Source organism: Cololabis saira, chromosome 3, assembly GCF_033807715.1.
Source record: "Cololabis saira isolate AMF1-May2022 chromosome 3, fColSai1.1, whole genome shotgun sequence".
NCBI lineage: Eukaryota > Metazoa > Chordata > Actinopteri > Beloniformes > Belonidae > Cololabis > Cololabis saira.
This window is the reverse complement of record NC_084589.1, coordinates 25,028,679-25,166,204: the sequence shown is the minus strand read 5'-3', so window position 1 is coordinate 25,166,204 and position 137,526 is coordinate 25,028,679. Positions and strand designations below refer to the sequence as shown.

The following is a 137,526-nucleotide window of genomic DNA, read 5'->3' as shown; positions in this document are numbered from 1 at the left end:
TAAAATGGATCACTGCAAAAACTCAAAATAAGAAAATGTGTCCTATTTCTAGTTAAAATGTCTCATTTTAGTAAAAAAAATAATCTTATTACACTTAAAACAAGACTCATCACTGGAAAAAACAAAAATTTTCACCTGTTTCAAGTAGATTTTCACTTGAAATAAGTAAAAAAATCTGCCAGTGGAACAAGATTTTTTGCTTGTAATGAGAAGATAAATCTGCATCGACTTAAATCTACTTATTTCAAGTGAAAATTTACTTGAAATGACATAAGGGATGGAAAGGGGGGATGGCAGTTTTACAGGGGGGATGATTTGGACCGTTTTTATTTCAGGGGGGATGCCATCCCCCCTCAACTCGAGTACTGGGTCCATAGTACCATAAAATTATACATACAACATACACGATATAAAAGACTTAAAAACAACAGTGACACAAGTAAGTTAGTTAGTTAGTTAGTTTATTTGTCCACAAGTGGAGATTTGTCTTTTGTCTCATAATGCAAAAACAACAGTAACATGACACAGCAACAAACACTTAACATTTACACGCAAAACATCTTAGTGGCAAAAAAGGAGGAACAACAAGGGCATGTAAATAAAAGACAAGTCTACCGAGACGTGCCCTCATTCAGAGCCCTAATGGCGTTGGGAATGAATGAGTTTTTAAATATGTTACGGTTAGCCTTTGGTACACTGTACCGTCTACCTGAGGGAAGTCATTTAAACTCGCTGCAGAGTGGGTGAGTAGGATCATTTGCTATCCTAGCAGCTTTTTTCCCAATCACTTCCTTATAAATACCACTTAAATTTATCCGTGTCTTCCCTATTATTTTTTAGGCTAGATTCACTATTCTTTGTAGCTTGCATCTATTTTTTGTGTTAAGGTTGCCGTACCACATTGCCATGTTAAAGGTTAAGATTCCCTCTATGAGGTTCTTATAGACAATCTCCATAATCTGCTTGCTCACACTAAAAGAGTTGAGCTTGCGAAAAAAGAAAACGGTGTCAAGCGCAAGTGTCCAGACATGAACGCCAGTGGTTCCACAACATAGATGTGAACCTGACAGCTAAGTTCAGGATTCATTAAGCAGGTAATAATGCTATTTAAAGAGTTAGATACTCTAGTCTACATATACATTTATATATCAAATTCCATAGCACAGCAGCACAGGTTGGTACTCCAACACTAACAAACAGATGACTGGCACTACAGCTCCTTGGGACTTTAAGAAGCAGCCTCATACAGTCATTATAAGCCACAGTGAGCCTCTGCATGCTGCTTTTCTTGTACTGACACCACAAGTGGCCAGTGTATAGGGATGTACAATACGTCTTAAACAAAGAAATTTTAACATCCACCGAGCACATAACAGCAGCATATTAGCTTGGGCATACATTCTTCGACACTCTCTATAAATATCTCCGTCATCAGAGAGATCCTTAGTCATAAAATGACCGAGGTATTTCACCTGGTCACACTCGGTGAGGGCAGAGTCTGCCAGAAAGAAGTCAGGAAAAGCTAACTTTCTATCTCCCCGGCTACGGACAATCATCACATTACTCTTCTTTGTATTAAATTTGATATCATATTCAGACCCGTACTGAGAACATGTCCTCAGCAGGTGCTGGAGGCCACTATATGGACTGAAAATAACAAGATCATCCGCGTACATTAAGTGGTTGACAAGTACATCACCTATCATGCAACCTGTTCCACACTTATTCAACTGCACAGAAAGGTCCTCCATATAAATATTAAACAGGACCGGTGACAAAATCGCTCCCTGCCGAACACCATTGGTAACATGGAATGGAGATTCCCACCCAGGCCGGATGATCCATATACTGAACGGGCGAGCCAATGAGGGGGCACAAAATCAAATGGCTAACTGGATCATATATGTCATATTTTGTTATTTTCTCTATATATTTGCTGGAAGAGGAGCAAACAGGTACAGCAGTAACTAATGATATAATAAAAATACATGAAAATAATAATAATAACTGTACTGTTACACCCAGTGTGACTCCTGTCATATACTGGGAGTCACAGCCAGCCTAACTCTTCATGACACTATGACCTCCAAGGAACAGGCAAAGTTGTGGTCGGACAGGTTTAATGTCACAAATTGTGAAACTGAAACACAAAGTACAGAAAATACAAATTAACGGCCGATACAAAAACGATGTCATTTAATAAGGGACATGGCTGATCTAGTATTCATAGATCTACGGCAGAGCAGCGTCAGTTGGAGGAAGAGTGAGATCTGAACGCTGTCTGTGCGTTTCTCTTATTGCGGAGCAGAAGAAGAAACACTTCTGGTTACCTCACTTCATGTAACTTCACGGACTATGGGAAAATCCTAAAACAGATAAATAAACGAACTATGCCCTCTACAGGCCTGAAAATGCTACCGCGAATACAGGTTATAACAGTTCTAATACAATAACAAAATAAAAAGAATTGCGTTTGAGTGAGTGCCTTAACAACTTAACAACCTTAAATCTAACAGTCTACACATTGCTATTTTATTAATGTGCTGTTCCCTACCTTCACATCAGCTCATTCAGTAGGCCTGTTTGATTGTTTAGTCATATGCTGTAATAGTTTTGCATGTAGTCCTCAGACAGGCCATATATGATGGAAATGATGATAGTTAACATGTGGAGTTACACTGGCATGTGAGTTTTATTCCAATTGGAGCATCAGTGTAGTACGGTGTTTGTAGACTCATGTCTATATGTGGTGTTACTCTTAGTTGGTTGCTTGTCTTACATTTATTTGTAGTATGAGTATTGAGCATGTACTTCAGCAATACGTGTAAATCTATGGTCTTTATAAACATAGTAAATTTCCCTTTTTTTACCGTAAAATGTGGGAGGAGGGGGGCACTTCAAGTGCGGTCACCCTGGGGCCCCACACTGAGTTAATCCGGGTCTGATTCCCACTATTACTTTTTATCGACTACTTTTGAAACGTTTCATTACTCAGTATTGTTTTAAGTGTTTTCTTTAACCCCCACACGCTTTAGTCCTATGAGTGATGTCTTTCAGGCACAGTTGAGAAAATACATAATGTTGACTCTTTGGTTTTCAAAATAATTTTCTCTCTGCTTCCTATCCAAGCATAAATATGTGCCACAACTAATTTTTCTTCAGATTCACAAATGTAAACTTTGAAAATGAGCTTAATCAAAATACATTGGTCTGTGCTTTCAAGCAGTTACTTACTTACTTACTTACTTACTTACTTACTTACTTACTTACTTACTTACTTACTTACGCACTTACACCTACTACCCCTTCTGGGGCATAAGCCGTTTCAAGCAGTAGTAGGGACTTATTAGTTAGTGGCCAACTTTATGTTCAACTCTGGATTTTCAATGTCTCAAAGCTTCCTTTTGTCACTATGGTCATCTGCGTTTCAAGATGAGCAACAATATATATATAAGCACCAAATCCCTATCAATCAATTTGTTATTTATCATCAGTTATCTATCAGTCGTAGGTGGATGGATAGATGGATGGGATCACAAAGCCATGTTCATCATTATAGTCTAAAGACAAACATTGAGCATATACAGAGATGATACAAAAACCTCAGAACTATGTCTTATCTTTCCACATTACCCTTAATATTTGTTTAATACAGTCTCAGCAGAACAGATGACATATTACACTGGTTAATTCATTTTTATAAAATTCAGCCAAAATGCAGACTAAGGCCCAATCCCAATACATCCCCTACTTTTCTTCACTAGCTCTACTTTCTTTCACTCGCCCTTCTTTTCTTCACTACCCCTAAAAAAGAAGGGACAGATTTTAGGGGCACTTGAAATCTTCCCAGGGCCCTGTCCCAATACTCCCCCTACTCCTACTTTCAGCACCACCCCTAAAATCAGGAAGCTGAGAGCCAAAAGCTGTTTTAATTTCAGCTGTAGCACTGTTAATATGCCACTTTATTAAGTTTTAATATTTTTTCAGGCGTAAAAGTAACCGTTAAGATCACCAACCTGTGCTCAGTTTATCCAAATAACGCCTGTTAAGAAATTTGATCTGATGTTTTCGGCGACGATGAGACCGGGGCGCAGCAGCAGCAGCAGCTCACGTACAGTGGTGATCGCCAGCTCAGCCTCAGCCGTCGTCCCGGGGAGAAACCTGCAGCTCTGTGGAGAATTACCGCTGGCTGAAATAAATCATTTAGGAAGATAAATGTTGGTTTAATAGATGAAATCTAACAGTTGTAGCTACGCCTGTTAAGAAATTTGCTCCGAAAATTTCGGGATGAGAACAGCCTGCCGGCTTCGGGAGCTGATTTATGTTTCCGCCTTAAATCGACGCGGAGCCTACGACGTAGGGTACAGGGTACGGCGCGCGTCGCCATGTAGGCTCTGCGTTGGTGTAACTCGGGACCATAAATCAGCCTTTATTCCGGCGAAGTTGCAACAACGGGGAAAACGAGTGAATATTATGAAAGTAAAATATATATTTCTCGCTAGAAATGTTATCAAAACGCATTTTTATGCAGAAACTAACTCAAAATATTGATTTTATTCACTAAAAAATAAGAAATGTCCGCCATGTTTTTTTTTTTGGATTCAGTCCGCAAATGATGACGAAAAGCATTGTGGGAAATTTTTTTGTCCCTTGGTTAGCTAGTCAGCATCGGAAATCCCTACAAACGTAGGGACAAATTCATAGCCACTACACTACTTTTCGTCACTACCCCTAGGTGGAAAGAGGAATTGGGACACCACTACCCTCACGGGAACGCGCAAAATTTAAGGGTAGGGATGAAAACGAATGGTAGGGGCAGTATTGGGACAGGCCCTAAAGGCCCTAACACACCAAGCCGAAAATCGGCCGTGGGGCCATCGGTGTGGTCCCGCACGTCGCCACAGGTCCCGTCGGGAGCTTTTCAGCGGATTCGACATGTTGAATCGGCGTCGGCGTGTCGGTCAAACAGCTCACTGTGATTGGCTGTTCAGGTAGCGAATCAGTGCACGAGAAGAGAAACGGAAGTGAAGAAAGTAAACAAACGGCGAAGGATAAGAGGACCATGGATGTATTATATTAGAAGGGGACACACAGGCTGTATCAGAATTCAGATCCCCAACCTGGGCTCAGTTTATCCAAATAACGCCTGTTAAGAAATTTGATCCGTTGTTTCGGGGATCAGAAGAGCCGCCGGCCCCGGGGACCAGCAGCAGCTCACGGCCAGGGGGACAGACGTGATCGCTGGGTCAACCTGCCGTCGTCCCGGGGAGAAACCTGCAGCTCTGTGGAGCATTACTGCTGGCTGAAATAATTCATTTAGGAAGATAAATGTTGGTTTAATAGATGAAATCTAACAGTTGTAGCTGCCACATTAGTTTTTCTGAATATAAAGTGAAGCTTTATATATTATATATATATATATATATATATATATATATATGCGCTACATCCTCAATGCTCTTACTTGAATTAGAAGGGCACAATAAGCCAGGTGCTGCTGATCGATGTTTCATAAAAGGTGATTTGTTTTGTTTTGATTTGTTTTGGGATTCTGAGTGGGCGGGGAGGCTATGATAATGAGGCACTGTGCTGATTGGCTGCCTGGATGACGCGATACACCGCTACCAGAGCAGTGGATAAAACAGTGGCGACAACTTTTGATCTCACCGCCAGAGCAGTCACGTGGTTAATGGAAGCCCCGCGAGTTCCAAAACAAAGCCGCGCTGTCATGTTAGTCTATGGGACAGACAGCAGTGAGCTCACTTTTGAACGGTAAATATTAAAATAATCCATACATGTTATACCCCTGTAAAGGGGTGTGTGAAACTGACACACAGACACAATGCTCGTTAATCAGCGTCCAGTTCTGTATTGGCTTTTTTCAAACATATATTTCTTAAACATCACATTTTTCAAACATATATTTCTTAAACATCACATTTTTCAAACATATATTTCTTAAACATCACATTTTTCATAACAGGATAAAACATTGTCTAATGGCAAATCTCTTTTGACACACCACACACACACACAGGCACGCACAGCCAGTAAAAGTCCGCAGGTAAATAAAATCTCACTCTCACTCTTAAAGGAGCTGTATGTAAGAGCAATAATAAAACTAATCATAAAATGACCCCGATATGTCAACAGACATTTAAAAATCATGTTCATTTCAAATACTTATGTCACTGACAACAGCACTCAAGCAAGGATATTCCAGTTTAAAAAGAGGAGTTGCAGCCCTCAACTGATGTTTATGTTGTAATTTTTTGTTTTGGCCTGAAGCTCCACCCTCCACCTATCTCCCAATCACGAAGTCAGTAATGTTTCGGCATCCGGGTTGCCAGCTCGGCTCTAATTATCGCAGCAGCCGCTACGAACGTGTTGGATGAAAAAATGTCTAGCTTTCCAAAACCTAAAAGACCTCGTTATGAATCCGAGTTACGTCGTGACAAGGTCCGAAATAAAACAAAGATTTGTATAGGAGATGCTTTTGATAGATGGAGACGGCTGAAAGCAGAGAAGAATTTGAAGACAGACGCCAACGTTGCTGATTTTCTCCTGGACAGGTAAGATTCATGTGGTGTCGTCAAAAAATTACCTATCTGACATTTCATATATTGCCGTATATTTGCGACCATACGGGCGCCGTGTGGAAAGGCGCACCCTCAGTTTTGTGTCATTTCTGTATTTAAAACACACACACGGCGCACCGAACCTAAAGGCCGTCTACACACACACACACACACACACGCGCGCGCCGCAGAACACACACACAAGCACACGAGTTTGCATATTTAAAAATAGAGCGGGAGCAAAACTTTGTTTGATTGTAGGCTACTTTATTTCAGTTTTTACATTAATCAAACCCATCGAAGTCTCATCCTCTGTTTCTGCATTAAAGAGCCCCGCTAAATCAGCTGTGCCAGTCCGAATTTCCTCGCTGTCAGAGTCTCTTTCCGTGCCGTGCGGCGCCTCGGACTTGCTGGCTTTTGCAAAAGCTCGCAAAATAGTCCCAGCAGACACGTTAGCCCACGCATCAACAATACATCTGCAAACTGTGGCATAACTTGCCCGGCGCTGCTTTCCACTCTTGGTGAAACTGTGTTCTCCCTCAGTCATCCATCGCTCCCACGACGCTGCAGCCTTAAGGCTGATTTATGGTTCCGCGTTACACCAACGCAGAGCCTACGCCGTAGGGTACGCGGTGACGCACACGTACGGAGCGCTTCGGTAACATTTACGATTCTGTTTGGCTAATCGCCATTAGTAAATTTTGCAGTACATTATTACTTCGCAAAAGATCTTTCATAAAGCATTAAATACAGAAAATAAACTTACTGTGTAGGACTCGTCGCTTGCCATGGCAGCCTACGTTCCTGCTGCATTCTGCAGCCTACCTGGCAACCTCTGGTCGGGGAGGAGGGGGGTACACGCCGCTCAACAGTATTTTGAAAGTGACTGCAGTACCAGTTTTGGCCATTTCTTACACACGGCTCCTTTAAAACTCACTCTCAAAGTCATTACAACTATACTATATATATTAACTGTTGCCTGTATTCCTACAAATAAAAAGTATATACACAGTGCTAAATTATATCAATTTCTTACCTGTAAAGGGGGGTGTGAAACAGACACACAGACACAATGCTCGTTAATCAGCGTCCAGTTCTGTATTGGCTGAATAACGGACACCGCGTCTCCCCTCTACCGGTAAGTGCAGGCACAACCAATCAGAACCCGTTCGGTGAGCAGGACAACGGTTAGACATTTCTTAACAAACGATGAGCAAAACAACGGTTAAACATTATTTACAAAGTGATGGATTATGATATTTGTTCGTTTTTTTCTGCTACAACATCATGAATCCAAGGGCCTTTGCCAATCAGAACTAATAGGCATTTTATCACCATTACATACACAGGTACATTTACAACTGATATTGAATCCCTGTAAATACATCAATGTCAGTTACGTGTATTGAATTGCTGGATGACAACTAAAAATGTAATTAGACAGGCTTTTCTGTGTTATTTTGGGGGGAGGGAAAACTTCGCTTCATGGATTGCAGATAAACTAGCAATTGAACTGTAATCTGGTGCAATGCATCTCTTGTGTAGCTACATGAGATTAATGTAAGCGATGTATTACTCCCTTACATTGGATATGATAAATTATGGTTTTCAGTTAAATATTTTATGATCCAGATCTATTTATCTGTATTACGATGCTGCAGATGTTTTATCAGTCTGTGGTGTCAAGTGTGGTGTTTTATGCTGCAGTCTGCTGGGGAGGCAGCATCAGACACAAATACAGTCTTATGTATTTAAATGATGAATGTGACAATAAGAGCAAGTGTCTGTCTGTCAGAACAAGAAAAATAATTAAAAGACAATGTATGAAGGCTCTTACATCACAGAAAAATATGTTTGGCGTTACGGAAGAACAATTTTATTTAACAGAGACTGTATTCCAGCATTAGGATAGCAGAACAAAGGTGGGGCTACGAAATGTCTTACGTTTCTTACAGTAGAACACAAGTTCCTTTTACACACTTACAGAGAATATGATCATATATTTTATTAGAATACTCTGAAAAGCGCCTGACGCCACCTCCTGCTAAGGGGCAGGACGGACCCGTAAACCTTTAATATGTAATCAGTGTAGTGTTTAACCCACTCTGACTTCTCCAAAGGGGAACAATTTAAAAAAAAAGAAGAAGCGTATCTGGTGTAAAAGTTGGCTTTATTACAATATCCTTTAGCACTATCATCTGTGCACATCAACCAAACCTGTGGGAGACTGAAGAGTGAGAAAAAGTAATCTAGCATCTGAGCATACACTTAATTCACTATCTTAATGTCTATATATTCATCAATGGCAAATTTATTATTGTATGTAGAACAGTGATCATATGGTGATGACTAGTTGTGTTAGTGTAGCAGGAAAATAAATTATATTTCTATTTGCAGATCAAGGATGAGAGGGAGCAGGATCCTCGTCTTCCCAAGGAGTATCTGCGGAAACTGACATTTAAATAATCTGTTGATTTTTTTGTCTGTTCAAATAAATTGAATTGAATTGAAATGACTATAAATATTGGGCTGGAGAACCTGGGACCTGTGAGGGAGACACACACATTCAAATACATCCACTGAACTCTGATAAAAGAAAAGCAAGACAAGCAGATGATGACATATGCTTTTAAATCAAAAAATGACTCAGCAAAGGGTGGTCACTTTGTTCTCATTCCTGTAGGTGGAGAAGGCATCGCTTTAGGAACAGCAAACCCTGCAAGAACGAAAACATGACTCACATACACAACTAAGAAAAGGAACAGCCACAAAATTATTTTGCTGCTCATGTAATTTATAGCTACCCCACTTGTGGAGTCTATTGACAGCAGAAACTTCACAAGGCTCTTTCAGGATTACCTTTAAAATAATTAAACTCAACGTAGCATATAAACATGTTTTTTTTTTTTTTTAAATCAGAGGTAAACAATTAATTCAGTGGTAACCGGTGATCTACTGCCGCAGTGTTTATGTTTTATCCACTGCTATTGACTTTATTCTTGAAATTGTATTTCAACATTAATCTCGACATTTTACTTTTTCTTCAAAATTGTATTTCAACAATAATCTCAACATTTTGACTTTTTTCTCAACATTTCAACTTTTTTCTCGACATTTCAACTTTTTTCTCAAAGTGCACAATAAAAAAAGATCTTCCCCTCTCAAATACTTTTCTCCTGCCTGGCTCTAATACTCTTCCGTAGATCCAGCAAATCAGATGATCTTTCTAATTTTTAAACAAAAAGAAAAAAGCATTAAAAAGGAGATTCTAAATTCACATGTAAATGGCTTAGTTAGAGATTGTTTGGGATCCTTTCACTCCTCCGTTCTTTGCTGAGGCCTCCAGCCTCATTCAGCAGCTCCCTGAGACCTTCTCGGTGCCGGATGTCACTTTTTTGCATCAGAAGCTGAGAGATCGACCTTTAGTTGGTGTTTCTCCCTAAACGTCCTTCAGCTGCCGCTTCATGCTGCTCAGACGTTCGTAGAAACATAAAAATACTGTTCTTCAGCTCTGCAGCTCCGTCAAACCGCACCGTTATTAGTGCAGCATCTCTTCATAAAACCATTGTGTTCCCAATATTTTTTTGGTCAAATATTAGTTTCAGTGATGAGTTTGTTGATGCACTAACAACAGTTTGGTTCCACAAAGGCCGATGCTGATGTCTTTTCCCAGCTAGCATTGTTTCAACACACATATCAACCAATTTTGATCTTTTATGACTGTAATTTCAAGTTAATATCTGATTTATTTTTATCTTAAAGCGTGTAAAATAAGCCAGAAACGCTGATGTCTTTTCTTGTTGGCTTGGTTACACGATGAAAGTAAAACATGTTCAGAGAAGAGCATCTCGGTGATGATCGAGCCTTTTCACTGATACGAGCCGACGACTGCGGATGTGAGTCAATGTTTGAAGGAATTTTGAGTTTAAAGGTGACAATTTGGTAAAAAAGATGAATTTGCATACTGAAACCTGAAAACAAGAGCTGGGAAAGCTTGTGTGATTGTAATATCTGCATGAAAACGAACAAGCAGCCGCTGTTTCTCCGCGTTTGCGTGATTCGGCCTGCAATGTTTGTCAAACATCTGCGTTTCCTCCAGAACAGAACAAACGCTGCAGAAGTTCTCAGAAGACGCTTTACCTAATAAGGCTGGTAATAAAGGTGATAGCGGACGTCCGCCCAGGTGACCTTTGCTCAAGGCGGCTGACACCTGTTGAATGTCAGTGCGGGTCGGCGGGCTTCCCCCCCGCTCTGAGGCTTCCTCCTCACCAACGCTGCTGCTCAACAGCTGGTGTCAGGAAATGTTCTTTCCATCAGCTCTAAACAACACCGACACGCCATTAAAGAGCATCTCAAGCCAAAAACAACCCTTTACAGACAAAGTTAGAGATGCCTTCAATGACTCGAAGCCAGACTGCTCTTAGAACACACAGAAAATGAAAGTTTGGGTGGAAAACACCTAAATATAGCTGCCGAAGCACATCACCGACTGAAAACACTGCTAACGCGGACAAACGGAGACAATTCTATTGGTTTTAGAGGAAAAAACATCCTCACATCTATTAAAACTGCATTTAACGTTCATGTTCGTTCATGGCTGTCGGGATGAAGGACGCCGCAGGTCCTTCATCCCGACAGCCATCAATATGTATACATATTTTATGGTCAGCATTTTTGTAAATTGCTTTTCTTCAAGTAATGGCTCACATCACTCCACAAATACAGTTTAAAAGTGCAATAACCTTCTCTCTCTAAATACATCACTGGTATTTTTGTCTCTTTGCACATGTATATTATTTGTTTTTCGGGTTTAGTATTTCTTTTGTACATTGCTCATTTTTTATATTGCTTTTTATTACTTAGCTATTTATTGGTTATTTTTTTTAGGTTATACTTTTTTTATACCTTTTCATACTTTCGTGTATATTTTGTAAAAATTGTTAAGCATGTGTATGTTTGCTGCTGCTGCACAAGTGAATTTCCCCTCTGGGAGATCAATAAAGTTTATTCTATTATATGTTTATCCCTATTTTCAGTAAAAACCCACAAATGTTCCAAAATAATCCGACATTTATGAGTTCAGGGGATATCGATTTACTCAACTAATGAAAATAGAAAAAACTAATCACGGGGCCAAACCAGAGTACCTCTACTGATCGATAATGAACCGATCATCAGCACTGATGATGATCGGTTCATGGACACCTGTGGAGGATGATGGTCTGGGTTGTTTTACAGCTAGAAAAGATAAAATATATGTTGTTATTGTGAGAAAGAGGCACTAACTTTTACTAACTTTTAGTGAAATCATGAACCTTTAGATATAACTCGTTAGAAAGCTTTGATTCTGTGAGCCATTGGTGAGCCGCTGGATCGGGACGAGGCTGATGCCGCTCTGCTGTTGGGCTCCTTCTTCTCTGAAATTGTGAATTCAGGACTTTCACTCTGAAATTCCTCCCACGCTGTGAGAAGGTGACGAGAAGTGAAACATGTGGACAGCTGAGTCGTTCTTCACATCCAGCTCCTGCGGAGGAACCGTGAATCACCACCATCTCAGGCGTGAATCACAGACCCGTCAGCGAGTCGTCGCCGTGGCAACGAGATCGGCCTTCCATGACTCAGCAACTCAGCATCTTCTTTATGTTCAAGCAGCCCGACCTCCGACCTGGAGCTTTTTGGGGCCACAGGCTCAGTCCTGTCTGGGCCCCCTGTCCGGTGAAACTTTGAACTTCAGAGGATAGAGTTTCAAATCTTCCTGCTGGTCTACAAAGACCTGAATGGTCTTGAACCAGAATCCATGCTGGATCTGTTAGTTCCCTATGGGCCCGAGCTTCGGGAGCTGCGTGCTGGCCTGCGGTCCCCACCCCTGGTCATCCCGTTGCTGCTTCCACCTGCCTGCTGTGCTGTTGCCGTCCCTGACCCACCGGTCTGGCCCTCGGCAGGAGGGTCCCCCCTTATGAGCCTGGTCCTGCTCAAGGTTTCTTCCCTCCTAAAGGGTAGTTTTTCCTTGCCACTGTTTGGCTTAAGGTTTTTCTCCCACTAGGGGAGTTTTTACCTGCCATTGTTTATGTAATAACTGCTCGGGGGTCATGTTCTGGGTATGGGTCTCTGGAAAGCGTCTAGAGACAACTCTGTTGTATTAGACGCTATATAAATAAAATTGAATTGAATTGAATTGAATTGAATTGAATTGAATTGAATTGAATTGAATTGAATTGAATTGAATTGAATTATGAAGCTCCCAGACCCCTGAGGTTCATCTGGATCTGGTTTGTTGTGGTTCCAGAACAAGAACCAAGCAAGGTGAGGCAGCGTTCAGTTATTCTGCTCCTCACCGGTGGAACAAACTTCCTGTAGACCTGAATAATAATAATAATAATAATTTCAATTTATATAGCGCTTTTCACCTGAAATGACAGATCTCAGAGCGCTTTACAGAGAAGACTAAAAACAAGACTAAGAAACTAAGACAAAACCTAGCTACTAAGATAAAAGTAAGATAAAAAGTTGTGGGCAGCAAAAAGATAAAAAATAAATTAAAAAAATATTTGAATAAAAGGGGGTCAAGGGAAGAGTTCAGGGGAAAGCCTGCTTATAGAAGAGTGTTTTAAGGCCCGTTTTAAAGGACTCCACAGAAGGTGCATTCCTGAGGTCGTCAGGTAGAGAGTTCCATAGGCGTGGGGCGGAGGCAGAGAAGGAACGGTGTCCCATCGTCACGAGCCGTGGAGAGGGGACATGAAGGAGAGTGGCGTGGCTGGAGCGAAGGGTGCGTGCCGGTTTATGGACAGTGATTAGATCACTTAGGTAGCTGGGACCTGAGGTCTGCTGCAACTGTCAGCTCCTTTAAATCAGGCCTGAAAACATTACTGTGTAATCCTGCTGGACTCTACTGCCCTTACTGCCTAACAACTTGTGCTTTTTATTATTTTACCTCTTCTTTTTTTTTTTTTTTTTTAACCCCGATTTTTTTCCCATTTTATCACCCAGTGCTCCTACCTAAGTGACAGTCCTGGGCATTGCCATCCTCTACCGACCCCGGGAGGGCCCTGCACTGAGCTCAGGTCTCCTCCTTAACCTGAGGAGTGAGCAGGCCGCATCTTTTCACCAGACAGGATGGGGCTTCTCCGGCCGGACGTAGTGCGTGGAAGGATCACGTTATTCCAGCCAGATCCTCCCCACCCCATCTGGCGCCCCGGTTGGCCAGAGGGGGCATGTATAGCCCAGGACTGTGTGCATGTTTTTGTGAGGGTAACTGACATTGCTACCCAAGGGAACACGGGGAGAACATGCAAACTCCTCACAGAAAGGCCCTTTCGCCAACCCCACCCAGGGTGTGGGTGCTGAAGTCATGGGGGGACTAACACGCACTTCAGCGCCCACAGCGTCCCCGGCGGGAATTGAACCCAGGACCTTCTTGCTGTGAAACGGCTGCACTACCAGCTGCACCACCGTGCCCCTCTTTTCTTATAATTTTCTTCGTTATTTACTGTTTAATTGTGTCTTGCTGCTTTTAATGTTGATGTAAAGCACTTTGAATGACCTTGTGTTGAATTGTGCTAAACAAATAAACTTGCCTTCAGATTTGAGAATCTGAAGTTCAAAGTCACGTTCAGAAAAACTGGCTAGCATAAATGTAGCATTACTAGCATAAATGTAGCTCTGCTGCCAGGGGGCGGGGGCTGCTGGGCGGTGCCGGGGAGATGGGAGTGGTGAGAGAATGATTGTCCATGTCTTTGTCAGTGAGTGTATGTTAGCGTCTGTTGGGGTTTTCACTTTACACACACACAGTTACACAGACAAACCCCCCCCCGACAATTCTGGTGGCAGATAATGGCAGTAGCCTAGTCCTGATTCAGTTTCAGAGACTTGGACTGGTTGCTGTTTGTGTCTCTGTTCCTGTTCCTTTGTTTGTTTTCTGTCTTGCAGATTCTAAAGGCTTGTTAAATACTCGCCGTCAAAATATTGTTAAAAATCATCAAAACACCATTAAAACAGTGTTAAAAACATGCTTTTACAAACTGACAGTAATAAACAGTAACTTGCGCGTCAAAAACTCATAACTTAGCCACTATAATAAAGAATAATATATACATAATAATAATGTAATAATCCGTGTATATATCACGACAACGGATCCCAATTGATTTTGCATAGTAAAATATCCGTGGTGCTCACACGGAATTTTATCATTTCCGTGCTGGTGCCACGGAAAATAATGGTGAGAGGCCGTGGGCATTTCACGGATTTTTGTGAGATCAGGTTGGGCTCGTTGTGTGTTTCTTTCATTTCAGACTCGCAGCAGAAAAACATCACATGTGAGGCAAGTTTACTTCTCCAACACAATTCAACAACAAGGTGATCCACAAAGAAGATTTAGAAAGTGTAAGGGCCAATCCCAATACACCCCCTACTTTCTACCACTAGCCCTCACCCACTACCACTAGCCCTAAAAATGAAGCCACAAACTTTAGGGCCTTTGTAATCTTCCCTAGGGATTGGGACACCACTTGCTACGTCACTGCGTGGTTTTACGTTCGTGTACGTAAGTGACTGCGTAGTTACGTTTGCACATACGTCACACCATATCAGGAAGCCGAGAGGAAGCAGGCTAGAAGCTGTTTTAATTTCCGCTGTTGCGCTGTTAATATGCCACTTTATTAAGTTTTAATATTTTTTCAGGCGTAAAAGTAAGAAATTTGCGGGTTTTCGGGACGAGAACAGCCTGCCGGCTTGGGAGCTGATTTATGGTTCCGCGTTAAATCGACGCAGAGCCTACGGCGTAGGGTACGGCGTATGGCGCGCGTCGCTGCGTAACCTACGCCGTAGGCTCTGCGTTGGTGTGAGGTTTGAAAAAGACTTCGCAACAACGGGCAAACGAGTGATTATGTACATTCACTGAGTGAATATTATGAAAGTAAAATATATATTTCTCTCTAGAAATGTAATCAAAACGCATTTTTATGCAGAAACTAACTCAAAATATTGATTTTATTCAGTCTGCAAATGATGACGTAAAGCATTCTGGGAAATTTTTCTGGCCCTAGTTCAGCTAGTGTGCATCTGAAAACCCTCGATCCGTAGGGACAGATTCATAGCCACTACACTCGTTTTCTCCACTACCCCTAGGTGAAAAGAGGAATTGGGACACCACTACCCTCACGGGAACGTGCAAAATTTTGTGGTAGTGCTGAAAAGTAGGGGTAGTGGGTGTATTGGGACTGGGCCTAACTTTATAAACTGATATATTTGACAGAAAATTCAGATTTTATAAACTGTATAAACAAATTCAGAAAATAAAGTTTTAAAATTCTGACTTTAGTCAAGAAACATTTTTAAACGAAAGCTCAGAAATATTGAATCTAAGTCTAAATAATTTTGTTAGTTTTTAGGCGGGGGGGGGGGTTAGTAGGAGTCCACCTTCTGGACTCCAGACCTGAACCCCTCAGCGATGCTGTTGGTCCTCCACATCTGAAGAAGGTCCATGACCAGCATCGTGGCTCAGTAAACCCTGGAAGTCGTCCTTCCAGGTTCTGATCCAGGTTCCAGGTTCTGATCCGGGTTCCAGGCCGGTGCTGAGAGCTTCTATATCGATGTTTAACGGACGTTTAAGCAATGCTTCATCCATGTCTTCGTTGTGTTCTGCTGATATTTTAACGATGTTCCAGCAACAGATGAGTTCAGATGGGTTTTTCAGCCATATTTGCTGTTCGGGCAAAACTCTCCATTTCAGCAATTGTCCCCCGATGCTTTTGTGGCACATTGTGATTGTTGTTGTGACTTAGAAGATGTCAAATTAATGCGGAAAACCAGTTAGCACCGTGGGGTTCACATACTTTCTCTTTTAATCCCCAACCAGGATCTTTTCCTAACAGGCAAGAGGGTCCCCCTTATGATCCAGGTCCTGGTCCAGGTTTCTTCCCTCCTAAAGGGGAGTTTGCCATTGTTTACCATCATCTAGGCCAAGATGTTCTTGGCCTAGATGATGATGTTTTACTCCATATTGGAATGTTACATGTATGGAAGGTTTTACAATCCAAAACTCCATTATATCAGTACAATCAGTTAAGACACAATCAGCAGTCATCTGCATACACTAGACAAGAAACAAAGGGCCTGTTTTCACTTCCTGAGCGAAACAGCAAGCATACAGTAGAATATAGATCGATGAAATCATGGAATTCTTTACCACTATATGACTAAATTAACACAGAAATCAATATTCAAAACGCAAATTAAGAAACACCTTGGAATATCATAGGATACCAAACACACACACTTATACAGATATACATACTGGACAGGGTGAGGTGTATTTGTGATCTGATTTTCATGGCCTAGATGATGTTTTTTTTGTTTTAGATAATGATTTACATGTACGGTAAAGTTTAATGTAGCTTTGTCGTGTTATTTTGTTTTCTTTCTTTATGTCTTGTTTTTAACTGTGTGTTTTAAATGTGTGTTTTTTAATGTGGACCCCAGTAAGACTAGCTGTGTTTAAGGGCCTAGCTAATGGGGATCCTTACAAATAAACAAATGTTATGTTTATGTAATAATTGATCAGAGGTCATGTTCTGGGTCTCTGGAAAGATCCTAGAGACAACCTCTGTTGGAATAGACGCAATATAAATAAGATTTAATTTAATTGATTACCTCAGTAGTCCAGAAACCAGCCTAAACCAGTGCTAATGTCTTGAAGAGTGAAACCAGAAAAACCGTGAATGAAGTTTCTGAGTCCTGCTGAGTCGTGGAAGTCTCACGGTAGGAGTACGCCGCCGCCGCACCGATACCGCTGACGAGATTTACGTGTAAACGTTTGCATCTTCTCACATTTGTGAATCACACCTGAAATCAGCCATCGATGCACCTGTGGTTCTCACACACACACACACACACACACACACACACACACACACACACACACACACACACACACACACACACACACACACACACACACACACACACACACACACACACACACAACCGTCACAGAAACAGCTGAGTCATGGCAGCAACAGGAAGTGAAGTTAAGACGTAAATCAGCATCACAACAGGATCTGAGGTTTATCAGTTAAACGGCATTTGTTGTGTTTAAGGGAGGAAACGTCCCACTAACCGAGGTGACGGTCTCTAGACCAGAGGGTCCAGATGTTGCTAGAGGTCCACTAGGACCCCCTTCAAGAACCTTCCAGACCAACCAGAACCTTCAGGACCAGCCAGACCCCAAAAACTTTCTGTCACAGTTTTGTTATTTAGTTCCTGTTTTATTTTGAATCCCGTGTCCTTCGGTGCGTCCGAAATGCCATACTAAACAGTATATACTAAAAAGTATATACTAAAAAGTATACTTAAAGAGCATATTGCAGGTTAGAATTTTTTCAAAAATGATACCTGACCTTATGTGAAAATGACTATGTGAGAAGTTAATGTAGGATTTAATATGTTTTACAAGACATAAGGGCACGTATTCAGAGGAAAAAGTGGCTGATTTTAGCAAAGCTCGTACAAACGCTTTTTTTTTCGAACACCGCGTCATATGACGTCACACCAGGGAGCATCTCCACAGCTGCCATATCTGACTGCCCAGACCCCGTACACACGTAGCCGGGTATCTGCTAAACCCAAGATATTTTCCTACGTTTGGACCTGTCATCCACATGAAAACACAAATAAACGAAGGTTTAAAAAAACTCCGGGCAAAGTGAAGATTTTTGAAAACTCCGTTTATGTACATGCGTGTAGACAGAGACAGAGAGCAGTCTCCCTGATGTCACGTCACTTCCGGTTCAACTTTTTCAGATGCGGAAGTAAAATACTCTCACAAAAACAACTCCGGAGGTCACTGTAGTATATATTTATGCGTATTTCAATGAAAATTCAGTTCCTACATTATTTTCCTACACATTCACAGGGGTCTCCAACCTGCAATATGCTCTTTAAGTTCGGCACACTTTGGAGTAAATATCAGTAGTATGCATTAACTCGGACGTACTATTAAGAGTGCACACGTCACTTCCTGCCGTTGGGAGGAAGTGACGTGTCACAGCAGCAGTAGCAGCGCACCGCTCCGCTGTTTCCCGTTTATTCTGGCCGAAACAAGATGAAATTATTTAATATTATTATATACAAATATAATATTAATATTATATAATAATATTATTATACTTAATATTATTATAATATATATATATATATATATATATATATATATATATATATATATATATATATATATATTATTATACTTATGACATATGTATCACTTAGCAACCAAACACTGCTGCATTGCATTGTGGGAAGTTTCTGCTCAGCTAGTGTCCATCAATCCGCACTAATAAATTTCTCCGGAATGAGTATGGATAGATCATACTATTGAGTACGTTCTAATGTTTCAGACGCATTAAAAACTCCCATATTCATTTTGCATACTCATTAGGGTGGAAGTAGGTAATTTCGGACGCAGCCCTTGTTTCAGTTGCGTCTTGACTTCCTGTTTCCCATCTGCCCTGATTGTCTGCACCTGTGTCTCGTCAAGCCTTCTGGGTATATCTGCTCTGGTCTTTCCAGACCTGAAGAAAAGCTGAAGAACTTGGATCAACAAAGATAATAGAACACATCATCTGCAAAAAGCAGAGATGGACATGAGTCTAAGTCCCACCCAGAACAAATCTGACCTCCAGGGAAGTGGACCAGACCCGCCCCATTAGTCCCTGACGCTAAACCTCCTGGATCATTTAAACCCCTCAACCACAAGGTGGTGACTCCAGGAAGGTAAAAGAGAAGAGAGTGTTAGGAAATGGTGGAGTAGGACCCAGATGTAGGAGAGCAGGAGGCAGGAGTTCCCAAAACAGTGATTTATTTAACTTAAGGGGACCTATTATGAAAAACACGTTTTTTCTTGCTTTAACATATATAAAGTGGTCTCCCCTCAGCCTGCCAACTCAGAGAAGGAGGAAAGTAACCAAATTCTGCAGTGTCTGTACAGCCGCCCGGATGAGCCATCCAGTGTGATGTGGCTTCTACGAGCCGTTCAGATTCTGCTCCTGTCGTTACGTAACGAAAATGCGATTTACATCGGTTGGCCTCCGATGCGTGAAACCACGCCCACAACTAACTCCGCCGGCCGGAGCTTCCGCCATTTTTTCGTAGCGGTGTATCACGTCATTCATGCAGCCAATCAGCACAGAGCCTTATTATCATAGCCCCGCCCACTCAGAATCCCGCATAGATAATGAGGTTACAGAATGGGAAGATAAAGACATGGCTCAGAGGCTGAATTTCTAATTTATTTAGCAAAAAAAATCAAAAGCTTGTTTTTAAGACATTCAAGGCCTGTTTAAAATAGGTATTAGATGCCATAATAGGTCCGCTTTAAACAAAAACCAAAAAACGGTGCTGAGCAGGATTGCAAAAAAAAAAAAACAACACCCGAACATGAAGATTACAAAGTACAAAAAACTTGAAGCTGAAACACAGAGGAAAAAACAGTACAGACCAGCAGGGAGCAAGGAAAAACAAGACCAGATATACAGAAGGGATAACGAGACACAGGTGGAGACGATCAGGGCAAATAGGAAACAGGAAAGTCAAAGCAGAACTGAAACACAAAGACACAGGCTTCAAAATAAAACAGGAAGTAATAAAACCATAACAGAGAGTATTTAATCCAAATATAACAAAACCTGACAATCAGAACTACAGCCTTTGAAATAGTTGAGCTTAAATTTATGCAACGTTGTTGAACCGGTTTGAATTGATTTCATCTGGTTTGGACTGGTTTAATCTGGTTTGAACTGATTGGAACTGGTTTGAACCTTTTTGAACTGGTTTAATCTTGTTTGAACTGGTTTGAACCTTTTTGAACTGGTTTTAAATGGTTTGAACTGGTCTAAATTGGATTTATCTGGTGTGATTTGGAGAAATCTGAGGCATCTTCGAGTTGACATGGAGGACTTGTCTTCTGTGTGGCTGAACATTACTTTTGTTGTGATTTAAAGGTGAATTGAACATTAACTTTTTTGTATATTGTTGATATTGTATATTGCTGATATATTAATTTATAAATGGGTATATTTATATCAGTGTATATAGGTGTGAGGATATGTTATTATTGATATTCATATATATATATATATATATATATATATATATATATATATATATATATATATATATATATATATATATATATATATATGTGTGTATATCATATCAAAAAAGTGTGTGTGTGTGTGTGTGTGTGTGTGTGTGTGTGTGTGTTATATATGTATATATACATATAATATAATGAAATATAGTTTAGGGGGTAGGATTTAATATGTTTTTACTTCTTCCTACTCCTTTTCCAGCATGTTAATTATGATGGATGCATGTTTTTATTTATATTTTTGTTTATTTTGTTTTCTTATTTACATTTATTTATGATTGATTATTATTATTTTTGTTTTGTATTCACTACTGTTTCATGTTCGAAATAAAATTTAAATTCAATTCAATTCAACTAATTAAATGAAGCTGATGGAGGAAAGAAGTGAAACATCAGCGTTTGACACATAAAACCATTGTGAAAGTAGATGATAGCTGAAGTAAATCATGTCAATGCTGTTAAACTCCTTCTATCTTCCAGTATATTTTATAAACATAAAAGTGTAAAAATGTATATTAGATGAGATTAAGAGAAATTAATCATTAAATTAATCATTACCTATTTTACTCTTTTGATTTTCAAACTGTTTAATATGTCACAAATATGTTTTCACATTTTCATACATAAAGAAAAAAATTCAAATTAAGGATCGTTGCAGGTTTATGCTTCTATATTGTACAAACCTTTTTGATTTGTTGTAAATAAACATCATGTTAACATGTTAAATCCCTTAAAATCACCCCCTTCCTAGCAACATACATACATACATACATACATACATACATACATACATACATACACACATAAGATATATATATATATATATATATATATATATATATATATATATATATATATATATATATTTTATTACTTCGATTTAGATGAATAGATAAATAGATATGTATTTAATAATAATAATAATCGATTTTATTTTTTATATAGCGCTTTTAAAAGATCTCAAAGACGCCTCACAGACATAAAGATAAAACATCGAGATCAAGAAAATTAAAAATTAAAAACCACAAGATAAAAGATAAGAGATAAAAGATAAGAAACAAATCACACATTAAAAGCTGTTCTGAAGAGGTGAGTTTTGAGATGCGATTTGATTTATTTAAATAGATATATTTGTATATCTATATCTATATAGATAGCTAGATACATGTGTCTATATATATATATTAATTGTGGCGGCGGGTTTTGCTTGATTTAAAATGGTTTTCAGTGACGTGAGGATGTTTGGTGTCGTCTGGGGGGATAAATACCTCCTATATACCTCCCTCCTCTCAGATGTCTTCATCAGCCGTCTGCAAACATCAGCTTCGACTCTGTTCCTTCAGGTGATCAACTTCTTATATTTACACATAAAGTTTCTCTTTGAAACTGAAACTGTTTATGTGAACCATCCAGAAACGCTCGGTTGGTTTGAGGTTCATTTGAGGGATATTTTTGAGCTGTTTTTGCAGTTTTCTTCGATTTTCTTCCACATCCTTCAGTCTTCTTCATGACATATTTATGTTGCCACGTTCTTTAAGTTCAGGTAGGTGAAAATCTTATTTCCTGTGGAATAACTCCCCCTCTGCATCGTTTCAGAGCTTCTCCTGAGAGGAAGACAACTGAGGTGAACTTCTGCTTCGGCGACGGTGAGTTCAGATTTATGTATTTTACTAAGACCTCCAGACCTTCAGACCTCCAGACCTTCAGGGTCAGCAGCTCCATACAGCATGATTCCTTCAGAACAAACACTCAGTTTAGATCGTCATGTTCAGGTTCGACGGTGACGCAGAGGACTTCAAACACGGCTTGAGGAGTTTCTGTTCTCATATACATTAAGATGCAGATTATTTTGTTTTCTATCTTTAAACCGTCTTACACAGTTTTTCCCAAAATAAAAAACCTCTTTTTAGACAAACAGATTCAGAGATCGGTTAGAAAAAAAAGACCTTTATGCTAAATGCAGTGAAATATAGATGCGATATATGTAGATCTACTATGTAAATATGCAAATATACTCTACATATTACAGGATTTTAGAAAGATCTGTGTATTTATAACTGATTATTCAATTACAAAAGCTTGAAAACACACGTGGGTTTGATCTGCCGCTCCGTTATCATTAGGAGCTGTTTGGGAAGGTGGGCCCAGAGTTCATGAACCTGCCCTGGTTGGACCAGGTTTTAGGACCCAGATCTGGTCCAGGGTTGGAGGACTCACATCTGGGTCTTACAACCCCTGTATCTATTCAAGAGATGATTCTTTACTAACAATTTGAATTATTTCATGTTAATAGTTTGCTAATATAGTGTGTGCATGTGTGTGTGTGTGTCTTTGTGTATGTGTGCAACACGAAATGTCAAATATGTAAACACAAACTCACAAAAAGAAAAATATCAGTGACAAATGTATATTCAAAGGTCGGAACGATACTTTAAATAAAGGCAAGGCAAGTTCATTTGTAGCACAATTAAACACAAGGTAATTCAAAATGCTTTACACCAACATTAAAAGCAGCAAGATTAAACAGTAAATAACCCATACAATGAAATAAAATGATAAGAAAAGAGGTAAAATAATAAAAAGCACAAGTTGTTAAAATTAAGTAAGTGGTAGTAGACTCAGCAGGTACATCTCCTTGTTACAATGTCAAGAATTACGTTTCTATACGGTCAAGACCGGGTCAAATACAGTATTACAAAAGTAATCTGTAACAATTTGAACGGTGAATTAAACCAATTTGACAATTCTATGCCACAATGCCTGTTTCCAGGTCTTACACACAACTGACGAGAATTAAGTTTATTTTTTTTAATCTTTTTCGTCTGCATATATATTAATGGTTTATACATTATATATATATATATATATATATATATATATATATATATATATATATATATATATATGCATTTTTAATATATAATATATATTTTGATATATATATATATATATGAATTTTTAATATATAATATATATATATATATATATATATATATATATATATATATATATAAATTTTTTTAACGTTTCTTAAACAAGAATTACGTTTCTTTACGGTCAAAACGTACAAAGACCGGATCAAATACAGTATTACAAAAGTAATCTGTAACAATTTGAACGGTGAATTAAACCAATTTGACAATTCTATGCCACAATGCCTGTTTCCAGGTCTTACACACAACTGACGAGAATTAAGTTTATTTTTTTCAATCTTTTTCGTCTGCATATATATTAATGGTTTATACATTATATATATATATATATATATATATATATATATATATATATATATATATATATATATATATATATATATATATGCATTTTTAATATATATTTATATATATATATATATATATATATATATATATATATATATATATATATATATATATATATATATATATATATATATATATATATATTAATTTTTTAAACGTTTCTTAAACGAGAATTACGTTTCTTTACGGTCAAAACGTACAAAGACCGGATCAAATACAGTATTACAAAAGTAATCTGTGCCGATTCAAATGAAAGATGAGAATACGGTAATCTGATGACTGGTGTTTCTGCTTCGCCCGGATTAGATACAGCAACATCCGAACAGCTGATGTGGAGTTGCTGGAAAAATGTTTTCTAGTTTCAGTTTCTGGTCGTCTTGCTCATCACTGCAGCGGATCGATATCAACCCCATGATTCCAAACAGCGTCTTGATTATTCTGCGTCTGAGTTAAAGTGAGAGATGAGGCAGAGTTTCCACCCACACAAGTTCTCGTGTTCCTGGTGACGACGTTTATAACCTCAGTTCTGACATCCTGGACCAGAACGCTTCCAGCTGCAGACATGAGTTAGTTCATGAATCCTAGAGGACTCTGGTCTATAGAGAACTTCCTGGTCCACCAGGGACCGGCAGGGGTCCAGGTCCAGACCAGCATCCCTCCACCACCGTGCTCCTCAGTGGGTCTGAGATGGTTCTGCTAGTTTCCTCCAGACCTGGTTCTGGACTTGAAGACCAGACATGTCCACGTTGGTCTCATGAGTCCAGAGGACCTGGTTCCAGAGGACCTGGTTCCAGAGGAACCAGGACTTGTTGGACAGAAGAGGTTTCCTCCTGGAGACTCTTCCAAAGAGACCAAAGTGGTTCTGTTCTTTTCTAACTGTGAAGTCATGGACATGATCAGTGAGGCCAGGAGGTCGGTCTGGTTCTGGTTCTGGTCCAGACCCGGCTGAGGGGCTCGGATTTAGATAAATGTTTGTTGGACTGAGCAGCTCATGCAGAGTTGTACATTTGACGGTTTTGTCTCCATCATCCGGCTCAGCGAGCCTCGTCTTAATTAATACTACAGTTTCCTCGGGTCTTTGATCCGCCATCATGAATGAATGAATGCGTGAATGAATGAATGGAGTTTTTAAATCCTGACAACACAAAAACAACACCCAAAACACAGCATTGACATTTCACACAAAACCAATAATTAGACCCTCCAGGAATCCGCGATTCCGTGATCGCGGAATTTTTCGCGGATTTCACGGCTGTCCGCGGATTTACAGACCTTCCGCGGATTTCAATGTCTGGTGCAGAAAAATCACTTTTACTGGGGTTAATATTGCATATGTCCGCGCTGAATATGCGAATTATGCGGGGCTCGCTTGATTTCACCGCATCATCGCCGCATAAAGTTTGGAAAAGGGGGGAGTGTTGTGAGTGACAGGTCGGGACGCCCGGTCGCGACGTGCGGGACCCGCCCGGGGACCTCCGCACCCCTCACCGCCACCCCCCAAACAGCAGCTCTCACCCGCGGGGGTGAGAGGTAAAGAGAGTGCCGCTTGCGCGGGGGGCGCGGCTGCCGGTGGACTCAGGTCTCCGCGCTGACCGCGTACCGCTGCGCCTGCGAGGGCCGGCGGAGGCGGAGCTCCCATCCACTGGGGGATCTTGGCGGCGGACGCGTGGGGTGACGGCGTTATACATCCATGGGTGACGGAGCTCTGTCTCGTCCCCCTCGTCGCGCCGGTGCGCCCGGCAATCACCCGAGCACTGAGCCGCGGGCTGGAGGGAGAGAGACGGCCACCGCCCCTCTCCTCTCCTCTCCACCTGCGCTCTCCTTTTTTTTTCTCTACGACCTCAGATCAGACGAGACAGCCCGCTGAATTTAAGAGGGAAGAGCTCAGCGCCGAATCCGCAACTTCCAGCATATTCCGCAATTTCACCGCATAAAAGCACATAAAAAACCCGCACATTTAATTGCATAATCAATGATTTTAGCCCGCAAAATCAATGATTTTAGCCCGCGGAATAAAGGATTTTTGCCCGCGGAATAAAGGATTTCTGCCCGCGGAATAAAGGATTTTTGCCCGCGTTTTTCTGGAGGGTCTAAATAATCATGTGTTGAACAATGACTGAAAAGGCATAGGCAGAAGCAAACTGCTTATAAAAGCCTATCCTATATTACCAACTTTCTTTTTTTGGCTATCAACCTCCAGAAAAGCAAAGAGACAATAGAAAAGCAAAGAAACAACAAAAGGCAAAGAAACAACAAAAAGCAAAGAAACAACAGAACAGCCAAGAAACAACAAAAGGCAAAGAAACAACAAAAGACAAAGAAACAACAGAAAAGCAAAGAAACAACAAAAAGCAAAGAAACAACAAAAGACAAAGAAACAACAAAAGGCAGAAAACAACAGAAAAGAAAAAGAGACAACAAAAGACAAAGAAACAACAAAAGGCAAAAAACAACAGAAAAGCAAAGAAACAACAAAAGGCAAAGAAACAACAAAAAGCAAAGAAACAACAGAACAGCCAAGAAACAACAAAAGGCAAAGAAACAACAAAAGACAAAGAAACAATAGAAAAGCAAAGAAACAACAAAAAGCAAAGAAACAACAGAACAGCAAAGAAACAACAAAAGACAAAGAAACAACAGAACAGCAAAGAAACAACAGAAAAGCAAAGAAACAAAAAAAGGCAAAGAAACAACAAAAAGCAAAGAAACAACAGAACAGCCAAGAAACAACAAAAGGCAAAGAAACAACAAAAGACAAAGAAACAACAGAACAGCCAAGAAACAACAAAAGGCAAAGAAACAACAAAAGACAAAGAAACAACAGAAAAGCAAAGAAACAACAAAAAGCAAAGAAACAACAGAACAGCAAAGAAACAACAAAAGACAAAGAAACAACAGAAAAGCAAGGAAACAATAGAAAAGCAAAGAAACAAAAAAGGCAAAGAAACAACAAAAAGCAAAGAAACAACAAAAGGCAAAGAAACAACAGAACAGCCAAGAAACAACAAAAGGCAAAGAAACAACAGAACAGCAAAGAAACAACAAAAGACAAAGAAACAACAGAAAAGCAAAGAAACAATAGAAAAGCAAAGAAACAACAAAAAGCAAAGAAACAACAGAACAGCAAAGAAACAACAAAAGACAAAGAAACAACAGAACAGCCAAGAAACAACAAAAGGCAAAGAAACAACAGAACAGCAAAGAAACAACAAAAGACAAAGAAACAACAGAAAAGCAAAGAAACAACAGAAAAGCAAAGAAACAATAGAAAAGCAAAGAAACATTAACAGATAGTCAATCGCACTTATAAGCTTCAAAAATAGCTTTACAAACCATTTTCGTAAAAAACAAAAGAGAATGACATATTTTTAAATGTGTGTTGGCATCATTCCAGAATTTAACTCCAGTAATGGAGACACATCTCCTTTTCATACCTTTTTTAGCTTTTTGTACAGTAAAATTGCAGACACCTCTAAGATTATAGAGTCTCCTGAATTGAAAAAACCCTCTGTATTGAGTCAGGGAGCATTTTTGATTTTGCTCTGAACATAATTTGCATGATTTTATAATAAAACAAATCATAAAATTTCATAACATGAAAATTTAGAAAAAGTGGCTCTGTGTGAGCATAGTAATCAGCCTTATTGATGATACGTATAACTCGTTTTTGCAGTTTTATTATTGAATTTAAGGTGGTTTTAAATGTTGATCCCCACAATTCCACACAGTGAGATAAATAGGGAACAATCTGCTAAAAGGTGTGCAGACATGTCTCCGATCAGGACCTCAGACTGACTCATGTGATCCGGGCCTTGGTGATACAAGTTTAGATGTTTAGAGAGGTATGTGGGCCCGTTTCCTGTTCCTCCTGCCTTTCATCTGCTCTGATGTTTGTTGGTCTGAATGCTGAACGACGAAACCCACTCACATATCTGAAGAAGAGAAACTTCAACGCCAAATAAGGAGATTATTCACTTGAGATAATGCTCCAATTATCAGTTCAGAAGTTAGTTCCTGCTCTCCTCAGACAAACCTCAGGTGGACTGTGACTGAGAACCTTCTCTCTGAGCCATTATTTAATCAGAAAACACAACTCAGGTCTTCATAGCAGATACTTCCATGATGCTTCAGCTTGTAGTTTCGGCAGCAGGAAGTGGAAGTAGATGTACCCTGGCTTCATGTCTGTCCCAGAATAGAAGTTAAAATAAAATTAAAAGCTTCTATTAGTTTTAAAAACCCTGGAGTTTTTTTTGACCCTCTGGTTCACCAGGAACCAGCCAGAACCCTCAGGCCGTCAGGGTCAGGTCTACTTCCTGTTCCCAGAGTCAGAACTGGACATGGAGAGGAAGTGTTCAGGTTTATGCTACTCACCTGTGGAACAAACTCCCAGAATGCATCAGGTCTCCTGAAACTGCAAACTGTTTTTAAATCACAGTTAAAAACTTAATTTACTGATTTTTATCAAAGCAATTGTTATTCCCCACACTGCAGTTGTTGTGGCACCGGGCCAACAATATGGCCAACAATAATACTATTATTTTTAATATTACTACTGGCGTTATGGTTGTTTTTCCTGTAGATGGCTCGACTTTCGCTATTATAATCATTACAGGAGCATATTTACAGGTATGTGTACCTCTCCATGTATATATGTTAAACAGATTATTTACCAAAACAAACAAGAGAGACACATCAAACAAGAAACAACCATTACAAACACTAAAAACACAAAGGCAAAGTGCCAAACTGTTCAACACGACCAGCTGCCACGGAGAGCCGGGGTTCAAATAAAGATCCACATGATGGATTGGTTGGTGAGGAGGAGGACCAGACCAGACCAGGAACAGGAAAACTCCCAAGCAGCCAGGTACCAGGTGGAACGTCCAAAAACATTATTCCTCAATTTACAAAATTTGCTATTTACAAAAACAAAAAAACAACCTTCTCCCTAGATAAGCCTTCATCAGACAAGCTGGCTGCCCCCCTTTTATTTTTGACGTCCAAATGATGATCTTGTACCATCAGGGACCAGCAGATGAGGGTTATGCATGTAGGGCAGAGAGAGACAGGGATTATGGTCCGTATAAACAGTAATGGGACCAGGACCAGACCCAGGTAGAAGCAGGGCAGGTGGAACAACTGATCCGGTGTTGGTTGAAATGGTAAATATAACTATATTTCCATAGTTATATAGAAAGTAACACAGGGATGATCAGCTCCATCTTCCTGCAGTAGGACAACTCCAGCTTCTGCTGCAGTTCCACCTCGGGTCATAAGGGTCTGGAAGTGTTTACACTTTCAAATTCAAGGAGACCCTCAGGGGAGTCCACAACAACTCTACTTTGGGACTAAGCAGCTAGTAAGAGGATTAACAGAGGAAACGTTTCTGTGGTAGCTGACCATGCCAAGAAAACATTGCAGGCAAACACCATGACTGTATAAACTGATCTGAGTTTAAAAATACAGACATTTCTGAAGCTTGTTATGTTGGTGGTATCTGCTAATAACCCACTGTCTGACAGATATGACAAAGCTGTCTTACATCAGAAGATATGTTCCTCTTTACGTGACCTACACAAGCATAACTAGGGAGGGAGTGCCCCTTTTCCTTTCCGTACATTTTCTATTTCTGTTGTATTATATTAGCATGTCTGTCATTTTACTTTCAGACAGTTGTTGAACACCAAACGTCAGTTCAGAGGACCAGAGGACCAATCAGCCAATGGAACCGATGTTTGTGGTAGCAGGAAGGAGTTTCTGGAAGCTCCTCGTACGGCTAAACTTTATTTACTGATTAATCCGTTGTTTTCCGGAGATACAAGAGTTTAAGACCATTTAGAAGCTTTGAAAGTTAGAATATGTGTAATTAACCTGCTCATTGGGGTCTGTTGGTCTGACCCGGACAGCAGAGAAGGTTTGGCCCAGACGGGGCTCACAGGTCCAGTTTTCTGTGGTCCACATCTGGCCTGGACCGGTGGTGTTGAGTCCTGCAGCCACATCTGGTTTATGCTTCTTCGCTGATGATGCACCATTGTTTTTGCTTCTCGGCATTCTTTCTGGCTCTGCCCCGGCTGGTGTTCAGCAGGAGGGCCCCCCCTTATGATCCAGGTCCTGGTCCAGGTCCCCCCTTATGATCCAGGTCCTGGTCCAGGTTTCTTCCCCCTTATGATCCAGGTCCTGGTCCAGGTTTCTTCCCTCCTAAAGGGGAGTTTTTACCTGTTGTTTTTTTAGGTTATGTTTATGTAATAATTGCTCAGGGGTCATGTTCTGGTCTCTGGAAACATCCCGGAGACAACTTCTGTTGTAATAGACAATAGATAAATTGAATTGAACTGAATTGAATTGAATTTAATGTTCCTGCTTGCAACATCTTTATTGTTTCAAGCCGTGTAGAAAGAGTTTTCTAAAAGGTCAGTAAAAGCTACCGAGGTTCAAGGTTTATCAGTTCTGCTTAGTTGTCATGTCTGAGCTACATACAGGAAGTAAACTAAATGAAGGTGACGCTGCAGGAAACCCCACTGCTCCACCTGATGGTTGGTGGTGGAACTACAGTGACACGAACAACAGCAGATGAGTAGAAACACCAACAGTTGTAGGACAAGTGCAGTGGCTACAGAACACGTAGCACTTGTGATAACTGTCTAGACCAGTTTGAATACTCAAGATCCTGCAAGGTTCTGGATCTGTTATTATAGGAATCACTGGCCGATACCCAAATCCCAGGTATCAGGATCTATATCAGAAGAACATTGGATCAATTGATTCATGAAAAGTTGAATATCAGAACTTGTATATCTGGACCACGTCTGTGGCGTATTCCAGGACAGCAGACTGAGTTGGTCTTCAGGCAGTTCTGCTTTGAAGGTTTGATATACAGCAACAACTGCCTCTCTAAAGCCTTTGCTGATGTCTTGATCAGCGTTTTGTCATACGTGGGTATCGTGCAGTTAAATTTTAGTAGATGTGATCACTATCGGTGTTGATTTGAATAATGATTCCGTGCAGTTTTTTCAGAAGAAGTGAAAACGAGCTTCTTACTCATCGACTTTGATGTATTGTTCCGATTTGGACATAAAATTTTAAATATGAGACTCAAAAACCCACACATTCATAGTAGTACACGGATGAGGCATCTGCGACTTTCCATCCTGTAATGTGGCCAAGTGCATTATTGATGGAGGAAATACTTCCTCAAACACAGATGTGACTGACAGAAATAACGAGTGAAGCAGGTTGGAGGTCTTTGATCTGACGGGATGATGTCTGAAGAGACGTGAGCCTCCTGCTGACGGGGAGAATCAGAGTTCCTGTATACGTCCCTACACCGGCAAACTCATGATCTCGAAGGAACCGCTGGGTGAAGGAGCAGAAGGTTAAGCCTGATATCTACTTCTACATCGAAGCGTACGCCAGAATATGCTGTAACCTACGCTGTAACCTACGCTATAACCTACTTTGTAACCTACGCTGTAACCTTCAGTGTAACCTACGCTGTAACCTAGGCTGTGACCTAGGCCACACTACGCTGTAACCTACGCTGTAACCTAGGCTGTAACCTACGCTGTAACCTAGGCTGTACCCTACGCTGTAACCTACGCTGTAACCTACGCTGTAACCTAGGCTGTACCCTACGCTGTAACCTACACTGTAACCTACGCTGTAACCTACGCTGTAAACTACGCTGTAACCTAGGCTGTAACCTAGGCTGTAACATATGCTGTAAATTACGCCGTAACCTACGGCGGAACCTACACTGTAACCTACGCTGTAACCTACGCCAGACTATGCTGTAACCTACTCTGTAACCTACGCTGTAACCTTCGGTGTAACCTACGCTGTAACCTACACTGTAACCTAGGCGGTAACCTACGCTGTAACCTACGCTGTGACCTAGGCCACACTACGTTGTAACCTACGCTGTAACCTACACTGTAACCTTCGGTGTAACCTACGGTGTAACCTACGGTGTAACCTACGGTGTAACCTACGGTGTAACCTACACTGTAACCTACGCTGTAACCTACGCTGTAACCTACAGTGTAACCTAGGCTGTAACCTATAGTGGAACCTACGCTGTAACCTACGCTGTAACCTACAGTGTAACCTACGTTGTAACCTACGCTGTAACCTAGGCTGTAACCTACGCTGTAACCTACGGTGTAACCTAGGCTGTAACCTACACTGTAACCTACACTGTAGCCTACGCTGTAACCTACGCTGTAACCTACGCTGTAACCTACGCTGTAACCTACGGTGTAACCTAGGCTGTAACCTACGGTGTAACCTACACTGTAGCCTACGCTGTAACCTAGGCTGTAACCTACGCTATAACCTACAGTGGAACCTACGCTGTGACCTACGCTGTGACCTAGGCCACACTACGCTGTAACCAACGCTGTAACCAACGCTGTAACCTACAGTGGAACCTACGCTGTAACCTACAGTGGAACCTACTCTGTAACCTACGCTGTAACCTACGCTGTGACCTACGACAGACTACGCACTCCTCCATGGGGGCATGTGATTACAGAACCTAACCCTCAGATACTCAGACCCGGGGCCGCCGCGTAACCTACGCCGTATGCTCTGCATCGATTTAACCCGGAACCATAAATCAGCCTTGAGCAGCACTGAGGGGAGAGGGGAGGAGGGAGGAGGGAGGAGGGGGAGCGGGGCTGCCGTGCCGTTTTCGCATCGCCTTCGCACAGGGTGTCTTGATGATTTGCAATTACAGGCTGAGCCTACCGTTAGTTTTTAAACTGTAAAAAGTGGGGGGGGGGGCAAAAACATGATTTTAAAAAGTGGGGGGGACATGTCCCCCCTGTCCCCAGTGGAAATTGCGCCCTTGCGCCTAACAGTGTTTAGTACAGCAACGACGTGCCACTCATTCGCTTTATTTTATACTATTTATATACTATTTATACTTTTACTGTGACCACCAAATAATGTCGTTTTCCTGGCCTCCACCTCATCCACAACATCTCGATCTCAGTCTCCGTGAAATTTAGTTGCTCGACACGCCTCATTCATCCAGACGTGCAGCAGAAACAGGCTGCAGGAAGCCGCTGCGCATGCTCAGCAGGCTCATTCATATGCAAATACAGTCATGAAATACTTTACATTGCCCATTTATGGTATGAAGTGGGCGTGTAGAGGGCGGGATATGAGGCGAATTCACCTGCGCAACCTTCCAGCTGGACTGTGATTTATAAAGCGAACATTGCGTGCAAGTGTGCGTGCACACGGTTTTATAAATCCGGATTTTCTTTTGCGCCCGCCATTTTCGTCTTTTGGGTTTACGTGCACTTTTAGTATGGATCCTACACACTCTTTTATAAATGAGGCCCCGGGTCCCTGATGGTTTTGGGCCCCGGGCTGAAGGTGACACCTGTTCCCTCCCACTCGTGGTGACTAGTGAGTTGGTGGCGGCGTTCGCACCTGCGCTGAACCGCAACCTGTTTGTGAGAAGCTGCAGCAGGAAACTTTGATTCTCTGCAATGTTGAAGAGGTTGGTGTGAAAACTGTGATTGTGACGAGCTGAAAGCCTCACATTGAGACAACCACAGCTCTGATCTCACTGCTTCCTTCATGTTTGGGAGCTGAACTCTGGTGATGTTGACGCCTAAACATAAATGAATGAAGCCTCCCCTGAAAGGAACAGATGTTCTGCTTTATAGTCAAATATGACATCAACTGAGTCCCTAGAACAGAAGAACTAGATTCAGCTGAACGTGGCAGTCGGGACTTGGGACTCAGGATGGGATGCAGACTGTAGTGCCTCATCTGTCCATATCTCCTCCCAGGAAGCTACAATACGTTGTGGAGAATTAGCTGTATTTTCTTTATCAAATGAAGGAAAACCGATTCGAACCTGATGAAATGAGAAATCGTCACCATTTGTGTGTGAGTTGAAGTAATCAGTGAGTTCCACTGTTTCCTCCTTTTATCTATAAAACGTTGTGCTGCTTCTTCTAAAACTGTGTCTCTAACCCGGTTTCTCATCTGATATCTAAGGAAACAAGCATCAGCGTTTTAAGGAAGGCAGGAACCATGTTTGAAACATCTTAATATCGGCCTATTTTCTTTAATTCAACTTTATATTTTCATCAGTCCTGCAATCACTTCACATGTGTCTTATATTTATATCTGAGTCTTACAGTTCAGCATCAATCTGAATGTCCAGGTCACATGACCCGTTCTGCATCAGCCAGAACATGGAATTATGGGAGGACAGTGAAGCCGATATGCCGTTTATCACTGATGGTTCACCAACCGGGACCCTGGAGGACTCTGGTTCCGCCCTCATTGGTTGATAGGAACTGTACTCACCTGTAACAAGGACAAGTACGAGCCGGTAGGCCTGAGCCTCCACCTGAGGGTTTCCTCCATGTAGGATCTGTTTAGGACAGCGTCGCACTGCCAGAACCCCTCCCACCCTGAACCGGCGGTGTCACCACACGCCTCAGGAAGTCAGGCGTGCAACAGGAACACAACAATGCAGGAAGCAGCTCACCACTTCCTAAACCCCCAAATATCGTTGTGGAAGGAGTCTGCAGCTGCTGAAGCAGCGTTGCTGGAAACATTATGACAGGAAACCATTGATCTGCACAGGAGAGTAGAAGCTGCAGGTCCTGGTCCACCATGACATGCTCACATTTCTGCTGCTTTCTTCCTCTCATCATCCTCATCACCCCCCTGCAGGGCAGCACGGCTGGTCCTAGCCGTTAGCTGATCCTGCTTCAGTAAAACTCCAGCGATGGAGGAGTTCAGACTAGTGATGTTCGATTCCACAGACTTCCTTTCCAATCCGATATCCAGTAAAATTCAGGCTGGTATCAGCAACACCAATTCCATACAGATACATTGTGCAAATACACCCGATGTCCAAGACAACACATCAGTGTCACTTATAGTAGCAACAACAGGCCAGATGTTACGGACTGAGGTTTTGGACCCAAGTGGAACACACGGCGCACACTGTGGTAGTTTTTCTGGTTTGCTTTATTACCCTCAACGGGGACGAAGAGCAGGCAGGAATGCAGGACAAGGATCAGGCAGCAATCGGTGTCAAGTTCGGAAGACAAGGTCAGGCAACGGAGAGCAGGAGACAAGGCAGGGTCCAGAAACAGGCAGGGTCGGCAACGGGAATTCAAGACAGGGAATGCTGGAAGGTCTTGCATCTACAGACATAGAGTGACGATCTGGCAGGGAGAGTGCAGGAGAGAGGAGCTTTTATGCTGTCCTGATTGCTGAGGGGCTGCAGCTGGGAGAGCAGGTGAAGGGAGTGGGTGACGAGGTGGGCGTGGCTGGCAGATGGAGTGAGCGGAATGGAAAACCACTGAAGGCTGGAGGACCAACCATGACACCAGAAGCCTATAAACCAGTTTTCTCATTATTGTATGAAGCTTTTGTTTTTGTTTTATTAGGGCCCGAGCACTTACAGTGCAAAGGCCCTATTGTATCTTTTATTTTATTTTTTTAAAACATATATATAAGGGGGATGGGGGGTGGCTGAAATTGAAAATGCCTGAACTTATTTCACTTGAAGCCTTTCGCTCTATTCTAAAAGACCGACAACGAGAATCCTTTCGGCAGCGCTTGTGTTTTTAAACTACATGTGCCCGTATTTTTAAATTATTACTGAAGTTGTTGTTTTTCCTGCATGTTACTGAAGTCACCACTACTGCACTTTATTTGCTGAAACAGTTTGCACTCTCATTTTAATGTTTATTTTTTGATTGCTGTTATTTGTGTGTTATTTGTGGACATGTGCTGCTGCCTTCCTTGGCCAGGTCACCCTTGTAAAAGAGGTCTTGATCTCAATGGGTCTTTTATCTGGTTAAATAAAGGTGAAATAAAAAATAATAATTTTCTGCAAGTCTGAAATGAGAGAAACAGGAAAAAAAACACAACAGGCCACAAGCCTTTGGAATCTGCAAGAGAGAAAACAAACAGACAAACAAACAAACCATTATCTGTCCCTGAAACTGTGGGGGGTACAACCATGGCATTTATTTTAAAGTCAGAAGTTTACTGAGGTATCGTCCTCATTCACAATTCAGCCGAGCTGTTACAACAACAATAATAAGAACTAGGGCTGGGCGATATGGCAAAAAAAGTGATCACGATTTTTTTTCCCATATTGAACGATCTCGATTTTTAATCACAATTTTTTTTAAATCAGAAGATCCCCCCTCCCTTCTGGAATAAAATAGAAAGAAACCAGAGATTAGTTGTTTTTTTATTAACAAATAAAGCAAATAGCATGTTTTAACAAGAATCCAGAATGCTACCAGTGGTACCCACCGAAAAAACTAGGGATGCACCAAAATGAAAATTTGAGGCCGAAACTGAAGCGGAATAAAATTTAAAGACTTGGCTGAATACTGAGTACTGAATAGCCTACGGTATGCGGTTGTTCACAGTTTTTCATTTATTTTGCCATTTTTTTCACAATTGCATAGATAAAATTGCAATGACATTATTAAAAACAAAAACAGTAAACTAATATCATTTGAGCCACTGTCAAGCAGCTGGCGATGCGGTTGCTTAAATTGACCAACAGGTGGCTCTCTAACATCACTGTTTGTTTACTGTGCGTGACTCTGACGCTGGTTGGTAATTAAGGAGTTAAAACTCACTCGCCACTTACAGGACTCAGTAGCCAGCAGAAACGGCAGTTTTATTACATTTATTAACTGTAGTGCCGCTATTATGAGAGGTTATTTCTCACAGTATTAGCCTAAAGGGACTTAAGGCTGATTTATGGTCCCGCGTTACACCAACGCAGAGCCTACGGCGTCATCTGGTGAGCTCTGCTTGTTGCCTCCGCGCTCCGACACATTCACTCCGCTGAGCGCGCACACACGCACGCACGCACGCACGCACACACCCATGTCGGGGCCGCGGAGTTTCTGAAGTCGGCGGTGATGAGTAATTTGTGGTACAAGCAGAGCGAATCACAACTTTAATGAGTGCGGTTCGAATACACAATACATCCATCACGAAGGGCAGTTTGTGAATCCATCACACCCTCCTCCTGTACGCTCGGAAGAAGTTGTCCGGCGAAATAAATAAATAAATAACCGCTAACCGTGAGTCCCGGTCGGCTCGAAGCTAAGCTAACGCTAGCCTGCGGTTGTTGTCTTGTAGTTTTATTCTCTCTGGTCACGCTTGCTCCCACCAGTGCAGGGGAGGCAGATGTGACTACTTTACTGCCTATGGTCATGCAACTTGCCGCGGCATGTCATGCATGATCAATTAATGCAGACAGCGCGGTGCCAGGAAAGCGGGTTGTGATTGGTTGTCGTGCACTTTGCTGCAGCATGTTTTGCACGTGATCGAGAAAGTAGACCCACAGCTGATCACCGTGATCAAGCTTAATTTGATCGCGATCACAAATCGAGATCGTATAATCGCCCAGCCCTAATAAGAACTACTATAAAAATGATCAAAAGTAGTTCCTACTAGCAGTGTGTCATTTAGACAGAATCTAAATAGTTTAGTTACGTTCCAACATATTCCTGTTAATGATATACACAATAAATAATAATAATAATAATAATAATTAAAGCTGCAAGCAGCGATGAACGGGCCCTCGCACCCTTGTGCACGTTCAGGCGTGCTGCAGTGGAAGCTAGGAACTATCAGATATCGACCAATCAGATGAAGGGGCGGGGCTAATGTGCAGCAATTATGTTCAAGACTCAAAACTGAGTCGGATGACACCACCCACGAGTCTTTATGTCAAACCATTCAAAAGTTATTGCAGAAAATCGGAACTATCACATATCGACCAATAAAAAGAAGGGGCGGGGCTAATTTGCACCAATTAAGGTGAAGGAGTCAAAACCGAGTCCGATGACACCACCCACGACTCTCTATGTCAAACAATTCAAAAGTTATAGCAGAAAATAGGGACTATCAAATTTTGACCATCAGAAGAAGGGGCGGGGCTAATTCATGCCAATGAAGGTCAAGTACTCAATATGGACCAACCAGATGAAGGGGGGGCGCGCTTTTTTGCGTCTAGCATCGCCACGGTAACACTTTTGACTGAGAAAAGTAATGCACGTCGTCGCAGGATGGAGACGCACATTTTGATGTATAACACACCTGGGTGCACGTTACGGTTCGGGCTGTATTAACTGCCGAAGGAATGGCATAAATTGGGGCAAAATTACACGATTAATTGAAAATGGCCAACTTCCTGTTCGGTTTCGGCCATGGTGCCAAGAGACTTTTCTTTAAGTTGCGACATGATACAGGTGTGTACTGATTTTCGTGCATGTACGTCAAATCGTATTGTGGGGCTTGAGGCACAAAGTTTTTCTAGGGGGCACTGTTGAGCCATAAGCCACGCCCATTAATGCAAACCATTAAATATCAAATATTTCTCCAGGCCTGGCTTGCGTGCAGAATTTGGTGACTTTTGGGGCACATTTAGGGGGCAAAAAGGCCCTCATTTCGTCGGAAAAAGAAAAAAGAAAAAGAAGGAAAATTCCTGCAGATACAATAGGGCTTTCTGCTTTTTTTGCACTGTTTTTCTTTCTTTCCCATACTGCACTACTTTTTATTTTTCATTCCAATGTATATACTGTTTATATTTAGTAATTATATATATATTTTTTTACTTTTTTTACCCTTTCCCTGCATGTGTGTGCTAAATTTACTGCTGCTGCACAAAACGAATTTCCCAAATGAGGGAGAAATAAAGGAAAATCTTATCTTATCTTATCTTATCTTATCTTATCTTATCTTATCTTATCTACCGATCTGGTAAGTATCGATATCTCAGTATTGATCCACACATCACTAGTTCAGACCCTTGAGGATGATGTTGGTGATGTTGGTACGAACTTAAGAAGAGTTGAATGAACCAGTTAGCATGAACGTGGCTGACGTTAGCAGAGCTAACAGGACGGAGTATCAGGGTAGGTTGTGGGACAGAGAGGTCAACGCTGTGTTTCTGTTCAGGTGCAGCAGGATGGAGGATTCGAGGCACAAGCAAAAGAGGCCTTCGGTGCTGCGCCAGGTCTCCCAGGCGGCCTTCAAGCTCCGTCACGGTACAAACACATCCACATCCCCGTGTGTTGATGTTTGCTGATAACACCGTTGTATTTCTGATACCATCGTCCGTCTGTTGGTTCCATGATGTTTTCCTCTCAGTGCTTCCAGAGACCAGTGCTGCCCCCCCGGTCTGTAAAGAGGAGCTGGACTCAGGTCTCCTCCCTCAGTCCTCCTTGCCCAACAGGGGCCCCAGACCAGGACCCGGTCCCCCCAGAACAGGACCCGGTCCCCCCAGAGGAGACGACCGGCAGCAGGCTTCAGGGGAGGCCCGGCTCCACGACGGGTGACTGCCTCACTCACCTCTCCATCACCAACCAAACCCACGTTTATTCACAACAGCACACACACTGTCACCTCCAGCCTTCTTAATATTAAAAATGGTGTGCCTAAGGGCTCAGTCCTTGGGCCTTTTTATTGTCTATATTGTTTTTCTTCATCAAAATGCTGCTGAGAAAAATTTTCACTTTTATGCAGACGATACTGTGATTTATTGTCTATCTATTTGCGCTTACCCTAAACCAGACACTCCAGGCAAGATACAACTTGCTTTTAACACTGTGCAGTGTACCCTGTTTAACCTGAAGCTTCTTCTAAATGCTGATAAAACTAAACTCATGACATTCTCAAAGGCCAAATCCAAGCCAGTGAATCTCCCATCAATTATTGTCCAAGGTTCTGAAATTGAGACAGTGTCACAATATAGGTATCTTGGATTACTAATTGACGATTCATTATCTTTTAATCTCAACAAGACGTTTTTCCTGGTTAAATAAAGGTTATGATAATAATAATAATTCACTTCTGAGTGGACCAAAAGGGTGACTATCAAACAAAGAACCTAAGTAACTCCCAAACTGTAAACCCAAAAGGAGATTATTGCACAACCACAAACAAGTGAATGAAATCATATTAGCTCATGTTGGTGTGAAGGCACTAACTCATTGCAGGGATAGTAGTTGATAGGCAGCAAAAGTCTGGAGACGAGAGCTGGAGGAGCATCTACAGCCGGATCAGGTCCTCGGTTCAGAACATCTGGATTCATCCTTTTACTGTTTCTAATTGTTTTATTTGACAGCTATTGCATCTTTCTGTGAGGAGTTTGCATGTTCTCCCCGTGACTAGCGTGGGTTCCTCCGGATTCCCTCTGGGTTCCTCTTGGTTTCTCTGGGTTCCTCTGGGTTCCCTCTGGGTTCCCTCTGGGTTCCTCTGGGTTCCCTCTGGGTTCCTCTGGGTTCCCTCTGGGTTCCTCTTGGTTCCTCTGGGTTCCTCCGGGTTCATCCAGGTTCCCTCCGGCTTCCTGCCACAGTCCAAAACATGCTACTAGGTTAATTGATGATTATAAATTGCCCGTAGGTGTGAGTTTTAGTCTGCCTGGTTGTCTGTCTGTATATGTGGCTCTGTGACAGACTGGTTACCTGTCCCGGTTAGGGATGGGAATTGATAAGATTTTTCCAATTCCGATTCCATTTTCGATTGTGTTTAACGATTCGATTCTTTATCGATTCTCTTATCGATTCTCATTTGGAAAAAAGGAGAAAAAACAGGTCGATTAGCATCAACTTATATCTTTGAACAAAAAAATACAAGTGAGGTCAACAGTTCAGAGGCCCCTAGCCCTGGGCTCCTCCATGGTGTGCAGGGAGTCCCCAGAAAAAATTATTTGTTTTGAGAATAAATATTAAATAATAATAAAATAAATATTCTTCTGTAGAAATTAACTAAATACAACAAATTATTCTGTGGCAATTACACAAGAATGTCCAGTAACATGTTCAACATTTTTTTAATAGAAATTAAAATTCTCCTTTTTAAAACGATTTTTAAAAGGATATCTGAGCTGAGAAAATGAAACTACGTCAGCCAGTGACAAATACAATCAACTCAAGTCCAATGGAGCAATTCTGCAACCATCAACTATGAGGAATTAACAATTCTTTTTCAGAAAAATAAGCATATCTGCTTTTTCCGGAAGGATACGCGATCTTTCTGGATTTATGGTGTCTCCAGCTGTGGAACAGCCTCTCGGATGGGGTGGAGGACGCCTGCACACACAGAAAGCTTTCAGCTTTTGCATGTTGCTAGCGTTTCCTCCCTTTGTTGAAATGTCCGCATTGCAAGTATTGCAAGTCACCCTGTTGTTGTCACGTGTGGGGGTAAGGTGTGGACCCAAACGCAGGAGAGAGAGGGAGGCCGGAGGCAGGAGTTCTCAAAAACAAAAGGATTTATTCCACAACTGGTAAAAACAAAAGCACTGCTTGGCAGGATCTAAACTCAACAAAAACAGGAATCCAAAAAACCAGGGGAAACATGGAGGGAACAAACAGTACGGACCGACAGGCAACAAAGGAATGACAAGACCAGATATACACAGGGGATAACGAGACACGACGAGACACAGGTGCAGACACAATCAGGGCAAATGGGAAACAGGAGGGACAGAACTGAAACTCAAACTGGGGGGAAGTGTCAAACCCTGACTGTTGTCATCCTTTTTGGTAAAATGTAACCAAACTTTCGAGCGTTTATGCCGCTTTGTCGCCAAGTTTTCCTGCTGGGCGCGAATGCGACGTGGTGACGTCATTCACGCCCACTGGAATTGATAAGGGAATCGTTTGCAAAAAAGGCAAACGATTCCAAGGAATTGAAACACTTGGAACCGGTTCTCAACAAGAACTGGTTCTCGATTCCCATCCCTAGTCCAGGTGGACCCCTGCCTCTCGCCTGTAATGAGCCGGTGAATCCCGAAGCAGTGAGGTTTCGTACCTTGCGGCCTTCGTGTTTCTGGGGGCGGGTTTGCAGAAACTCTTCTGTTAGGTTGGAGTCGGAGTCGCTCCTAAAACAGTCCTGTTTTCACTGATTCAGAAACACAACAATCTGATGGCGCTCAAATACAACCTCAGATCAACACGGGGCCAAGAGGAAAAGACATTAGCCTCGGTCTTAGAGAATAAAAAACATCTGGAGTTTAGGGTTCCACAGTCGAGACGTTTTAACGCCAGCAACATGTTTTTCCCACCATCAAGGTCCCACCTGTCCACCTGTCCACCTGGTTTGTTTTTGTTTTATTGTTTGCACTCATAAAAAGGAACATTACACAGAGGAAAAAAGTGGTCACCTGGCCACCTGGTCCCCTGGCCACCTGGTCACCTGGTCTCCTGGTCCCCTGGTCTCCTGGTCTCCTGGTCACCTGGCCACCTGGTCCCCTGGTCTGGTCACCTGGTCCCCTGGTCTGGTCACCTGGTCTCCTGGTCACCTGGTCACCTGGTCACCTGGCCACCTGGTCACCTGGTCACCTTGGTCCTGATGAACTGATGGTTTGTCTTGCAGGCATCTCCAGCCGGAGCCCAGACCTGAGGACAGGAGTCTCACCCAGTGGAGGGTCCAGCAGGACATCGTTCAGTACATGGAGCGTCAGGTGGGAACTAAAGGAATCTCTACAGGTGTATCAGATACGTTAAGTAAGGGATAATGCCCTTCAAGGTGTACATTATCAGATATTTTTTAACAAGCCATAACTCAGTTTACTTGGTAACGGGAGATATTCTAGTCTGCTCAGCTCCGCTCGGCTATTTTCTTTTCTCTCCTCTTCTGCATCCCAGTCATCAAAATTGTTAAATTCACCAAATAAATTAAAAGAAATGACAAAAACACTCATGTCGCCGTCCTGCTGGGCGCCCCTACTGAAGCCCGGTTTGGTCTGAATTTAGTCCTGTTCTTTTTCTTTCAGCTCGCTCTGGAAAAGCAGAAACTCATCGTAATGCAGCTTCACCTCTCCGAACACAAATACCCGGAACTGGTACGTTGGTTGGTTTCTTCTTCTGACTTTTTCAATTCAATTCATTCGTTAACAAAATTAATTGGTTGCATTAGTTAACTTAATCTGAACAACCCCAGACCAGCATCCCTCCACCGCCGTGCTCCTCAGTGGGTCTGAGGTGGTTCTGCTGGTTTCCTCCAGACCTGGTTCTGGACTTGGAGACCAGACATGTCCACGTTGGAGGACCTGGTTCCAGAGGACCTGGTTCCAGAGGTCCTGGTTCTAGAGGACCTGGTTCCAGAGGACCTGGTTCCAGAGGACCTGGTTCCAGAGGACCTGGTTCCAGAGGACCTGGTTCCAGAGGTCCTGGTTCCAGAGAACCTGGTCCCTTTTCCACACTGATGTGTGCAGAAACTGTTGCTTCTCTAACTCCACTGCTGATATCTTTCCCTCTTGTTTCTGCAGAAGACGGCTTCTGATTGGCCGTACCCCCTTCCTCTGCTGCTGCCACCGGCTGAGCTCCTGGAGGACGACCGGGTCGAACCGTGGAGCCTGAAGCACCTGGAGCAGCTCTCCCAGCACCACTATGCAGCCGCTGGCTCCGCCCACCTGCTGCCAGGTAAACAGGAACCAGGAACCAACAGACGATTATAAGATAACCAGCTACATATCTAGAATCATCCTCAGTGATGGTCACAGGGGGACACAGGGGGACCCCCTGTGCACCATCATTTCAATTATATTATGATTAGTGCGCACTATAATTAGTGCGATTAAAGGCGTTCAGGCGATTAAAAAAAATGTATCTAATTAATTACAGGATTTATAATTAATTAATCTAATTAATCACATTTTAATCTCATATCTGCAAAAGGTCCCCAAATAAAGAATTTGAATTCTAGGACACAAAATTGCAGTGCATGACTAATCAATTGAATACACTAAGGGCCCGATTTACTAAGATCCTAAATAAAGAGTACTAAATTGCGTGTGCACTGAAAAAGTTTGCGCGTGTGGTTTGCGTGTGGTTTGCGTGTGGTTTGCGGGTGATCAACTAAGATTGCGTGCGCAATTGATAACAGGTGCAAACAGCAGTATTTAAATGAGCTGTTGCGTGTCTTACGGTTTGCGAGCGTAGATCTGCGCCATGGAGAGTGGATGGAATGCACAGTCACAAGTCACAAGCGCAAAATGAAATTTGACGAGTTGGAGTTAGAGATATTAGTGGAAGAGGCAAATAAACACATTAATGAACTACAGCAAATACATTTAAACATTACCAAAAGAAACGCAATATCGGAGAAAACCTGCGATAGAATAAATGCAGTTGGTAACACAAAAAACGGAAAAACGTCTGGTTTTTCATATTTCAATTTTAGGCACAGATCAAAAATACGAAATAGAAAAACGGGCCACAGGATTGAATTTGATTTTAATATTTAATTGGTCGGGTTTACGTAACCCGGCGGTGCTCGGCATGATCTGAGGAGAAAAAGACAAATCAGACACAGAGCTGGAGAGCGCTTTGATTCAATCTATTTATGAGTTAAGTTTTTATTCAGATGTCCACAGTATATTGCAAATATTATATATTATATAGCAAACACTGACAGTAAATGTGTGACAGACGGGACCATATGGCCGTCGATTTAACGCAGAACCATAATTCAGGCGAAGCTGCAGTCTCTGCGCTGATCCTGACACAGCGGGTCGGAGCGGATTTGGTCATGATGTTTAACCTGTGTTTTGTGATTAATAAGCACGGTTTTTAATTAAATGTAATTTACGAAGGATGATTTCACGTTTAATAAGATAAGTAATCAATAAAATACAAAGTTTTGGTACAAAGGCTTGGCCTGCTTGTGGGCGAGTGGAGGGGGGCACATTAAACGAAGATAGTATAAGGCGGAGAACTAAAGAAAAAGTGGCCTTTAATAAAACTTGTGCAACCATTTTTAAAATAGCATGCAGCAGAATAAAGACTCTCTCTCTGCGTATTCTTTGATTTTGGATGTCGCCTCCTTGCCACAATAACAGCAGCAGCAGATTAGCACCTTCCTTTCGAACGTATTAAATACAGACGCAATCACAATACGCGCAATTACTTTCAGGCTTGGTAAATCTCATTGCGGGTGGTAAATGGAGCAATTTGCATCTTCCCCTCCCAGTATTTAGCGCTCTCTGGCGGTTACGCCCCATATTGAATATTCATCAGGGCAAAAGTACTAAATGAATTGCGTGTGCAATTTAGCGCATTTCAGAGACGCAATCCTCTTTGCACGCTGTTAGTAGATCAGCTGGCACTTTGGTTTGCGGGTGCTGTCAAGTTTGCACAGGTTTTAACACACGCAAACCTTTAGTAAATCGGGCCCTAAGAAGATAAGATTTGAAATCCACATTTTTATTGGTGAAGTGTGTTTCATAAATTAAATTCAAAAGAAAAAGCTCAAGCACATCAGGCCAGGTGCATTATTCAAAAATGCGCAAATACAGTTAAATAAATAAAATTCAGAAATAAAATAAGGCTGAGTCTCAAATAGGCACTTAAGCAGACTCTCAATTCAAAATTATACGACTTAGTCACAATCAGCAGCAACCCACTTTGCGATTGAGTTTGTCAGTTTTCCTGTCGTGGCTTTGCTCCTTCGTTTCCCAGATCAACGGCAAGCGTGGGTTGGTGAAGTGAGCTCCCGCTTGCGCTAGTACCTGTAATGTTTACAGTGGAACTTGTCCGGACATGTTTAGCGTTTAAATGATAATTCAGGCTGGAGCAGCTCCGCTGATAGGAAAATTCTCCGCAAATCAAATATCTTGTTGATAGTCCCGTCTTCTTTCTTTTTGTACATAAACTTTCCGTTCAAAGGCCCCAGCAAAGATTAGATGGCCTCGCTCCCCTGAATCTCGTCCAGGTTTGTCACCCTGCTTTGTTAGTTTGACTAGCAGCAGGTGGGAAGTAGTGGCCTACGGGTCCCTCAATGGGCCAAATTTCAAATGCTCGCGCATTTTGCCACTTGTAATTATCCATCCATCCATCCATCCATCGTCCGCCACTTATCCGTTCCCGTGTCGCAGGGACAGCAGCCTCAGCAGAGATGCCCAGACTTCCTTCACCCCAGACACTTCCTCCAGCTCCTCCGAGGGGAGTCCGAGGCGTTCCCAGGCCAGCCGAGAGACATAGTCTCTCCAGCGTGTCCTGGGTCTTCCCCGGGGTCTCCTCCCGGTGGGACATGCCTGGAACACCTCCCTAGGGAGGCGTCCAGGAGGATCCGGTACAGATGCCCAAGCCACCTCAGCTGACTCCTCTCAATGTGAAGGAGTAGCGGCTCGACTCCGAGCTCCTCCCGGGTGACCGAACTCCTCACCCTATCTCTAAGGGAGCGTCCAGCCACCCTGCGGAGCAAACTCATCTCGGCCGCTTGTATCCGCGATCTTGTCCTTTCGGTCACTACCCAAAGTTCATGACCATAGGTGAGGGTAGGTGCGTAGATTGACCGGTAAATCGAGAGCTTCGCCTTTCGACTCAGCTCCTTCTTCACCACGACGGCCCGGTACATCAACCGCATAACTGCGGACGCTGCACCGATCCGTCTGTCAATCTCCCGCTCCATCGTTCCCTCACTCGTGAACAAGACCCCGAGATACTTTAACTCCTCCACCTGAGGCAGGACTTCTCCACCCACCCGGAGAAGGCACCCCACCCTTTCCCGGTGGAGAACCATGGCCTCGGTCTTGGAGGTGCTGGTGCTTCACAAGCTTGCTATGAAGAAGAAAACATCAAGGACAGTTACGTCGCCCGGATCGGCGTCACCGGGGCCCCGCCCTGGAGCCAGGCCTGGGGTTGGGGCTCGTTGGCGAGCGCCTGGTGGCCGGGTCTTTGCCCGTGGGACCCGGCTGGGCTCAGCCCGAAAGTGGGTCCGCCTTCCTGTAGGCCCACCACCCGCAGGAAGGTCCATGACAAGCCGGTGCCATGTGGACTGGGTAGCAGTCGTGGCGGGGTGCCTCGACGACCCAATCCCTGGACTAAAACCCTCACAGTGGGGACATGGAATGTCACCTCGCTGGGGGGGAAGGAGCCGGAGCTTGTGCGTGAGGTTGAGAGATACCGGCTAGAGATAGTCGGGCTCACCTCCGCACATAGCTTGGGCTCTGGAACCAGCTCCTTGGGGGCTGGACCCTCCACTTGTAATTAATTGCATTAATTTTCATAACGCGTTAATAAGCAGTGTAATTAATTAATCAAATTGACGCACTAAACTGACAGCCCTAATTAGGATGTACAAATGCTACACATTCAGTAATCAGGAAGATACCTTGCTTTATTTCTAGAATACCTAAATAAAACACATTAATATTTAAAAGCATATGTGGTCCCGAGACTCATCCCTAAGGATCACAATGGTTAGACTGATATAGCTGGAGATGAGACCTGAACACACCAAGAACCAGCAGATACCAACCCACCAGCTGGTCGAGCACATCGTGAAGCAACGCTCCAGTGACCAGCTGCTAACGCTGCTAACGCTAGCACCACTGGCGTGTCAGAGCCCCCCCCTCCACAGACTAGCGATGTAAAGATGGCCCCTCCCACAGACACCCCTGACCTGGCCGTCCAATAGAAACTCGTTCTGAGGCAACAGTCCAGCCGACACCGCATTGCCACGGGCCCACGGCGACATTTAGATCTCATAAAAGCAGTTTTCTTCTCCTGAAAACCCTCAGTGACCTTCGTCTGACTAAATGTACCAACACCCCTCTTCAAAATCCTCTCACCAACGCTAAAGCACGGCGGTGGAGCGGTGATGATCAGGGGTTGTCCTGCTGCCATGGTGATCGTCCAAATGACTGATTTAGTTTGTAGAAATAACTGACTGAACAAGTTTTATGCTAGTCTGAGGTTGTATTTGAGCCTCTGCCTTCAGAAGATGGTATTTTGTTTTTGCACCAAAACAACAACGTTGTAAAAGCATCACATGACTTCCTGTCAGGTGACTGACCTGTGGTTGTCTTCCAGATTTGGTCCCCAGTATCGAATGCTACAAATACAACAACATCCGGCCTCCGTACACCTACGCCTACCTCATCAGATGGGTGAGAGACAGCTGCCAGGTCACAAATCCCAGCATGCATCTGGAATCCTGCAGTGTGAAAACTTCTCCTCTGTTCCTCTGTTTCTGTTCCTCTGTTCCTCTGTTTCTCTGTTCCTCTGTTCCTCTGTTCCTCTGTTCCCCTGTTTCTCCGTTCCTCTGTTCTTCTGTTCCTCCGTTCCTCCTTTCCTCTGTCCCTCCGTTCCTTTGTTCCTCTGTCCTGTTCTCAGTCCATCCTGGAGTCTCCAGATAAACAACGGACCCTGAATGAGATCTACACCTGGTTCACCACCATGTTCTTCTACTTCAGACACAACACGGCCACCTGGAAGGTCAGGACCATCAACTCTCACTCTAGAGCAGCAGAAGTTTGTGAACCCCGATAGTTCGCTGGTTTCTGCGTTAATGTTTCAGAAAGTACAATCTGATCTTCATCCAAGTTACGATCAGAGTAGACCCCAAGCGATGAACGGGCCCTCGCACCCTTGTGCACATTCAGGCGTGCTGCAGTGGAAGCACTTGTATGACTTGCATGTAGATTCTTAATCAGATGAATCAGATGAAGGGGCGGGGCTAATTTGCAGCAATTATGTTCAAGGACTCAAAACCAAGTCCAATGACACCACCCACAAGTCTTTATGTCAAACCATTCAAAAGTTATTGCAGAAAATCGGAACTATCACATATCGAACAATCAGAAGAAGGGGCGGGGCTAATTTGCACCAATTAAGGTGAAGGAGTCAAAACCGAGTCAGATGACACCACCCACGACTCTCTATGTCAAACCATTTAAAAGTTATAGCAGAAAATAGGGACTATCAAATATTGACCAATCAGATGAACACACCTGGGTGCACGTTATGGTTCAGGGCGCATTAACGGCATTAATGGATGTACGTCAAACCGTATTGTGGGGCTTGAGGCACAAAGTTTTATCTGTATGGACCAATCAGGTGAGGGGGGGGGCGTGCTTTTTTCTAGGGGGCACTGTTGAGCCATAAGCCACGCCGATTAATGCAAACCATTAAATATAAAATTTTTCGCCCGGCCTGGCTTGCATGCAAAATTTGGTGACTTTTGGGGCATGTTTAGGGGGGCAAAAGGGCCCTCATTTCATTGGAAGAAGGAAAAAAAACGAGAAAAATTCCTACAGATACAATAGGGCCTTCGCACTGTCAGTGCTCAGGCCCTAAATAAAGTCCAGACAGGGGTGAACAGGGGGCTGGTTTGAAGGTCTGGAGCCAAACCCCTTTTCCACCAAACCAGTTCCAGGGCTGGTTCTGGTTCACAACTCGTTCGACTAGGAACTAGCTGAGAACCGGTTTGTTTTTCCACAGCTCGGGTGCTAAGGGGAGCCACGTCCGTTACATCCCTGCAAACGTCAGTTACGTCTCTGCAAACGTCGTCTCTGCAAACGTCGTCTCTGCAAACGTCAGTTACGTCTCTGCAAACGTCAGTTACGTCTCTGCAAACGTCAGTTACGTCGCTGCGTTTGCGTGAAAGTTGCAGCAACAACTAGGTATCTGCTCTGGAACCGGTTTTTCTGCCCCAGCAAAGAACTGGTGCTACCTTGGAACCGGTTCTCCTGGACCAGAGCCAGTTCTTTGTCAGTGGAAACAGAAAGCCCAGTTCCAAATTCAGCCCTGGCCAAGAACCAGAACTAGAACCAGAACCAATATGTGCTACATAAATCTGACTGGATTTCAAGGTAAAATATTCCTTATCGTCCCAAAATTGGGGAAATTCAGATTTTTACAATAGCAGTACAAAGTATGAAATATATGATAGAAATATACGTCTCGTAAATAAGTGCAGCATGCAAAATATTTTAAAAATAAAATAAAAATACTCAAAACACACTCAACTATTTACAGTTCCAGCTACACAGCACCTTTATATAATAAAAGAACAAACTATACAATAGGATGAAAAAATTATATTTAATACAAATTAAAACTCCTAAAAGATGTTACACTTTCCCAGGAGTCAACAGAGCTTCGCTAACTTCTTCGTTAATGGGTTCACTTACTTCTGTTGCTATTGTATGAACACCCTCCGTAGAACATTCCTTCCTGAACCTGTAACATTTTCCCAGAATGCAGTGCGTCACAACCTGAGCCTCCATAAGTGTTTCATCCGGGTGGAAGGAGGGAAGGGGGCTGTTTGGACGGTAGATGAACGGGAGTACCAGAGGAGGCGGGGCCAGAAGTACCACAGGTACCACACCTCACCACACCTCCCGTCGCCGTGGCGCCCGCCAGACGCTGACCTCTTTGGTGCTTTCAGGGACTGTCCGGTCAAGTGGGTCACATCCTTCTCCCAGTACGGCCCTGAGGATCTGGAGAGAACCAGCAGGGGGCAGCACTGAGAGAACCAGCAGGGGGCAGCACTGAGAGAACCAGCAGGGGGCAGCACTGAGAGAACCAGCAGGGGGCAGCACTGAGAGAACCAGCAGGGGGCAGCACTGAGAGAACCAGCAGGGGGCAGCACCGAGAGAACCAGCACATCCCGGAGCTCCTGATGTTCCATATCTCATGTTTTTGTGTTTTTCTTTTGTTCATTTATGTTTGCAAAATTGAAAATGAAACTGAAATGTTGATGTTTTTTCATGTTAAAGTGACCAAGCTTATAGAAGAAGCCTCTCATTCTGTCTTCATTTCTAAAGTCACTTACCGTTTTGGCCCGAATATAAGACGGTGTTTTTTGCATTGAAATAAGATTGAAAAAGTGGGGGTCGTCTTCCATTCGGGGTCTAGACATTATACCCCTTCACAACGCTAGATGGTGCCAGATATCTTTAAATGCTGAACTTAACTCCCCAGGCCAAAGCCAACCCGTCACCAAGAAGAAAAATAGAAATAGCGGCAAGAAAGAAAAGAGAAGAAAATAAGAGAAGAGATAAAAGAAAATAGAGAAACGTAGCGGAAATCTGGAGAAAAGTGGGTTGAAGGCAGGTTAACCGGCAGCTGAGGAGAAGTTATGATGCAAGCTTCCAGATTTGAATGAGGCAAAATAACTGGCCTTTTCTCTCCAATATATAGTTATAATCATTTGTTTCAGATGTACTGTAATTATTTTCTGTATAAAAATTTAATTGAAGTCTTTTTTCAAACCTAAGTCTTGAAAAGAGGGGGGTGTCTTATAATCAGGCTCATCATGAATTAGAGCTAAATGGTGTTAAATGGTGTATCCTGAAAACAATCTCAGGGGCTGCTACTGTTGGTGAAGTAAATATATATATATATATATATATACATACATACATACGTACATATACGTATATGTACCATACCTACTACCTACTGTTGTACCACAGCGGTTGCGCTGTTCAGTTATCAAGATTTATTAATAATTGTATTCAACAATTATTAATAATTAATAAGGTAGATTACTTATCAAATTGAATTATCAAAATGACTTAATTCTTGCAGGGGCACCACCTGAGCCTTAACCAGGAAAATTATAACTGTAGCAGCAAATCAGTCTCAAAAATAGATATTATTCTGCACAGTAGTACATTTTACTATTATCACTACAGAATAACCGTTGAAGGCAATTACCAGTTTGGCACCAGCTCTGTCTAAAAACAACAACACAAAACAACTTCTCTCATTAAAATCAATCAGGATTTATTTACATACAGGTGTCAAGCAGATGGTAAAAGCGACACCCCAAATATACCCTGACGGCAAACTACAGTAAAAACACAAAACACTAACCGTAATGAAAAACAAGAATAAAACTTAACTGCATAAGGAAAATAAATCAAAACAGTAAACACGTGATACAAAACTTCTGACCATCTGTGTCTCCAGACACAGCACTGCACTGCACGTGGGCAGCAACGCATTTAAAGATGGCTGCGCCCTTGTCACCACGTGCAATCAGACGGGATGGCAAAACACAGCATTTAAACTGTGAATAACTGGCTAAAAAAGGCGCCACAAAATAAACAAACAGCAATAATGCCGGTAGTTGCCGGCGTTACACAGTAATATGCGTGCAGTAACTTCATTAAACACAAATTTAGCTCTGAACCGCTCTAGATTGAACTGATCGCTCAAAACACATGAAACCAGAGAACACCAATGCTCCATGGGTAGTGCATCTAAGAGCTGACAACAGCAATCTCCCAGTCACCATCACACTGGCAGAGATCCTGGAAAGAGTCTCAGGAGTGAGGAGTTGGGCAGAACCAGACCCGATCCACACCTGCTGGCTGGAGAACCTGACTGCACTCATACCCCTGTTCCATCAACAGGTTCACAACTCGTTCAACTTGGGAACCAGCTGAGAACAGGTTTGTTTTCCACAGCTCGGGTGCTAAGGGGAGCCACGTCAGTTACGTTGCTGCAAACGTCAGTTACGTCCTGGTTTCAGGTCTACTAGTCCTGGTTTCAGCTCCTCTACTCCTGGGGCCTGTACTACGAAGCAAGTTCAACATACCCAGGATATCTTTTCCTTATCCAGATTCACTAACCCGGACAATTGCAATCACGCTAAGCGGTCACACGACGGTGGTTATCAACTCGGTATATCAACCCAGGTTTCTCCAATCTGGATATGAGCGCGTGCACATAAAAGGGGCGGGGTTTTCAGCGCATGACCAATCGCAAGCATGGAGAAGTCCGCTGTCAGAGCCGCTTATTTCAGTAGCGAAGAGCAAACAATAATTTTACGGAAATATGTTGAGTATAGGCATATAATACAGGCAAAAAGCAACACAGTTGCAGCTGCAAAATGCAGGAAAGACAGCTGGCAAAAGATCGCTGACTGTATAAATGCGTAAGTTCATAGGGATATAAACATCACTGCCCCATCATTAGGGCAAAAGTAGATCTGACTATAATTACAGTTGTCTATTCTGTTAAATGCATGTGTTGCTTAGATGTATTCGTATGGCGTGTATGACAATTGTAGCCTCATTCCTTCAGCTGCAACCCCAGCAGAGTGAAACGCACATGGGAGCAAATAAAAAATAAATATAAAAACATAATTCAAAGCGGTAAGTAGGCTCACTTTCATATCTTAGAAGTACAACAAGTACAAGGCTTTAGTGTTTCTATCACTCTCTGTTTTAGGATGATATCAGTATACAAAAGCACAATGAAATAGCATTGACATTACTTGCAGCAAACAGAAAAAAAATTGACAAGAAGAAGATCGGAGGGATCCTCTCACGATCCGCGCACCGAGCTCCACTGGATCCTCTCACGATCCGCGCACCAAGCTCCACTGGATTCTCTTCGAAAGGACATGCCATTTTCCAAGAGAGCTGATTGGTCAGTGGGCGGTGCTTTTATACCCGGCGATCTGTATCTCGAACATAACCTGCTCCGGAGCAGGTTAGCGGTTCAGCATAAGTTACCATGGCGATGTACCCCGGTAAGAAGTGAACCACCGTCGTAGTCCTGAAAACCCAGGGTTAAACCTGAAGTTACCTCGCTAACCCCAAATCCTGCTTCGTAGTACAGGCCCCAGGTTTCAGCTCCTCTACTAATCCACTGTTTTGTTGGCTCAGTTAAATTCATGTTATCTAGATAAGTTGATATGTCTATCTCTGAATTTAAACTTCACAAACTTAACCTGCAGACATTAATGGCAGATGTTCAGGATGAAGTCACGTCTGTGTTTGTGTTGTAATCTTTACAGTTTGTTATAATCAGGTGATCAGATTTCACTTTGAAGGGGAGGATTTTACTTTTGACTAATGGCACTTTTTGAAAAGTGGATTTATTTGGGAGCGGTTTTAGAATAACGATAAAATGTTCAATTTTACCATATAAAAGTATGCAGGATTTTTTGTGCCAAAATTAAATAAATAAATACATCATTGATTAATTAATTAATTAATTAATTAATTAATTAAATGTGTCATTAATTAATTAAAATGGGAATGGAATATGACATTAATTAATTAAATGTGTCATTAATGAATTAAATGCTGAAATAATAAATATATTTTTTTACTTAAAATGAATTGTATTTTAATGAATTAATGACATATTGAATTGTAATTTTAATTAATTAACAATAACATTTAATCAATGAATGATTCCTATTCTAATGAATGAATGACACATTTAATTAATTAATTATATATTTAATTCTCATTTTAATTAATTAATGATGTATTTATTTATTTAATTTTGGCACTAAAAATCCTCCATATAGTATTCAGAGAGCACCATGTCAATGAAGATGTGGTGCTATTTACCCCCCCCTGACCAGCAGGCGGCGGCGAAGCGTCATTTCCGCTGTTTCGCTGCCGGTGAAAGCCACCAGAGAAGAAGAAGGAGGACTTTTCCACAACAAAGATTTTAGTTTTCTATTTGTTTATCTTTTCTTCCAGGAGGTAGGTGTTTGAACGGGTTTAAACGGGTTTAACAGCCTTAAAACCCCCAATATCTTCAGGAACAGACGCTGTTAAATCTCGTAAACCTGCAACTATCTTCTTCTACGGTTTAAATTTACCTGCACAGCTGATTGTTTTCCAAGTTTAGCGACAAAACCAGACTTTAATAGTCAGAAACGCTGGAAAAGTCAGTCAGTTAATCCTAGTTTAGGTGTGAGACAGTAACTGTGTAGGTTCTGCTGAGGGAACATGTGTTTTACAGCAGATTTGCGGACATGTGTGTGTTTTACATGCCTCACCACCACCGCAGTCACATCTCCACTCCTGTTACTCCCAGATGTTTTATTTAAATAACCTCCAAACCATTTCAGCCACGGACTCAAAATCCAAGCCGAATTAAAGTGCTGCAAGAGACACACGGGAAACGTGTCTTTTTGAATATATTTGAAGTTTATTTCATTTTACACAAAAGCATCCGTGTATAAATCGATGTTTTTTCAAAGGAGTACGCACCCTGTTATAAAGACTCAATACTTTATTGTCAGGACGACGAAGTCGATTAAAATTAGTTGAAATGGCCTTTACATACTAAAACAGTAAAAACACGATAAAATAAGTAAATAAATGTGAATATATGCATGAGGTAACTGTTACCTCATGCATGTATTCACAAAAAGGCTGTTAAACAGCCTTTTTACATGTTACCGTAACATGTAAAAAGGCTGTTACTGTAGTCTGAACAAGATGAAATAAAAGCACGAACAATCACCTCCAACCCTGATTTAAAAATAAATTTGCTAAGTTTGGCTTCATTTCTAATCCGAAAGAAGCATTAATTCTCCCGACACTCTGGGTGACTAGTAGTAAAAGCTCAACTGCAATGATCCAGTGACTCTGAACCACAGCTGGATCATATTGAGCTAGAACAGTCTCATAATTCGCAAATGCACACACCGTTTCACAAATGCACACACCGATTTGCAAATGCACAGAACAATTCACACGTGCGTAGGACAAGATATACAAATGTATTGTAGCGACCCTCTCTGCCTGTCACCGGGAGGTTTAGAACTCCGGGGTTTCCTTCTCCTGTTGTTCTTGTTAAGGGGTTGTTTTTAAGTTCTACCGGAGACGTTAGAGTGTTAGTCTGCCGTTGGGATTGTCAGAGAACCTGGTTGTTTGTTTTCCTGCTCGGGAATAAACTGGCAAGAAAGTACGAGCCGTCTCCTCCCTGTCTGTCACACATTACACTGGTGTCAGAAGTGAAAATTCGGACATCGGACAAGCCAGAGAAGAAAAAGAAAGAAAGAAAGAAAGGAGGAAAGGAAGATTAAAAAAAAAAATCTTCAGTGACGGCGGCTCTAGTTAACGGGCTGGCTGGCGGCAGTTGGAGCATGAATTACGGTGCGAGACCAAAGACGGGAGAGAGGAGGGGCGGAGAGGAGGAAGCTGCAGGCGGGTGGTCAGTAGACTTTGCCAAAGAGATGGAGAGACTTTCACGGGAGGCAAAGGACCGCCTGAGAGAATCAGCTGTTAGGATGGCTAGTGAGGCGGGCATGACGCCTTCCCCGTCAGTTCGAGCCGGTCCCCCAACCCGCTTAAATGAGGCTCGGGAGGTAAACCCCGCCCCTCGCCCTACGTCATGCTCAGCTGTCAAAACACCCAAATACTCCGGTAGGTCAGAGTGGGAAGCCTTCCATGCCCAATTTGACCTACTAGCGGAGGCAGAGGGATGGACAATAGAGACTAAAGCCCTCCAGCTGGCTTTGTGCCTCACAGAGGATGCCCTCTCATGCCTGCTGATGCTCAGCCCTGAGGAACGTCGTAGTTATGAAGCTTTGGTGGGAGCTCTGCAGAGGCGTTTTGGACAGTGTTCTCAGCCGGAGCTCCTGCGGACGGAGCTGAGCAACCGTTGCAGAAGATACGGGGAGCCGCTGAGGGTCTTAGCCAACGACATAGAGAGCCTGACACGTCGGGCTTATTCACACATGCCCCCGGGAGTGCAGAGCGAGTTAGCCCGAGACCAGTTCATCAGAGCTCTGTCCCCCACTGACTTGCGTGTTCAGGTTCAGCTGCAGCATCCTCAGACCTTGCAGTCGGCCTTGGAGCTGGCCGTAGAGAGAGAGCAGGTGTGGGGCGGAGCCGCTGGGAGCGAGCAGAGGGTGACTTCACCTGCGGCCCGGGCTGCAGTAGGGAGCTCCCCAACAGAGGACAGACCGGCTTGGGTGGCTGAAATAACCGAACTGATACGTGCAGTCTCGCTGCAGGCGCCACGCAGACCGCGCCCGGGCCCTATGGTCTGCTGGGGCTGTGGCCAGCCTGGGCACTTAGTGAGGGAGTGTCCCCAGTCACACACAAGGCAGGGAAACGGCTCGGGGCACGCGTAGAGAGGGATATGCGGACCCCGGGCCCCACCCCACCCTCAGCGGTTCCTACCTCTCCCTCGGCGGGGGGAGGAGCCCCATCTGACAGCAGCCAGAGCCGGGCTCCACCCCCCATGGAAACAGAGGACATCGCAGCCTGGGAGCCTGTCGTAGCAGTGGGTCACACCGGTGTGGGGGACTCATGCTATGTCCCGGCCTCAGTGGAGGGGGTGCCCTGCTTGGCCCTAGTTGACACGGGATCAACAGTAACCCTGGTGAGGCCTGACTTCCTACCAGCGGGGACTCAGTTGGACTCCACCACAGTACGGCTGCGCACGGTCACGGGTGAGATGGCCCAGCTGCTAGGCACATGCCAACTGACTGTGGAAGTTGGTAAAAGAGCAGTGCGTCATCCAGTGTGGATAGCTGCAGTACAGGACCAGTGCATCCTAGGTTTGGACTTCCTGAAGGCCATGCACTGTCACCTGGACCTGGGGAGGAGCATCATACGCTTCCGAGGGGGGCCAGCTATCACTTTGACTCCCTATGACCCCACCTCTAGTCCTCTAGTCAGGCTTTTCATGCCAGCCGATGTTGCAGTGGAGAGGGGAGGGAGTTGCCTCTCCTCCTCTTCCCCCCTCCCCACTAGTACTATTGGGAGTGATTCCACAGCCGATCCGGCCAGTCAAATACGCCACTCGTCCCTAGCTCCACCTCTGGGGCCCCCGTCATGGAAGCAGGGGGCGCTGCCTGCAGTAAGAGAGGTGTGGAGTAAGAACAGTGGTGGCCTCAACCCCCTGCAGCAGGAGCAGCTGTGGCAGCTGTTGCTGGAATTCCAGGACAGTTTTGCATGGAGCGAGGAGGAGGTTGGGTGGACTCAGCTCATGCAACACGTTATTGATACTGGGGACCATCGTCCTATTAAGTGTCGACCACGCCGCCTCCCCCTGGCTAGACAACAGGCTTGTGATGAAGCTGTGCAGAACCTGCTGCAGGCCGGTATCATTGAGCCATCTGACAGTCCCTGGGCAGCAGCCGTCGTCATGGTTCCTAAGAAGATGGGCGGCTGGCGGCTCTGCCCAGACTACAGGCCGGTGAATGGAGTAACCACAAAAGATTCATACCCCCTACCTCGCATAGATGAGTCGCTAGACCTGGTCTCAGGGTCCTCCTGGTTCTCCTCCCTTGACCTCCGCAGTGGCTACTACCAGGTCCCACTAGCTCCCGAAGCCCGACCAAAGACAGCCTTCTGCACAGGTCGGGGGCTGTGGCAGTTTAAGGTCCTCAGTTTCGGACTTTGCAACGCCCCTGCCACTTTCGCGAGGCTGATGGACAAGGTGCTGGCTGGGGTCCCCCGTCAACAGTGCCTGGTTTACCTGGATGACATACTGGCGCATGGCAACTCCTTCGAGGCCGCCCTGTCAGCCCTGCAGCTGGTACTGGAACGGATCCGAGCCGGGGGCCTGAAGCTTCACCCCGACAAGTGCCACTTTATGCGGAGAGAGGTAACCTTTTTGGGACACCAAGTGGGGGGGGAGGGCATCAGCACTTTGGAGGAGAAGGTGCAGGCAGTCACAGGCTGGCCAGCCCCCACCAACCAGAAGCAGCTTAAGAGCTTCCTGGGGCTGGCCTCCTACTACCGGAGGTTTGTGAGGGGTTTCTCCTGCATCGCTGCCCCCCTGTTTCAGCTGCTTCAGAAGGACAGGGAATATGTGTGGACAAAGCAGTGTCAGGAGGCCTTCACCGGCCTTCAACGAGCCCTGAGCCAGGCCCCAGTGCTCGCCCCAGCGGACCCCACCTTGCCTTTCACCCTTGACACAGACGCTAGCGGTGTGGGGGTGGGGGGTGTACTGTCTCAGGTGGGTCCCGAAGGGGAGAGAGTAGTGGCGTACTTCAGCCGGGCGTTCAGCAAGGCAGAACGGCGCTACTGCGTCACCCGCCGGGAGCTCTTGGCAGTGGTGTTGTCAATCAGACATTTCAAGTACTATCTGTGTGGCCCTCTTTTCACTGTGAGAACTGACCACTCAGCCCTGCAGTGGCTCATGACATTTAAAGAACCTGAGGGGCAGGTAGCCAGGTGGCTAGAGGAACTGCAGGCTTTCCACTTTAAAGTGGAGCACAGGCCAGGGACTCATCACACCAATGCCGACGCTCTCTCCCGGCGCCCATGCGCAGCTGAACGGTGCCGCTACTGTGCACGGAGAGAAGACCGTGAGAGAGAGTTACGGGAGGAGGAGAGTTGTGCTGAGGGGCGACGCTCAGAAGTGTTCATCTGTCGGGAGTTACAGACAGTTGACTCAGCAGATTGGGGGCAGCATCAAGAGCAGGATGCAGACCTACGGCCAGTCCGGCAGTGGGTAGAAGCTCAGCGGCGGCCGCCATGGGAAGAGGTGTCCGCTCTCTCCACACACACCAAGGGGCTGTGGTCCAAGTTTGAGTCTCTGCGGCTTTGTCAGGGGGTCCTGCAACGTGCGTGGAAGGAGCCAGCCACCGGAGAGGAGAGGTGGCAGGTGGTGGTCCCTAGGGGCCTGAAGGAGGCGGTGCTCAAGGCCATGCATGGAGCCGCCGGGTCGGGGCATTTCGGGGTCACTAAGACACTCCGACGCCTGCGACAGGGCTTCTACTGGGGGCAGTGCAGGAGGGATGTACAGGACTTTTGTCGCCGCTGCGACGCATGTACTGCGCGTAAGGGTCCTCCTGACCGTTCCCATGCTCCCCTCCAGCAGTTCCCTGTGGGGGCTCCCATGGAAAGAGTGGCAGTAGATATAATGGGCCCGTTACCTCGCTCAGACCGGGGTAACCGTTACGTCCTCTCCGCCATAGACTATTTCACCCGATGGCCCGAGGCGTACGCAATCCCAGATCAGGAAGCAGAGACTGTTGCAGACGCCCTGGTGGAGGGCATGTTCAGCAGATTTGGAGTGCCGGAAGCCCTGCACAGTGATCAAGGGAGAAATTTCGAGTCCCGGGTGTTTGCAGCCATGTGTGAACGTCTGGGCATACGCAAAACGCGCACCACACCTTTGCGGCCGCAGAGCGACGGCTTGGTGGAAAGGTTCCACCGCACCTTGGGTCAGCAGCTGGCCATTCTCACCTCTCAGCACCAGCGTGACTGGGACCTCCACCTCCCCCTGGTGCTCATGTCGTGTCGCTCTGCGGTGCAGGAGACCACATCCTGCACCCCCACCCTCCTCATGCTGGGGAGAGAGCTCCGCACCCCTGCAGAGCTGGCCTTTGGTCGGCCACCAGATTCCCCAAACTGGCCACCAGGCCCCGAGTATGCTAGCAGGCTGCAGGACCGGCTCGAGTCTGCTCACAGGTTTGCCAGGGAGCAACAGCTGAGAGCAGGGGTGCGTCAAAAACGTAATTACGATGTGAGGGCACACGGGAGGCATTTTCGGGCCGAGGAGCTGGTGTGGGTCTACCTCCCTCAGAGGAAAAAGGGCCGTTGCCCTAAGCTAGACAGCCAGTGGGTGGGCCCTGGCAGAATACTGGAAAGGCTGGGAGAAGTGGTGTACCGCGTGCAGCTGCCACACACCCGGAGGAAGGTGGCGCTCCACCGAGACAGACTGGCCCCGTACAGAGGGGACGCTTCACTTCAGTCTCACTCCGGGGAGAGTTCCTCAGCGGGAGCACGGTGGGCTCCTGAGTCAGTGTCCACAGCACTCCACCCCATTCTTCCAGACCCCCCTCCCGGGAACCCAGATTCACCGGGTGTCCGCTGCCCATCAGTGACTGATTCACCTGCCCCTCCCTCCCCGTCTCCCCCATTTGAGGCTGCATCCTCGGTCCCGTTCCCCGGGTTGTCAAACGCCCAGGCGGTGCGTCCGCAAAGGCAGAGGAGGCCGCCAAGCCGCTTCAGAGACTTTGTTTGACTTTGTTTGTTCATTTTTATGGGGGTACTGGGTTGTAGTGAGACCATTTGTTCCAGAAGCGGGCAATAATGCGCCCCAGTCTCAGTGGAAGGGAATGCGTCCACCCTGTTCTTAAAAAAAAAAAAAAAAAAAAAAAAAAAAAAGAATGTTGTTTTACTGTGTGCCGAGTTGCCTATTTCGTTTTGGCTCATTGGTCCCTCGTGGGCGAGGACTTTTGTAAGGGGGGGGTAGTGTAGCGACCCTCTCTGCCTGTCACCGGGAGGTTTAGAACTCCGGGGTTTCCTTCTCCTGTTGTTCTTGTTAAGGGGTTGTTTTTAAGTTCTACCGGAGACGTTAGACGTTAGAGTGTTAGTCTGCCGTTGGGATTGTCAGAGAACCTGGTTGTTTGTTTTCCTGCTCGGGAATAAACTGGCAAGAAAGTACGAGCCGTCTCCTCCCTGTCTGTCACACATTACAGTATTTTTGATGCACACACAAATATGTGTGTAATACGCTGCATCGGGTAATTCTCCAGTCTCCCGACGGCTCTGGTTGAACAGCCTGACAAACCATCTCCGATCGCGCTGTTTTCTTTACCGAGATCACAAGAAAAGCAGAACAGTGATCTCCTCTCCATCCTGTTTATTTATCTTTTATCTCCTGTTGCTGTTTATTTATCTTTACTCCACCAACTCGAAATATTAATCACTTTTCTAAGCGAACGGCGCTAACGCAGTTCAAACAGCAGGTGTATCCGCCCCTTTAATCTGATTGGTTTAGAGTAAGTCATGTTTTATCCACTGCTCTGCGTCCCCCACGTGGGGTGCGCTCTTATGATTGGCTGAAACAAAGGAAGACATCTGATTGGTTGCAGATCCTTCTGTGTTAAAAAAAAAACATTTGTGGATCGAGTCACGTCAGGGGAGTCTCAAAAGTCACACACAAATCCAGCGCAGCTCACAGACAAAAAAACGTTTGTAAATCAGGTTATATTTGTGTGTGCATCAAAAATACATTTGTATATCTTGTCCTACGCACGTGTGAATTGTTCTGTGCATTTGTGAAACTTGTCCTGTGCATTTGTGAAACGGTGTGTGCATTTGCGAATTATGAGACTGTTCTAGCTTCATATGATCAGAACTAAGCCCACTAGGGGGCGCTGAGGTGCAGGGTTCTGATCCAGTACCCGGTCTGGGATGGACATGTCCAGAAGGTTGATGTCTGGTGCTCTTGTTTTGAAGGTCTCTGTCCTGTGCTTTTATTCTGAAGGTCTCTCTTATTCTGAAAGCCTCAGGATGGACGTGTCCAGTCGGCTGATGTCCTGTGCTTCTATTGTGAAGGTTGATGGACGTGTCCAGCCGGTTGATGTCCTGTTCTCTTATTGTGAAGGTTGATGGACTTGTCCAGCCGGCTGCAGGTGTGGAGGGAGCTGGCGGAGAGCTGCGTCCTGGTGACGGTGGAGCAGAGCCTCCTGCAGGTGTGGAGGCTGCTGCTGCTCTGCATCGTCCTCAGAGGCGTCTTCAGACTCGGTGAGTGTTTGGTCCAGATCTGAGGAACCACCTGCAGCAGGACTGACAGGAACCAGATGGTCAGGGTGCAGGTGATGGAGGGACCTGGAGACTCAGACCAGACCAGCTCAGACCAGGCAAGGTCCTGTATTAGCTATTAGCACTAGTATCCGGACACCTACGTTTTTAGGTGAACAGAGTTTAATTGTTCACACCTCCCAGATGAACTGGACTTTGGGAGAACAGGAACCAGAGTTTGATTAAACAGGACAGGTGAGGATCACCTTTTAGTGAGGAGAAGCTGAGGAGGAGCTGAGGACCTCCCTTTCACCCCTGAATGATCCAACCTGATGTTTCTAATGGCCTCAGAGTGAATTACATGACAGAAAACATGTGAAGCCATTGACCCGAGTTCAGGGTCAGGTTCAGGGTCAGGTGTGGTTCTGGTGGGTTCTCATGTGACCTCTGCGTGTCTATCGTTCAGGAATCCCGGCGTGGGTGAAGCACGCAGCGTCAGCGGGGGCCGGGACGCTGGGCCTCTTCCTGTTCTTCCAGACGTCGCTGCTCTGGATGCTGCTGCTCTGTTTGCTCTGCTACCTGGTTCTGCTGCTCTGCAGGAACTCAGGCAGCCGGGGACTCTTCACCTCGGCCGTAGTCCTCCTCTACCTCCTCATTGGGTAAGAATTGACCCAGTCTGAGTCTGACTCTCTGGTCTGACCAATGGGGAAGCACCTGCCCACTGCGGGATGTTTGTGTCAAAATGATTCAATCAAAAAAAAAAAAAAAGGCTTCAAAACTTTTTTCACTTCAATCAAAAAAAAAATCACTTCAAATTAAAAAAAATATTTTCGATCCCAATAAAGTGTTCAAATGCAATTTTTTTGGTTGCAAATATTTTTTTTGCATTCAAACACTTTTTTTCTTTGATTGAAAAAGTTTTTTTTATTGAAAATATTTTTTCTTTTTGAAGCAACTTCTTTTTTGATTAAATGATAAAGACACAAATATCCTACCCATAATGTGGCCCAAACACAAAAAAAAACACTACTTCAATCAAAAAAGTTGCTTCAAACAAAAAAACTTCACTTCTACCTGAAATAAAAACAATGTTCAAATGCATTTTTTTGAATCTCAAATAATTTTTTGCATTCAAACACTTTTTTTCTTTGATTGAAATCATTTTTTTTGATTGAAGTGACATTTGTTTTTATTGAAAATATATTTTTTGATTGAAGCAATCTTTTTTTTGACTGAATAATTAAGAAACAAATCTACCTCCATAGAACACAGGTACGATCAGAGGCAGGTAGTCAAGTGATGTTCTTAATATATATTAAATCGTTTTATATATTGTTGCATTTAATGTCACTTCCGGCCAGCAAAACTAACATGGTTTACATGTTTGAATTGTGAAATTTTATATATGTTCATGTTGCATTAAGCTGCTGCTATTCATTTCATGCCATTCAGAAAAGACTAGATGTCATTCAACTACCTCTTTTGAAGTTAAATGTATTTATTTTTGTTATTGCATTATTCTGCACTTTTTGTTTTAGTTTACAATTTCATGTTTTTACATTTTGTGGCACCAGTGCTGATAAGCTTTGTTGAAATATATGTCCATGTTGTTCTCCAATGGACAATAAAAGAAACTTGGGATAATTTGAGTTTTAGTCCTCTTTTTTTTCCTTTTTTTTTTTATTCATTGCCAAAATGTATCTGATCGGGAAAAAGTATCGGAAATGTATCGGGAGCCAAAAAAGTGATCGGATCGGGAAAAAACGGGATTGGCAGATACTCAAACTGAAGTGATCAGGATCGGATTGGGAGCAAAAAAATCCTGATCGGGACAAACCTAGTTTCAACCTCATTATGCCAATTATTACAGTTTTTGAGATATTAAACTCTCAATTTAAAAAAAAAGTCCATTTGAATTTTATCGTAGGGACATGATTCAAATGTTTCAAAACTCGCCTCGCTGTGGACTACAACATATTCAAATTTCATGAAGCTGTGATTTACATAAATTTTAAGTCAAAATGCCTGCCAAATGGCCCCTTCCCCAAAGGTTTATTAACAACCCTAAACTATTATGAATCACCCTAAACCACACAACCCCGAAGCAGGGGGTGTGGTTTATTAACAACCCTAAACCACACCCCCTTCAGGAATGAATGCAATACAACCATAAACACCTCAAACTGACATAAAACCACCCCGAACACACACGACACAACCACGACACAACCACTACAGCCCCAAACCATAGCAGCTAGAGGGGACGAAAGGAGCCACTAAAATTTTGATAGGGCCCATATCAAAATTTCCTGAAATGTTCTAGTTTACTCTGTTGCTCTTCATAAACACTAGATAGTCATCAGCATCTTTGCTGATAATCTTCAGGTTTAAATTAGCTGGATTTAAACCTCCTCTCTTCTCATACTTGAGTTTGATTTTTCTTTCTAAAATAAGAAGAAATGGTTTTGTTGCTGTTTGTGTTGGAACTTTACCACAGCTTATCTCAGATTATTCTGAGAGTTTATTGTCTCATTTACTTCTATATTTATTATAAACTGAAGTCCTTTTATTTCTGTCTTCATTTCAGAGAGTTGCACCTGATTGACGTCGTCACCTGGCATAAGATTAGAGGTAAGGATTATCTCATTTTTATGCAGTTTGTCTGTGATCTGCTTGGCTTTCCTCAAGCTAAGTTTAACTTACATCAGTCTAATAAAGATGCAGGTTCTGGGCCCGTAGCCGGGTCTCGGTTCTGCCGGGTCCCGGTTCTGTTCAGAACTCCTGCTCAGTAAAGTCCAGTGAGTTCAGAAGAGGATTGAACCTGTTCCGGTTTAGGAGGAGAACAGGGCAGATTCATGGATCAGCTGGACTTGTTGAATAAAAGTTAAACACATGCAGCCAAGGACACAATCCAGGGAAGATTAGAGAAATAAAATGACAAAGATCACTTCAAATTACTGTTTCTGTCATTACATGAAAGATCTTAAAGCAGAATTTTTTGATATACAGACACAACCGACCTGTAACTCCTCAACTAAAGCATCCATACAGGAGAGCAATAAAGCTAAAGAAAATATTACTAATACAAATTAAATTTATATATGATTTATGGATCTAAAGTTGAGCGAGAACCTGACTCTGGATTCACACTGAAAGCGCCACACGCGTCATAGGCGTCCGGTTGCCATTCATTGTCTATGAGAGCTCGCTACAAGAGGTGTCGGAGGCGTCCAGAGCGTCAATTTGAAGTTGAAAAATCTCAACTTTATGCAAATGAGCAGCAGCAATGCCGAGGCAGCGTCCAATCACAGACTGGGATTCACATGCGTACATGAGCAGAGCAGTGCACTAACACACTTATTTTATCAGGAATTAATATATTTCATCCAGCAAACTGACAATTTTGCTGATTTGACTGCCGTTTTTACCTGAACTGCTCATGTGAAACACGTAACTGAGGGTTGAGGAGCTGTATGGTCCGAACGATTTTATTTGCTACATCGATCCAACGCAAAATTATTAAAAACCGTGCTTATTAATCACAAAACACAGTTTAAACAATATGACCAAATCCGCTCCGACCCGGTGTGTCAGTGTTCACCACAGATAAGCGGCTCTGATGGTTGCTGTTGATCCAGGACCAACCTGGTTAAGGAGCATCAAACTCACTCTTATCTAAATATAACGCTAAAATATAAAGAAGGTTCCCGAAGTGTGATCCATGGTGAAATAGGAAACTGAAGATGTGCACTTTGTTCCCTCCAGTTCTGCAGCGCAGCTTGAAAGCCCCGCCCACGGCAGGCGCTGACTATAGTGTGAATCTACCAAGCAGCGCAATGCAGACGTCAGGAGATTTTTGACGCTTTCAGTGTGAATCCAGGGTTAGGCAGCGATGAGGGTTGAAGATACGCGTGTGTGTGTGTATGTATATATATATATATACACACATTTATATATATATGTGTCTCTGTGCCTCAGGCTCCCAGATGGTGGTCTCCATGAAGGTCATCTCTTTGGCCTTTGACCTTGACCGGGGCTCGGTGGGCCGCCTGCCCTCTCCCCTGGAGTTCCTGGGCTACGTCCTGTTCGTGGGGACGGCCGTGTTCGGACCCTGGACCAGCTTCTCCAGCTACCAGAGCGCCGTGGGCGGGGCCAGGCTGGTGAGTGGGCGGGGCCTAGGGTCGCCACCCATCCCTTGAAATAGAGAATTGTTACGTAATTGGGAATTAAAAGTTGCGTTCCGTATTGAACCAATACGGAAATATATTATGCTCTTATTTATTGATGTCATAATATACAGGTGAAGGTCGGAAAATTTGAATATATTGCAAAACTTCATTCGTAGTAAATTCAACTAAAGGTGAAACAAATACATTATTTCCCACTACATTCAAAGTGAGATATTTCAAGCCTTTAATCTCAAAATCTCAAAAAATTTGAATATTTTATGAAATCAATAAACAATTCACTCATCAAAATTATAACAAATAAAGGTTTAACACATCTTGCTTTGCATGTAATGAGACTATGTAATGTATTAGTTTGTGTATTAGTAGTTGGTGAGTGTTAGGGGGACCTGGCTGGTGAGTGGTGGGTGTGACGGCTGTATCTGACCTCCATGCTGATGTAGGTTCTGGTTCTGGTTCTGGTCCCCAGACCTGGTCCTGGGTCCTCCGGTCCTCCTCCAGCATCCTGAAGAGCCAGGTGTGTCTGCTGGTGTCCACCTGCGTGGCTCCGTACCTGTTCCCCTTCTTCATCCCCGTCTACGGAACCGCAGCCACCCACAAGTAGGACCTCCTTCCTGTTTCTGTAGTTCTGATCTCTGCTGGACCATAAACCCTCCGCTGGCTGAGACTCTTTTCCTCCCAGAAGCCTCAGATTGCTCCTACGTGGTGCGTTTAAGGACTTCTGTGTATCTACAGCTTTGTGTGTGTTTGAGGCGATTCGGGTATTTAAGGATTTGTGTGTGTAGGAGGCTTTTTGAATTCGTAATTATCGTTTTGTCTGTAACTTCCAGCAAGTTACGGACAAATCTAATAATACGCAAACACAAATGTTCTGAGTGGATTTTCTCTCCATCCTTTGCTTCAATCGAGACCATCAGAGGCCGAAGCCTGAGGTTTACTAGGTCCAGAGCTCTGTCATCTACGTGATGACCGGGTTAACCGAAGTCCACCAGGGACACCAGAGAATCCCCCCCAGGGAAACACAATGGGGGAAGCTGGAAATTCGGGTGGTGGGATAGAAATGAGGATAATTAGTGTGATGTTACGGCAACTTATCATACCGTATCGGCCTGAATATAAGACAACCCTCTTTTTCAAGACTCAAGTTTGAAAAAAGACTTGAACACCAAATTCAATTTTATACAGAAAATAATTACAGTAAATCTGAAACAAATGATTATAACAATATATTGGAGAGAAAAAGCCAGTTATTTTGCCTCCTTCAAATCTTGAAGTTTGCATCTTCTTCTCCTCAGCTGCCGGTTTACCTGCCGATCTTCCACCCACTTTTCTCCAGATTGCTGCTACGTTTCTCCATTTTCTGTTATCTCTTCTCCTATTTTCTTCTCTTTTCTTTCTTACTGCTATTTTTATTTTTCTTCTTGGTGACGGGTTGGCTTTGGCCTGGGGAGTTAAGTTCAGCACTTAAAGATATCTGGCACCATCTAGCGTTGTGAATGGGTATAATGTCTAGACCCTGAATGGAAGACGACCCCCACTTTTTCAATCTTATTTCAATGCAAAAAACACCGTCTTATATTCGGGCCAATACGGTAAACGCCCACATGTGGGAGGAGATGACACGTACCAAACCATCCTGGAGGTAAGCATGGCTGCCCAAAACCCACCCGGGACGTCCTAAACAACCACATCTCTGAATCAGGAAACAGAACCTGCAGATTGTCACTTGGTCCGGGTTTGGGAGTCCGGTTCTCTGACTGGACTGTGTCTTTGCAGGTGGCTGCACGCCTACGAGACGGCCGTGTCCTTCCACTTCAGCAACTACTTCGTGGGTCACCTGAGTGAAGGGACCTGCATGCTGGCGGGGGCCGGATTCACCGAGGAGAAGGACCACGTCACATGGTAAACACCACCCTCTAACTGCTGCTGGGATTCATTAGGGAGTAAATAAAGGTCTCCAAGAGCCGTCACCATTTAAACATCCTTCAGATGTCCCTGTCACCATAGCAACATAGGAAGTAGACCAATAGCAGAGTGAGACTGGGAGGACTAATACAACGTTGAAGCTGCAGGACTAAACACACCACAAAGTTTTGTTTGTTTTAATGTTTGCACTCGTAAAAAGGAAAAAAGTTAAGAAAAGATGTGCAGGAGAGGTCATAAAAACCCTGAAGGGCTTATAAGCGACTCCCCCCTCCTAAAAACAAGAAAAAATAAAAAACAAAACTATATAAGCACAATCCATAGGCTTATACAGTATAACTGATAACTCAGTTATACGATACTTCAGAATACAATTAAATAGCTTAGAAATATATTTCAATAATGGTAAATGAAAAACAGATATATTAAAAATCTATAAACTTTTTTTCAGCTTTCTTTTGAATGCACATAATGTTGAGCATGTTTCACTTAGATGTTTTAAACTGTTCCACAGCACAACACCTTGATACATAAATGAAAATGTAGCGACTGCGGTTCTACAGAAGGGGATATGCAAATCATGCCTTCTTCTGGTGGAGGATGAATGATAATAAGAATTAAACTCTAAATAATGATGAAAATGTCTGGGTAAAGTTAACAGAGAGCATATGAGTTATACATCCGGATTCCTGTTTGATACTTATTCACATCGTAGATTGTTAGTATTTGTAATGTTTCAAACAGAGGTGTAGATGGTGTTAAACGTGGAGAGTTAGTAACAATTCTTATTAAAGATTTTTGGAATCTATGAATAGGTTGTAAAAGAGAAGGTTAAGTGCTAGCCCAAATTAAATTACAATAAGAGATATGGGAATAAATTAAACTGTTTTACTTTATTACTGCAGTGATTATCGGTAGAAGCTGGTGTCTAACAGGATGTTTCCTCTCAGGGACCTGCGGGTGGTGGATCCCCTCAGCGTGGAAGTTCCTCGCTCCATGGTCCTGGTGGTCACGTCCTGGAACATCCCCATGTCCCGCTGGCTCAAGACCTGTGAGTCCATCGTGTCTGTAGAATAGGGCTGCAACGATTCGTCGACGTTGTCGACAAAAATTGATGGTCAAAATGGTCCACAATGAATTCTATTGTCGACAATTGTCGCCAGACGTGTTTTTCCAATGGAGTGAGGCGTCTCACTTCAATACAATCTCTGCCAAGCGGTGGCGGGTAAACAAAAATGATGGCGTCCTGTACAGCAGCTGCGCGTAATAAAACTTCAAAAGTTTGGGAGCCTTTTAGCCTGGATACGGCGAATAAAAAGCAGATCTTGCTTATAACGGAAGCACGTCGGTAATGCACGAGCATTTGAAGAAAAAGCACGTCGGAGTGTTGAACGAAACGGACTCGCCTTGGTAAGATATTAAGCGTATTTTGCCTGACTGTGCCTGACAAAAGTATTTTAAATTAAATGCATGCAGTCCGAAAAAGTTGAATACAATATCTATTTTTCATTGAAGTACCCATCTTTCTTGTGTTTATTATCATTTGCCACATAATTAAAGAAACCTCATACTAAATTTAAGAAAAAAAATGCTAATTATCCGATTAGTCGACTAATCGTTTCAGTAGTCGGTGACTAGTCGACTTCAGCCCAGCAGACCTGGTACTGCTGGTACCGGTCCTCAGGCTCTCTGGAAACTGGAGCCAAAAAGCTGGAAACAAACACCTTCCAGGGATCTTAGTGTCTACTATGAAATAAGAGAAAACTATGAAATCCCCAAAACAGCAGTGTTCTCTTGTCCGACAGCAGTCTAAGGGTGCTTTCACACCTGTCCCGTTTGGAGCAGTTGTTCCGAAACAGGGAGCGTTTCCCCCTAAAGATCGGTTCGTTTGGTATATCTGAACACAGCAATCGCGCTCGGATGTGGCACAAAACAAGCGAGCCGAGATCACCTAGGAGAGGTGGTCTCGGCTCGCTTCCATTCCAGACCTGGAACGGTGCGTTTTTTTAAATTTGGAGTGAGAACATATCAACATAATCCACACAGCAACCGACACAACTCCATTCCTTGCGTATGTGGTCCGCGGCGCACATACACCCCCTTCCCTTCTACTGGACGTTGCGAGATGTTGTCACAGCGTGGCACGGTGAAATTAAAAAATGTTCAATTCGGGCAGGCAGGCGCCTTCTTGCCCGCCACCAAGCTCAGCAGCAGAGCGGCCCGCTCCTGTGCAGTTAGCACATAAATAAATGTGATTGCGGGTGGCGGACTGCGCTTCGCGCCCTCTCTGTGAAAGGGGCATGTTGTTTATCTCGGGATACGGAAGAGGAAACTCCTTCCGCGTTCATTTCTGACCAATCAGAGAACAGCTGGTTCGTGCATGGCATTTGTTAACAGCTTTGAATCACTACCTTGTTTGCCTTGTGAACACAAACCTCACAAACGAGAAACGAAACAAATGTATTGATTTAGCCCCTGAATCGGAAACAAATCAAACGGGCCACAGGTGTGAAAGCACCCTAAATCTGAGTTCTGGTCCCATCATGGTGGGTCCCCTGTGATCCATCAGGACCAGGTCCAGGTCTGACCCGGGTCTCGTCTCTCCCCAGACGTCTTCAGAAACGCTGTGAAGCTGGGAACCTTCGCTGCCATCCTGGTGACCTACTCAGCCAGCGCCCTGCTGCACGTGAGTCCGGGACCGGGACCGGGACCAGGACCAGGACCACAGACAGACCAGGACCACAGACAGACCAGGACCACAGACAGACCAGGACCACAGACAGACCAGGACCAGGACCAGGACCACTGACAGACCAGGACCAGGACCACAGACAGACCAGGACCAGGACCAGGACCACAGACAGACCAGGACCAGGACCACAGACAGACCAGGACCAGGACCACAGACAGACCAGGACCAGGACCAGGACCACAGACAGACCAGGACCAGGACCACAGACAGACCAGGACCAGGACCACACACAGACCAGGACCAGGACCACAGACAGACCAGGACCACAGACGGACCAGGACCACAGACGGACCAGGACCAGGACCAGGACCACAGACAGACCAGGACCACAGACAGACCAGGACCAGGACCACAGACAGACCAGGACCACAGACAGACCAGGACCAGGACCACAGACAGACCAGGACCAGGACCACACACAGACCAGGACCAGGACCACAGACAGACCAGGACCACAGACAGACCAGGACCACAGACAGACCAGGACCACAGACAGACCAGGACCACAGACGGACCAGGACCAGGACCACAGACAGACCAGGACCACAGACAGACCAGGACCACAGACGGACCAGGACCAGGACCACAGACAGACCAGGACCACAGACAGACCAGGACCACAGACAGACCAGGACCACAGACGGACCAGGACCACAGACGGACCAGGACCACAGACGGACCAGGACCAGGACCACAGACAGACCAGGACCACAGACAGACCAGTACCACAGACGGACCAGGACCAGGACCACAGACAGACCAGGACCACAGACAGACCAGGACCACAGACAGACCAGGACCACAGACGGACCAGGACCACAGACGGACCAGGACCAGGACCAGGACCACAGACGGACCAGGACCACAGACGGACCAGGACCAGGACCAGGACCACAGACGGACCAGGACCAGGACCACAGACGGACCAGGACCAGGACCACAGACAGACCAGGACCACAGACGGACCAGGACCAGGACCAGGACCACAGACAGACCAGGACCAGGACCAGGACCACAGACAGACCAGGACCAGGACCACAGACGGACCAGGACCAGGACCACATGTTCATCCAGCGTCATTGTATGGTTCTGCTGGTTTCACATGGTTCTGCTGGTTCTGCTGGTTTCAGGGTCTCAGCTTCCACCTGGGGGCCGTGCTTCTGTCTCTGGGCCTCATCTCGTACGTGGAACACGGTACGTACCACAGAGACCATGGTGGGGATCCCGGTCCAGATACACCCCGGATCTGGACCAGGACCCCCCACCCTCAGGTCCAGTCCAGGATCTGGACCGGCAGACGACCCGGTTCGCTGTGTGAAGGTCTGACGTATCTGTCCCTTTCTTGTCCCGGTTCTGGTCCCGGTTCCAGCGGCGAGGAAGCGACTGGCCGACGTGTTCAGCGCCTGCATCCAGTCCAGACCCTGCAGCCCCGGATGCAGCCACCGGCACCGGCAGGTACCTGTACCTCCCTACTCCTACCTCTCTACCTCCCTACCTGTACCTCTCTACCTCTACCTATCTACATCTCTCTACGTCTCTCTACCTTTACCTCTCTACCTCTACCCCTACCTCTACCCCTACCTCTACCTCTCTACCTGTACCTCTCTACCTCTACCTATCTACATCTCTCTACGTCTCTCTACCTTTACCTCTCTACCTCTACCCCTACCTCTACCCCTACCTCTACCTCTCTACCTTTACCTCCCTACCTTTACCTCTCTACCTCCCTACCTTTACCTCTCTACCTCCCTCCCTACCTTTACCTCTCTACCTCCCTCCCTACCTTTACCTCTCTACCTCCCTACCTTTACCTCTCTACCTCCCTACCTTTACCTCTCTACCTCCCTCCCTACCTTTACCTCCCTATCTCCCTACCTTTACCTCTCTACCTCCCTCCCTACCTTTACCTCCCTATCTCCCTACCTTTACCTCTCTACCTCTCTACCTCTACATCCCTACCTCTACATCCCTACCTCTACCTCTACCTCTTTACCTCTCTACCTCTATCTCTCTACCTTTACCTCTCTACCTCTACACCTCTACCTCTCTCTCACCATTTTCAAAATGCTTGAACAAGTGCGTTTATAACATGATAAATAGTAACAGCAGTTATAACATGATAGTAACAACGTTTATAACATAAATATTGGGGCAGAAAGTGGAAGTGTTCCTGGTTCTTCCAAGGTTCCTAGTTTCTCTGGATGTGGAGATCTTCGATCACTAGTTTTCCCTCAGAGTTGACAACATTTCCAGACGTAAAAACATGATGCAGAGCGACAGAGGAAGACATCAGAACCATTTTCTCATGCTGGCTCTGGTTTTTAGGGTTTGTGGGTGATGCTGGTGAACCTGGTCTTCGGTCTTCTGGTGGTCTTCCATCTCACCTACCTGGGCTCCATGTTCGATCCTGGGACCAACGAGCAGGAAGTTGAGGAGGTAAACCTGATCCGACTTGATTCAAGTGCGAGTTGTAGGTGCAGAGGTCTGACTATGTCTCCGTTGCAGGGCTACGCCGCCGTCCACACCATCCAGAGGTGGCAGGAGCTGGACTGGGCCGGACACTGGCTGCTACTGGCCTCCTGGCTCTTCTACCGCCTGATCCAGTGACGCCGCCGCCGCAGGACACCCTTCTCCAGAACCCAGGGGAGTCTCACAGGTCTGGACCTGGACCAGGAGGGACTGGACTCCTCAGACCGGACTGGAACCTGGAACTGGTTCTGTCCAGTGACGGGGGAGAAAACTACCCAGAAGACCTCCTGACCCCGGTTGTATCTCCACATGTTGGACGTCAGGAAACTGGACTTGGTTCTGCCAGAACTCTGACGGTTGACTGTAAATAAAAGTTGTGATTATCTGACTGACAGAAACTGAGGCGTGGAGGTCGAAGGCTGAAACGTGATGAACAAGGGACCAGCAGCAGATTGTTGTTTTTATGGTGATTAAAATTCATTTTTGCAGAAATTCTTGCCACATTTGGTCGACATTCCCTCAACTTTGAAGGTTTACAAGATGTTTAACTGTGAAATCAGACCAGTGTGAAGCGAGTGTGAGGTAAAGCAGCTGTGATGCACATCCCCAGATGGTTTAAAGAACAAAAAACTCCCCTATAAGAGGGAGGAAACCTGGACCAGGACCTGGATCATAAGGGGGGCCTCCTGCTGAAGACCAGGTAGAGCAGGAAAAGAAAGAGAGGATGGAGAACAGAGAGAGAGAGAGACACAGATTTGTTGTCAAAGGTCCAAAAGAGCATATTTCTTAGTATTAATGGTCGTTAACTGGAGAACTAAGAACTAAACACTAACTAGAGGTTTTACTGGTGGATCCAAGGGTTCAGGTTTCGGGACACAATCAGATCTGATCAAACACCTGCTGGAGGTCGATGAACCGACTCAGCACTGAGTGTGAGGACATTTGATTAAAGAACATTTTAATTTGGGTCGTCTCCTGCTAAAGAATCAAAGGACATCAGTTTTTAATCAGTTAATCAGTTCCTCATCATTTTTTAATGTTATAGTTTGTTTCATATAATAAACTATTTAGATCCAGTCTTTACGGCCGATAGTTGAACCTCGGATTCAGGAGGAACAATGCGGTTTTCGTCCCGGTCGTGGAACACTGGACCAGCTTTATACCCTCCGCAGGATGCTCGAGGGTTCATGAGAATTTGCCCAACCAGTCTACATGTGTTTTGTGGATCTGGAGAAGGCATTTGACCGTGTCCCTCGTGCCATTCTGTGGGGGGGGGGTCAGTGAATATGGAGTCCGGGGCCCTCTATTAAGGGCTGTCCAGTCTCTGTATGATTGGAGCAGGAGTTTGGTTCGCATTGCCGGCAGTAGGTCAGACTGGTTCCCGGTGCATGTTGGACTCCGGCAGGGCTGCCCTTTGTCACCGGTCCTGTTCAAAATCTTTATGGACAGGATTTCTAGGTGCAGCCAGGGGCCGGAGGGGATCCGGTTTGGGAACCTTAGGATTTCATCTCTGCTTTTTGTAGATGATGTTGTCCTGTTGGCTTCATCGGACTCATCTTCAGCATGTGCTGGGGCGGTTTGAGGCCGAGTGCGACGCGGCAGGGATGAGAATCAGCACCTCCAAAACTGAGGCCATGGTTCTCCACCGGGAAAGGGTGGCATGCCTTCTCCGGGTGGGGGAGAAGTCCTGCCTCAGGTGGAGGAGTTCAAGTATCTCGGGGATCTTGTTCACGAGTGAGGGAACGATAGAGTGTGACAGACGGATCGGTGCAGCATCCGCAGTTATGCGGTCGATGTACCGGACCGTCGTGGTGAAGAGGGAGCTGAGTTGAAAGGCGAAGCTCTCGATTTACCGGTCAATCTACGCACCTAACCTCACCTATGGTCATGAACTTTGGGTAGTGACCGAAAGGAAAAGATACCTGGTACAAGCGGCCGAGATGAGTTTCCTCCGCAGGGTGGCTGGACACTCCCTTAGAGATAGGGTGAGGAGTTCGGTCACCCGGGAGGAGCTCGGAGTTGAGTCGCTGCTCCTCCACATTGAGAGGAGTCAGCTGAGGTGGCTTGGGCATCTGTACCGGATCCTCCTGGACGCCTCCCTAGGGAGGTGTTCCAGGCATGTCCCACCGGGAGGAGACCCCGGGGAAGACCCAGGACACGCTGGAGAGACTATGGGCCCGATTTACTAAGATCCTAAATAAAGAGTACTAAATTGCGTGTGCACTGAAAAAGTTTGCGCGTACTGTTTGCGTGTGGTTTGCGGGTGATCAACTAAGATTGCGTGCGCAATTGATAACAGGTGCAAACAGCAGTATTTAAATGAGGTGTTGCGTGTCTTACGTTTGCGCCATGGAGAGTCTGGATGGAAAGCACAGTCACAAGTCACAAGCGCAAAATGAAATTTGACGAGTTGGAGTTAGATATATTAGTGGAAGAGGCAAATAAACACATTCATGAACTACAGCAAAGAAATTTAAACATTACCAAAAGAAACGCAATATCGGAGAAAACCTGCGATAGAATAAATGCAGTTGGTAACACAAAAAACGGAAAAACGTCTGGTTTTTCATATTTCAATTTTAGGCACAGATCAAAAATACGAAATAGAAAAACGGGCCACAGGACTGAATTTGATTTTAATATTGAATTGGTCGGGTTTGCGTGACCCCGCGGTGCTCGGCATGATCTGAGGAGAAAAAGACAATCAGACACAGAGCTGGAGAGCGCTTTGATTCATCTATTTATGAGTTAAGTTTTTATTCAGATGTCCACAGTATAGTGCAAATATTATATATTATATAGCAAACACTGACAGTAAATGTGTGACAGACGGGACCATCATATGGCCGTCGATTTAACGCAGAACCATAATTCAGGCGAAGCTGCAGTCTCTGCGCTGATCCTGACACAGCTGGTCGGAGCGGATTTGGTCATGATGTTTAACCTGTGTTTTGTGATTAATAAGCACGGGTTTTAATTAAATGTAATTTACGAAGGATGATTTCACGTTCAATAAGATAAGTAATCTATAAAATACAAAGTTTTGGCACAAAGGCTTGGCCTGCTTGTGGGCGAGTGGAGGGGGGCACATTAAAAGAAGGTGGCAAGATATAAGGCGAAGAACTAAAGGTTATTAAAGTGGCCTTTAATAAAACTTGTGCAACCATTTTTAAAATAGCATGCAGCAGAATAAAGACTCTCTCTCTGCGTATTCTTTGATTTTGGATGTCGCCTCCTTGCCACAATAACAGCAGCAGCAGATTAGCACCTTCCTTTCGAACGTATTAAATACAGACGCAATCACAATACGCGCAATTACTTTCAGGCTTGGTAAATCTCATTGCGCGTGGTAAATGGAGCAATTTGCATCTTCCCCTCCTCCCAGTATTTAGGATTTCTGCCGGGTACGCCCCATATTGATTATTCATCAGGGCAAAAGTACTAAATGGATTGCGTGTGCAATTTTGCGCATTTCAGAGACGCAGTCCTCTTTGCACGCTGTTAGTAGATCAGCTCGCACTTTGGTTTGCGGGTGCTGTCAAGTTTGCACAGGTTTTTACACACGCAAACCTTTAGTAAATCGGGCCCTATGTCTCTCGGCTGGCCTGGGAACGCCTCGGACTCCCCTCGGAAGAGCTGGAGGAAGTGTCTGGGGTGAAGGAAGTCTGGGCATCACTGTTGAGACTGCTGCCCCGGCGACCCGGGAACGGATAAAGCGGCGGACGATGGATGGATGGATGGATCCAGTCTGAGGATGAGAACAGTTACCGGTATCTATGTTTAGTATTGATTAAACACACACAATACACACATTAAAATAACAATAAACATAAAACTGCAGTATGAGTAACATTTATTTGAAATGAAATAAACACTTTTCTGTGTAGATTGTTGTTGCCAGGGGTCGTAGATGCTGGAGTCTGGAGATTCCTGCTCATCAGGTGAGAGGTGGCTGCAGGGGACAACACCTGCAATGAAAGCAGGTTTGCACACATTTCTATGGACAATTTACAGTCACCAGGAAATCTAACATGGATCTTTTATTTGTCTTTGGGAAAAACTGCGCACCCAGAGAAAACCCATACAGATATAGCCTATTTCTGGATGATCAATTCAATGTAATTAGCTAATTATTTAGGAAATGTTTTGACTGCAGGTGAGGGAGGGCCAGTATTTTTAAGAGCTCTAATTGGCCGGGGTCTTGGTCTTCTTGGGTTTTTCAGATTTCCTTAAACCCAGGAAGACTCTCTTCCAAAATTAAGGTGGCTTCTTTCTTTTCTCGGTTAGAGCTTCCTCGTGTAGTTTTATGATCTCCTGAAGTTCAGTTTTTAGATTGTCCAATTCAGTTTGATACGTCTCCTCCTGCTGCATGGAGCTTTGTTTTAAACAGTTTCTCTCATTCAGCATCCTGCTCAGCTCTGAGTTTTTTCAAAAACTGCAGATTCTCCATCATCGTCTGCGTGTGAGTCTTTATATTATTGTTAATGTCCATCTGCAGTTTCTCCACCTCCTGCCTTCCTGCTGAAACATCAGCTTCATACCTGGAGCTGAGCTCCAGGTATGAAGCCTTGGTCTTGTCCAGATCTGTCTGTAAACTCTTCTCCATCTCTTCTGAGCTTTGTCGCAGAAAGATCATCTCTTTCGTCATCTGTTTACAGAGATCTTCCTGTTCAGCTCTCAGTTTGCTGAGGAGCTGCTGGTCCTGAGAAACTTTGTCCTGGTTTGACCTCCTTTCTGCTCGAGTGTCGCAGCCCACTTAATCACCGTTTCTACTTCAGTTTTGTATCTAAGAGTCAGCTCCTTGTATGAAATCTGAGCTGTGAGCAGTTCTTCCTGCAGGGACTTGTTTCCTTGTTTCTCCACCTGGATGTCGCTGGAGATCCTCTGCTCTTCATTTTTCTCCAAACAAACAAATGTTAGCTTTAAGATGAGATATAAAATGTATGTCTATGATATTTTTGTTCAGTGCTGTTTCAAGCTTTTGTGGGGTTGTGTGAACTTTTAACCAAGAGTTTCTTTAGATTGGCTTTTTCTTTTGTTTTGTTTTAGCAAAACAACAGTCTAATATTGGAGTCAAACATTAAATTATTTTATGAACACACCAGGATATATAAAAATCCTGTATTACAAGACAGATAAGTGAAGCATATTTCAACTGATACACTGAAAAGTGTTTACATGTGGCTACAAATGAAGTCAGTGAGGTTAGATTGTCCTTAAATACTGTAAACTGAGGTTAAGTTTGTAGCTTCGTTGCCTGCTAGTGGCTACAGGGAATCTTTATGGTCTGCACATACAAAGAATCATGGCTAGTTTCTGCTACAATATTAATTTGGTATCAAACGGTTTATCTCTGCACGGCTGCAGATATTAAATGTGAAGTGGCGTGTATTGATATACTGCTTGGCATGACTGAGAAGGAAGCAAGAGCTTCAAGAGCTGGGATAGGCTCCAGATGACCCGTGACCCTGCGTTGCAGTAAGCAGGTGTAGAAAATGGATGGATGGACAGTTTTTCAAAGTCTTCTTCAATAGTTTCATTTATTTATTCAATGTTCCTACTATCTTAATCCTATTCAGGGTGAAGGGGTTGTGCTGGAGTTTACCACAATTGTAACCTGGGTACAGGTACAACCTGGACGGTTGTACATTTCCAATCAGCTCACCAATGTGCTGCTTCATGAATAGGTTGATATGCTTTTGAATTTTCAAAAATCACATCATTTTATCATACAGGTCACTTTTGCATTCTCAAACTAAGAGCCAACACCTCACAGCTTAACACAGCTTAATTTTGATACGGGAAATTTTCAGTACAGTTATTTGCATCTTTGTTTAATGTTATTTGGGGAAAGATGTTGAAAGATGGGGCTGTTTCTGGCGTTTAAGTGTTTGCTGTGTGTTTGTGCAGAAAGAGAAAAATCAACTCGCACATAAAAAAAGTTCTGTAAACCTTTTCACTTTTATTTTCTACATTTGGATCAGCTCAGTGTGGAAGCCTGGACATGTCGGTTACCTTCAAGCCCGCGGCTCCCCGACATCAGAACACGAGACAAACTCCCGCCGTCTCACAATCAAGATCATCTTCATCACAATCACTCACTCAGACATGAAAAACCAGTCAACCGTGTCCTCTCACTGTCTCGTCCACAACGAAGATGAACCCACGTTTTTGTTCCTTGTGTAAATTCTTCCTCCACTGGAGGAAGGTGAAATGTTTCAAACCTTTATGAAACATCCTCCTGTGCCCCGACTTGCAGTGGCAGGAGGGACATGAAATAAAAAGAATAAAGGAAGAACGATGGTTGAAATGAAAATGGCACACTGTTGTGTTGTCTCTTTGTTTAAGATATGAATGATGGTGATCTAGCAGAAGTGAGATATGTAGTTATGGATTAAGATATATCACGTTCTGGTGCTGATCTCTGTGAAATCCAATGTCAGTCCCTTTCACGCCCTCTGACTCTCCCACGTTATTATACTGCTCCTTTTAACCCTCCTAGAACATGCAAGTGTTGTGGTTTTCATATGTCAACTACCTTCCTGTTGCAGGTTTACCAAAAGGGGAGTGCAAAGTTGTTTGGGAAGTAATGGCTCTTTCTCTTTTTGTTCAGAGAAGGAAGCAGAGATACCCTGATCTCCCTCCAGCCAGCATTACGAGCTCATTGTTGTCATTTATCCTGGTCAAGACGGAGCTGATCAACTGGGATGTGCACTGAAGAAACACACAACACGCCTGCATTGATGCATCCACACACCCCACAGGAAGAAAGGAGCCCTTGGAGTGTAATCTTTGAAAGAGGTCACTGAGAAGACGACATACAGAAAAAATGAAAAATTGCCTTTGTGTTACATGTATACGGCATGTGCAACGTTGTGAGAGTTCCTTATAACTGAAAAATACAGTAGGCAGTAAACATCAGAAACATATGCAAGTGGCCTCTGTATATATGTGTATATGTGTGTGGGCTCTATGTTAAACATCTTTAAAGACAACAGAGAAAGACAAACTAAGGTTACTGAAACAGTAAAAACAGACAGGCAGACCATGTAAAAACTAGACAGAAATCTCAAAATATCACAAACATCATATTTCTCTATCTCTAGATCTCTGCTGATGGCAGGTGTCGGGTCTGTTTAGTTTTTCTCCTTTTTTTGTCCTCAGAGACGTCACAATTTGGAAGTTTCAATCGTTCAGATGAGATGCCAGGAAGTAACACCAGAGGGAGACAAACACTGCTGCAAGACTGTAGGAGGGGCCACACACACACACGCACACACACGCACACACACGCACACACACACACACGCACACGCACGCACGCACACACGCACACACGCACACACGCACACACACGCACGCACACACACACACACACGCACACACGCACACACACAGGCTCATGAACATGCAACCTTCTTCACATGAGTCAACTTTCAAAAACCCATTATAAAATTAAATACAAAAAAAGTCAACGAGGAATTCAGCCCCCGTTCTCCAAGCATACATTCATCTCAGACACACCTACAAGTAAGCGTACACACACACACGCAGACACACACACACACTCTGATCAGAGGCAGTCAGTAAACGTTAAGTGATGAGCTGAGGGGTGGACTGCTTCATCCAGGGAAGCTCTGAGTGTAGAACTTCACGGCTCCACTGGCCAGTCCCATATTCACCCACAGGAGCCAGTCACTCTCTGTGGTTAATATCTCTTTAAAAAAAAAAAAGAACAAAAAAGTTTAACAACAACCATGGTCTCTTAGAGGGAGTCTTTCCTCTCTGTTTGCTCCGAGGAGGTTTGAACACACACCTCCCTCTGATCTCTGGCAGAGGTAGTACCATCCCTTCCATCCTCCTCTTTTCCCAAATCCTTTTCCTGGGAAGTCTCTCCTTTCCTGGTGCCCAAGTTCAATAAACATGTCCGTTCTCCTTGTCGCTTACGCCGGGTCACTGTGTGTGTGAGTGTGTGTATTTGTCAGTGTGTGGAGGATGGTCAGAAGACCTCTGGAAGTGTGACGTTGCGCAGCAGCCACTGTTGAGAGCGTGAGTGTGTGCAGTCTCTGACGCTGGGCACCTGGCTGTCCTCCTCACTGGCCTTGTCCAGACACTGGTTACTGTTCACGTGGATCAGAGTCAGCTTCTGCACAGACACGATACAGGAGAGAACAAGTTAGAGGCTTCACAGTGAAACATTCGCATTCACATGAACATGTCACAACTCAAATAGTTCAAAACTTATCTCCTATTCTGGCTCTCAGTTTGATATTCTGCAGCTGGGATTAGGCCTGTGTTGAAAAGATCGATTCTCCGATTTTAAATCGATTCTCATATTAATTCCTAAAAATCGATTCATATGTCTAAAGATCGATTTAAAAAAAAAAAAAAAAAAAAAAAAATCTGTTTTTTTTCATCATTACAACTTTTGGTACTTTTTTGTTTATGCCCAAAAAAGGAATATTTTGTTGGACACGAGTAGGAGAAGTTTTCAGTTATAATTGCATAAATTGTCTATATTTCTTTGCTTTATATACTGTCTTGGGGTTACATTTGCATAAATGTTAAAAACCAAATTCTCATAAATGGGGAAAAAATAAAAGCGATTTCTTTCGTCTCTGTTTGCTGCCCTGGATCTGTTTGGTAATTCTGACCCACAGATGTTTCTGAAAGCAGTTCTATCAGCATTCTGGGAGCTGATTGGTCCTTACAGCATCATTAGCTGGCAATACTTGCTGTTGAATCTCAATATAATACTAGTATTAATATGTTGCATAACTAGACAGTCATATAATTCATGCAACAGCTGAAAAAACAGTTTTATTAACAGTAACCCAAATCAATATCGGATCGAATCGAATCGGATCGTGATAATTGATTCTGAATCTTAAGAATCGGAATCGAATCGATTCTTGATATTTGAATCTATCCCCAGCCCTAGCTGGGATGACAATACCAGTCCCACTCACCACGGGATCGTAATCCCAGAGCTGGTTTCCTTTGAGATGATGACACTTGAGCATCATGACGGGTCCGTTCAGCTTGGACACATCTAGACACAAGTCGTCTGTCCTGATCTCCTTGTTGGCCGTGTAGGAGAATACCTGCATGTTGGACAAAGTCACACCAGTTTTTAAAAAGAAAAATCACATATCAAGCTCAAGATGAGGATGTTTATTGGTGTATCAGACCATAGTTTTATTAACTTTAATGCTCATGATTACTGCACCAACTCTCCACCTTACGTCTGAAATACTTTTTTATCTACTAAGTCCTTGTATATAATTTTCAGGCCAAGTAATAAGCGGTTCACCATCTACGTTTTTTATGTCACCTTTTTTGTGGTCACTTTCTATAGAGTTTAATGACTACATTTACATGCAGTCAAAATTCGGGTTATTGCTAATATTCTGGTTACTGAAACATTGGGAATATTCGGCTTACATGGTGATTAATCATTCGGGATATCTTGATCAAAACAGCGACGCTGGAGAACGTGATGACGCAATTACCGTCATTGCCGCTTCCTCTTCCTGTATCCAAATTCAAAACAAATGCTGCTTCGCGCAACTTTTCGCTCACCTTCTTGTAAATTTCGCTATCCCGGTACTTTATACCATCTACAAACGCCGAAATGTTCATATCCTTCATTACATTTATGAAGTGATTAGTCTCCTCCTCACTCCAAAAGTGTGGCGAGGTCTTGTGTTTCTCCGTGTTTATAAGAACGTCCTGGACTCAAAAGACCAGGATTCCTTGCGAAAAGAGCATGCGCAGAAAACAAATTCATGTTCCGTTTGATCGGGGTATCCCGTCACGCGTTTACATGACCCAATATTCGTGTTTTAAAAGGAGTAACCCAGGGGTCATATTCAGGTTTTTAAAAACCCGAATATGAGCAAATTCGGGTTATTCAAAAGGGTTATTGGTTTTTACATGGCCGTGCAAAACCGGGTTATTGCTAATATTCGGGTTTTAAAAGGGTTATAGCCTGCATGTAAATGCAGTCAATGTGAAACACGGTAGAAATAATTGAGAAAAGGGAGTATTGTGAGGGACTATATTTACCACCCTGCCCAACTAACCATCCATCCACCCATCTATTTTCTATACACGCTTATTCCTATTTAGGGTCACTGGGATCTGCGGGAGCTGCAATTCTCGGTTGTCTTAAGTCAAAAGGCAGAGTTACACCTTGGGCAGGTGGTCAGTCCATCGCAGACTGGATTCACCATGTTAGTTGTGTTGGGTAAAAACAAACAGGCTACATCACCTGGCCTGAAGAGTTACTGGTACCAGCTACATGAATGATCACCTCATGATTATAAAAATACTGCTTAATCAGCAGCCTACTCTGTTAGCCTGCAATTCTGATCTCCACTGAAAACAGAGGCTATAAGATCAATCAAAAAAGGCAACAGGATTGGCCTGCCAACCCTATCAGCCGCCTGGTGAGTCGCCTGAAAAACGATGATCCTCATGAACCAAAATGTCTGTTAGTCATCAGTTGCCGGTGGTGCGGCTCCTCCACCACCATTTCTTTTGTTAATTTCTTGTTGGCTCTGCAGTGATCTCATCGCCTTTCTGGAGACCAGCTGACAGAAAACCATCAGAGTGATGGAGAACTTTAATTCCTGGTGGCACCGCCGTGCCCCACAGGCAGATTATTATTTGCTTCAAAGTGATGTCATTAAGTAAAAGAAGAAAAGCCTTCCCATCATTAGGACTCGTAGGTAGCACCGTTTTGGCGCACGCTGTTAATCATTCACACATTACTATTTATTTCACTTTTTTTTACCTGGTTGCCTCCCATGCCGTGGCAGTTGAAAATGCCAACCTTCTCATTTTCCTTGCGGGCCATGTTGTCCAGGCACTGGTTGGTCTCCACGTTACGGATCTGGACCACACACACACACACACACACACACACACACACACACACACACACACACACACACATCAGTGTTAGAACCCTTGCTAAATGGCTGGTGGACGATGCTGTTGTCTGTGTTTGCGTGTGTGGGAGCGAGCGTACCTCTCCCAGGGAGTAATAATGCCTGGGGATCTGGGAGTCGGGGTAGATGTTCTCCAAGTACCAGCTGAACGGTTTACACTGCAGCTTCTGCCTCAGACCAGTGCGAGCTGTGATGTCACCATAGTCCACTTTGGTCACACCTGGACATGTAGGTACACACACACACATTAACATAACACATTGCGTCAATGCTAGCGTGTACTTGTTAAATAACTGTTGAGAGAAATTCAAAGACTCAAGATGTCTTTATTCTCCTAAAACATAAAACCTAATCCCTCCACTAGAAGCCTGCCATTGTTGGTCGCAGTAATGCGAGTAGGCTGAAACAACCCCAGCATCTCGTCTCTACAATGAGATAAACAAGACTTCAGCTTGGCTACACTCTGAGCAGAGTGTAAAGACAAAGACTAAGGACAATGAAAACGCACGCCCAGGTGAAGGAGATGAGATGAGACAGCGAGGGAGGAGAAAAGTCTGTCTTGTCTGCGCAGCAGCTGCTGTTCAGCACAAACAGAGGACAGTGTTTGATGTACAGAGTTCTGTTATCAGCCGTATGATGTAAACAGAACTGTAGCGAGGAGAAAGAAAACGTGGGCCACAACTCTGAGCTCATGTTCCCTGGGTACTGCAAAGACTCATGGGACTATTAACTTAAATTCCAAATGGTTTATCTGTGTTGGAATTTCAGTTGTGATGAAAGATGTATTGTTTCTTTAGGGTTTGAATGCCTGACAGTCTTTAGTTTACCAAAAAATGTTGAACTGTGTTTCAGGGTTCTGAGGCAATCAGTAGGACTCAGTGGTTTTGGAGAGGGGTGTGTCCCGCAGAAATTAGAGCATTAGGTTAGCTCTTACGCATGCTGGGATTATGTAATAACACAAACACAAAACAAGCAACACCCATGAGCTCTTTGCTGTTAGTTTGAGTTGACCAACATATTAATGAATGAAATAAATGAAGAAAGATGTGGCTCTCAAGGATTCAATCCCTGTTATCTGAAGACTTGCTGCTTTTTGACTACTTGACCAAAAACTACAATCAAAGGCAACATCATGTGACACCAAAAGCTCTCTTGACTACTGTCCGGTAAAAGCTTTGAAGTTGACTATCAAACCTGGTTTTGTGATTTCATCATCGACCCACAATGCCTTGCAGATATAAAGTGATAGCAGGCAACGTAGTTCAAAACATGTGAGAAATCGTGAGGATTTAAAAAGAATAATTTAATTACTCAGGACGTTTTTTTTAACAATGTTTTTTAGCAGAAAAGAATAAATAAAGTATTTAAATGGTATTATTCAAGAGTTCATTTACATTTTATTTCCAAGGTCTCATGGTTGAGTAAAACAAGGCCCCATCCAAAACCTCTGACATGTCAACTCTTTTGTATTAAGTCTAGATATATAAGTATCAGATGTCGTCGTCCATGCAAGCTCACTCTTCAGTGTTGCTAATCTGCCAGGAACATGTTGGAGTTCATGTTCATGTTAGGTATTCGTACTGGGACACATTTCATGATCCACTTCTTCCATTTCTACTTTTGTTTTAACATCTTCTTGTCATTGGCAAAAGTCTTTGTCGCTGTCAGGTCACGCAGCTTACTACAGGTATTTGTTTTTCAAAGCTGAGAGGGCACGCCAACATTTATGACACAATAATATCCACAACTGATTAAACATTTTAAAAAGCCATTACAAAAGAAAATGCATGAAATCAAACTTTTGCTACCTTTTTAAAAGTTGGACAGGCACACTCTTTTTAATAAAGTGAAGGGATATAAGTACCTCTAATAACTTCATAAATGTGCAAAAGCAGTGGTGTTCCTTCATTCAGACACTGGTCACTTGTACATTCCCCCTGACGACAGTGATGGACGCCGTCACAGCACGGACAGGAAATTGCACAGGGAGTCTAATGCATGAGGTCAGTTTTCTTTTTACATGATGTCATGTTTCCGTGACAACCCTGCTGTGCTTGTGTGGAACATGCATATAAAAGATGGAAACATTTAAAAGTATACCGTGTTTATGCTTTTTGGTTTTTACTGCTAACATGTTTTCCATTTGTCATCGTAAGCACGTCCCACTGAGGAGCGGTGACGATGATCTTCAAATAACAGGGACGGATACGCTTGGTCACAGGTGTTTGGTGAAGTTTTATAGAATTATACTTGTAAAAAGACAGGTTTAATTGATTATTTATTTTATGTCGCATTAACATAAAAAATAAGCTTGAGCTTTCATGCATCCATATTTTATTCTTCTCCATCTCTACTATTCAAGCTTTCAGTCGTCTATTTCTTTTGATGCAATATGTATCACAGAAGCAGAAACTGTTGCACAAGCTTTATCTTTTCATTTCTAATTTAGTGTAGTTCTAAATGATCATATTATAAAAGTAGCAAAATGGTTCTAGCTGCTAAATGACGGAAACAAAATGAGTTAATAACAGACTTACTTGAGTCTCTTCAAGAGCTTTTTCACTTCTAAAACTATTCTTCATTTGCCGAGTTTGGTTTTACTTTTGGTCGTCTTTCCACTGCCTCTGTGTGTGTGTGTGTGTGTGTGTGTGTGTGTGTGTGTGTGTGTGTGTGTGTGTGTGTGTGTGTGTGTGTGTGTGTGTGTGTGTGTGTGTGTGTGAGAGCGCAGGTTAATAGATGCTTTGTAGTGTGAAATTACTCGCCGCCCCCAGTTCTGCACTGCTGGACCGACGCTGCAATATCACACTGTCTCCAGGTTAATGGATAGATCACACCTGCCCCAGAGATTAACCTCCATGCAATCACATACACAGAAAACCACAAACACAAACCACGCTCACACACACACACACCTTCTCCGTAACAAATATATACATACAAACACACACAGACATGCACTCACCAGGAGAGATGATATAGAAAAAGTTTTTGAAATCATCCATCCAGACTTCTGCCAGGCGGCGATTGTTTTTGTTGATGATCTGTCCCGTTCCTCCAGGAAACGTGTACGGTGTCGCTTTTCTGAACACGTGTCCCACGTGAGAGCACGTTACAATCTCTAGAGTTCCTCCGCACTGCCAGATCTGCCAAAAACAAGCCTCGTCAACACTGAGACACCGAGACATGCGGTAAAATCTGCCCACTGAACATGCAAATGCTGAACTCTGCTCCCGACTACGTTGTGACACGTTCAAAACGTTTGACTGAGACCCGCTCAAGATAACCCCTGAAGGAGTACTCAGTAGTCAGGGCAACACATTTGGCCAGAGTAGTCAACCTCAAAGTGTAACATCTGTGAGTGCGTTTTTGTTGAACCCGACCAGATGCTCCTGAACGACTGCCAATGCATGGAAGAAAACAGTCATCCTAACTGGCTGTGTTCACTCACTCTGAAAGAGATTTCCAGGTTCTCTCCACCCCAGATGTCCATGCCTGCGTCATAGGTGCCGATCTCCTGAAAATAATCTCTGTCTATGGAGAACAAGCCTCCTGCCATAGTGGGAGTCCTGGAGAGACAAGCAAATTGAGAGCGAGGCTGGTTAGTGCCACTTCATTTACCAATAGCCTGTTTCTGGAAAGGTCTCTCGGTACCAAGAGATTCTATCAGAGGTTTTATATTCAACCCAGTGCTTCTTGCCTTGTTCCTTTTTTTATGGGCTTCGTTCTGTTTTTTTTCTTCCTTCTGCCAACTTCCCTGTTGCTGTGACAGTCATGTCAGTGTTTAATGGCCTTAATTTTCTTTCCCCTCACAGACCAGTTTCCTCTGTGGAACGGCTCTATTTTTCTTCCTCTCACCCCCCACTGCACTCATAGCAGCTTATGTACAAACGCCAGAGAAAGATATCCTAAGAGCACACGGGATGATGGTGTGTTTTGCAGCGTTTAGCTTGAAATTAATAGGCAAGACAGATATAGATGCAAACAAATGCAGGATCGTTTAACAACACAGAGAAGTGGTTGTTGTTCAAGATATTACCTGAATAACTCGGAAAGGGGTTGTAATAGGTAACAGATGCATGCTTACTGTTTTACTGTCAACTTATCACCGTTCTCTGAACTCCTCAGTCTACGATTAAATCACCGTTTTTTTAGGAGATTCAAGAAACACCCACTAATTTAACATCAAGCTTTGATCTTGATTAAAGCCATTTATCCAAACAGGGGCTGCAACGTTCATAAAAGCAGTGTTTATACCCCCGAGTTTATCACAACACTGAGGTAAACACTGACACTGACACAAACTGTAAATAAACAACAAAATTCATACCATGAATTAAATTCTTGAGCATTTTGATTTGGTTGTTTTTGGTTCTCTCTGTTCTTATTGTCTGGAGAATTCACAGCCATAATTTGACACACCGCCGTTTACTGTGCAAAGGCTCTGGACTTTATCACGTCACTGCAAATTGTAATGCAGATAAGCTCATAATAGTCACTTTAGTTGTCGAGGTTTCCTCCCGTGCTGCCCAAGTATTAGGCCCCTGACACTGTGACAGCAAAAATCCTGCAATCCTCAGCCTTTCGCTAACGAGGGGCAATTTCCCAGCAGGCAGTATCAGCAGTTATCTAACACCAAATCTACACTTCTGCTTCCTGGTAAAGTCACTTCACCCTCCTAGTTCATGTCCTGGATTTCCTTAGGGTGAAAATAACAATAATCATTTGAACACCTTTATGATATCATCGGTGACTTTGGGTGCAGTCAGAAACCATGAAGTCTGTCTGGTAAAAATATGCACCTATACGGTATTACAGCTGAATGTACAGCAATATTGGAGTCGATACATGTAAGAAAATATTATTAATTCATAGACGAAAAAGCAGTGTTCCTCAATTCTAGTCCTCCAGAACGGAGTAGGGGAACAATGATGTAGAGTATTTTGAATGTTTATACATGTGCAATTAATCGTGACGCTTCTCAGTTCATAAACATGCCAGGTATTTTAAATAATCCCCCTTATGAAAGACAAAAGACTACAGAGTTCAAGCCAATCCAGTAAAACCATGCATTTAATAAACTTAAAAAAACTGTCAAAAGTCAAGGAACATTCATAGATTTGCAATTACACACTTGAACTGCCGGTACATAAAATATTTTTTTTAATTGATTTCTTGAAGAAAAGTTTATATGTAACGGATTCATACTTTTTAGTTTATTATATGTTTAGGGGAAAAGCAGCAACTTGTCAGTCTCCTCAGTACTGTGTAACTGCTTCGTGACAGAATGGGGTTTCTTCCATTCACGTAAATCAATGCTCTGCTCTGACATGACAGCCCACTTTTGTTTTTCAGGCCACTTACCAGACACCCTGAGGAACACTTTGTCAAGCAGAACTGTGAGAAACAACCAATACCAGCGATGAGGGTGTTGCAGCAGATATATTATGTGTGTGACCTTGAATAGTGGCCTCAAGCATGCTTAAAAACAAGAGCAGGAAGAACGGATGACAGACCCGCAGAAAAAAAACTTTGGGTTTTTGTTCCAAGGTCTGAGTAACAAGAATTAATACAAGTTAAAAAAAAACAAAGACTTCCAAAAAGATTTAGCCTTGAACTGCAGAGGAGCGCTAACTGCTTTCCATCAGTATTATATAAGTCTTGCACACTGAACTGCACTGAACAGTTAGTCAGCAAACTTCAGCTGTGCATGCCTACGACCGAAGCCAAAGCTCCCAGGAAACGTAAGTCCAAACAACTTCCACAGAGAGCTGGATTGTGATGCGTGTGCGCCGGATGTGTGTTTGGTTACAAAACTAAGGTTACTCAATGTTTTCTCTTCAGGGAAATTCCTTTTCCATGACTCGACAGGCATGTTACTGTCAGTGTTGGCACAGCTCTGGAAGAAGGACTGAATGCATGAAAAAACGTTAGGATGCGTGATCTGAAGGTTCGTGCTGTGTATGGCAGACCTGACGGGCAGAGTGCGGTCTCCTTTGCGGCGGTCCATCTCTCTCTGAGGGACAGGGTACCAGCGGAAGTTCAGCTTCCAGTTGAAGCCTCCGTACGTCATGTCGGATCCTGCCATGTATTCAAACGTATCGTCGCTGATAACGTCGATGATGGGGCACACCACCGTCCTCCTGAAGCAATCACAAACACAGACATGTCAGTAAAGACCAACATACAAACACACTACACATGCATTTGCAGTTGGTGTGCATACGGAAAGAAAGGTAAACACAACCCCCCCCCAAAAGAAGACAAGACTTACTTGTCATGTTTGATGCGGGCGAGCAGAGGCTCCAACCACCCCATTGTGCATTCACAGTGAGCATCCAGAAAGGTTATTACCTAGAAACATGGAGGGAGAACACAAGACTAATCCAGCACTGCTCAACACCAGATGGAGCGCCGGTCACAGGATAGTGGATGTGACATATGCACACACACCTGGCCGGTGGAGATGGATGCTCCCTTGAGGCGAGCGCGGATGAGTCCGGACCGCTGCTCCATCCTAACTACTCTGACGGGCACTTCCAGCTTTCTGACGTACTGCTCCAACGGCCGCTTAAGGAAATCTACCACGCACACACAAAAACAAATACACATGAAACACACACAAAATCTAAAGTTGGATTACAATTTATTCCCTCTGAAGTAACAGAGATTGAAGTTAAATAAAATCGTATGTTTTTGTTTATTTGCATGTGCCTTCGCACATCTGCTGCCATCCCTCTCTCCCTCCCCTCGGCTCCCCTCCCTGCAAACACACACCGTTAACTTAAAACATCCAACCTGGAGTTCTGGTAGGTGAGTTGGCGCTATGTGCTGGTGACTGGGGAGGAGGGGAGTGACTGAGGGTAATAACAAAGTGTAATCCCTGCGGCTGGCAAATTAAAGACCTAATCTCCCCCAAACGGGGATTATCGGCATGCACGGGGTGGAGTGGAAATCCCAGCCCTCATGTATATACACACTGGCTATTGAGCAGCAATGCAGACAAACTCACACACACAAATCCAAAACCTAGTAAAACCACATGGTAGTTCTGAAAAACAGGCTGAACTTCAAACAACAGGCCCTGAAGGAATTATCTGCAATGTGTGTGTGAGAGTTTACCTCTCTCGCTAGCATCGTCCACGAGGACGACCTCCTCGAGCAGCGAGCGTGGGGAGCGGTTAATGACGGAGTGGACAGTCCGTAGAAGTGTGCTCCATGCTTCGTTGTGAAACACAATCACCACACTGGTGCGAGGAAGATTATCTGGATATAACTTGTTCTTGCACCTACAAAGTAAACATAAAAAAGACATTTAAAACAAAATTCCCAATGCCACAAAACCACTTTTTATTTGCGCTTTGGTACACGAGATGCTGGACATGTGATTTGCTCATGGATGCAAAGAAAGGAGAAGAGGAAAACATGCAAAGAGAGAGACTTAATAATCCAGCCTCAACACGAGGAAGTGCAGCTGAAGTGGCTCTACACAACAAAGCTGGCCAAGAAAGGAACTGCTCAGACTTTGAAATCAGTTAAGCCGCGTTAAGACATTAAGCAGCCATAAAATCAATGAGGCCATCGTCAGATCGTGGCCTGGTGAAAAATCATATTTGTATCAAACAAAGAAAAGTGAGGAAAAATAATGAGGGAGCAATATAACACACATCCCCCAGTTTTAGAAAAGAAACAAAAAACAACAAAAAGACAACAAAACTGTAGTTGGTTCTAATGATGAGAACTGATTAGAGTTGCTAATGAGAGGAACTAATAACAAAGCAGAGAACAGCATGTACATTAAAGTCTCTTACAGAGAGCTAGTTCAGGATATAAATGCCTTTAAAACAACTACAGACGAATGACAGCACAGATAAAAACTGGGTCGGGGCTCTTCACAGCATACTGAGAAACTGTGGTGGAAACTTTCCCGTTTACCAAAGAACAGTGAGACTTTCAGCTTAAACAAACATATTTATCTGCTTTTTCCATGCAAAACGGAGAGTGGTCACAACAGTATGCTGAATTGAGAACGTCCATTTGCGTCACACGTCCCTGCATCTTACTTATCTGTGAGAAGAGAGAGACTCAGGGTTGTTCCTGTGGGCCTCGAAAAATATGTTATGTTCTGCTGTTATCTCTTTGTAATTCATCCTGATTAACTAAGATGACTACACTCATAACTGAGCTAAAAATTATTATATAATAAAGTACTAGCTACATTTGATTGCACAATGATTATACAAGCATTTTCACATAAAAATGATGCAAATAATGTTGTCATACATGGCAAAAATCAGGGCATTGGTACATTTTCCCCTGACAGAAACATTTGAAATGGCCACATTAGTGGACTGTTTAAAACATTGTTTGCTTAGACAATCCCCATTGAATGCACACAGGAGTCCTTTGATTTTACAGATTTTATAGTACAGAAGTTTTTCCTGAACATCCTGCACCAGCTCTGCTGAGGGTTTCTTGTTGTCTCAGGGAGAGGATGTGAAAATTCAGGAAAGCTTTTCACTGGAAGCAAAGTTATCACGGTCTCATCCCCAGAGTGGTTAAAATATTTATCTATGTTTCATAATTTCATGGAATTTTATGATTGCATTATATGCTGGCACATAAGTGAGTAAAACATGCCAACAGCGACACATGAGGTTTTTAAGACAAGATTCAAAATTGTCGGAAATTTTAAACAACTTGCTAAGCTGGATTTTGTAGCGTTCATGCAGCAGTTTCAACTTGGCACAGGTCTAAAGTGTTTTCAGTCACATTAACAAACAGGGTCACACTGCAGCGCTGGGTCTTAATTCTGCTCTGCTCTCAAAGAAACTGCACGCATCGTTTATTTGGAAGACCCATTATTAGCTGCAGCAACTACACTGGTTTTTTCTTTTTTTTTCACAGCCAGATGAATGGTGAACAAAATGATGTTTTGTGTTTAAGCTGCAGCCTCTGCTCTCTGTCTGACAGACAAAACCTCACACAGATACTGGACAGCAGTGGTAGACACAGTAAACCCAACTGAAACAACACTTATGTTTGGATAACAACTTCTCAATGCATGTGCAAGAAAACCCCCACAACTAGGAATTCTGAGCCTTTTTATCACGCCATCTGATCAAAAAGCTTACATTTCTAGAGATGCAATCTAATGAACTGATCCTAACTACCACCAGTATGTTTTACATGACCATAGTATACATAGCAGGCCATTTAAACACGAGATATAATACGCTCAGGCTCTATGACGACTTTGGCATTACATGTTTTAATGTGCTGTATAATATCGCAGTGTGCCCCTTTTTGAAAACTAATCTTACTGAGTTCATCCATCAACAGAGGACAAAAATGATACCACGCTGTGACTTCCTTCCTCTGACAAATTTACTCTCCCAACAGTCAATTGGAATATGATCTTCCTCCGTGTATCTACATACCCCCCCGATCCTCCTGCTGCAGAGCCTCCTCAGCCTCTGCTGCCGATTATGACAGAAAGAATGTAACAGAGGTGAGGAGGCCAACAGCATACTTACTCTTCAATAACCCTGACATTCTTAGCCTCTGTGCTCTTGAGCACACAAGATGAGTCTTTATTCATTTATCAAAGGCAGGACATTAATTCAGATCTGCAATTTCACACATATGAACAAAACAACACTTATGATATATGACTGTAAAAAAAAAAAAAAAGGAAAGAAAGAAAGTGAGCATTTTTCTGGGTTTGCTGAGCATCCAAAACGTTAGGGTGGGGGATTGACATTTGGCAGCAGCAGCAGAGCCAGCTAATGAGTTCAAGTATGCTTCTCCAGCCAGTGGATTGTGGGGATTTTTAGGATGGGTGTGTAAGCTAGTTCTAATTAAATGTCATCACTCATGCAACATTAAAAACACAAAAACATGCATGTCCATCCATAAATGCATTCACAAACAATGCAGTCAACATCTGAAAAAAGCCAGTTGTATTTGGAGAATAACCATCAAGGGATTTGTGTGTATTTATCTATTTATGTTTATCTAGGGAAGGTTAGAGGGTTCCCAACCATCAGATTTGTTCAACTGTTTCAACACTGGTTTGTTGGCTACAGTCATATATTCTTGTTTTTTTTTCTTTACATGGGTTCTGTCTCACGCTGTTTTAATAATAGTCTCTATTATTCCAGTAGCTCTTCTCACTACCAGCCTTTAACAGTCTCAGCATATCCTCTTATTGATGTCTAAGCTGTGTACATGTGCAAAAAGACAAGCATTACTTTTCCAGTCTCCCTTTGTCTCACATTTCTCATGTCAGAAGTGGGAATCCTCACTGATTCTGCTGCCAAGCAGAGGACGGAGAGTTTACACCTGGAACAAAACATATACCTCCCCTACAAAGACACGGTGGAGAAGGCAGATGCACCATGTCCCCTGAATCTTAGCTGAAATTTTACAGGGCGGACTGTAGAGCGAGACTTTAACTTTGGTGCGTTCTTTAGCTTATGGGTTGAAGCATTTTTCAGTTGTTGTGTTTCAAAACTGAGATGTAAATAGTTGTGTAGGGCTGGTGAACAATGGAGTTTATAAATCAGTGAAATGTTTCATGGTGTTCCCACTATACGACCTCTTATATTCTCTCTGGTTTAAAGTTGAAGAGTACGTATTTCTCAAGTGAGTCAGTGAGTTTACCAGTCCCATAGCTTTGTATATGTGTAACAAGTACAAGTTAAAATTACGATGGCCCTTTAGCCTCCTCCAGCTGAAAGGAGAGGTCATGGAAAGTGTTGTCATTTACTGCAGACCCACCCTGCTACATGTTCAGACAACACACACACACACAGACTTGACTGCATCCTGCAGTTCATTTATCGACTACAGGCAAGTTTCAAGTTCATTTTCCCTAAACCATATGTGTGTCCTGTGCAAACACCAGACACACATACAAACGAAGCACAGCTGTATGCATGCTTTCACACAGGTGCACATTTGGTTGCTTGATACAGACTCTGTCTTATCTACTAATTGGAAAAACAGATAAATGCAGTGAAGGCTGTGTGACAACATACCTAGTAATCAACTCTCGCTCACAGACTAAAACCCATTTCACGGATCAATGTCTTCTGTCGTTCCTACCTATGAAGTGTCAGCATGCCCCTGCCTGTCAGTCTTGTGTCTCTTGCTCAGTCTTTGTCTCTATATCACATAGGAAATCCTCATTACTGACCTAAGCATGTTCCTCTACTAAATAAAAAAAGGGGCAAAGGGGAATGGCCACTATAGCTGGTTTCCGATTGCCTGAACAAACCTTGACATTCCTTCATGCAGCCTCCTGGATGCGAGTCTGTCTGCTGATCTGACTGCTTGGCAAAGCCTGTCTGAAGACAGAATGATCTGCAACCATTGGCACTAATGAAATCTGAAATATTGTTAAATCTGTGCTAATAAATCTTTTCAATATGCATAAAAGGTTTGCTAGAAAATGTCTTGTATTCCCTTTTAAGGTGATAAAGTTTTCACAAGCTGTCGCAGCTTCCGGAGGCCCTATACAAATATTGGTGACACGCTTTGGTTAACATACCCCAGAGATTAAGAACCACGCCTTCTTTTCCAATCAAGTCTTTTCACCCACGTTCACAGCAGTTGACTAAGTCCCTCAACTAAACTCCAGACGTCTCTTCTGCAGGGCGTGCCTCTTTTGAGATGGGCGAGCTACTCCGCGTGACCAAGCAAACCAAGCACATTACTGATGTTTGAGAAAGCATACATCAAGAACGTGCACTACCCCAACAATAAACCAAACAATAAACCAAGCTCACGCAATCACACATCAAACTAGTAGCTCAGGTGGTAGAGTGGGTCGTCCAATGATCGGAAGGTCGGCGGTTCGAATCCCGCTCGGTCCCAGTTTGCTGTCGTAGTGTCCTTGGGCAAGACAGCTTACCCACCTTGCCCCGTGTGAATGTGTTTGAATGTGGTGGTCGGAGGGGCCGTTTGGCGCGATATGGCAGCCACGCTTCTGTCAGTCTGCAGGGCAGCTGTGGCTACAAAAACGTAGCTACCACCACCAGAGAGAATGTGTATGAATGAATAATAATCTCTGTAAAGCGCTCTGGGTGCCTTGAAAGGCGCTATATAAAACCAAGTCATTATTATAATAATAATAAAAAGATTTCGTAAAAACCACCACACTGCAATGACATTTTTATGGAAAATTTATGACACAAAATACACATTTTTCTGAACTAAAAATAAAATAAAAGCATGTAATCCAGGGTCCATGAATATAGGGTGAATGTCTAGCTATCCATCTATCCATCCCTGCACAAGGGCAAAAACATGTTTTCTCTTGTCTTCTATCATACAGGGTCTCAAAGAATGGCATCGTTACTTCCTCAGTGTGATACTTTTCCCGTCGATATCATATGGTGAGGGAACAATCTTTAGAGTGAACAAATGGACCATGAGAAAGGGAGGAAATGCAGTCTGATTTGGGAGGAAAGGCGCAGGTGGAAGCTTTTACAGATAGAGCCTAAATCAGAAAATGTTTGCTATGCTATCTGTTCATCAATTATCATGGCACTTTGTAATCCTAAATTTGAAATCTATAGTGAATTCACAATGGAAAACTGCTCATCACAAAAGGACTTCCACACCTGTAGATTAGTCAACTTCATATGGACTTAAGCAGTAAATAATAAATAAATAATGCATTGTTCCCTTAAACTTCTACATCTACTACAATTACTTTTAAAAAAATGAATAAAGAGGTGAGAATTCTGTTACGCAGTTTGTCAGGAAAGTAATCATTATCATCTGCATCAAAAGAGCTAATGTAAATTTAAATCAAAATGTGCCAAGCAGTTCATAAAAGTGACAAAAAAGACCCAAAAAACAACTAGAAAACGAATGTTATAATGAGATTACTGTTGGGATATCTTTGTCAAGAATACTCTAATGGACTTAATGAACAGATGTAATAACACCACAGGTTTCCTGCTTTCTGACCCTGATAATTAGAGAAAATCCCTCCCACGCTGATCTGGATGCATGATGTATTTAACACTTTGTGATAACCGTTTGTTCATAGTAAGTAAATCATTTGGTCTGTTTGCTTTCAGATCAACCGCAGCAGAGCCTGCAGGATCCACCAGAGCTTCCCTTTCAGGCGCTACCCAACCAGTTGTTTAATCCTCACCATGAATCTGACATGAGCCATAACACCTGACACCAGAGCTGGCTCCAATGGCATGGAAACACTCAAAATGATTTTCACTGTGTTGCTCAGACATTTTTCTTGTGTACACTGCTGGGAAGGAATGCAGGAGCTACTTTCATCTGGAAAAAAATGTAATGAATCATTGATGACAGAAGCTTGTGAAGATGCAGAAAATAACAAATAATTCTACAGTCTGTGAAAAATCTTGCTCACTCTGCCTTAAATTGGATTAGCAGAGGTATTTCAAAGCTGCAGCTTGTCCAACATACATGGTTCATGTCACTAACATTGATCTTTTCTTTTCTTAATTAAGGAGAAACATTGATTGCTTGAATAATGACTAGAATCAGCTGATTTGACCAATAACGAGCTAATAAGGGACCAAGTAACCTTTTTTCTTTCTTTTCCATTAATAAATCATGCATAAAGCGTTGAGAAATCAGATTATCTTCTCTGGTCAGTAAATGCACCATGCAACTGCAGCAAGCACACAGTTGACTTTCCCTGAGTACATTAAAAAGCTAGCAATTCAGCCCTGGAGTAGCAGAAATGTAAATATTTGGGACAGCAAACAAGCTAACAATTAAAACAATAATATACCACTGACCATGTCTTCTGTCATGAAGTGAACAAAGGCTAAGAACCCTTTCAGGCTAGATAGAATACTGACGTCTGTTATCAGGTACTGTATCAGCAAAAACAAGATGTTGAGGCATTGTGAGGAAATCCACAGACTTCCTATTACTGAATGATCATTTATTTTCTATAGCTGAGACGAGAGGTTTCACATATGTGAAACCCAAAATACTCAAGTAGGAGACACTTTGACATTGCTATGCAAAAACTTAATAAACTTTCTTCATCACACTGTGTAACCTTCAGCAAGCCATTTCCAATAAAGCAATCAGTTTGATTGTTCTGTTTCTATTACCTGCTCTAGCCATTTTCATCTGCACATGTAAAAATACAGCACTGTATTTCAAGTTCAAGCTCTATGAAAAATATTCTGATGATGCACTTGAAAAGGTACATAATGGATGATGCACTGTCATTTCTTTTTTTATTGGATTTTGATGAAAAACCTCCACCAAGAAACTTCAATGTTTTCAACTCTCCTTGACAGAGACGAGAGTTACAAGCTTCTACAGTTTTGGAAAACATCTAAAAGCTTTTTAATGCTTAGAAAGAAAATCTTAACCATCCAATAAGGAAATAGGCGGACCAGACCTTAAACAGAAAAAAAGGCCAAGAAATTGGTGCCTTATTAACTTTGGTATGCATCTTAATCAGACAGTTACATATGAATATTCCTCTACATCATTAGTGAATTGTAGTTCTTGATGTTGTCTTGTCTGGCCTGGTTTAAGTCAGGTATGTAGATCCTCGTCCCCCTCCCTGTTAGTATTAATTACATTACTGATGGTGTGGATTTTGTTAGACACTGGGTTTGTGGTTTTAATACACAACAACTAGGAGTTAACGATACACTAATCTCACGATACGGTACGATACACGATATTGAGGTCACGATAACGATACGATATTATAGCAGTATTTTTTTAACAAACTTGCATGAGGAACATATGACTGGAAAAAATTGTCTTTTATTTGAAAGACACAAAATACAAAACAATGCTGTGCATTTGCCCTATTGTTACAGTTTGTAATGCTTTATAACTGTTTAAGTTTTAAAGAGAAAGCCAGGCCAACCATTTTCCACAAACTGAACTAAAAGTAAATGTCAGGTTTGCATTATGCATCTTCAGTTTCATACAAGTACAAATATTTTGCCACAAACTGAATAGTTTCTCTCATGTATGATTTGACTTTTTTCTTTTCCAGAAATTTAACAACTAAAATTAAATAAATAAATAAACTAAATAAATACATACAATTTTACATCATAAAAAAGATTGATTCATGCTCACCTTATAAGTGTAAGAGGAGATTTATTTTTGTTAAGGTTATTTTGGTAATTCAGGGTTCATTATTTTATAAATATATTCTTTATATTCTGATGTAAATCAGGGACTATAATGACACTAGTCAGTTTATCTGTAGTGATTAGTCTGTTTTAGATTGGGCGGAGTGATACAGCACTAGGTGCTGTGTTGATGCTCTAAAATCCTACACTGTTGAGGGACATTAAAGTACACTCGAACTCAGCAGAAGTTGTCCCGTGTATATCCTACTCACGACCCCAAAAAGGTTTAATTTAATAAGGTAAGGCTTAACTCTACACCAGACTTAAAAGTTCAGAGCTCAAAACCCCCCAAGAGTCCCGTGATCGGGACCGCAAAACGGTACTAGTTTCTTCTGAGCGGAGTAAGATTTTGGTCCGCGGGTCGAGTCGCGGTCGGCACGCGAGGTCGGATGCGCGTTACTAGTCAACACAATAGATTAATATTAATAACCCAATATCGCGATACACTTTGTCATCTCCACAACACGTATTGTGACATTTTTGTATCGCGAAATTTTGTGGCACGATATATTGTTACACCCCTAACAACAACGCATGACATCACTCAATGACAGTGTTCCAAGAGGACTGTAATGGGTTCAGGGGGAAACAAAGGGGGAAAATGGATTAATAGTTTCTAGAAGGCTGCTCACCCTTCCAGACGGACGTCAGGCAGTGAGCGATTGAGAGAGATCATTTCAGAGGCCATGAGGTTGAACTGGTTGATCTTAAACATCTCCTTCATCTTCTCCTGGTTCTCTTTAGGGATCACCACTGGTTTTCCACCTTCACCGGGCCCGTCTCGCGGTCTAGACAAGGTATCTATGGTAGATACACGCACACAGGTTTTCAAAGTGCTGTTGGACAATACGTAGAATCTAATGTGCAAATCTGTAAATAAACACCCACCGTCTCTCCCGGGCAATCCTCTTTCCTTCTTGTCATCACACTTGTTGCACTCGCTGAAGTAGAGCAGTATGAACATGTCCAGCATCACCCAGACCAGAGAGGTGGCTAAAACCACCTTACAGTAGGCGAACCTTCGCATCCTAAAAATGCAATGGAAAAAAGAGGGAGAGGAGGACAGATATTGAGGTCTGGCTGACATAAGGGCTAACAGTGAGCGGCCAAGTACAAAACACACATTCACAAGCTTTTTTTTCCTCATTTCTCCACGGCCTTTTTACTCTCTCCACACAATATTTACCCTTCCCATGTCTGACTCTCCTCAGTGTCTCCCGTTTGTTATATTGGTTCTATCAGAGCTTCACCTGTTGGTCCCCTACACACTCCTACACACCTCTAACACATCGATCAAGGAGTGAAGAAATGAACTTATGTGAGACAATTGTTCAACAGCATTCAGGTTTTAGGCATGTTACATGATGGAAACTACTGCATCATGTTGCCATATTCCCAGTAATGTGCAATCCATAATGTCTACAACTAACACACAAAACCCTCAGTGTTGGGTGCAGTCAGGCACCAGCTCACAGGTAAGCACACACACAGAGCAGAGAGAGGAGCTGTGAGACTAATTGCTTTTCTTTGGTGGGCTGTGAAAGACAAGACAGCCACATTAAAATTCCACTGCTCCCCTTTCCTTCCCTCCTTCTGCACCATCTTGCAATGATCCCTCAGGTTGCAGCAGCACAAGCGGAGGGGAGAAAATTAATTTGGCCACAGTTATTTCTCTCATGCCCCTGGGAGAGAGGGGGAAAAAAAAGAAGCTGTTTGTGCCGAGCTAGCTTAGCTTAGCTCAGGCAGCTTTGCTTCGGCAGCTCTCGGGGACGGAAAAATGCAGAGCAGCATTTCCAAATTCCAACTGACAGGATTCTAGCTATGCAAAAGGTTGTGCTCAGCAGAAAACTGAAGTGAGGATTTGCCGGTTCTGCTCAAGTTTACCGTTTATCAGACTTCTGGGTCGGTTAGCTGAATAACATCAATGTCTTTACAACGCAGTGCTTTAGCCTGCTCAAGTTAACGCTGTATGTGCACATGTATGTTTGCATGTGCCCTGTGGTGAAGGATCAAAATCACCTCCTCTTGTCAAAATGAGCCAGAGGGGAGATTATGGACGATGACCTGAATTCCAAGATGCAATACATTAAAGATGACTTACTATTTAATATTTTATATGCGATTACCTTATTTCTACCTTATACAGGAATAAAAACAAACCCCGTAGCAAGTGGCCTGCTTGTCACAGGCTTCTGCAGCAGCCAACGCTCACTAACAGTGTTTCCCTTCCAGTTTGAGGGATTTTAATCTTCGTTGAGAAAAATACTTTCACCATAATCCTGTTGTGGAAGCTATCTCTTTTTCATCTTCACCTTTTTAAAATACCGTGAGATGTTGGCCTCTGAGATTTTCTGCTTTTTAATTGAATCCATTCCTCTTACCCGTGAAGCTCAACCCCAAAGCTGAGAGATGCTGTCTTTATGAGATTCTACACTCTTGTTCCTCAAAATTAAAATTTGCTCATTTCTGCCAAAAGGTTTTATCTCAATTTCAGCAGTGACCAGTCTTTGTTTCCAAAAATGCATCAAGGATGTTTAGGTGTTTTTCACTTGCATAGCTCCGACCAGGGTTGGTAGATTAGATTAATAACATTTGAACATAAACTAGTCATTGACATATATATCAACCACAAACCCACAAGCAAATCATCACTGTATCTTTGAAAGCTACCGGTCACTTTCATATTCCAGCAGAATTTTATGTTCTGTTTAAAGTTGGTCCACGTAGAACATTTTAAAATCCTAACAGATGTTTTTTAATACAAGAGATCGAGCATGACAATAAAAATCTCTAACACTAGGCAATTTCAGTAGGAAAAAACATGATTGGCGATGGGCAAGAGGAAACAACAATAATGGCTATTTGTAGTGTTTGTATGTTTCTATCAGAAAATCCTCCCAAAGAGGCTGGATTGATTTTTTAGTGACACCAAACCAAAGACTTTAGTCACAATGTGAGTTGATCCATCACAAGCAGAACATTTTTTTGGCAATTCTTTTTTTTTTGTATCTTTTGTAAAACCATTTGAGTCTACATTATTAAATAACATTTAAAACATTTATAACACGTCATTCTTCCATCAGTTGGCTTGTTGCTTAAGCATCATTGCACCCCACATTGCAGTTCACAGATCATGTGAATCCTTTTCATTGCTGCTCCTGAAACGCAAAGATTTTTGATTGCAAATATTTGAATATTAATGATTAGAGATTGGTGATGCTCAGACATTTCTCGGAGCAGGAACACGTCTGCCAATCAAAATAAAAAAGAACGATACAAACTAATGGGACATTATCCAGGATTGTGGGAAGGGAAAAACTGGGACAAAAATCTGCCCGATTTGTTTCTTGTGGCAACTGGTCAGCTCAAATTTGTTTTCCTGGCGCCAAAAGAGGTTTTGTTAAAATACTTCTTCCATGACAGTAATAGTTGTGCCAGTGTCTCTGTGCCCTGTGGTGAAGGATCAAATTCACCTCCTCTTGTCAAAATGAGCCAGAGGGGAGATTAAGGACAATGACCTGAATTCCAAGATGCAATACATTAAAGATGACTTACTATTTAATATTTTATATGCGATTGCCTTATTTCTACCGTATACAGCAATAAAAACAAACCCCGTAGCAAGTGGCCTGCTTGTCACAGGCTTCTGCAGCAGCCAACGCTCGCTAACAGTGTTTCCCTTCCAGTTTGAGGGATTTTAATCTTCGTTGAGAAAAATACTTTCACCATAATCCTATTGTGGAAGCTATCTCTTTTTCATCTTCACCTTTTTAAAATACTGTGAGATGTTGGCCTCTGAGATTTTCTGCTTTTTAATTGAATCCATTCCTCTTACCCGTGAAGCTCAACCCCAAAGCTGAGAGATGCTGTCTTTATGAGATTCTACACTCTTGTTCCTCAAAATTAAAATTTGCTCATTTCTGCCAAAAGGTTTTATCTCAATTTCAGCAGTGACCAGTCTTTGTTTCCAAAAATGCCTCAAGGATGTTTAGGTGTTTTTCACTTGCGCAGCTCCGACCAGGGTTGATAGATTAGATTAATAACATTTGAACATAAACTAGTCATTGACATATATATCAACCAGAAACCCACGAGCAAATCATCACTGTATCTTTGAAAGCTACCGGTCACTTTCATATTCCAGCAGAATTTTATGTTCTGTTTAAAGTTGGTCCACGTAGAACATTTTAAAATCCTAACAGATGTTTTTTAATACAAGAGATCGAGCACGACAATAAAAATCTCTAGCACTAGGCAATTTCAGTACAAAAAAACATGATTGGCGATGGGCAAGAGGAAACAAGAATAATGGCTATTTGTAGTGTTTGTATGTTTCTATCAGAAAATCCTCCCAAAGAGGCTGGATTGATCTCTTAGTGACATCAAACCAAAGACTTTAGTCACAGAATGAGTTGATCCATCACAGAACGCAGAACATTTTTTTGGCAATTTTTTTTTTTTTTTTGTATCTTTTGTAAAACCATTTGAGTCTACATTATTAAATACAATTTCAAACATTTATAATACGTCATTCTTCCATCAGCTGGCTTGTTGCTTAAGCATCATTACACCCCACATTGCCGTTCACAGATCATGTGAATCCTTTTCATTGCTGCTCCTGGAACACAAAGATTTTTGATTGCAAATATTTGAATAGTAATGATTAGAGATTGGTGATGCTCAGACATTTCTCGAGCAGGAACACGTCTGCTAATCATGAGAAAACCTGGTAAAATAAAAAAACGATACAAACTAATGGGACATTATCCAGGAATGTGGGAAGGGAAGAACTGGGACAAAAATCAGCCCAATTTGTTTCTTGTAGCAACTGGTTAGCTCAGATTTTTTTTCCTGGCGCCAAAAGAGGTTTTTTTTTATAATACTTCCTCCATGACAGTAATAGTTGTGCCAGTGTCTCTGCAATGGGATTCTCCCTGAAGACCTTTCACAGTCAATGAAACTCCATGAGTAGCTCCTTAGGAAAGTTTTCTTGGCTTTCAAACTTTACGGGGCGGGACTTTGATAAGCGTCAGCTTCTCCCGTACCCTTTTCGTCATGTGCTGAGTATGCAATGTATAATGTTCTGGAGATGAAATGTGTCTATATAAACATGCCGAAATAAACGAAAAAAAAAAAAAAAAAAAAAAAAAACCTTGACTTGGCCTCCATTACTCTTGACATTTGCCAGTTCTATGATATATAATTCATTGAAGAAACTATCTGACAGTAATTTGTTAACCTCTTATAATCCTCACTGGCTTTGTGGGCATGAGTTACCTACATTTTCGAATGGCTACGCAGTCAGCTGCTGTTCCAACTTGCCAATGGTTTCTGATTGCTGGTTTGATAAGGATTATTTGATAAGAACTCTTAAAGATTTTAAATGTATATCTGTAAATATGGTCCAACAATTACATTAGTTGTTGGAGATCAGTGCATCTTTTACTTTATGTCATTACGGAGCAAAAGCAGATACAAATGTGTTGTTATCTGACAAAAACACATACTTGGTTGGAAAATTAAAGTGATTCTAGGGCCGCGATATACACGGTGTGATGGGAGAAACGATATAAATTTGGCCACAGAAGAGATTTTTGCTCTACCATCCTACCATCAATGACGTCGTCACACCTGCCTCTGTGTGAAGATGGCCGCATGTACAGGAACGGCGGAGAAGGAGGAGCTAATAAATAAAAACGGTGCTACATCTGTGATTTGGATGTGGTTCGGGTTTAAAAAATTGGATGTTGAGCAGAAAAATGTAATCTGCAAAGTGTGTGTAGTAGAATTATTAAGTAGTATTAAATACTCCTTTTTGGTCTCGGAGACGCTCCGGAATTTAAGCTCTTGATTGGAGTCTGAGGTGTGGAAAAAGTTTGACCATGTGCACAATCAAAATTATTAACCAGTAGGTTATTTGAAATACAAAAGATGCGACATGTAGGCTATAAATTATTCATTTTGACAAAGAGAAAAGGAGCTTTGTGCATGAGCATTTTTGAATAGTTCCGGGATGTAATCGGGTTCAGGCTTTTAAGAAACTGTCAGTCAAAACATATTCGTCAGGCTCTGGCGGGTCAGGCACAACTTTTAAGGCCCGATTACAGCTCTGATGTGGAGTAACTGTGACCGCCAACAAACACGAGCAATTTATTTCACCTTTTCAAATCGAAGCATGTGCTGCTGTATGCAGAAGGCCGGAGGCTGCACTCAGCTCAAACACCGGCTCAGTCTACGACAGCGCTGTAGATGTGTAGCTTTTCACTGTTTTTGCCATTTGCCTCATAGAAAACCTCTCTTACTTGAAGTACTGTAAGTACAATATCCCCTTTATTTTTGTAAGAATTTTGTATTTCTGAGACGCTATCCTTACTTCATTATATCTTTGATTTTTTTGTTGTTGTTCTTTAAATCAATGTAGCTTTGCTAAGGGATTTTTATACCGCAACATTTATACTGTGATATGTACCGTTACTGTGAAGAGATTCAATTTATACCGTGAGTTTTGGGTCATGCCACCCAGCCCCAAGTGATTCTTTCTTAAACTTTACTTCATTTTAATCACACAGGAAGGCCGAGAGAAAGTGGTGAAAGGCAACCAGTAGTAAATATGCAGTACCATCACGTCTGGTCTGAAGAGTGAGGAAAGAGAAATTTCAGTGAAATCAATTAATTTACTATTCCACATGTTTTTGATAAAGTTAATGAAAGTGAAACATTATACATTAGGTTATAAATCTTCATAGGAGAACACTTTTTTCATTTCAAAACTTTAAAAAAAGTAACTCTTAAACTACTGTCTGTTGGCAAAGTCCAACAGCTGATTTTAAATCCCTTCACACTGGCCACTTTCAGTATTTGCGTTTCATCTTTTGAGTCATAGACAGCCTTATACAAACTGGAATATACAATAACTTTGAGGGGAAAAAGGACATCAATATACAATGTAATAGATCGCATTTCCTTGTAATTACATCCGCCACAAAAAAGGGAACGATTGTTCTGTGAAGGTCATATGTTCACAATGCTGAGTATAGTTACAACCCACACAAACGCTCATACACTCATGCACGCACGCACGCACGCACGCACGCACGCACGCACGCACGGATCATGTACACAAAATGTGTGACAAAGGACCATGTATTTTTTTCTGTTGCCTTCTTATTAATCTACTACTACAATTTGGACTGTTGTAGGGAAAAGGGTTAGAAAACCTATCTGAGCATACTGCAATTTTCCTAAGTAACTGGAAAAATTCACCACTTTCGAGATATCCTGAGAGAATTAGATTGCTCGTCTCATTGTTTTGATCCTCTCTGAATGACTGAAATTCCAAGACCAGTGGGAAGCCTGATATTCGTTCCTCACTCAGATTGTTTTGTTATCTGGTTTTCTGATTGCTCCTGGATTTGAGAGTTTCGCTCGACCTTTTCAGGTAGAAGATATATCCTGATAACACAGCAGGAATATGGACATATATATCTTTCTTTCTACACTTATCGGTGCACAGGCACAGCTAGGGACATATTGCAAAAACATAACGTTTATCCAAGAAGAAGACAGATACCGAAGTGCATATGCGCCATCACATAGGCACAAATCCCCATTCTTATTCACAAAGTCGTCTCAAAATGCTGTCAGATGGATGTCGGCTGGTTTCCCTGACTGCTGTTTGATCGCAGCGAAGAGGAAAATAGTATAAAAATAGTACACAGCAGCACTCTCTGCGGTGGCAGAGGTGACTTAAATGTATGTTCGTTGAATAAACATGTTTTCATTCCTGTCTTTAAGCCATACCTCTTAGCTCAATGTATTTTTAAATCGGGCATGGCAGAGGACACCTCAGGTCTCCTCTGTGCTAATATCAGCCTCAGGCTCTGCTTCTATGTGTGTGATTTCTGTGTGCGAGTGTGTGCCAGTTAAGTTTAGGCTCAACACTAGTTTCTTTGAAGTCTCCCTTAAACAGCCCGGGTCTATATGACATTAAACAGACACACAGCTCTCTATCCCTCCATCACTGCACTTTCCTTGATCCATTAACATATCACATTCCCTCAATCTTTCTTTTACATCTCCATTCTGGGCATCTCACACATTCTTTAGCAGTCACCCAGCCCCCCACTCTCCTGTTCCTCTTTAAGTGATGTTGTCTTTCAAGAGTGGTTGCCATCACTACTTCCTTACAAGAACACAATTTCCCCCTTCACATCCTTTTTCTGTGTCTCTCTTCAGCCTTCCCTCCTCTCCCTCTCTCTAAAAGCTTAATCCCCCTTTAGAGATTGCACAACCAAGAGAAGGATTCTCAGAACCACTTGGAAAAAAAAAAACCTCAGTAAGACGATCCAGAGCTTCACTTGTTTCACATTTTACAACTGAGACTGGGGCACTTTCCTTCTGGGGATTTTCTGTTTATATGTATCAAAGGACATTTAGAGGAAGGGAGGGATTTAATATGAGTGCTAGGGAGAGGAGTATACAAGTGTTTGAACTGCTAATTTGTATAACAAACAGCTGGTGAAGTTTATTTGCTTCATCTAAGTACAGCACGGTTTTTATTTTACAAAGCCAAATGCCTTTTTATGTTAACTACTTTCTCCACTATAAAGTCTACAAAGACACACTGCTGTATGAAGCATCCATTACAAGAAATCCAACAGCCGTGCAGTAGAAGTCTCTGATACGTCCTTGTGTAATATGAAATTGATAAGCTCAACAGTTTCCAAGACAACACTGATGGGATCACTGATTTCCTCAGCGGTCGTAATTCCTCTCAAATGGAGCAGAACGAGGCATGGGCTAATATTAGGGAAGTGAAATGAAACAATGTGGCCTGAAGTCCCATCTCTGTAGTTCTCCATGAAGTGGCCGAGATACAAAGCTGATTGTGGAAAAACATCAGAGATTCATATCAGATCATAACCCTGTCCTATCTCTTGACTTCCCTTGTTCCCATCTGCCCTGAATGTGTGCACCTGTGTCTCGTCAAGCTTTCTGCGTATATCTTGTCTTGTCTTTCCCTTCGTCAAATGCTTGTCATTGATGACCAAATGTAACATCCCTTTGATACCAAAAGTCTGCATACTTGGGATATACCCCAAAGACACGATCAACACAACAAAGCAATCAAAGATGACTGATTTTGGACTTCTCCATGCAAGGAGAGTGATTGCACTACACTGGAAAAACGTTGAACCACCATCACTTGGACTGTGGAAGAAGGAGCTGATGACGGGTCTTGGTCTGGAGAGGTTGACTTATATAGTCAAGGGTAAACAGAAAGAATATATGGATGTTTGGGACTCATTTATGTCTTTCTTGACCAACGAGATGGATAACACTGAATAACAAAACAAAACTTACACTGGCGATGTGAATGTACGATCCTGCCTTTTTTTAATTTTAATTTTACAGCACTTTGTCTTTTTTTTATGTGATTGTTTTAGGGGGTATATGTGTATATATATGTGGAAAAAAAGTTTGTAAATTTGACATAAGTTCTGATATGCTTGTTAAACTTCAATAAAAAATATTGTTAAAAAAAAAGATTCATATCAGATCATAACCCTGTCCTATCTCTTGACTTCCCTTGTTCCCACCTGCCCTGAATGTGTGCACCTGTGTCTCGTCAAGCTTTCTGCGTATATCTTGTCTTGTCTTTCCCTTGCTCCCTGCTGGTCCGTACTGTTTCCAACCTCCACGTGTCCTGTCCGGTTTTTGAATTTTTCAAAATTCATGCTCTTGTTTTTTTGTAAATCTCGCTCAGCAGCTCAGCAACATTTTTTGGGAACTTCTGCCTCCTCGTCTCTCCTGTATCTGGGTCCTAGTCAGCCCCATCGTGTCAGACCGGACCAGCCAACATGGACCCAGCAGGAGAGACTAGCACTTCCTGGGAGTACGTCCGCTGGGAGGCGAAGCTGACAATGCTGGGTTGGCAGGAAGAGGTTACCCACTTCTGGGGAATGTGCCGGGCTCTCGGCGGGCCCAGGAGTATTCAGGCCCCTCCTGTCCCTGTTCAACGGGTGGTCCTGAACGAACCCCACCATGTCCCTTTTCCTGAAGAGGTCCCAGATGTGCTCCAACCCGTCTCCATTTCCCTACCGATGCTCAAACTGGCACCCAGGCCCCCTGTGTGTTGGCCTGATCGTGTGCACCTGTGTGTCATCAAGCCTTATGTGTATATCTTGTCTTGTCTTTCTCTTGCTCCCTGCTGGTCTGTACTGTTTCTAACCTCCATGTGTCCGGTCCAGTTTTTGGGATTTTCCACATCATCTCTCCTGCATTTGGTCCTACTCAGCCCCGTCATGACAAAGACATTCTGCACAATACTGACTCTGAATGTATTTGCAAAAAATGAAAATCTTGTTATCTGCAGCATGACTATTTACAAATCTACTGGTGGTCCACTAGAACTTAAGACCACTTCTGCCGATGTAAAAAAGTTTAATAAAGTGAAAGTGCAGAAGCTGTATTTTACACCACAGCAGCATACAAAGAATTTGATCAATGTGATCATTGTTTAGACTGCAGTGTAATAGTGTAATAGTGAGCTGAAAATGAAACATGAACATAGCCACCAGTAGGTGTGACACTTGTGAACGAGTACTAACAGTGACACAAATGTCATTTGTCTCATGCTGCAGGCTTACATCCATTTGCCTAATTGGAAGAAGATTTAAAAACAGAGCTTCTGTAATGATGTTGAGATTGTGGTATGAAACCATTTGGCTCATTATTTGTCAAATTTTTAATGAATGAATGCTGCCTGTTGGTATTGATAAATAATAGTGGAAACCAGAATAAATGCCATGGCATGCATATATAAACATGTGCGGACAGTGCTAGTGAATGCTCCTCTATGTAGTGAATAAGGCACCAGTCACAAACTCCAAATAATGCAATTAAGACATAGAGCTACAGAAAAAGAGACAACTTGGTCTGTGATGAAGTCAAACTGACTTCTCTGTCAGAATAAACTGTGTATTAAACAGTAGACCACTTCTTAAAAGTCAAACCAATTGAAATGCACTGGCAATAACCCAGGAAAAGCAACCAGTTTGTGCTGGTCAAAGTGCAGGAATTTCTTCTTTCGCAAGTTTTACATTTTACTTTTCAGCTCCACCCTTTTGGGCAATTATGGTCACTCCAGTGTCCACTCATTCCTGGATTGCGAAAGTATCTCAATCACATCACCAAGACTGACCAGGAGAAAAGAACATCACAGGGGCGTGGGAAAGCCTTGAACCAGCAATATCAATGCCCTCAGTGCTCAAGAGAGGGAAAATAGTGTACACATTCTGAGTTTCTCTGGCTGGAGCCACCTCTCCACCCATCAAAGGGCAGCCGGTCAAGAACCTAGGGAAGGTTTTTGCAGCCTAAAAGAGAAACAGCAAAAAGAGACCCTCGGGAACAGAGAATCCAGGGAAGCCCTTGGAGACAGATGTTTTTGCTGGTATCATGACCAGCTGTTCAATGTAGTTGCTGACAACATAACTGCCATCAACACCATCAAATACCACCACAAGCAAAGGACCACAAAATTCCTCGAAGCTGGGAGCACAACCCACCCTAGCCCAGGCATCTTCACCATTACTGACTGGAAATTGGAGGTAGACCTTGGCAAACAGCTAAAGTTTCCAGTCAGCCTAACATCAACCTGGATTTGGACAGACATGATTACTGCATCACATTCCACCAAACAGCTGATCAACAGAGAGCTCACAGTACCCTGGGAGAAACACATGCACGGGCCAGCGAGAGGACGTGTGACAGGTACCAGGAGCTTGTGGAAGTGTGCGAGAAGAAAGCTGGTGACTCGCTGTGAGGTGGTATTCAAATGATGTGCAGGGCAATCCCTCTGCAAAGTGCTCACGATGCTGGGCATCATCATTTAATCTTATTTATATAGCATCCATTACACTACAAATTGTCTCTAGGTGCTTTCCAGAGACCCAGAGCATGACCCCAGAACAATTATTACATAAACAATGGCAGGTAAAAACTCCCCTAGTGGGAGAAAAACCTTAAGTCAAACAGTGGAAAGGAAAAACTCCCCTTAACTGTGGATTCACACCGAAAGCAAAAATCGCCTGTGGTCGCTCAGGACGCCTGCATCGTGCTGCTTGCCAACGCCTGTCGACGCCTGCTATTTCTGCAAGCTGCGCTGCAGAAATTGAGGGAAAAAGTGTATATAGCCTACATATATCTATATATAGCGTGCACATCTTCGGTTTCCTCTTTTAGCATGGATCGCACATTGGGAAGCCTTCTTTATATTTCGTCGTTATTTCCACATAGACAAGAGTGAGTTTGATGATCTCCTTAACAAGGTTGGTCCTGGATCAACAGCAACTATCCGTGAGCATCGTTGTAGCGGATTTGGTCATATTGTTTAAACTGTGTTTTGTGATTAATAAGCATGTTTTTTTTTTATTATTATTTTGCGTTCTATTGATATAGAAAATAAAATTGTTCAGACCATCCAGCTCCTCAACCATCAGTTACGTGTTTCACATGAGCAGTTCAGGTAAAAACAGCAGTCAAACTAGCAAAATGTCAGTTTGCTGGATGAAATATATTAATTCCCGATAAAATAAGTTTGCTGGTGCACAGCTATGCTCATGTATGCATGTGAGTGAGTGTACGTTTGTGTGTACACGAAAGTACAATGTGCATTGAGGTAGGGCTGTGCAATTAATCGATTTAAAATCTAAAATCGGATTTATTAATCAAAATCGATGTTAAAAAAGGAAAATCGGAAAATCGATTTTCCTTTTTTGCAGCCAGACAGAGCTCGTCTAGTCATCTTTGTTTGGTCAAGAAGATTGTAAATGTTGTCACTTTACTAAACTCAAGGAGGATTTCAATTGCACTTCATTCCCAATAGGGAAATTTGTTTGCTATTTTTCTTTAAAAATAAAGATAAAATATTTGAAACAATTTATTCCATTGTCCTTTGAAGTTTTACCAAACCCTACATTGAGGCTTCTTGCTTTGGGAACCTGGTCTGTGATTGGACGCTGCCTCGGCGTTGCCGCTGCTCATTTGCATAAAGTTGAGATTCTCTCAACTTCAAATTGACGCTCTGGACGCATCTGACGCCTCTTGCAGCGAGCTTTCATAGAAAATGAATGGCAGCCTGTGATGCTTTTGGTGTGAATACACTGTTAGGAGGGAAGAACCCTTGAGCAGGACCTGGTTCATAAGGGTGGACCTTCCTGCTGAAGGACAGCCGGGTGGAGGAAAACAAGAGAATGAAGAACCGAGTGAGGAGAGGCACAGATATATTTTCATGGTACGGTACATTAGACAAAGTGGTGTCTTATGTGGTGTCATCCTCCTTAATCTAAATTGGAAGTTGATTCCATGATAACGGTGCCTAATAGTCGAAGGCCTGTCCTCCAAATCTAGATTTGGATAGTCTAGAAGCTACAAGTAAACCTGCACTCTGAGAGCGGAGAGCTCTATTAGGAGCATAATGTGTTATCAGATCTTGTAGATAACAAAAGCTAGGCCTTTTAGGACTTTATACGCAAGTAACAGAATTTTTCATGGGTGCAACCCACATACTCAGCTCTGTTGCTCATCCCAAAAATGCATGTTCCTTACAAATGTGGCACCATTTGAAAGGAAAATGAACAGGCTTTCCATCCAAAAAGGATTGTTATAACAAAGAAATAATCTACAAAACAAAAAATTCCTTAGTTTTTGTGCCAAGTTTACATTACAAGATTTTAGTCTAGAAGTGACAAACAGGTTAATTAGTTTTCCAGCATCAGTCTTGGAGAGGATGCCCCTAATCTTTGCAATATTACGGAAATGAAAACACTGTCTTACAAACCTGATTAACATGCTGGGTAAACAACAAATCCTGATCAAAAATAACTTCAAGGATTCAAACATTTGTACCGGATGCTAACGCAACTTCATCTAATCCGTTCCCAAGGTGTTTGGGACCAAAACGTAGGAAGTAGGTGAGCCAGTTGAGATGCAACTGAAGCTGCAGAAAAAGAAACTAGATGGCTTTGAATCAAAAAGCCAGATCTGTGGCCAAATGCTGCTAGGACACAGGCTGGAGTCTCATCAGCTCTGGTTTGGTTGCCTGGGTATGGGTGTTTGGGTTGATAAAAGACCCCAAACACCCAGCAAGCCCGAGTTAAATCACTGATGATGTGTCCTAGCTGTATCTTTTATCACCGAATGCATAAAAGTAGTAAAACCAGTCAGAAGTAGAGCTGCTGTTGCAAGTGCACAGAACTGCAATATCACAAGGTAAAATATTTTACAAATTTACCTTAAGTTAATCATTCTATCAAAATGCTTTTTTTTTCCATCTTAATCTATATCATTTAAAGTCTTAAATATTTGTTTATATTATTAGCTTATTTAATTCACATCAACAGTACTATGTTTTTTTGTAAAAATAATAAACATTTCTTTGGAATTCTTTTTAAACTAATTGCAGCAATCAATATAGCACTTTTCTTTTACCGCGCCGGTCAATACCATTTTTTAAAGCTCAGTGTAAAAAAGGTAAACAGTAAAACAGAAAAGTGCCAACGGCAGCGCAAAAGTCCCAGCAGAAACTGATTATCAATGCCAAACTTGGCTCAGGAGCAATGTGGAGTTACGCACTCCAAGCTCCAATCACTGGGGCATTTTTGGCCAAAATCAATACACATTACTGTCACAGCTGGTGCTCCCTTAACGGCTGAAGAGTGCAGCTGCCTGTCCACAACAGAAAACCAGACACACACTCAAGCTCAGACGGCACATGCATTAAAAATTAATTAAGTATAGCAAAACTAAGGCGACATAAACCACAGTATCATGATTGCTGCTCTCTGCTCTATTTAACTGCAACATGTTAAAACTGCTCTTTTAACAACTCACATATTTCTTTCATTCATCTTCTTTTCCATCTCGTTCTACAGTGAACTTGCTTTCATCTAACTAACGTAACAGGGAAACCCAGCAGATTTGTACAGTATCTGGCCTGATACAGTATGTTTGATAAGTGTTGAACTGCACTTCTGTTATCGTTGTTACTCTTTTACCGTTTCTACGGCCGCTAATGCCAACCAAGCAGAATTTACAAGGCTCTGGCATCACACCAGGGTTTTTCCTGCCGACTATCCACATCAACATTCCTCTGGGATTTTTCCAGAACATAGAAAAAGTAAAAAAAAAAGTTAAGGATATTACAACTTACTTTACCTTTTTCAGACAAGACTTTGGTCCAAAATGCAACTTGAATTTTGAGTGTTCTGGCTGGTGTCAAGGTCTACAATTAATGTAAAAATGATTAGACTCGTTTATGAAAGCAAACAAAAGCCTCAACCTTTCCGCACAAATGATAATTTGGACAAATATAAATGGAAGCTTTTCATCATCATCTTGTTGGAAAACTCACCGGGGACCTACAGCTACACTGCCAATGGATTTCTCTTCTTCATTTTCTTAGGATATCAATATATTCCACTTTTCATGATCCCAAACACCCAAACAAAGGTATTGTACCTGATGCGACAAAACACCACCACAGCATTGTGCTCCCACCACTATGTTTCACTGTGGGAGCTGTGTTGTTTGCATTGAAGGCCTCTCCCTCCTTTCATCAAGCAAAATCAGCCATGTGCATCATCACACCAAAGGGCAGGCTACAGTCTGGCTTTGATGTGCCACTGTGTGAGCAATGAAGTTCTTTTGATATGATGACCTCCAAGACCGTTGCCATGAAGACCCCTCACTAAAGTCCTTCATGAAACATTAAGTCCAGACCAGTTTGACATGCAGAGATCACAACTGTCCTCAGCTGTTGAACTGGAGGCCAGTTTTGGTCTCCACATGTAAGAGCCACTATTTTACAGGTAACTCACAGCTACTTAATGAAAAGTCAAAGATTTTTTTTATACTTTTTGGATACTTGGATACCTTTTAAATTGGTCTTCTTTGTCTTATCTTGACTTGCTTCTATCAATTAAGTGACTTTATTCACTTGGAATGCTCTTCACCATCTATGTCAAAATCTATGAGAAAATATTTTGTAATACACAGTTTAATATTTTATGGTGGAGATGATTATTTTTACAAACTTTAGCTTGTGTTGAAGTATCTGTATACATGTCTTCCAAGTTCATACAGATTTTGTTTGTAAACCAGTATTGCCTGGAATTAATTAAAAATAATAATTTCAGAACCATCATATCCCCCTCAGTTTACTTAGACCCTCCCTGAACACCAAAATAAGTCCTGCTAACTCAGTTCCTGATGTATTTCCCTTCTCTTTTGAAAACTTTGTATATTAAATGAGACATGTAAGGCTCTTTCCTCCCAGGAACAATGAAGAATCCAAAGAGCGCCTAAATTCGTCTGAATTTCCTAATGCCCCACATTCATCACGACTCTTAAATGTAACTTCAAGATGACTGTTGACTCTTCAAGAATATTGATCCAGATGCTTCCTTACACATTTACAACCATATTTATAATGATGGTCATCTTTAGTTATTCTTCAAACCCTTCATTTCCGGTTAACAACTGAAAGGAATCATTGAAACAACTCCACAATGCCAGTACAGCCTAAGTGCTTTGTTTGAATATGTTTCTCCACTTCATGTATTGATATCATTGTGTGCTGGTCAATAACGCTCATTATAGCAGAGACACCTGCGTTATCCATTTCCACATTTCTGACACTCGGACCTTGTTCACAATCATTTCTATACTCATACCTTTCCGAGGGACTTTAGGGGTCTCTGGTCAAATGTGCAGGATGCTCCACCAGTGGAAAGGGGGAGCCTCAGAGATCCCTCTTCCTCGTTCACTTTTTACTCAAACATGCTCCTGGAAGAAACAAGAAAGACAGATTATAAGTATTTGTTTCACTAAGGATGTTGAAAAGCAGCATGCATGCTGGAAAAAAACTTAAAAACCGGGTGTCAGGAAAGACTTTGAACAAGCTTTTGATTAATCTAACATGAAGTTACAGCGTGTGGGGATGCTGGGCTTTTCAGACCAGGAAGTGTTCTGACCACAACTCCCGGACACAAAACATCATCCACCACTGAATATCCTCAAACACGCTTCCTGGCTGTGCACACACAACAATAGCGCTCACTCCACTCAAATTAACATAAAAACAGTGACCATATCACCAAGAACGATTCCATTGGAACCAACATTTCATAGCCAAAAATGTCTGAACAGAAAACTTGGAAAGTTGTATATATGAACTGTCACTCAACCTTTGTATCCTTCTGCATCGTTTTATAAATCCATCATCCTCATTCTTTCCCTGTCCACCCACAGGTCAAATCTAACCAAACATATCCTGGTAGCTTTGAAACAGGATAAAAAGAGTGCATAGCAGATGACAAAGAGATGTAGGGGGGGAGATGGAAATAGGGATGGACAACTGACAAATTCCCAGAACTGCTCATTTCACTCGATTAATCTGCTATTTTTGAAAAATCCACAGAGATGTGTGTGAGAAAGACTCAGCGTGGGCTTATGTGTATGTGTCTCTGTGTGTCCTTCAATCTGGCCCTTGGCCTACTTTAAAGCCAAGTCATCATCCTGGCACTCTGGGACTTCATGTTGCCAGCCTGCATAGAGTATATGAATGTATTACATTGGTATTACCACAAGCGTGATATGCTAAATCTCTTCCTGCCAGCCCACACAGTCCTGCATTAGTGACTGTGAGGAAGGTATACTGCAGCGGAGGCAAGCACCAGTTTGTGGAGGATCCTTGCAACCAAAGGTATCCGCTGGTTTCTTCCTGGGTGAGTCATCATGTATCATCTCCTCCATACTTCTTTCTTTGTCTTAAACCTGCACTCTGAGCTGCCTATTTGCTCTTTTCTTCACAGAAACCTGGAAGTTTAAGTGGAACGTAATCCACCTGCAAATTGGAAGCAGGACAGACAACAGATTCTATAAATACTCAACAGATTACCCCGTCAGTCACAAAACAAACCTACAAATCCACAAACAACGAATGCAGTGTAAATAGCAAATCATTTTCGTTTTTATCTGCAGTGGTTGTTTTGCATTCAAACTTCCTCAAGCGGTATGAGCGCTACTTGGTACACACGGTGAGTGAGGCAGGCAGAGAAGAGATAAAGATACAGATAAAGATATAGATAATGAGAACGTTAACATTTTGCACCATGGTTTGGTAATACTTTGCCTAATTAGTGTCATGCAAATGGGCCACTTTTTAATTAAAAACAAAAAGAAAAGTAAATGAATGCGGGATAAACTTCATGGCTGTCTTAATCTGGTCTCTAGTGCAGCAGAAAAGTTTTGAGGGCTTTCAACAAATAAAAAAAAATATATCTTAACTTTGTCTGAATGTGTTTTAAATACTAATTTTTAAGTCTATTCCCAATACTTTAAAACCACCAAAGGTTGGTGTAAAGGCTGACGCTTTCACAAGTAGGATGGCTTTCAACCAATTCATATATGATGCTGCAGTGGTTAGGATTAAGATGATGCTTTCAGCACAGCTGGAACCCACAACTTCTCTGCTCACTTCTCTGCGGCTATCAGCCAATCAAAATATAGTTCACACTGAGCATAATTAAAAGTTATGGTCAATGTTTGATGGTGATCCACGGTAGAAAATGTTTATATTTGTTAAAATACTGTGCACGACAAAATGTTTTATGCATTTTATCAATTTAAGCATTTCAAAATATTTTTCTGCAATACCAAAACAAACTAATGTGTGACCTGAGAGTAATTCTAAATTGTTTTTTTTTTTTTTTATTCCCTTGGGAAAAACGCGATCATGGTTCAGCCAGACGAGCGTGATACACCGTTGTTGCTGTGAGATTATTTCAGAACCTTAAATCCTCAGATCAGGATATAATAAAAATGGAACTTGTGCTGATGCATAAAAGCTAAATAAACTCAAATTTAATTTAAGTGGCCATTTTTAATCAGTTTATTTTAAAAAGAAGATGTGAATGAGTTTGGCCTTCACAGTGGTTACTAGTTCAAAAATGACCTCAAAGTTAAGCAATGAACCTCAATGTCAAGTTTTTAGAAACTTTTGGGATAAAAAACACAAATGTCAAGATGGTAGTTTCCATTCCAGATATCCTAAGAATAGAAATTGTAAGAAGTAAAGATAGACAGTTTTAACTCCCTAAGACTCAGCTACAGTTATGTCTATCCCTTTCTTTTTTTTATTCTCCTTACTTTTATTCCTTTTAAGCAGTGGCCAACTGTGCATCAACACATAATGGTCGCCAAAAGGCGGTGCCCTAATCGTCCCACCCAAATGTTGCTTGTATCCCTGTGCCTACATAACGCTCCTTGTTATTAGTCCATAAAGTCTCTTCTCCCACACAGGCCTCTTTCCATTCAGCCTGTGTCGACGTAGTTCCTGTCATAAATCCAAAATACCAGTGACTGTGGCAGACTAACAAATACAGAGGTGAGGAGGGGCTCATTGCGAGACAAATGAAAAAAAATATCTGCAAAACGTTACAAGCTTTCCCTTCTGGAAAGGTTTATGCATGTTTGAACATACTAAACACCTTGCAAGTAAACTGGCAGGCAAAAGTGAAGGGGCTATGAGACTTTAAAGCAGGGCTGAGGCTGAACAAGGAAGAAAGACTTTGAAATAACCTTAGTTCTGGACAGTTTGAAGGGTAGTGTGCATAGAGCTAAATCTAACAAAACAGTTAAATCAGTCTCTCAAAATTGCCCAAGCTCAGAGTGAACACCCTGTGACGAACCAGCCATGTCCAAGCTTTAAACCTAACTGTTCCACTCTTTCTCTAAAAACTACCAGAGAAAGGTAGAGGGAGGAAAGGAAGAGTGTGTGATAAAGCATGAAGCTTTTTGTGTGTGTATGGTTCCCAGTAAGGGTCTCTGTATGTGCTATGTGATTCTGCTCCTAGCGTATGTTGTAATAGAGGGAGTCCAAAGATGACATATTTGGTCTTAGCAACAACAAACTGTACTGTGCCAAGCCTCCCCTCCTCGTTACAGGCCTCTGTTCAACCTCTTGCTCTATCAAACACCTCCTGTCTCCAGTGGTGTCAACACCTTTAACAAGTAACCATAGCCAAAGGCCCCCATTTGAGACCGCTTTCCATTAAAAGTGTGGGTAGGATAAACAAGAATATCAGGAGTAGAGCATGTAGAAAATAAATATGAAAGAGGTGGTCCTGCCTCCGTGGACACTCCGCAATGTCACAGTTATCTTGGATGAAACAGCTCAGACAACAGGCTGTTTTTCTTTACACAATCATGACATGTGCTGGGAGCCTGTCCCTTTTTAGATATACTGTATGTAGCAAAGGGACGCAAGGAAGGAAGGAGAAGCATAAGGGAACAAAGGACAGACAGAAAAGGACAGATGAAAAGAAGAGAGTAATAGAAAGATAGAGATTTGCATCCTGTTTACCAAAAGCACAGAACACAGGAAACAGAACAGCGGGCTGCTAGAACACTGTTAACAAGGATGACAGTAAGGAAAAGACGGGCACGCACACAAACTCAAACACACACACGCAAACCCTTCCCAATCTGAGTCCTAAGTGATTATATGGGACAGATTTAGCCCAAAACTCCACTATCTGTCTCTCTGTCCCTTGGTGAAATCTGGAACCTTGTGATTCTGGCTAGCAGCCGTATTAACAGGATCAAGCTTTAGTACATGCATGCCCCCCAGCTGTGTGCTGAAACGCTGCCGGCAAACCCTCCCAATCCAGGACAGACAAGCTCGTAATTCCATGAAGTGTGTAACCTCCTCTTGTGTGGAAGTGGAAGCATGGACTCAACATATTTCCAATACAAGATGTTTCTAAAAACTTTAGTATCTAAAATGTTATTTTCTCCAGATTTATGAACAAAAACATTACTTAACATTTTACATATTTTACAAAGCACAATAAAAAACAGAGATAACTTCGATAGAATATATTTACATCAAGCTAAATTAATCAATGACGTAATGGATGGAACTTATGTGCCACTTCATTATCTTAACTGACAAAGAGCCTTAGTTTTACAATTTGTGTCCTATTTACAAACAACTTTGCAAGCAAACTTCATGTTGATTGATTTGGGTCCACAAAAAAGATTCTTACCGCAAAGAAGCTGAACTGTTCAAGTCTTATTTTGCTAAACCTGGGTTTGTGACAACTGGTTTTGAAAACCGTTGATATTTGTTGCTTATAATTTAGATGTATTCTGGCAAACACAGATCAGCCAGAACATTAAGACCCCCTCCTTAAAATTAAGCATGTGCTCCTTGTGCTCGCAAGAGAGGTCGAACCAATCAGCGTCTGGACAAAGAAGATCTGAGGGTGTCCTGCAGTGTCTGGTCCTGGGACAACAGATCATTTCAGTAATTGCCCATCCTGTAGTACCTACAAAACTGGTATTGTTTTAACAATACTAGCGTGGGTACAGGTCAGGATTGCTAGATGTAGGCAAATTCAAATTGTAATATATATTCTATTTTTTTGTGCTTATTTTCAAATCTTTAGAGAAATGATTTAGCTACCTTAGTTTTGTTCTGTGGAAATGCAAATTATACAACTGAAAATTGCAGAGCACTAGTAACTACAAAAAAGCTCAGTAGGCACACTGACTACGTTTACTTGCAGTCAAAATTCGGGTTATTCAAAGTGTTTACATGGCCGTGCAAATTCGGGTTATTGCCAATATTCGGGTTTTAAAAGGGTTATTGAGTGCATGTAAACGTAGTCAATGTCAAGATTATATAAATAAGTAGGAAACTCCTGGATTGTCTTTTCGATGACCAAAATACAGCTCTGTACATTAAAACAAGAAGACAGAAGCGTTTTCCAGTGTTCAAACAAAACCATTAAAAGCCACTCATCAAAAACTAAAAGCATTCTGTATTATTAATCAGTAACTGTAAGTTGATGAAATGAAATGCCTATGCTATCATTTGTGCAAATTAAACCCCACAAATTTAAGAGTACTGGACTAGTTAAAATGGCCTGGTCTATGTCTCTATATTTAATAAGATTGATAGCCAGTCAGTATTCCAATATATACACATACACAAACATGTCATACTATATAAACTCCAATCAGGCATTGTCGATTGTAAATGTTCAGCTATGTTCCATGCATGACTAATCTGCTTTAAAACCGAGCTTTATTGTAGGATAATCAGGCTAGACTTGAAATATTTTCCATCCCCCTATATTATCCATCCCACCAGGTCATATTAATTGAATGTGGTTGAAATGAACAATACTCTATTTATTTATTTATTATTGTTGCAGTGTAAATTTCTCTGTCGTATACATGAGAAAGTAAAACATAAAGTTAAACTAAAATAAGCCTGATGTGAAAAAGGCATGGCTGAAATCCGCAGACATCGTCAAGAAGGCATTGGAGTGTTCTCTTGTTGCCTGGCAACAACAGTATCAGCAGGTATCACACATGAACTTTCTCAGTACATAGCCTGGGCAGACACTTACGTCTACCAGTTCAACATCTGGGATGCAGAGGTGCTCCCTCACAATAACATGTTCAGGGTAACACCATCTGTTAACACAGCCTGTAAGCACTCCTACTCCACTTCTGTTGCACTCTCTGAAGTATTTTTTCAACCTGTATTGTCCATCCTTGAAGAGAGATGCTGCATTCCAAAACACGCTCTTATAGCTACATCTTGAAAAATAAAATACTCCTCTTGTCTGCTATCAGCATTACAAGCTCATCCATCCCACCTCCCAGGGATCTCTCAGACCCCACATTATGATTGAGGGGGGTGGGAAAAAAGCATTCATTTGTCTTGTGCTCAACATCCTCATCTGCATTTGAGGTATTTTTTCCCCTTGTTAGCTGGTCTTTGAAAAGCTAATCTGCTGCTTTCACATGTAAACAACTTTCAGTTGCAATGGAAACCCATCATAACAAAAGTTAAAAAGTGTCTAAATTAACATTAGAAATCAACCAGAGAGAGCAGGTACCAAACCAGCATGGAGAAAAGTTTCAAAAATCATAGTTGGAACTGATAAAACCTTTGTAAAAAAATCTCAAGCAGATATAAAGAAAGGCATAATTTGACAGAACCGCTGCAACACGCTGCCACTACAGAGGCCCATTCTGATTAAGAAAGGCTCCGCACAAGCGGAGTGGATGGATGGGCTTAATGAATGGGATTAATAAATGGGCCTTCAAGAAATCACACCAATTTTCACTTCTATTTCAATCTCGATCTGTTTTTGAAGAGACTGTTCTAGCAAGACTAGCTCCAGATACAGTATTATCACATGAAATAACTCAAGCTTTGCACTTCAATACACTGCACTTCAAAATAAACTGATTAGAAAAGTTACATCTCAACATCAAGTTAGCTCATGCTTCACTTTGAATTGTTGTCAACACATTTTATTCAGATTTGTCTTCCTTAGAAATTATAGTAGCAGTATTCTGGCTGTCTCTACTTGCCTTGTGGTGCGATAGCAGTGACCTATATAATGACTTTGGACTAATTACACAGCACATAGAAAACACATATAAAACAAACTTTCTAAAGAATTATGAGCATGGAGCATGCGTAGCCTGTATAACTCTGTTTCTGTTTCTAGTTTCTGATAGATAATGATACACTTGTGTATGTTAACTTGTGGAGTGCATGGCATTTATGGCTGATCTTGACTTGCTCTGAAAAATATGAATGTGTTGTTCTGTAATCCATCAACATGTATCAATTATTGATATACTGTAGATACTGATTTGACCGTTCTCACACACAGAAACAGTGATGCTCAGAGATGCAGGCTGGTGGAAGATAAAGGCTAGTGATGGATTGCTGTGTTGTGTTAACTGTCAGCGTAAGGTCAGCACAGATAGTTCCCTCTGTCATACAAAGACAGCACACAGATACTGAGAGACTCCACCCTCGCTGTACTAACACATCCGCTTATTCCTCTTCATGAAAAGCTTTTACAGCTTAGATTCAACTCACATAGGAAGTACAACATAGCACCTCTGTATGGTAATAAAAGGGTCAAATCAAATTTTATTTGAGCTAAAAAGCAATTTGTCAGGTGTTGCCAGTCATCGTTAGCTCATAAACAATTATAATGCATGAATCAAACAAATTATATGTTCATTTCATGATGATTTAAATCCAGAGTTAGGGATTTATAGTGTCACCATGCAAAGATATACACAAAATACTTTACTTTCATGCATTTTCAATCTCTTCTGTCTGGCTCCTGGAAGCACTCAAATTTACTTTATTTGACATATTTCAGATGGAATTTTTGACATTTGTAGGTGTAAAACCAATCTTCCCCATGTTTCATTTCTGCTGTGCGATATCAAGTAATACACTAGTATGAACTTGTTTTCTCCACAGCGGATATCAAAATTACACAAGCTTTCAGAAAATTATCCAAGTTCAATTGGGTTTTGCAATCACTTTTAGAGCTGTGAAAAAAAGTAACTATGTAACTTGCCTCGTCCATGACCATAACCCAAAATCATTTGTCTCCCATGTTTGCATGCATTCAGGACCTACTGCAAATGCGCATTACTACAAGAAAGTATGTGACAGAGAAAACTGTCACATACTGAACATTATAGGGTTTCTTATTGAATCAAATACTTGGATGAGCTGCTTCAATATATAACAGAACATAACAGAAATATATATCATTGTAATTTGTGTTCTGTTTGTCTTATTCTTCCTAAGAGATTTATAAGTTGATAAATCATTATAAAAGCTTATACTAATATCAGTGGCATCAAGGTAAGCTGCAAAAGGAAAGTCAATAATTTATCACATTTAAAGGGGTCACAAGCCAGTTGTCGCATAGCGCAAATCTCAGGCTGGGATAAATGGGAGGGTTGTATCGGAACAGGCATCCGACGTAAAACCTATGCCAAATCAATATGTGGGACATGATGATCCTTTGTGGTGACCCCTTTCAGGGAAAAGCCGAAATAAGTTGCATAACAATTATTTGTATGACAATCAAATTTTATAAACTGGAAAGTCTTATGAGAAAAACCTTGCAGAATCGTGCAAAAGATAATTCTAGGTGAAGCGTAAAAAGAGGCCTGTGTCTGTACATGTGTCATGCATTCGTCTCTAACTGAGTCAGCAGAAATTGGACAGATTCCACTTCCCCCTGTGGCAACTGGGGGGGATGGGTGAGGAGCATGTTGGTCACCGTGGAAACCAACTTCTTTTCTGCAAAGTGGTATCTTAGACTGAAACAGATGCTGCATGCACCATACGGACACATATGATCTGCCCACATTCACAATGAAGGACATTGTTGGAGATCAGCAGAACACAACATATAAGGTTACTCCACCCTGACAGACAAAGGTGTTACAGTCCATATGACTTACTAAATGTTTAATAAGGCTCTTACAGCTTTGTGTTACACATAATACAACAACTCAGCACACAACGACTCATGCAGGATAACTTAGGCCCTAGTAAAACGGTGCTTAAGTTAGTGTCCTTTATTGTTTATTGTGTAATAATTTGTGTAAATATGAGTTTGTAGCCTAATAAATACAAGACATAGAAGAGTTGGCATTATTAGCAAACAAACACTATGGTGCAGCCTGGTATACCACTCAGGCCCCGTTTACACGGAGCAAAAACGGAGGCGTTTTCATGCGTTTTGGCCGTTCGTTTACACGAAAACGGAGGTCAAAGCCCCCAAAAACGATCATTTCTGAAAACTCCGGCCAAAGTGGAGATTTTCAAAAACTCCGTTTTTACATTTGCGTCTAAACAGAGAAAACGGAGGAAAACGGAGATTTACGTCACATTATGCGACAGAAACGTTACCAGCAGCGTCATGAGTGCGACCTGTGTTTACAATTTGTTTGGCCACCGTCAATATTTTCTTTTATTTTACCTGTTTTAAATTCTCTCAGACTCTCGTTCCGTCTTGGAAGTAAAGCCTGAATTATGGTCCCGCGTTAAATCGTTGGTGTAACGCGGAACCATAAATCAGCCTTAACTGGAAGTTACACGTGTCATTTGTTGATGTTTTTTCCAGAATTCTGATTGGCTGGCATGACGTTAACAGCGTTTTCATGCGGGTTCGTGTAAACGAGGATATTTTTGAAAACGCAGAGGGGAAAATATCCGTTTTTGTAAATACCCGGCTACGTGTAAACGTGGCCCCTGAGTCAAGGTGGGACAGTTGAGGCAGTTAGACCCCTTAAAGTCAGTACATCTGGGCATGTTCCTGTTTATTCCACTTCCTTCTGTGCTACAATGGCGTTATGACAGATCACTTCCAGGTTTTTACAGCAAGGTGTGAAATGATCCTGGAAGGTGATACAATTAGAAGAAACCATCCAATCCAGTAGGTGAGTGAGGAGATCTGTTCTAGCAAGACAGTCAACTAATAAAAACTAACTTTTCCAACAACCCCGGGAATAGGGGAGCTAGTGACAGTGTGTGGATGGCCTAACTAACTACCACAGCCCTGTGAGTATATCCTTTTAAAAACCAGTCAGTCATACAGTCAAAGGGGCCGTTCAAGGAAAGAGGACAGTGTTAAAGGGGGCCAGTTACCACACTACTTTTACAACAACATCTATGTTTAGTAATCGTTACCCATGTCCCGATCCAATCACATGATCAGTAATAAGAGCTCTTCACATGATTTCCCAATGATCAAAATCAATAGGAAATTATCAGATCTTTTCACTATATTACATTATCTAATTTCCCCACTAATAATTACAATTCATGTGAGGTGGGGAGTAGGTGTAAGTTTCACCCTAGAGAAACAGCAGTAGCCATAAAAGTGAGCTGACAAAAATAAGCACAAACTTGAAGCAGGCTCCTCAACAATTCAGACACATCTGCAATTTGGAAATGTTTCAAATTGGACAGCAAATGCAGTGCTACAGCCACTCGTACTTATTGTAGTTTGGGAATTGGTTTTATGGAAAGGAGAGAGCTGATGTATGTACATTTCAAAGTGTTGGATCAGGGCTCAGTATAAGTGTATAGTAAATTAAAATGACTTGGACTAGGATTCGGGGCAAAAAAATGCGATCAGGACATCCTTAGTAATGACATATAGGCACTAGAGGCATTAAGTATTAACATCTCACCTTTGGTTTGGCTTTAGTCTTATATGTGATAAAAAAAAAAAAAACTTTACAAAATTGTGAAAACAACTTCAGCAAGGCAAAGCCAACACTGGTAAATTACCAGCACACCAGATCTATTCTGCGCTGGTTCTCCTCATTGTTAGGTCGCTTATTCATCATCCTTCTTTTCATAGCATGTAGAATAGATTCATACTTTATACTGATTTATTCAGCACTGCAGCTCTTTTGTGGATCCATATTTGCTGTTGTTAAACTCATCTGTTTGGCTGCTCTCCCTCATGGTACACAAGTGCTGAACTGTGTTTTTTCTGAAGCTATGTTGGACTGATAATAATACAGCGATACATATTCTGTACTGCACGTGTAAATATGTTTTTTCCAATCATTTTTTTTTCTTTTGAACACAAATCTAGTTATAATATAATGTTCCACTTGAAATCACCCCTTTTGCTAACATACTAGTAGGACTTCAAGCCACATTATTCCATCTTAAACCCACCTGATGACAGCTGGAAAAGGCTTCAGCCCTCATGACTCTAAATATACATGTATGGAAGATGAAAAGAATAGGAAATGGATGGATGAATTTTCCAGTTGCTTCAATAGGCCCCTTGGACAAATATACAAACACAGTGCTGACATGTTATCAAGCTATTCACTGATGTGGGTAAACATTTAAGCAAGATGCCTATTTATAAATTCAACAAGTGTCTTAAACATTAGCATTTATTTTGTTTTCACTACTCGCAGAATTTCAGTTTATAGTCATTTCTTTCTTATCCTGCTGACAAGATTTCTTTATTTTTTCTTGCGGTTGTTTGCTTATGTAGTCGCACAGGGCTGAATTCAGGATATTTGGCTTGCTGTTGCATTTACAAATATAGCTAATGAGAACAAAACCCCCAAATGCAATATCCTCAAATTACTAATCTTGGCGACTGCTGTTGTTACTTAATTCACTACCCCTCTAACCATCTAATCAAGTAACTGTTAATTATGTAATCGAACAAAACAACAATGTTAGACAAAGCGGTTAAGATGAGGGAATAATAAAGTTTGAAGGAAACTGCAGCATAAGATGATGGTACCACAAGTTCATAAGGATCACAAATTATCTCAAATAACAAGCATGTATCTGCACATGGAACATGATTACAGGAGCAAGTATAACAATCAATAATATAAATATTTGTAGCATTTTACCCTGCTCTGGGAAACAATACCAGTATAAGGTTACGGCCATTTCATAGCTGACATACACAAACAAAAATAATAAAAAGAGAGGAAAAAAATCTGATAGGCTCACTATCCAACAAAGACCATCACTTGATTCGGAGCAGCAGTTTTTTTTTGTTTTTGTTGTTTATAATTGGCACAAATTAAAGTTGATTTTGTTGAACCATGATATAATACGATCTTAAGATAGTGTCATACTGTATTTCTTCTGTCTTCTTCTGAACTCATGGTGACATTTCTATTCAACGACACAGGGACACAGGCAAGCAAGCTAAGAACAGAAATAGACTATTAATTCCATCTAATAGAAGAACCAATCCAGAAAACAAGAGACTGCATCTCTGAGTTGAAATAAACCTCCACTGAATACTGCTCTAAATCCTATTTCCTTATCATTAAGCCAGCAGAAGCACTGTGTCCATCCAGCTGAGAAATAAGGAATGTGACAGCCTCTGAATCATCTGTAGAGGCTATATATGCAGCTGAAACACAGCAATTTACCGTTACTAAGGTTTATTGCTCTGTTTGCCTTCACTGCTACAATATTTCTATGAGAGCTATTTGTGAAGAGTCAAAGTACAGCGAACAAGACAGAGACATGTTCGGCCACTGAGTAACAAAAAGCACGATCTTCACACCATCAATAAACCCTTGTGAACAATCTACACAGATATACTGATCTCACGTGCACGCACTCAAGATTTATGTGTTGGCCGTTAGCTGGTTCTAGTCTAACAGCAGGGAGCGGAGAGCTGGCAAGACGCCCTGGTGGCACTGACTGACCCACTTTTATGCAACTCTATCCCTAATGTGACCTGCTGGAGAGAAGAGGACACACACAGACACATAAGGGAGCACATATGCCCATTTCCATGCAAACACACATACAACTGAAACTGCCTACAAATCCTAGATGACTAAGAGCCAGAAAAACTGAAATGCTGCCAATGGGTCTCTTTTCCTCAGCCCTCTGCGTTCTGTGTCTCTCAGTTTGTCTTAGGATCAACCCTTTAAGTCTCTGCTATCTGATCTAGCTAAACCACCAATCACCAAACAACGAGACTTTCTGTAAGGTTCAAGATAAATCTTGGCTACCGGATGCAAGTGGAGCAGTTGATGTTATATTACAGACCAGATAAATACCTTACAACAACAAACAACAGATAAAAAGTGACATATTATTAAAACAACAATCATATTTTCTTGGATTGAGGGCATATATCTGGATGACTGAAGTGACTATCAACCGGAAACTCTAAAACGAGCCGTTCAGATTTCCAACATACTGTTACATCACAGAGGAGAATTATGAAACCTTTCTATTTTTATCTCTCGTATATCACCTTTCTGTCTTGAAATACTGAAATCAAGATAAGTCGTGCCCAAGGCTCCAAATGGTAGGAACATTATAAACATAAAAAAACAAACAAACTGAACATGGTTTGCCAGGCAAAAAAAAAGAACGCTCAAAAATGGTGGTGAGAACTTTGGCATGCTTCCACCTTTTTTTATTTTTAATTAAGTTAATCAGTGTAAAGGTTCATCAAAAAGGGACAATCTGTACATGCTTCCTTTAGGCAATATAATTAAAAAAGATGACATGTATTTTGTTGAAGACTTTACTGTTCCCTATAACCTAACAAGAACTCTACACCGGCTCCCTTCTGGTTTCTATCATTTCCAGGTGTCGAATGGAGGGTCGGGCCTGTAGGTTTCAGGCTCCTTTCCTGTGGAACCAGATCCCAGTCTTGGTACAAAACGCTGACACCCTTTATGCTTGTATGACTAAGCTAAAAACTTTTGAAAGAGATTAACGGTACTTATACTGATATTTTTGTGTATTAATTGCTTCAATGTTATTCCTTTAATATTTTATAATTTCCACACTTTGCCCTTTTAAGTTGTTTTTTTTTATTATTCTGTAAAGTAGATTTGCATTTCTGCTTGAAAAATGTTCTATAAATAGAGTTGAGTTGAGTAGGGCATGTAATGATGTGTTAATGTGAACAGCTGCTTGCGATAATCAGGTAGTCAGAGGTAATATCTGGAATGACAATTATCATTGGTTGCAAAAACAGTGATAATTGTTTTGCATAGTTGGTAAATGGTATAATGTTGGAAGATTTTTCCGGTAAAGAATGAACTAGAATTGCTTGAAATGCGTTGACATTGCTGTACATTGTTGTACATTGCTGACTAAAGGTACGGCAATGAAAGAGACTCCACGCTAAACTGAAAGAAGTCTCCCTGGGCTGGCAATGTCTGCTAAATTAACTTTTTTTTCACGGCAGACTGTAATGAGTTCTATTGTAGGACTAGGCGATCCAATCCCCTAATAAATGACATGAACAATAGACAAGTTCTTTTTAGTGCCAGAGTTAACCTTCACAATGAAGAAGCCACATTTCTTGCCAACATGTCAAAGTGTCAGCTGTGAAAAAAACCGTCACATGTTAAATGTCTTGAGGGTAAATAAAATCAGGTTGAAAGCCATACTAATAAGATGAATTAAGAGACATACATTTTGGTCAGGTCCATGGTAAGGAGGCTTAACTTTCATTAGTGATCAAAATGACATAGGTCGATAATAAGTCATAATAAGTTCCTATTTAAGCTTCCAACAAGACTCAAAAATGTAATTCTACTTCAGTACGAGCCCTGCTCATAGCGTGCAGGAATAGGCTCTAACTGACTGCCGTGAATCCACATGAACTTAAGCGGGTATAGAGAATGGATACTAAAGAGATAGTATAGCTAGAGTCCCTCCATACAAACACATTTTTAACTTTGCATATGTAAGAGTATATAAATAGGATTTTTTATACACTGGTAGTGGACTTAGCAAGTCAAGTACAAATATCAACAACAGACACAAAAGGATGAGCGGTCACCGCTCAGGTTCTTGGATCAGTACTTATATATTTGTGTCAAAATGGTAAACTGTTAGAGCCAGAGGCCATGAATCATCTATCGTTTGTTTCAATTTACAGTAGTTTGTGCGACATCAGAACTTGATACAGCACCTGCAGTTGTAATAGAAGTTGACTCGTATGGACTTATGACAAGACAACAAGATGGCAGTGCCCGGACAGAAATGCCTGTACATTTGTTGTACACATGAAAAGTTCAAGTAACTCAGTTTGTCTGTAGGGATCCTAGCCTCACTTTCACTATTGTCAGAGGCTTAGCTTTGCATCCCACACTTATATTAATTCCCATTTTGCTGCAAACATATATTCCATTCAAACTCAAAGCTGCTTCAATTCATGCTGTTTCGGTCCCAAACATAAGTTTACAATCCTTACCATGTTATTATAGACCTAGGGTTGTTTTAACTCTGGAGTAATCCCTGAAAAGCAACCAAGCATTATCAACCTCTACTCTAAAATATGTTCACATGCAGATAGTATAAAACCAGTCCTTCCTGCCTCCACTAAGTGTGAATAGCAAAGTGCACCCACTACTGTGGGATAACGTCTCTGAGTTATCAGTGTAGTTTCAGTTGTCTCTAAAACCCACTGCAGTGTCTGTGCACATCCGGTAGAGGCCATCAGCCACTATCAGAGACAAGATCCAAGTCTTATAGTTTGTAAAACTGGGCCCAGTCAGTGTATTAATTTACCTGCTTGAACAGTAAAGATTGGGAAACTGCCATCAGAATTTGTAATTTGATGGCAAAATGGCTGCCAACAATCAAAAGTAATCACCTTATATAAATTCAATAATTTCTTCGACACTTAGCTGGATTTCTACCCACTCTTTATTTCATGCACAAGCCTTTAATTTTGTATAATCACTGATACAGACTAAAAATGAAAAAAAAGGACAGTTATTAGGTGTCATTTGCGGCTACAGATATAGAAAAGCAAAGAATAAAGATCTGCTGTAACTGTTGCATGTCTATTTATGTAAGCAACGTAACGTAACAAAACAGGGTGACCTAAGTTTTTGGGGGACGGAGGGACATGTTTGAGTTTATCTTGCATGTGTTTATGTGCATGTGTGTGTTTGGATGTTTTGGTGTGTGTCTGATCCGGCCATAATCTGAAAGGAGGAACAATGGCATTCCTGTACTCTGAGCTCCAGGTGGCTGTGGAAACCAAATCCTAAAGCAAGCCTTGCTGGCACAGAGAGTGCCAGGAACGTCGAATGCTGCTGCCTCCCTCCGGAGACATGGGCCAGAAAAGAGCTATTGTTCCAGACCAGCTCAAAGCAGTAAATGCACCAACGCCACATTTGATGACAAACACCAATACACAAAAAATCAGAGCGGATATATTCAGGACTTTCACCAAAGATTCCTTCACTTTCACTTGACGCTGCACAAAAAAAATCAAGGAAAAGTAAATCAGATATACCTCAGACTTCAGAACTTTGTGCAGATTCAATTAGTTATTGCCAAAATTATACTTTTTCAACAGTTACAATCACCTATATTACCATTAAACAAAGGAGACATAAATAACCTATTACTTGCACATACACTTAATATAAGCTAAAACTCTTGACATAATTAAAAACACATGCTTTATGATTCATACATGTGACGCCTTCATTTATGTCATTTAGTATTACATCTAAAGAGACAGTCTGATGTTCTTTTAATCCAAATGTATATCCCTGAGTTTGACCTAAAGGTTTTTCACTGAAGAATCTTTAATAAGTTATCACACAAACACACACACACACACACACACACACACACACACGCACATACATATGTGCACGCACACACACATAACTGAACATCTGCTGTAGCCTGAATACACAGTCCACACACACAGGACAGGAAACACATCTACCGACTCCATGGCCTTGAAATGAGGAACATGATTCATTTCCTTTCAATGCAGGGTAGTCATGCTTTAACACGAGCCCGAGTTCAGATACAGCTCAGAGGCAAGTTAGCAACAGGAGACAACCCCATGCCAGGACAACTGCACATGTCCAAACCTAAAACTTAAGCATTCTATTGAAAGCGTTTGACATGACCAACCGTCTCCATCAAGTCAGTTCCTCTTTTATGTTGCCTAACTGTGCCACACGGATGTTCCTGTTAAAAATGATCCAAGCGTTCAGTTCATGTTCACAAATCTATCAATGCTACAGGTAGCACAAAGATACAACAGCTCTGCAGCAACACTCCTACTGCCCTCATGCAGGAAAGACCACACACATGCGAAGGATAAATAATATGCTCTGGCTAATTCATTCATTCCTGTCACTTTTAAGCTTCACCGTCTTCTCTGTAACAGTGACTGGTCCTAGGCTGATAGGGAATTCATTTCCTTATCTTGTGAGGTAATTACAGCATTGCTGATAGATGCTCACAGGAGCACAATCATTCTCGCCTGGTTCTTTCACATGCACAAGTCTCCCACTTATACGCATGCTAGCCCATCATCTATGTGTCAACCAATTAGTCTGAAACCTTTTTTTATGGATTTCAATCGAAACGAAACCTTTTGGAGCCTTCAACTAGATTTCGATACCTAAAATGTGATTAAAGTTTTGCCAAGAGGTCTACAGCACAGCATGGAAAATTGGTCCATTTTGGACAAAACAGGTTCTTTTTCCTGTTTATGTAAGGCAAAACTGAATCATCTGACCTCTAACAGACACTGGAAACAAATTATCCACAGACCAGGGGTTAAACTCATGATTTAGGGCTCACCTTTCCAGGTTGTGATGCAACACCGAAGCTCTTTATTAAATATTTGGAAGAAAATAAAGAGGAAATGACCATCAGGAAGACTACAGACAGTCCACTGTACATATACAAATTAACTTTGAATATGGACTGCCGTTTCTTTTTCTCGGCATCAGTTAGCAGCAGGCATTTGAATAAACTGTTAAAGAAAACCAACCTCACTGCAGTCAAATGCGGCTTCATGTATGAGATGATATTAACCTGGCAGCAGCTCACTTAAAAGGCTGATTTATGGTTCCGCGTTACACCGACGCAGAGAGCTACGGCGTAGGGTGCGCGTCGCCGCGTACCCTACGCCGTAGTCTACGTGCGTCGATTTGACTGCACATCAGCAGTCAAGGTTGAACGCTGACGTTTGCTGGCTAAAAAAAGTCTTTTTTCAAGCTCACTTCCTGAGAATTCCAAAAAGGGTCATCTTTCAGTACAAATATTCCAATTGCGGTCATGTCGGCAACAATATGTGAGAGATGGAGTGACATTTGACGGCGCATCATCACATCCCAGCTGCTTCTGTCAACACGAGCCGCCGCAGCAGCAGCGGCAGCAGCAGCCGGGTCGCTGCTGCTTCCAGCGGCCAGCCAGCGGTGCAAGCGGGGGTGGAGGGACCACAACACACGGGAGGGGTGTGGGGGGGGTCTGCTTACCTGGAGTGATGAGCCGCCTTGGTCCTGCCGCTGTGGCGCAAAAAAAAAAAAGAGACACCGCAGGCTAGCGGCGAGGCAGAAAACTGATAACCGTGCAAAGTATCAGGGCTAAGTTAGCGGGCTAGTTAGCCTAGCGAGCTAACGGTGTGAGTGGAGAGAGAGAGAGGGAGGGAGAGAGAGAGGTCCCTCCAGTCCGTACCGTCGAGATAAACCAGCTGCCTAAAGAAACACAAGCCTGGCTGTTTGTCACGTTGCATGTGGCCACAAGAGGACAGTCCAGTGTCAAAACGCGTTACTAGAAGATACATCCACACAGCGAGACCGCCAGCGTGACAGTCCGGTCAGTACGAGGCGTCTCTGGTCTCTCCCGCTGACTGAATGACTGAATGAATGACTGGCTGGTTGGCTGGTTGGTTCTGTGGCTGAGGGAGAGCAATCTGGCTGCTGCTGATGTGCAGAGCAAACACTGGCAGCATCTCTCTGCTCATCCCTCCCTCCCCTCTGACTACTTCAACCCGGAAGAAATTCTATGACTGATCCCATCCTCTGTTGTTGCATAACCCCAAAAATAACTGAGTAGGACAATGAACATGCCTTCATGAGTTAAGAAATTCAAACGTGCCTGACGGAAAGCTTTCGATTGTGTGGATGGATGATGAAGCTGGAGCTAAAAAGCCACAAATTACATCAATGGTAATATTTTTAATGTTTTTATAATGTAATAACAGGTATATTTTTTTTGATAAAGTAAAGCTTGCTGTTATATTTTTTCTTATTTTATTTTCAAGCAAAATTGAAATAGAAACAAGGGGTAGGATCTCATAAGTTTGTTAGTTCCTCCTACTCCTTTTCGGGCATGAAGGTTTATTTCCCTTTGATTTTGTTTAATGACTGTTTATTTGTATTCTTTTTTTGTTTTGTGTAATTGTTACTTTTCTGTATGCTCGAAATAAAGTTTTCAATCAATCAATGGTGTAATTAGATTTTTTTTAAATTCAAATAAACCCTGGGTCCAAATTAATTCTGTACAATTCAGTTCAAGTTTTATTGTAACATATTTAACAATACAGATACATTCTTATGCCACAGTTACAATTGTGCAAATACGTGGTGATGATCATAATGGGACAGTGCAAAGAAAAAAAAATTCAACATTGTATCTAAAAAAGAAACAACGCAAACAGTGACATTTTAACAAGAACTTAATAATAATGATAATAACAATAATAATAACAGGAGTAAATAAGACATGTCAGGACTGTAGTTAAGGAGATGTGCAGCACTGAGTATGTTGAGTTGTTTAGGTTTAGGCATGATTAGTTAGAAGAAGCCAAATACCGACATTGGGAGGAATGTTTTCTCAAATTAATCAGAACTATCACCAATAAAGTGAAGTTTGGAATTTTAACTGGCTGAGTAAAAAAAGAAAATGCATCTTATATCAGTCTTACTTGCCTGTTTAATGCATTCAAATGTTTCCTAAACTTGTTTTTTTAATATCACCTGAAGAATCTGCATCCTCTTGAATATAACCCTGAAATCCTAAGATACTTTAACACTGATTTTATTTGTTTAACAGGGAGGGTAAAATTAAACGCACTTTCAAAGAAGCAGTTTATTTTCAGTTGGTGTAAAGCTGTATAAGTTATACAAGGTGATTACAATGTGCTGCTTGGAAGCACTGCTACATGTCAAGGGGCATAGATTTTATGGGCTGCAACTTGCAAACCAACCGTCTTATCTAATAAGAATTTAAAGTCAGCTGAAAGTATGGGATTTATGGCCATACAAAGCTATAAGGTAAAACCTGAACTGAAAAAGAAGAAGTAGTAGAAAAGGTGGCTTTTCTACTACCAACCAGGGCTCCACTTTTCTACCACAAAGAAAAGCAGAACTGTTTATAGCAAATGGCAAAGCTCAGTTACAGGAAACCCATAAATAAGATGTCAACAGTATTGCCCACTATTACCTGTAATATCAGGGGAGTGCTTATATGTCTTGACTGCAGGCATAACCTTTTTTGTTGCAATTTACTACCATCATAAGAGGCACACTTGGGGATGCTACTACTGCCAGTGCCTTGCAGGGCCTGCTACCAGACTTCACACGTTCATTTTCTTCTGCTGTTACTGCTTTATTGAATCATTCACTAGGATGGTAAATTATGTTGCTGATTGTCAAAACAATCCCAGGAGCAATTTTGTGAAAAATTTATGACGGCTAATATATGAGCTGCAAGAGATGGTGTCACTCCTCTTTTGTAGAGGTTGCTATGCAAAGTGTTTGTGTCAGCCTCACTGCAAAAACTCCTGTTGTTCTCAATGAAGTCGTCTTATTTTATGACTCAACGCTGAATCTGCAGCGACAGGAAACTCTCCATGTCGACCTGATGAGCTGCATTTCTAGGTCAACATATGCCGAATGCAGTGAGTGAGGAACCAAGATTCAGCACGATGAAAGATGAAATACGTGATAAGCGCAACCTGTTTGCAGTCTCCACTGGCATGTTTGCCACCCTGTCTTTGTTACACATTTGCAAGAGTTTCACATCGTTAGGGTCTTTGTTTTTTCGTAATTATAGCTTTCATTTGATTACTTGAAGATAAAAAATATCCATATAATTCCTTAAATTTGAGTCAAATAAGCTGGGAATGTGAACGTAGTTTTCTTTCTTTAATCACACATAGGGAGTTAAAGAGTGGGTTTCTTTTATCATATTAAAATACCGCTGACACAGTCTGTAATTTATTGTACACTCATCATACACACAAAGCTGTCAAATCTCCCATGTATTTTCTGCACATGCACGTTCAAAATTAGTGCTGGATATATGCAAATGTTGTAAAACATGTGGGAATAAAGCAGTTTACACACACACACAAGCACACCCTGGCATGCCAGTTCACAAAAACAGCTATCCATTCCCATTACAAGTATTGACGCATATCTAGCACCAGTCAATGGTTCGCTGACACGGATCAATAACATTTGCTACAGGCTTACGTGTTCCCCATTCATGCCACCGACTGAGAACTCTACCAGCTGGTTTACACACTGTGCTCTGAAACCCCCCTGGCAGCATCTATGTACGTGTGTTTCCAATCAACGTCACTGAGAAAACTTTTTTTTATATCCCATCGTAACAACAGGATCCGTCAGAGCTGGTCACAGAGGGTTGGCAGACAAAACTAAACAGCAACAGTTTGAGTAGATGGAGTGTTCCAACAGTTACAGCTCATGGTTACAGTATATCCTCACCCATAAAACATTCATATGTGTTTGAAATTGAGCTTAAGCAGTCTCTAGATATACGTTATTCATGCAAGGAGCCACGCGGCAGCACTGAAAAATGA

The 137,526-nt window shown here is 42.4% G+C and overlaps 3 protein-coding genes across 5 annotated transcripts; 2 read left to right on the top strand and 1 right to left on the bottom strand.

Annotated features, from left to right (window-relative positions):
- Positions 1–22,002: 22,002 nt before the first annotated feature.
- On the top strand, positions 22,003–50,835 carry foxp3b (forkhead box P3b). 3 transcript variants are annotated; one of them, XM_061718360.1, is made up of 11 exons: positions 22,003–22,067; positions 22,321–22,370; positions 38,982–39,092; positions 39,174–39,357; positions 42,402–42,489; positions 42,802–42,870; positions 43,297–43,450; positions 47,843–47,919; positions 48,146–48,247; positions 50,011–50,132; positions 50,202–50,835. In XM_061718360.1, exons 1-11 carry the CDS (start codon positions 22,018–22,020, stop codon positions 50,281–50,283), a joined length of 1,089 nt encoding a protein of 362 aa, XP_061574344.1. In that variant the 5' UTR covers positions 22,003–22,017; the 3' UTR covers positions 50,284–50,835. The 3 variants fall into 3 exon arrangements, with proteins under 3 accessions (XP_061574344.1, XP_061574345.1, XP_061574346.1); XM_061718361.1 differs by having other exon boundaries at positions 22,024–22,067; positions 38,982–39,070; positions 50,202–50,833; XM_061718362.1 differs by lacking the exons at positions 22,003–22,067; positions 22,321–22,370 and having other exon boundaries at positions 38,987–39,070; positions 50,202–50,834.
- Positions 50,836–54,180: 3,345 nt separating this feature from the next.
- On the top strand, positions 54,181–73,851 carry LOC133440997 (protein-serine O-palmitoleoyltransferase porcupine-like). Its single transcript, XM_061718359.1, has 13 exons — positions 54,181–54,270; positions 61,877–62,016; positions 62,480–62,672; positions 64,601–64,644; positions 65,992–66,173; positions 66,670–66,800; positions 67,977–68,102; positions 69,074–69,174; positions 70,733–70,809; positions 72,006–72,069; positions 72,245–72,330; positions 73,201–73,311; positions 73,381–73,851. Exons 2-13 carry the CDS (start codon positions 61,881–61,883, stop codon positions 73,480–73,482), a joined length of 1,353 nt encoding a protein of 450 aa, XP_061574343.1. The 5' UTR covers positions 54,181–54,270; positions 61,877–61,880; the 3' UTR covers positions 73,483–73,851.
- Positions 73,852–79,286: 5,435 nt separating this feature from the next.
- galnt1 (UDP-N-acetyl-alpha-D-galactosamine:polypeptide N-acetylgalactosaminyltransferase 1) lies at positions 79,287–134,680 on the bottom strand. Its single transcript, XM_061716764.1, has 14 exons — positions 134,174–134,680; positions 116,206–116,317; positions 100,361–100,500; positions 100,105–100,273; positions 91,419–91,585; positions 90,750–90,877; positions 90,571–90,650; positions 90,269–90,439; positions 87,748–87,865; positions 87,262–87,442; positions 84,380–84,519; positions 84,143–84,241; positions 82,314–82,448; positions 79,287–81,490 (listed from the first exon to the last, which is right to left on the bottom strand). Exons 3-14 carry the CDS (start codon positions 100,497–100,499, stop codon positions 81,344–81,346), a joined length of 1,674 nt encoding a protein of 557 aa, XP_061572748.1. The 5' UTR covers position 100,500; positions 116,206–116,317; positions 134,174–134,680; the 3' UTR covers positions 79,287–81,343.
- Positions 134,681–137,526: the final 2,846 nt, after the last annotated feature.

What these genes read in the sequence shown, in the direction of transcription:
- foxp3b (XM_061718360.1), top strand. Translation starts at nt 22,018, where the DNA reads ATGTCTTCATCAGCCGTCTGCAAACATCAGCTTCGACTCTGTTCCTTC. An exon ending in AACACAAATACCCGGAACTG is followed by an intron (nt 42,871 to 43,296) that starts GTACGTTGGTTG and finishes TTGTTTCTGCAG; the next exon opens with AAGACGGCTTCTGATTGGCC. An exon ending in ACGCCTACCTCATCAGATGG is followed by an intron (nt 47,920 to 48,145) that starts GTGAGAGACAGC and finishes TCCTGTTCTCAG; the next exon opens with TCCATCCTGGAGTCTCCAGA.
- LOC133440997 (XM_061718359.1), top strand. Translation starts at nt 61,881, where the DNA reads ATGGACTTGTCCAGCCGGCTGCAGGTGTGGAGGGAGCTGGCGGAGAGC. An exon ending in CTCCTCTACCTCCTCATTGG is followed by an intron (nt 62,673 to 64,600) that starts GTAAGAATTGAC and finishes TCTTCATTTCAG; the next exon opens with AGAGTTGCACCTGATTGACG. An exon ending in CAGCCAGCGCCCTGCTGCAC is followed by an intron (nt 70,810 to 72,005) that starts GTGAGTCCGGGA and finishes TGCTGGTTTCAG; the next exon opens with GGTCTCAGCTTCCACCTGGG.
- galnt1 (XM_061716764.1), bottom strand. Translation starts at nt 100,499, where the DNA reads ATGCGAAGGTTCGCCTACTGTAAGGTGGTTTTAGCCACCTCTCTGGTC. An exon ending in ACCTGGAAATCTCTTTCAGA is followed by an intron (nt 87,443 to 87,747) that starts GTGAGTGAACAC and finishes TGTTTTTGGCAG; the next exon opens with ATCTGGCAGTGCGGAGGAAC. An exon ending in ACGGCATGGGAGGCAACCAG is followed by an intron (nt 82,449 to 84,142) that starts GTAAAAAAAAGT and finishes TCCAACATGCAG; the next exon opens with GTATTCTCCTACACGGCCAA.